This window comes from Artibeus jamaicensis, unplaced genomic scaffold (assembly GCF_021234435.1).
Source record: "Artibeus jamaicensis isolate MK-2021 breed Jamaican fruit bat unplaced genomic scaffold, CSHL_Jam_final contig_386, whole genome shotgun sequence".
Classification (NCBI taxonomy): domain Eukaryota; kingdom Metazoa; phylum Chordata; class Mammalia; order Chiroptera; family Phyllostomidae; genus Artibeus; species Artibeus jamaicensis.
The window spans coordinates 849,092-993,270 of record NW_026521811.1 but is presented as its reverse complement, the minus strand read 5'-3'; positions in this window follow the sequence as shown (position 1 = coordinate 993,270).

Genomic DNA, 144,179 nt, shown 5'->3' with positions numbered 1-144,179 from the left:
TCATGAAGAAGAATGTGAGGACTCAAATAAGACTAGAAAAGAAAAAGGGAATAACAAATGACACCAAAAAATTATGAAGAATTATTTAAAAAATTGAGTGACTATATGCCAGCAAATTGGACAATCTTGAGAACTGTATAAACATAGAAACATACAATCTTTCAAAACTAAATCAGGAAGAATTAGATAATCTGAATAAACAGATTATAACTAGTTATATGGAAGCAATAACCAAAACAAAACAAAACAAAACAAAATGAAATGAAACACCCAGCAAGCAAAGTTCTGGAATAAATGGATTCACAACTGAATTTTACCAAATATTCAGAGAAGAAATAGTTATTTCTTCTCTGAAGAAAAGAAATAATCTATTGTTCTGAAAATTTTACAAAAATTTCAAGAGGAGGGAAGTTTCCCAAATGCACTTTGCAAAACCAGCAATATCCTAATTCCAGAACCAGATTAAGACACTACAAAGAATGAAAATTGTAGGCCAAAATCCCTGATAAACACAGATGCTAAAATCCTCAACAAAATATTAGCACACCAAATACAGCAATATATTAAATTTATCATATAGCATGATCAAGTGGGCTTTATTCTGGGGATGCAAGGTTGGTACAATATCTGCAATTCAATAAACCTGTTATATCATGTAAACAGTATGAAGTATAAAACCACATGATCATATCAATAGATACAGAAAAAGCATTTAATAAAATCTAGCATCTGTTTATAGTAAAACCTCTCAGGAAAGTAGGAACAGAGGAAACATCCCTAAACCTAATAATGTCTGTGTATGACAGACCCATAGCCAACCTGGTACTCAGTGGGTAAAACATATAAACATTCTCCTTAAGATCAGGAACAAGGCAGAGATGTCTTCTCTCACCACTCTTATTCTCTACACTGCTGGAAATTCTAATCATAGGCATTCGAAAAAAACAAGGTATCCATTGAAAAAGAAGTGAAACTGTCATTTTATGCAGGTGAAATTATACTGTATATAGAGAACCCTAAAGAGGACAAAAAATGTACTAAACTTCAGTAAAGTAGTAGGATGCAAAATAAATATCTAGAAATCCATTTCATTTTTACATGCCAATAATGAGCTATCAAAAAGGTAAACTAAGAATCCTATTCACAATTGTTTCAAAAATAATAAAATACCTAGGAATAATTTTAACCAAGAATGTAAAAGACATTTACTCATAAATACTAAGACACTGGAGGAAGTAATTGAAAAAGATACAAAAGTAGAAGCATATATATTTTCATGGATAGGAAGAATTAACATCATTAAAATGTTCATACTACTCAAAGCAGTTTATGGAGTCAACAAAATTCCTGTCAAATATCCATGGAAGTTTCAGTCACAGCAATCAGACAGGAAAAATAAATAAAAGCATCTCCTGAAAAGGAGAAAGTAAAACTGTCATTGCTTTCAGATGACATGATAGTATACATAAAAAACCCTGTAGACTCCACAAAATATATATATACTCAATCTACTACATGAAACTGGGAAAAAAGTGGGATACGAAGTCAATATTCAGAAGTTGAAGGCTCTACTGAATATTGTACACCAATAGTGAAATGCAAGAAACAGAAATTAGGGTAAAATTCAATTTATTATATTGACAAAACAAATAAAGTACCTAGGAACAAACTTAACCATGAAAGTAAAAGACCTGTACTAAGAAAACTGCAGAACACTGAAGAAACTAAGCAAGGTATGAATAAATGGAAGCATATAACATATTTATGAAATGGAAGAATTACAATAATTAAAATGTCCATACTGCCCAAAGCAGTTTATTGGGTTAACACAATCACTATTAATATATCATGACATACTTCACAGATACAGAACAAAGACTTCAAAAATTTATGTGGAACCATAAATGACTCTAAACAGTCTCAGCAATTTTGAGAAAGAAAAACAAAGTAGGAGGTATCACAGTACTTGATACAAAATTATATTACAAGGCCACAGTAATCAAAACAGCCTGGCACTGGCATAAGAACAGATACATAGATGAATGAAACAGAACAGAAAGCCCAGAAATAATCTCTTGACTTCCAATTCATGAAGTCACGGTACATGCTTCCATTTGTCTCTGTCATCCTTAGTTTCTTTATTCAGTGTTCTGTAGTTTTCCATGTACAGGTTTTTTCCCTCCTTGGTTAGGTTAATTCCAAAGTAATTCTTTTTGTTGCTATATAAAATGGAATTTTTGATTTCTGTTTCTGATATCTCATTGTTAGTGTACAGAAATACCTTTGATTTCTGAATACTGACTTTGTATCTCACTGTTTTGCCAAATTCACTTACTTGGTTGGAGTAGATTTTTGGTGGAGTCTATAGGATTTTTTAGCTACACAAATATGTCATCTGAAAATGTCAGTTTTGCTTCTTCCTTTCCAATTTGGATGCCTTTGATTACTTTTTCTTAACTGATTGTTGTAGATAGAGCTTCCAATACTATGTTGAATAGAAGTGTTGAAAGCAGACACCCTTGTCTTGTTCCTGATCTTAGTGTGAAAGGTTTTAGTTTTTGCCCATTGATTATAATGTTGGCTGTAGGTTTCTCATGATCTTCATTATATTAAGGCATGCTCTACCTAATTCCACTTTTCTGGGTGTTTTTTTTAATCATAAATGGGTGCTATGCCTTCTCAAATGCTTTTCCCCATCTATCTATGGGGAAAATCATTTTCCCCCATCTTATCTATTGATAAGGTCATGTGACTTTTTTCTTTCCTTTTGTTCATATGATATCTTACATTTATTGATTTACATCATCAAAATGTCCATACTACCTAAGGCAATTTATAAATTCAACATAATCCCTATTAAAATACTGATGACGTATTCTCCAGATATAGAACAAACATTTCAAAAATTTCTAAGGAACCATAAATGACCCTGAATAGGCATAGCAATATTGAGAAGGAAGAGCAAAGTAGGAGGGATCACAATACCTGTCATAAAACTATATTACAAGTCTGTTGTCATCACAACAGTCTGGTACTGATATAAGAACAGAAACATAGACCAATGGAACAGAATAGAGAGCCCCAAAATAATCCCAAGTCACCATGGTTGATTAATATTTGAAAAAGGGCGAAGAAGCATAAAATGGAGTAAAAATAGCCTCTTCAACAAATGGTGTTGGGAAATCTAGACAGCTACATGCAAAAAAGTGAAACTCAACCACCAACTTACACCATACATAAAAATAAACTCAAGATGTATAAAAGAAATATAAGTCCTCACACCATAAAAATTCTAGAGGAGAGCAAAGGTAGGAACATCTCAGATATTCTACACAACAATATTTTCACTGATATGTTCACAAGAGGAAGGGGTATAAAGAAAAAAAATAAACAAATGAGACTTCATCAAAATGAACTTCTGTACAGCTAAAGAAAACATCAGCAAAATAAAAAGGGAATGAACTGTATGAGAAAATATTGGCAATGATTCCTTGAACAAGGGCGTGATCTAAAAAATATATAAAGAGTGCATATGACTCTACTTCAGGAAGACAAACAACCCAATTAAACATGGGCAAAGGACCTGAACAGACATTTCTCTAAGGAAAATATACAGAGGGCCCAGAGACATATGAATGGATGCTCAGCATCACTAGCCATCAGAGAGATTTAAATTAAAACCAGAATGAGATATCACTTCACACTGGCCAGAAGGGCTATCATAACCAAATCAGCAGACAGTAAGTACTGACAAACATGTGGAAAAAAAGAGAACCCTAGTACAATGTTGGTGGGAATGCAGACTTGTGCAACCACTGTGGAAAATAGTATGGAATTTCCTGGGAAAAAAAACACCATGAAAATGGAACTGCTTTTTTTTTTTTAGATTTTTTTATTTATTTATCTTTAGAGGGGAAGGGGGGAAGGAGAGAGGGAGAGAAACATCAATGTATGGTTGCCTTCTGTGTGTCCCCTGCTGGGAACTGGCCCCTGCTGGGAACTGGCCTACAGGGAACCCGCCTGCAACCCAGGCATGTGCCCTGACTGGGAATCAAACCACGATTGTGTGGTTCGCAGGCCTGCGCTCAATCCACTGAGCTACACCAGCCAGGGCAATGGAACTGCTTTTTGACCCAGTAATTCCACTGCTGAGATTGCACCCTAAAAACTCTAAAACACCAATTCCAAAGAACCTATGCACCCTGATATTCAGAGCAGCATAATTTATGATAGCCAAGTGCTGAAAGCAACCTAAGTGCCCCTCAGTAAGTGAATGGATCAAAAAACTATGGTACCTTTATATTACAAAATACTATGCAGCAAGAGAGAATGAATGAGCTCCTACCCTTTGCAACAGCATGGCTGGATCTGGAGAACATTATGCTAAGTGAAATAAGCCAGACAGTGACAAACAAATAACATAAGGTCTCACCTATAAGTGGGACCTAATTGAAATTAAGACCATTGGAATTAAGAGCAATCTGACAGTAATGAGAGGTGAGGTGGGGGGAATAATGGAGGAAAAATGGGGCAGGATTATCAAGAAACAGTTACAAAGGACACATGGACAATGCCAGTGCAGTGTGGCTTGTGCTTGGAAACAGAGTTGGACGAGGCAGTGAAGAGCAAGGGGTCAATGATGGGAATAATTGTAACTGGACAACAATAAAAAAAGACACCAATGGAATATGTCATAAACTAGAACAAGTATTTCAAAAATTTGTATGAAACCACAGATAACTCAAATAGCAACAGTGATCTTGAGAAAAAAGAACAAATTTAGTTATCATCCTACCTAACATCAAACTATACTACAATGCTATAGTAATGAAAGGAGCATGGTACTGGTATAACAGCATACACAGAGATGAATGGGTAAGAATACAAAACCCAGAAGTAAACTCACTACTTAACAGTCAATTAATTTACAAAGAAGACAAAAACATGCAAAGATAGTTTCTTCTTCAAGTGGTTTTAAAAATATTGGACAGGTATATTCAAAATATGAAACTAGATCACTTTCTTATACCACACACAAATTAAAGTCATAATTGAGTAAAGACGTAAATGTTAGACTCAAAACCACAAAAATAGCTGGTAAAATCTTGGACATATCTTATAGCAACATATATTTTTTTCTGATATATCTCCTCAGGCAAGGGAAACAAAAGAACAAATAAAGAAATGGGACTATATCAAACAAAAATGTCTTTGTGGTGCAAGTAAAATATTCAAAAAAGTGGAAAGACAACTCACTGAATGAAAGGACATATTTCATGATATATCTGATAAGGGGTTACTATCCAAAATTTATAAAGAACTTACAAAGCTCAACACCAAAAAACCAAACAATCCAATTAAGAAGTGGACTATGGTCCTGAATAGACACTTCTCCAAAGAGGACATACAGATGATCAAGAAATATATTAATATGAAATAATGCTCAATGTAACTAATCATCACAAAGATGTAAATCAAAACCTCAATGAAATATCACCTCACACTACTCAGAATAGTTGTCATCAATAAATCAATGTGTTGACTAGGGTGTGGAAAAATGGGAACACTTGTGCACTGTTGGTGCCAATGCAGATTGTTGCAGCCACTATGGAAAGCAGTACTGAGTTACCTCAAAAATTAAAAATAGAGCTGCCTCATGACCCAGCAATTCCACTTTTGGGAATTTATCTAAAAAAAAAGAAGCATGAAACACTAATTTGTGAGAGTATATGCACCTCTATGTTCATTGCAGCTTTATTTACAATAGCCAAAATTTGGAAACAGCTCAAGGCCCATCAGTAGATGATGAGTAGATAAAATAGTAATGGTCCATTTAACCAATGGAATTCGACATGGCAATACAAATTTTTATCCTTTGCAACAGCATGGAGGGAACTGGAGAGCATTATGCTATGTGAATTACAGTAAGAGAAAGACAAGTGCCATATGATTTTACTCACATGTAGAATCTTATAAACAATCTGAACTAAAAAGCAGATGCAGACAGACTTATAGAAAGAGAGCAGGCTGACATCTGTGGAGGGCTATGGAGTTGTGGGATGGAGGGATTGATCAAAAATGAAAAAAATATAGAGCTCATGTAAATGGACAACAGCGTGTTGATTGCAGGGACAAGGTAGAGATGGAAGAGAGTACAAAAAGGATAAATGGTGATGTAAAGAATAAAATTAAGAATAATTATAAAGTAGTAGGAGAATATGAGACCATTTTTAAAGGGACAAGCTATTATGGACTGCCTGTGTCCTTTCAACATTCACATATTGAAGTCCTAAACCCAGGGCCTCGGAACATGACCTTATTTAGAGATGAGCCTATGAGAAAGTAGTTAATGTAAAATGACATCACTAGGGTGGCTTCCCCTATGATCCAACATGACTGGTGTTCTTATGAGAAAAAGAGATGAGGACACAGACAGACGCAGAGAGAAGACCACATAAAGACAGTGAAAAAAGATGGTCATCTACATGCCAAGGACAGAAGCCTCAGGAGAAACTAGCCTGCCCATCAGGTGATTGGACTTCCAGCCTCTAGATTGTGAGGAAATAATTTGTTTTTTAAGCCACCCAGTCTGCAGTACTGAGCAGGAATAGAAAGCAACTGTACATGCTATCTTAATTTTAGTTCTGGTGGGACTTCCGCCAAGATGGAGGCGTAAGTAGAAATACCTTGCATCCTCGCACACCCAAATCTAAAAACAACAAAGTTTTAACAACAATAAACGTAACCAAACCACACAGAAAATTGACAATACGGAGTCCAAAAACAATGAAATGCTCAGCTAAACCGGTAAGAGGGGCAAAGCCAGCAGTGGAGTGGGATGGCCAAAAAGATCCCTGACCAGGGTGGTGCACAAGCTGCCGAAGGCACGGATCCAAGGTATAGGGTAGCTGCGGGAGGACACAGGGAAGAGGCGCAGCTGGCTGTCTGTGGTCGGTCGAGCATTTGCGTGCAGATAAACCAGTGAAGAGGTGAGCATTGAGACTGCATGGCGCAGGGCGGTGGGCTCCCACATTTCCGCTCAGGTAAACAGGCGGGGGTGAGCGGTGGGACAGACTGGGTGAGCAGAGAGGACCACCATTGCTACCTCTCTGACCTCACCCCCACATACAGAGTCACAAACCAGCGACCTGGGTGGCCCCACCCTGGTAAACAACTAAGGCTCCGCTAATCATACGTAACAGGCACAAACAGATAAAAACATGGCTCAAGAACAACTCAGAGCCACAGAGCCCATAAATCTAAGTGATGAAGAAATAGCCAAACTTTCAGATGCACAGTTCAAAACACTGGTGATCAGGATCCTCACAGAACTGGTTGATTTTAGTCACAAATTAGAGGAACATATGAAGGCTAAACTAATTGAAATGAATGGTAATGCACAGGAAACCAATAGTAATGGAAAGGAAACTGGGACTCAAATCAAGGGAGTAGACCAGAAGGAAGGAAAAAATGACCAAACAGAAAAGAATGAAGAAACAAGAATTCAAAAAAATGAGGAGAGGCTTAGGAACCTTCGGGACATCTTGAAACATTCCAGCATTCGAATTATAGGGGTACCAGAAGGGGAAGAGGAACAGTCACCAGTGGAAATCTTATTTGAACAAATAATAAAAGAGAACTTCCCCATTCTGGCAAAGGAAATAGACTTCCAGGAAATCCAGGAAACTCAGAGAGTCCCAAAGAAGTTGGACCCAAGGAACAACACACCAGGGCACATCATCATTACATTAGCCAAGATGAAAATGAAGGAGAGAATCCTAGAAGCAGCAAGAGATAAGGGGACTGTCACCTACAAAGGAGTTCCCATCAGACTGTCAGCTGATTTCTCAAAAGAGACCTTACAGGCAAGAAGGGGCTGGAAAGAGGTATTCCAAGTCATGAAAACCAAAGACCTACAACCAAGATTGCTCTATCCAGCAAAGTTTTCATTTACAATGGAAGGACAGATAAAGTGCTTCTCAGATAAGACCAAATTCAAGGAGTTCATCATCACCAAGCCCTTATTATATGAAATGTTAAAGGGACTTACCTAAGAAGAAGAAGATAAAAAAGATGAACAGTGAAAGGACAGCAAACTTGCAGTTATCAGCAACAACACCTAAAACAAAAGCAAATTAAGAGGACAGCTAGATCAGGAGTGAACCATAGAAATGAAGATCATGTGGAGGATTAGTAACAGGGGAGTGGGAGAAGGAGAAGGGGGGAGAAGGTACAGAAAGTAAGTAGCGTAGACAGTAGATAGAAAATAGATAGGGGGAGGGTAAGATTAGTATGGGAAATATAGAATCTAAAGAACTTGAGACACATGTTCATGAACTAAAGGGGGGGAATGGTGGGGGAGGGGTGTGCAGGGTGGAGGGGAATGGAGGGGGGAAATAGAACAAATGTAATGGCATAATCAATGAAAAAAAGAAAAAGTAAAAAGTATAATAAAAAATTTCAAGAACAAACAAAAATCTTATTAGCTATCTGAATGAATAAACTTAACATATTTCAATTGTTATAAAAAAATTTAGTTCTGGTGTACTTTCTTTTAGATCTGTTAAAGAAGTATATATTTCTATTCTGGAAGTCTATGATGTCAGAATTCATTGTCCTCTTTCTCAGGTATTTTATTTGCTTAATTACATCTCTTCAAATAATTCCAGTAAGATGACATCCCTCTTTCTAACTTTCGATATCCTTATATTATTCTTAATATACTTGAAATAATTTATTTAGCGATTTCCTTTTTTTGTAACTAGATTTATTGTAAGTTAGAATGTTCTACTTAAATGGTGCCCTTTTCTTGTTCATTACCATCTTTTAAATTGTCCTCATTAGCTTAAAACCAAATAAATTTGGAACGTAGTCTTAGCATTTGAAAGTAGTATAGTGACTTTTTGCCCACCTCTTCCTTGTAAACAAACTCCACTTTCTGGTGTGGGTGTTAGCTCCCACAAAATCTGAATGGCTTTAACAGCCTCCACCTGGCCTTCTTAATGGAACAATGGAGAAGCAACCAAAGTCTGGCAACCTAAAGCCCTGCTAAGGAGATTTCTAGAATTTGTTGTGCTGGTGTCTTTAGAACAAATTCAACCGAAAAGGTTATGCCCAGGATTTTTCCTTTAAGAAGACAATATTCAAGCCTGATTTTCACTGCTTTATTTCTACTTATTTCCTATAGAAGTTTTAAAAAATCCAGAAATATGCTAACCAGCTGTTCTCAAAATTTTGTCAGATTTTTTTTCTCAGTGTGTGACTTTGAGACATATTGGCCAGAGAGGAAGGTGTGAATGAATATTCACATGAATTTTCCTAGAAAAAATATAAAGTCTACTTAAAATTTTGAAAGTTTGTACAACTTTGATACAACTAATTCTGCTGGAATGTGCAAATGCACAAGGTGAGAACAGGTCCCCACTGTGACAGTTGTTCATGAGGAGTCACAAATGTTCAATATTTTATTTATATAGTAAATATTTGTCTTCTATCTGATAAATATAGGTATTTCAGGGAAAATATTGATAGCCACCAGATTTCTGGGCAACCTACAGTTTAGTAGGGAAGATAGACATTAAACAAATGACACAAATAATCACGTATACTATGACATAGATGATTAATTATTTGTTTGATGATGTCCAATCAATGGAAGAAAAAGAAGGTATGAAGGTGTAAAACAATGGGATTCACCTTGTCTGTATGGCCAGGAAGGCTTCCCCAAGGTTGGAAAGGAAGGCAGAGCTTAAATCCCACAGTGCCAGGTAGAAACTTGACCTTTGTCATGGAAGGAACAAGAAAACATGAAAGGGCTTTCAGAAAAGGAGGGTCATGATCAGAGCTGAGAGATGGAGGGGAAGATTCTAACAAGTACTAAAGAGCAGCCCAGCAGACATGAACGATTGGGATGGAGGAGGTCAGGGGAGGCAAGTGAGCAGGTTCCATAGTGTCCAACAAGAGTAGATGATGACATCACAGGGGCTACTGACAGGAGAAGTAGACAAAGGGCTATATTCTAAGACATGGAAGAAGTAGCACTGACAGTACTTTGGATGGTGTGAGGGAGAGGAATAGAGACAAATGAAGGATGCAGCCAGTGCTTCTGGATGGGTGGGTGCAACTTACTGATATGCTGCATTGGTCATATTTTGCAGACATGAAAACAGTGGATATGCATGTTGAAAAGGAAAGGCCATTAGTCCCAGGGTACAAAGAGAAGTTACATAAACACTGATGTTCTAACATCTCCAGTGTTAAATACATTTGATCACTTAGAAATTCCAGTCATTTGAAGTTATTTCTAAAATTTTTTTCAAAAAAAATTTAAATTTAATTATTTTTCAAGTACAGTATTCTGTCTTTTACTCTCATCCCAGCCCACCCCACCCTGTGCTCCCCACCTCCTTCCCAATTCCACCCCCACTTAGTTGCTGTCCATGTGTCCTTTATACAAGTTCCTGTAAATCCTTCCCCTTTTCCCCCTTAAAATCCCTCCCCTCTCCCCTCTGGTCACTGTCCCCCTGTTCTATATTTCAGTATCATTGTTTTTATTTTGCTTGCTTGTTTGTTTTGTTGTTTAGCTTCCTGTTAAAGGTGAGATCATGTGGTATTTGTCTTTCACTGCCTGGCTTATTTCACTCAGCATAATGCTTTCCAGTTCCATCCAAGCTGTTGCAAAGGGTAGGAGCTTTTTGTTTCTTTCTGCTGCATAGAATTCCATTGTGTATATGTACCATAATTTTTTTCATCCATTCATTTACTGATGGGTACCTAGGTTACTTCCAACTCTTGGCTATTGTAAATTGTGCTGCTATGAACATTGGGGTGCACAGGTTCTTTTGTATTTGTGTTTTAGGGTTCTTAGGATATAATCCCAGCAGTGGTATTGCTGGATCCAAAGGCAGGTCCATTTTAGTTTTCTGAGAATTTTCCATACTGTTTTCCATAATGGTTGTACCAGTCTGCAATCTCACCAACAGTGAACTAGGGACCCCTTTCCCCACAAACTCTCCAGCATTTGTTGTTCGTTGCTTTGTTTATGAGAGCCATTCTGACTGGTGTAAAGTGGTATCTCATTGTGGTTTTAATTTGCATCTCTCTGATAGCTAACGATATTGAGCATCTCTTCATGTGTCTCTGGATCCTCTGTGTGTCGTCCTTGGAGAAGTGTCTGCTCAAGTCCTTTTCCCACTTTTTGGGATTCTTGTCTTCTTAAAGTGGAGTCATGTAAGTTCTTTGTATATTTTGGAGATTAAACCCTTGTCTGATGTATCATTGGCAAATATGTTTTCCCATACAGTTGGTTCTCTTTCTATTTCAATACTGTTTTTCTTAGCCATGCAGAAGCTTTTTAATTTTGATGAGATCCCACTTGTTCATTCTTTCCTTTATGTCCCTTGCTCTAGGGAACATATCAGTAAAAATCTTGCTGCATGAAGTATCTGAGATTTTCTTGCCAATGTTCTCCTCAAGGACTTTAATGGTGTCATGACTTACATTTAAGTCTTTTATCCACCTTGAATTTCTTTTGGTGTATGGTGTAAGTTGGTGCTCAAGTTTCATTTTTTTGCATGCAGCTGTCCAATTCTCCCAACACCGTTTGTTGAAGAGGCTACTTTTACTCCATTTTCTGTTACTGCATTTTACTGGCACCTTTTTTGAATATTAATTGACTGTAGAGAGTTGGGTTGATTTCTGGGCTCTCTGTTCTCTTCCATTGGTCTATGTGCCTGTTTTCATGACACTACCAGGGTGTTTTGATTACAGTGGCCTTGTGATACAGTTTGATATCAGGTATTGTGATCCCTCCTACTTTATTCTTTTTTCTCAAAAGTGCGGCTGCTATTTGGGCTCGTTTATGGTTCCATATAAATTTTTGAAGTGTTTGTTCTATGTCTGTGAAATATCCCATTGGTATTTTTGTAGGTATTGCACTGAATCTGTAAATTGCTTTGGGTAGTATGGACATTTTGATGATGTTAATTCTTCCAATCCATATAGTTTTCTGCATACAGGTCTTTTACCTCCTTGGTTAGGTTTATTCCCAGATATTTTATTTTTCTTTTTGCTATATCAAATGGGATTTTTTTACTTGATTTCTGTTTCTGCTGATTCATTGTTGGTATACAAAAATGCCTTTGATTTCTGGATAATGACTTTGTATCCTGCTGCTTTGCCAAATTCATTTATTATGCTGAGCAGTTTTTGGGTAGAGTCTATAGGATTTTCCATGTACACTATCATGTCATCTGCAAACAATAACAGTTTTGTTTCATCCTTTCCTATTTGGATGCTTTTTAATTCTTTTTCTTGTCTCATCGCTGTGGCTAAAACTTCCAGTACTATATTGAATAGAAATGGTGAAAGTGGACAACCTTGTCTTGTCCCTGATCCTAGTGGAAAATATTTTAGTTTTTGCCCATTGAGTATGAGGTTGGCTGTAGGTTTCTCATATATGGCTTTTATTATATTGAAGAATGCTCCCTTTATTCCCACTATGCTGAGTGTTTTTATTATGAATGGGTGTTGTACCTTATCAAAAGCTTTTTCCGCATCTATTGATATGATCATGTGACTTTTGACTTTGCTTTTGTTTATGTGATGTATTACATTTACTGATTTGTGAATATTGAACCATCCTTTCATCCCTGGGATGATTCCCACTTGGTCATGATTTATGATCTTTTCGGTATATTGTCGGATGCGATTTGCCAATATTTTGTTGAGGATTTAAGCATCTGTGTGCACCAGCGATATTGGCCTGAAGTTTTCTTTCTTTTTTTTATCTCTATCTGGTTTTGGAATTAGGATGATTCTGGCTTCATAAAAAGAGTTTGGGAGTTTTTCATCATTTTGGATTTTTTTGTATAGTCTGTGAAGAATAGGGGTTAGCTCTTCCTTAAATGCTGTCTAGAATTCTCCTGTGAAACCATCGGGCCCAGGGCTTTTGTGTGAAGGGAGTTTTTAAATTACAGCTTCAATTTCATATGCTGTTAATGGTCCTCCTAGGCTTTCTGCTTCTTCTTCTTCATTGAGTTTTATATTTTTCTAGAAATTTGTCCATTTACCCTAGGTTTTCAAATTTTTTGGCATACAGTTCTTCATTGTAATTTCTTACAAACCCTTCTATTTCTGTGGTATCAATTGTAATCTCTCCTCTTTCATTTCTGATTGTGTTTATTTGTGTCCTCTCTCTTCTTTTCTTGACAAGCCTACTTAAAGACTTGTCTATTTTGTTTATCTTTTCAAAAAAAAACAGCTCTTGGATTTATTGACCCTAAGAATTGTGCTTTTAGTCTCTATGTCATTTATTTCTGCTCTCATCTTGGTTATTTCCTCCTTTCTACTTGCTCTGGGATGTCTTTGTTATTGTTCCTTGAGTTCTTGCAGGCATAGGGTTAGGTTGTTTGTTTGAAATGTTTCTATCTTCTTTAAATGAGCCTGTATTGCTATGAACTTCCCTATGAGAACTGCCTTCGCTGTGTCCCATAAGTTTTGGGTTGTTGTGAATTCATTTTCATTTGTTTCCAGAAACGTTTTTATTTCTTCCCTAATTTCATTCTTGACCCATTCGTTGTTTAATAGCATGCCATTCAATCTCCATGATTATGAGTCTTTGAGTTTTTTTCCCTTTGGGGTTGGTTTCCAGTTTTAGTCCCTTGTTGTCAGAGAAAGTGCTCGGTATGATTTCAATTTTCTTGAATTTGTTGAGGCTTCTTTTGGTCCTATCATGTGGTCTATCTTTGAAAATGTTCCATGTGCATTTGAAAAGAATGTGTATTTAGCATCTTTGGGATGAAGGGCTCTGTATATATTAGTTAGGTCCATTTCATCTTGGGCATTGTTCAATGCCACAATATCTTTGTTGACACTTTGTCTGGAAGATCTGTCCATTTCTGACAGTAGGGTATTGAAATCCCCACTATAATTGTGTTGCTGTCAATATCTTTCTTGAATTTCTCTAAGATTTTCTTAATATATTTTGGTGCTCCTATGTTGAGTGGATATATATTTACTATGTTAATGTCCTCTTGGTGGATTCTTCCCTGGAGTATTATAAAATGACCTTCTGGGTCTCTCTTTATGGTCCTTTTTTTGAACTCTATTTTGTCTGATATGAGTATTGCTATCCTAGCTTTCTTTTTCTTGGCTGTTTGTTTGGAAAATTTGTTTCCAGCCCTTCACTTTTAGTTTGTGTAGGTCTTTTGTCCTTAAGTGGGTCTCTTGTAGGCAGCATTTGTGTGGGTCTTGCTTTCTTATCCATTCAGCTATTCTATGTCTTTTGATTGGAACATTTAATTCATTTATATTTAATGTTATTATTGATAAGTACTTATTCATTGCCATTTTTGTACCTGTGTTCCTCTCAGTCTCTCTTTACCTTCCTTAACACAGTCCTGTTAGAATCTCTTGCAGAGCTGGTTTGGCGGAGGCATATTTCTTTGGATTTCTTTTGTCTCAGAAGCTTTCTATCTTAATTGAAAGCCTTGCTGGATAAAGTAGACTTGGTTGCAGGCCTCTGGTTCTCATTACTTGGAATATTTCTTGCCATTCTCTTCTGGCTTAGAGTGTTTCCATTGAGAATTCAGTAGCTAACCTTTTGGGGGCTCCCTTGTATGTTACTTCCCCCCCACCCTGCTGCCTTCAAGATTCTCTCTTTGTCTTGGAATTTTGACATTTTAATGATGATGTGTCTTGAAGTAGACCTCTTGGGTTCCTCTTGATTGGGACTCTGTGTGATTCCTGGATTTTTTTGACTTTTTCTCTTATCAAAGTAGGGAAGTTTTCCCTCATTATTTTTTAAAATTTATTTTATTATTATTTTTTAAATTGATTATGCTGTTACAGTTGTTCTATTCTCCCCTTCATTCCCCTACACCCTGCCCCCCATCCCCACCATTACCCCCCTTTAGTTTATGTCCATGTGTCTCAAGTCCTTTAGGTTCTATATTTCCCATGCTAGTCTTGCCCCCCCCCCCATCTATTTTCTATCTACTGTCTATGCTACTTATTTTCTGTACCTTCTCCCCCCATCTCCTCCTCCCACTCCCCTGTTGCTAACCCTCCTTGAGATCTTCATTTCTATGTTTCCACTCCTGATCTAGCTGTTCTTTTAGTTTGCTTTCATTTTAGGTGTGGTTGTTAATAACTTTGAGCTTGTTGTTCTTTCACTGTTCATGTTTCTTTAACTTCTTTTCCTTAGATAAGTCCCTTTAACATTTCATATAATAATGGCTTGGTGATGATGAACTCCTTGAATTTGGTCTTATCTGAGAAGCACCTTATCTGTCCTTCTCTTCTAAATGAAAGTTTTGCTGGATAGAGCAATCTTGGTTGTAGGTCTTTAGATTTCATGACTTGGAATATTTCTTTCCAGCCCCTTCTTGCCTGTAAGGTCTCTTTTGAGAAATCTGCTGACAGTCTGATGGGGACTCCTTTGTAGGTGATTGTCCCCTTAGCTCTTGCTGTTTCTAGGATTCTCTCCTTCATTTTAATTTTGGCTAATGTAATTATGATATGCCTTGGTGTGTTTCTTCTTGAGTCCAACTTTTTTGGTACTCTCTGGGCTTCTTGGATTTCTTGGAAGTCTATTTCCTTTGCCAGATTGGGGAAATTTTCTTTTATTATTTGTTCAAATAATTTTTCCACTGGTGGTTGTGTCTTTCCCCCTTCGGGTACCCCTATAATTCGGATATTGGAGCGTTTAAAGGTGTCCTGGAGGTTCCTAAGACTCTCCTCATTTCTTTGAATTCTTGCTCCTTGACTCTTTTCTGTTTGGCCATTATTTGCTTTCTTCTGGTCCACTCCATTGATTTGAGTCCCAGTTTCCTTTTCATCTCTATGGGTTTCCTGTGGAATTCCATTCATTTCCCTTAATTTAGCCTTCATATGTTTCTCGAATTTGTGGCTATAATCAACCAGATCTGTGAGGAAGCTGATGACCAGTGTTTTAAACTGCGCGTCTGAGAGTTTTGCTATTTCTTCGTCGCTTAGATTTATCTCTGGGGCTTTGAGGTCTTCCTGCGACATTTTTGGTCTGTTCTGGCTCTTTAAATGTGAGAAGCGGCGCCTTGGACTCCCAGGTCGCTGGGTTGTGACGCTGTATGTGGGGGCGTGGTCAGAGCGGGGAAATGGCGGCACCCTCTATCGCCGCGGCCGCCCTCTATCGCCGCGGCCGCCCTCTATCGCCGCCGCGGCCGGTCCAACCGCCCACTCCCTCGCTCGCGCGCAATTAGGCAACTGCAGTCAACACGCTGCACCGCCTCCCCACTGTCTCCTCTGCAGTCGCTCACCCGGTGGGTTGCTCGGTCGCTCACTAGGTCCAATCCTGCGTTTGGAACCCGTGCGTCTGGATTTGCGCATCTGGATTCCGTGCCTGGGTCCGACCAAGCCCTCCTTTGCAACTCCTCACCAGACGCCGGTTTCGCCCCTTACCGGTCGGGCTGAAGAATTTGTTGTTAGCGGACTTCCGAAAAGTTCAGTTTTCCGTGTTCTGGTTGTGTTTTCTGATGCTAATATTTAGTTGTCCCTAAACTTGGTTGTGTGAGAAGGCACGGCACATCCACCTATACCTCCATCTTGGCGGAAGTCTCTTCCCTCATTATTTTGTCAAATAGGTTTTCTATCTCTTCTTCTTCCTCTTCTTCCTCTTCTTCCTCTTCTTCCTCTTCTTCCTCTTCTTCCTCTTCTTCCTCTTCTTCCTCTTCTTCTTCTTCTTCTTCTTCTTCTTCTTCTCCTTCTCCTTCTTCTCCTTCTCCTCCTTCTCCTTCCTCTCCTTCCTCTTCTCCTTCCTCTTCTTCTCCTCCTCCTTCTCCTCCTCCTTCTCCTCCTCCTTCTCCTCCTCCTCCTCCTCCTCCTCCTCCTCCTCCTCCTCCTCCTTCTTCTTCTTCTTCTTCTTCTTCTTCTTCTTCTTCTTCTTCTTCTTCTTCTTCTTCTTCTTCTTCTGCTTCTGCTTCTGCTTCAGGTATCCCTATTATTCAGATATTACTACGTTTCATACTGTCTTGCATTTCTCTTAATCCCTCTTCATTTTTTCTGAGCCTGTTTTCATTTTCTTGGTCTTCCTGGGAGTTTTTTTTACCTTGTCCTCTAACTCACTGATCCAGTGTTTTGCTTCATTGATTCTGCTTTTGATTCCTTCAACTGTGTTCTGAAATTCAGAAATTGTATTCTTCATTTCTTCTTGTCTCTTGCTGATAGTTTCTATTTCCTTTTTTCATGGTAGCTTATTGTGGGCTCTTTGAACTTCCTGGTACCCAGTGCTTTGCATTCAATATCTGATAGTTGACTTGCCTCTATTTCATCTAACATTCTTTCTGAGGGTTCCTCCTTTCATTTCATTTGGGGATTGTTTCTTTGTCTTCCCATTGTTTGTGAGACTCTTTTTGTTAGCCTCAGCTTCTTAAATTGATCTGTTCTGACTCCCTGGGTTTATGGTGTGAACTTCTGTGGTGGAATGCCTGTGAAATTCAGTGGTACAGTCTCTTTTGTTTTTCCTGTCGTTCTACACTTCCACCTACTCCTCTGCAGAGGGAGATGACAAGGCGCTTTAGGATTCATAGCTAGTGGGCACTCCAAGTATGGAGGGCCAAACAGGAACTCAAGTGATTAACAGATACCTTCTTTTGGTACATTGCAGGTGTCTTGGCTGGACTCCCACAGTTCTCCTGTCCCTGGTCCTGGTCAGCTGCCCTGGTGAAGGGGTTCATGAAGCAGGGAGCACATGCTCTAATGCCAGGTCTGTCTGCTAGCTGTGGGTGGCCCACCCACCTCTGTCCTCTGAGGTGGCTGCTGAGGATGACCAAATTTCTAGAAATTCTGAAGGGAGAGTATGTGTATATGATATGATATGCCCACATCCATGAAACAACCTAGAACACTAATCCTTGTGGTCCACTGTTATTCCAGAATGGCAGTATTATGCCTCATTCCCAGTGGTAGAGGTCCCAGCTATCCTGCCACCCTCTGATGCTCTAAGGTGCCATAGTGCTGCCAGTACTGGTGTCAGCCAATAGCTGGTGGTATGAGTTACTCGGCACAGCACTCCAGACTATGTTTGTAACACCTGGAATGACTTCACAAGTGGCCATCTATGATTTCAGGTAACCAGCCATGCCACTTTCTCATAGTTTGAGTTCTCCTACTGGGCCCTGTTGTACCTTCTGCATATGGTTCGTATTTGGGGACTCCAAGTCTATCTGAAATGTTCATGTATTATGAATTTCCCTCTCTGCAGTGACAAGTTCCAGTTTCCTTCTCTAGTGTCCACACTGCTCCTCAAGCCTCCTTGTACACTTACAAATATACACATATAATTAGACACTTGAGAGAATGAGTGACCTGATTCAGTATGACTTAGTAGTTATGAGATCATTGAAATTATATTAGAGTAGTTTCCTTTTTAATTTCTCATGGCCACATAGGGCTTTACAAAAGACAGCTGAACTGAACCAAGAGTTTAGAATGGTAATTTTCAGTAAAGTGTGGGTGTGTATCTGATATGCCATTTCATGAGTGGGAAGGGAGAACATGCCCAGGACAATTGGGGACTTTTTCAGGCTAAACACATACTCACTGCACCCCTAGCTTTCCTTTCTGACTCTGATAATAAGGACAGTCTTTTAAACTTTTCAGCTCACCTGAAGAAATTGAGAACTTTTTTTCTATGGTACATGGATTGCTATGGCTTTGCCATAGTGGATTAAGTGTTAAGTCACTATTTTGGAGCATTAGTTTTTCTTAGATACTTTGGAATGGGTGTGGGTAGAAAATTGTATATTTCTATTTTAAAATATGTGAGATACCATGGAGTCTTTAGAAAAATTTGTTTATTGATTTTGTGGGATTATTACAAGATTACCTTTTAACATTTTTAAAACACAGAAAGAGTGATTTATATCTATAATGGAAAAAAAGTCCCAGCATTAGGTGATTATAAAACACTAATCATAAATGTTCAGCCAACTCACAGGAAGTGTAGAATTAATAATTATCGTGAAAATTTTTTGTAAGTTTTGAAAATTTTGAGAACATAATTTTATTTTATCTATATTCCTATATATTTAGCAAGCATTTATATAACTGAAGTTATATAATGTGCCTTTACTTTATAGCAATAGTTATAAAAATAGCTGTACTACTAAAATAATCACAATGTTCTGAAAAAAACCCCAATTTTTCAGGTTTCTGATATTTTCTATGGTTTAAAATTCTACATTACTTATGTGTTGGTATAGGTTTTTGGGAGAGGGTGATTTCCAGGTCTTTACAGTAATACTTTATACACTCACTCAGTTTGAATTATATGGGAAGCATCTACAATGACTTGTTACAATAACTTCATTTCAATATAACTACACAGTAATAACTATTATCAGGGTAGTCATGGAGGAAATATTAATAAAAGAATATGGTGAAATGCATGTGCATAAATCAGAATTAATTTAAATATTTATTTTTTACTGAATATATTTTTATTGAACATAGTGTTAGAACAGAAGTTGCCAGAAAGGCAACCACTGAAAAAAAAGGACATCCACTGAAATTTGAATTTTGGATCATCAACAAATATATTTTAATATGTCCCAAACATATTGCAAAACACATACATACACTAAAAGTTATTTGTTGTTTAATTAGAAATTCAAGTATAACTGAGCATTCTCTTATTTTATTTGCTAAATCAACCTTAGAAAGCTTTCTTAGAATTCTGACTGTGCTTTTCTCATGGTACATTTTTTTTTTGAAAAGATGATGCCCTTCTCATCCAGAAAATTTGTCAGTTGCCTGTATTTTCCAAGTGCAGAATAACACTTTTGGGTGCAAATCTCTTTGTGGATGAGGAATCCCAGGCCGTTTCCTGACATAAATCACAGGGCATGAGTGGTGCCTTGCTATGGCCCCGCTTTAAAGGAGAGATTCTGGAGAGTCTGAGAACACTGTCTGTGATTGTGTTGAGCAAAAACAACTAGATGATGATTCATGGTCTGGATTATGAGTCATCATGAAGATTAAGGACATTAGGTCTTTCTTTGAATAAAGTCATTAGACAATTAAAATATATGAATTTATTTGTAAAGGCAGCATGGCTATGATCTTGCATGTATTATTTTCACTGCCAGTTAAACTAATTCTCTGCATATTTTCTATGTAAACCAATACATATGTAGAGGATTAAAACTTTTTCTTAGTGTGTGGATTGTCCTTGAATGAAAATTCAATATATGTGATGATAAATTACAAGGGAAGCTGAGCCATATTGCCCAGAATTACGTCCTGAGTATAGTTTGTAAACTTGGGAAAATTGTTTATACATGCTGTTTCACACTTTTTTTAGCTCAAATAATTGGTGTAGAATTAAATAAGTGTAAATAACAATATATGTATGTATGTGTATATGTGTGTGCATTTGGGTGTGTACACACACGCTTCCTTGTCTTCCTTGGAGAAGTGTGTGTTCAGGTCCTTTGTCCATTTTTAATTGGGGTTTTTGTCTTCCTGGGGTCATGTGAGTTCTTTATATATATCAGAGATCAAACCATTGCTCAAATATATTATATTTCCTATACGACTGGTTCATTTTTCATTTTGCTGATGTTTACTTTGCTAAAGAAATTAAGGAAGACACAAATAAATGGAAGCACATACAGTGTTCATGAATTGGAATAATTAACATCATCAAGATGTTCATACTACCCAAAGTTATTTACAAATTCAATGCAACCTGTATGAAATACCAATGACATATTTCACAGATATAGAACCAATATATCAAAAATTTATATGGAGCCATAAATGACCCTGAATAGCCCAGAAATTTTGAGAAAGAAGAATAAAGTAGGAGGGGTCACAATACCTGATATCAAACTATATTGCAAGGCCACAGTAGTCAAAACTGTCTGGTTCTGCATAAGAACAGATACATAGATCAGCAGAACAGAGTAGAGAGCCCAGAAATAAACCCTAGCCTCTATGAAAAATTAATATTTGACAAAGGAGCATAACCATAAAATGGAGTAAAAATAACCTCTTCAACAAATGGTGTTGTGAAATCTAGACAGGCACATGCAAAAAAATGAAATGCAACCACCAGCTTACACTATACACAAAAATAAACTCAAGATGGATAAAAGACTTAAATATAAGTCTTTATATTGACACCATAGAAGACCTAGAGGATAACATAGACAGGAAAATCTCAGATATTCCATGTAGCAATATTTTCACCGATATGTCCCCTACAGCAAGGAACATAAAGGAAAGAATAAACAAATGGGACTTCATCAAAATAAAAAACTTCCGCTTGACTAAATAAAACATCATTGGAATCTTGATAGGCATTGCATTGGATTTATGGATTATTTAGGATAGCATGGACATTTTAATTATTCTTATGCATAAACATAGTATGTGATTCCACTTATTTATATCATCTATGGCTTCATTCTTCAGTGTCTTATAATTTTCCAAGTACAGGTCTTTGACTTCCTTGGTTAGATTTATTCTTAGGTATTTCATTCTTTTTGAAACAATCATGGGTGGAATTGTTTTCTTAATTTCCCTTTATGATCATTAATTATTGGCTTATGAAAAAGAAACTGATTTATGGATATTAATTTTGTATCCTGCTACTTTGCTGAATACATTTATCAGTTCTAGTAATTTCTTGGTGGAGTATTTAAGTTTCTCTATGTACAGTATCATGTCATCTGCAAACAATGATAGTTTTACTTCTTCCTTTCCAATTTGGATGCCTCTAATTTATTCTTCTTCTCTGATTGCAATAGCTAGGACTTTCAGGACTATGTTGAATATGAGAGGTGAAAGCAGGTGTCATGTTCCCAAGCTCATGCAGCTTTTTGCCCATGGAGTATGGTACTGGTAGTGGGTTTGTAATATATGGCCTTTTTATGTTTAGGTATGTTCCCTGTATTTCCACTTTGCTGACTTTTTATCACAAATGGGCGTTGGATTTTATCAAATGTTTTTTCTTCATCTATTGATATGATCATGTGGTTTTTATTCTTCATTTGTTTGTGTGGTGAAGCACATTTATTGATTTGCAAATGTAGCAACCTTTCATCGAGGAATAAATACCATTTCATCATGGTGTATGATATTTTGATGTATGGCTTTATTCATTTTGCTAATATTTTGTTGAAGATTTTATTATCTATGTTCATCAGGGATATTGTCCTATAATTTTTTTTGTAATGTCCTTATCTGGTTTCAGAATTAGGATAATGTTGGCCTTGTAAAACATGCATGGGAGTCTTCCATCCTCTTGAATTTTTGGAATAGTTTGAGAAGGAGTAAAGAGTTGGTTCTTTTCAGAATGTTTGCTAAAATTCTCCTATAAAGCCGTCTAGTCCAGATCTTTTGTTTGTTGCAAGCATTTAGATTGCTGCTTCAGTTTTGCTAGGTTTAATCTGTCTATTCAGATTTTTAATTCTCCCTAATTTAGTTTTAGGAATATTGTGTTTCTAGAAATGTATTCATTTAATCCAGGTTGCCCAATTTGTTGGTGTATTGCTATCCATAATATTGTCTTACAATCTTTTTTATTTCTTTGGTGTCAGTTATTATTTCTCCTCTTTCATTTTAAGTACATTTATTTGGGTCCTCTTTTTTTTCTTGATTAATGTGGATAAAGGTTTGCCAATATTTATATTTTAAATAAACCAGCTCTGGAATTTAATGACCTTTAGTATTGTTTTTTTTTTAGACTCCACTTCATTTATTTCTGCTCTGACCTTTATTATTTCCTTCTTTCTTCCTTCTTTCTGAGTACACTTTCATTTTGTTTGTTGACCATCCTCTAGTTTTTTTAAGTGTAAAGTTAGATTGTTTATTTGAGATTTCTCTTGTTTCTTGTAATAGGCTAGTAAGGCTATGAGTTTGTCTCTTAGATTTACTTTCTGGCAACCCACAGGTTTTGGATTGTTGTGTTCTTATTTTCATCTTTTCAAGGTATTTTTTGATTTCCTTCTTGATCTCATTATTGATCCATTCATTGTTCAAAACATGTTATTTAGCTTCCTTGTCTGAATATTTTTTAGTTTTCTTATGATTCATTAGTAGTTTTATAGTATTTTGGTTAGAGAAGATGCTTACTATGATTTCACTCTTCTTACATTTATTGAGATTTGTTTTATATCCTGACATGCAGCCTGACTAAATCATATTCTATGTGCACTTGAAAAGTATGTATATTCTGTTTGGGGGAAAATACCCTGAAGGTATCAATTATATTCATTTGATATGTTGTGTCATTTAAGGCCACTGCCTTCTTGATGATTTTTTGCCTGGAAGCTCTATCCATTGAAGTCAATGGGTTTTTTAAATCCCCTAGTATGACTGTATTTCTGTCATTCTCTTCCTTAATGTCTGTCAAGATTTGCTTTATATATTTAGCTGGTCCTATGTTGTTTGCATAAATGTTTAGTAGGGTTATATCCTCTTGTTGGGTTGTTCCCTTTATCATTATGTAGTGTCCTTCTGTATGTCTTCCTATGGTCTTGGATTTAAGTTCTATTTTGTCAGATATAAGCACTGCTACCTCAGCTTTTTTCTTTTCCATTTTTATGAAATATCTTTTTCCAACCCTGTATTTTCAGTCTGTGTGTTTCTTTCAACATGAGATGGGTCTCTGGAGGCAGTATGCAAAAGACAATGATTTTCTTATTCACTTACCCTATGTCTTTTGGTTGGATCATTTAAGCTGTTTACATTTAAGGTGATTACTGATAGATATATATTTATTACCATTTTATTTTTAACAATTTTCTTCTTCTCCCCCTCCTGCTCCTTATCCTTTTTTTTCTTCCTCCTCCTCCTTCTTTATCTAGCAAGTCATCCCAGTATGAGTTTGGTGTTAACAAACTCTTTTGTTTTTTCTTGTCTGGGAAGCTCTTTATTTTCCTTCAATTTTAAATTATAGCCTTTCTGGGTAGAGTAGCCTTTGTTGTAAGTCTTTGCATTTTTATCACTTTGGAATATTTTATGTCAGTCTCTTCTGGTCTAAAATGTTTCTTTGAGAAAAAGATAACAGTCTTATTGGAACTGTATTGCAGGTTACTATTTTTCTCATTCAAATGTTAGGATTTTCTCCTTGTGTTTAAACTTTGCCATTTTAATTTTGATGTGTCTTGTTGTTTTCCTCTTTGGGTCCATATTGTTTGAGACTTTCTGTGCTTCCTGGACTTGAGTGTCTTTTTCCTTCACCAAACTAGGGAAGATTTCAGTCATTATTTCTTCAAATAGGTTCTCATTTTCTTGCTTACTGTCTTCTCCTTTGGTATTCTCATGATGCAAATGTTGTTATATATCATGTTGTCTCAAAGGTTTGTTAAGCTTTCATTTATTTAAAATTCTTTTTTCTTTTTGCTGTTTTGCTTGGGTGTTTTTTTCAAACTTTTGTTCCAAATCATTGATTTGATCCTTTGCTTCATTTAATCTACTGTTTTAGTCCTTCCAGTGTATTATTATTTCAGGTCTGGCATTCTTTATTTCTGCTGGCCCTTTTTAATGGTTTCTAAGTCTTTTCCAAGCTGTTGAGTATCCTTATAATCATTATTTTAAACTTTATACCTGATTAATTGCTCTCATCATTTCATTTAGTTCTTCTTCTGGAGAATTCTCTTGTGTTTTCATTTGGAAAACAGTTTCTTTGTCTTCTTATTTTTGCTTATTCTTTGCATTTGTTTCTATGTATGAGGTAGCTAAGCAAAGACTCCGGCATAGACCTATATCAGACAATGCCTCTGACTGTCCCTAGGCAATCTGTTCAGAGTCATCAGCGATTCACAGCCTGTGGCTCACTCTACTGAGCCTGAACTTGTGCAGAAGAAACCAGGCTGTACACTAAGACCAGCTTTTACCAGCAGTGGACAGCTGAAGTCTCAGAACTCCCAGAGTTCTGCCTTTGATGTTAGGCATAATCACCAAGGTAGCCTCTAGCTATACTCAGCACCGTGGCTTAAGCTCCTAGGGTAGGATTCCTGTTGGTGGGCTATTGCTTCACCTCATGCTATTGCCACTTGGAGAGGAATGCTCTGTCCATGAAATATGGCTTCTGCAGTTTGGGGGATGACACAGCACTGGGATCCTGGTGGCTGTCCCTTAAGCTCTCTCTCTCTCTAGATCCACCAAACCCCGACTCTCCTCATGCATCTCTAGTTAACTCTGCCCTTTCTCTTCCAGAGCCCAGAGTAAATGAATGCAAATGAAATGTTTTGCATTGGTCCTTTAAGAGGCTCTTTGCATCTCAATATGTGTCTTCTTGGTGGACAAAAACTCTACTGCTTTCATAGCTGGTTGTTATTTGGGTTTCTTTCCTGGTTCTGGTTCTCTAGGCTGGGGAGAATTGCTTGCAGTTTAAACCCCATACTTCTCAGGGAGAACCCCAAAGCCACTGAAATATCACTGTATAACTTCAGATGCCACCTGTGGGAGCCAATCCATTCCTCTCATGCCTCTATACTCCCTCTAATCTCATTGTGGTGAAGTGGTTTTTGCCATTTTTTCCTTGGTTATAATGCTCCTCTCCAGCTAGTATGCAGTTGGTTATTCAGGATGATTTTTCTTTCATTTAGTTGTAATTCCAGTTTAGTCCTGGGAGGAGGTTAGTGTAGCTTGCACTTACTCCTCTGCCATCTTGGGTTTGAGTGAGTTTCTTATAATAAGTACTTGTTAATATTTATATCTATATTCAGAATGTTTCCACTATCTTATAATTCACGGGCTACATTGTGCTATTACTGGTTTTACAGTTAAGGTATTCAGGGATGAATGATGATCATACTCACATTTATGTGTATCTGCTTCCTCTTGTTTTATTTCCATAGAGATGGTACAATCATAGTTCTATGTGCAGACACAAAGTTCTTACCTGGTATTTTGATCAGGAGGTGGGGAAGCTCCATTCAGCGTTCCCTTCTCATAGGCCTGTGGTCATCCCATAGGCATTTGGGGACCAATGTAGTTCCAGATGAAAGTGAAGTGGTGGGAGGTGACCTCTGTTGGTTAAAATAAGATTCCCTTTACCTTGGAACTTTATGTGACAAACAACTATTAGAACATGATTATAGGTAGTCCAAAGCAGGTAAATCATAAGACAGTTATTCAAAGCAAACCTGTTCCTTGAAGTGGAGAAAAATGTAGAGATTGAGGAGATTGAAAACGTAGCTTTTCTTTACCTAGAAGCATGACTTCTTGGCTTTTGTTTCCTAGTTTCATAACTGCTCTAGACTAGGCCATCACTAGACCAGGTAAGGACTTTGTGATCATACTCATAACTGTGAGTATGATCATCATTCATCCCTGAATACCTTAACTGTAGAAACAGCCAGTATGCTCAGTCAAAGGAAAGCAGAGGTATTTATCATCACAATCTAAGGACACCCCAGGTACCAGTGGGCTGATGCCAAAAGACACTCACAAATTTTTTACTATTTTGACTTTTTTCAGAAGAGAATGACTGCTGATGGTCTACTTTAGAACCTGCCTCTGAGGACAATGGCATTGGCTACTCAGTCCCTCTTTTTATTCCTTGTATCCTTTATATGTTACTTTTTTGGGGGATGGGGTAATTTACCAACTTTACTGTCTTTGACCTCATTTATTTTATTTTATTATATATGAATTAATTATTTAAATATATTTCTTTCAGCTTTCCTTTGGTTAATTTGAACTTTATTTTTAATTAGTTTTTTCTTTTTTATTATTTTCTTTCTCATAGAATCTTTATTATATTTTTCCCATTACCATTTAGCACCCTCATAACCCCCTCCCCCCAGCAATCACCACCCTATTGTGAAAGTCCCTTAGTCCTTTTTCTTTTTGTCTCAATCTACCCACCCCTTAACAGCCCCCTGATACACACACTAGCTGTCATCTGTACTCCATCTATGAGTCTGTGTCTGTTTTGCTTGTTTAGTTTGTTCATTAGGTTCCACATATGAGTAAAATCATATGGTATTTGTCTTTCTTTTACTGGCTTATTTAGCTTAGCATACTGTTTTCCAGATCCATCCATATTTTTGCAAAGGGTAAAATTTTCTTCTTTTTTACAGACAAGTAGAATTTTATTGTGTAAATGTTACATAGTTGTATTATCTGCTTATCTATTGATGGACACTTGGGCTGCTTCCATATCTTGGCAATCATAAATAATGCTGCAATGAACATGGGGTGCTTATGTTCCTTCAAAATAGTGTTTTGGGTTCCCTCTTATATATTCCCAGAGGTGTGATTTCTGGACCTAAAGGCAGATCTATTTTTAATTTCTTTGAGGTAATTCCATATTGCTTTCCACAGTGGCTGCACCAGTCTGCATTCCCACCAAGGGTGCAAAACAGCTCCCTTTCTGCACATCCTTACCAGCACTTGTTTGTTGATTTATAGATGATACCATTCTGACAGGTGTAAAATGGTATCTGATTGTGGTTTTAATTTGCATTTCTCTGATAATTAGTAATGTTGAGCATCTTTTCATATATCTATTGTCCATTTTTATGTCCTCTTTTGACAAGTGTCTATTCAGGTTGTTGCCCAATTTTTAATTGGCTTGGTTGGGTTTTTTGAAGTTGAATTTTGTAAGCACTTTATAAAGTTTGGATATTAATCCTTGTAAGATTTATTGGAAAATGTTTCCCATTCTATTGGCTGTCTTTTTCTTTTGTTGATGATTTCTTTTACTGCCCCAAGACTTTTTAGTTTGATGAAGTCCCATTGATTTGTGTTTTGATTCCCATGCTTGGGGAGATATATCCAATAAAAAATTTCTACAAGCTATGGCTGAGATTTTGCTTTCTATGTTTTCTTCTAGGATTTGTATGGTTTGGGGTTTAATATTTAAATCTCTGATCCAGTTTTAATTTTTTCTTGTGTGTGGTGTAAGAGTTTGTCTAGTTTCATTTTTCTTCATGTATCTGTCCAATTTTCCCAACACCACTTATTGAATAAACTATCTGTAGCCCACCTTATGTACTTGCTTCCTCTGTTGAATATTAGTTGACTATGAAGGTGTGGTTTTATTTCTGGACTCTCTATTTTATTCCATTCTTCTATGTGTCTGTTTATGCAAGTACCATGCTGTTTTGATTACTATGGCATTGTAGTGTAGTTTGATATTAGGTATCATGATTCCTCCAACTTTGTTCTTCTTTTTCAGGATCATTGCTGCTATGTGGGGCCTTTTATGGTTCCACATAAATTTTTGAAATACTTCCTTTAGTTCTGTAAAATACATCATTGGAATCTTAATAAGAATTACATGACTCTATAGATTGCTTTGGAGAGTGTGAACATTTTAATGATGTTACTTCATCCTATCCATGTACACGGAATGTGCTTCCACTTATTTTTATCTTCTTCAATTTCTTTCTCCAGTGTTTTATAATTTTCTGAGTATGGGTCTTTTACATTCTTGGTTAGGTTTATCCCTAGGTATTTTATTGTTTTTGAAGCAATTGTGAATGAGATTGTTTTCTTAACTTCCCTTTAGGTAGTTTCTTATTGGCATATAAAAATACAACTGATTTCTGAATATTAATTTTGTATAATGCTATATGCTGAATACATTTATCAGTTCTAGTAGTTTCTTAATGGAATCTTTGGGGTTCTCTATGAACAGTATTATGTTATCTGCAAATAAAGAGAGTTTTACTTCTTTCTTTCCAATTTGGATGCCTTTTATACCTTCTTCTTGTCTGATTGTTGTGGCTAAGACTTCCACTACTATGTTTAATGAGAGAGGTCAAAGTGGGCATCCTCGTCTTGTTCCCAGTCTTTAGGGGAACTCTGGTAATAAAAATTACCAGAGTAATGGGCGAAAGCCCATTGAGTATTTTGCTGGTACTGGGTTTGTCATATAGGCTCTTATTATTTTTAGTATGTTCCCTCTATTCCCACTTTGCTTTGATTTTTTAAATTATAAATGGTGCTTGATTTTATCAAATGTTCTTTCTGAAAACTTTCATATAATCATATTGCTTTTATCCTTCATTTTTTTATGTAATGAATCAAATTAACCATCCTGGCATCCCTGGAACAAATGCCACTTGATCATGGTGTACAATCTCTTAGATGCATTTCTGTATTAAGTTTGGTAATATTTTGTTTAGTATTTTAGCATTTATGTTCTTCAGTGATATTGGGATATAGTTTTCTTTCTTTGTATTTCTTTTTCTGGTTTTGAAATTAAGATAATTCTGGCCTTATAAAATGATTTTGGGAGCCTTCCTTCCTCATAAGTTTTATGAAATAGTTTGAAAAGGAAGGTGTTCTTCACAGAATGTTTGGTAAAATTCCCCTTTGAAGTCATATAGTCCAAGGCTTTTGTTTGATGGGAGTATTTTTTATTACTGCTTCAATTTCACTAGGTGTACTTTGTCTATTAAGATTCTCTGATTCTTGCTGATTTGGTTTTAGAAGATTGTATGCTTCTAGAAATTTATTCATTTCATTCTGGTTATCTCATTTGTTGGCAGATAGATGTTCGTAATATTTTCTTACACTCCATTGTATTTCTTTGGTGTCAGTTGTTATTCCTTCCCATTTATTTCTGATTTTATTTATTTGGGTCTTTTCTTTCTATTTGTTGATGAGTCTGGATAAAGGTTTGTCAACCTTGTTTATTTTTGAAAGAACTAGCTCTTTGATTCATTAATCTTTCATATCATTTTTAGACTATATTTCATTTATTTGTGCTTTGATCACATTTATTCTTTCTTCTACTCACATCAGACTTTGTTTATTATTCCTTTTCATGTTCTTTTAAGTGTGAAGTTAGATGGTTTATTTGAGCTCACTCCTTCCTTCCTTCCTTCCTTCCTTCCTTCCTTCTTTCTTTCTTTCCTTCCTTCCTTCCTTCCTTCCTTCCTTCCTTCCTTCCTTCCTTCTTTCCTTCCTTTCTTCCTTCCTTCCTTTCTTTCTTTCTTTCTTTCTTTCTTTCTTTCTTTCTTTCTTTCTTTCTTTCTTTCTTTCTTTCTTTCTCTCTCTTTCATTTCTTTCTTCCTTCTTTCCTTCCTTTCTTCCTTCTTTTTTTTTTCTTTCTATAAGCCTGTAATGTTATGAATTTCTCTCTTAGGAATGCTTCCTCACTGTCCCACAGATTTTGGGTTGCTGCATTCTCATTTTTATTTGCTTCAAAGTATCATTTCATCTTTTCCTTTGATCTCATTGTTGACCTATCCATGGTTTAAGACATGTTATTTAGCTTCCATATCTTTGTGTGTTTTCAGTGTTCCTTTTGTGTTTGATTTCTAGTTTCACAAAATTGTGGTCAGAAGAGATGCTTGTTATGGTTTCAATCTTCTTAAATTTATTGAGACTTGTTTTGTGCCCTAACATGTGGTCTATCCTAGAAAACATTCCATTTGCACTTGCAAAGTATGTGTATTCTGTTACTTTGGTGTGAAATGCTCTGAAGATATAAATTAAATCCATTTGATGAAGTGTATCATTTAAAGCCACTGTCTCCTCATTGATCTTCTGCCTGGAAGGTATTCATCGACATAATTAGGCTGTTAAAAACCCCAACTATGACAATATTTCTGTATGTCTTTCCTATATATCAATCAAGATTGCTTTACATATTTAGGTGCTTCTATGTTGTGAGCATAAATGTTTAGTAGGTTATATCCTCTTGTTGGATTGTTTCCTTTATCATTATGTAGTGGCCTTCTATGTGTCTTCCTATGGCTTAGATTTAAACTCTATTTTGTCAGATAAAAGCATTGCTACCCTGTCTTTTTTTCTTTTCCAATTGCATGAAATATCTTTTTCCAACCTTGTACTTTTAGTCTATGTATATCTTCCAACTGGAAAGGGTCCTCTTGTTTTCTTCTTCATTCAGTTACCTTATGTCTTTTGGTTGGAGCATTTAAGCCATTTACATTTAAGGTTGTTGGGAGGCAACCAACAGCCATCCCTTGACACAGTCAGGATGGATAAGATGCATCTGCACAGCAGAGGCAACTTTGGCCGGACTTCCTGTCTATTTTTCCCTTGCATGTTTGTTGTTGAGATTAATAAGTGGTGAGATTTTTAGACACCTGCATTTCAGGTCCAACGATCCGCATAATTTCAATGAAGTTGTACAAAATAATTTCTTGGCCAGAGAGCAAAGTTCCCCCCTAATGAAGTAGCCCTTGAATATCTAAAAGTTGATGGAGTAACAGCCCCTTCTTTACCTTGGACAGGAATATATATTAATGAGAAGTAGACAGGTAAAGAAACAGGAGAAGCTGGTTAGCTACTACAAACGAAGCATGTAGAAACAATTACCAAGGAGTTAGAGTTCATATTACATAAAGAAACATTTTAGACAGAAAGATAGATAGCTAAGTTAGACATCACAAAGGCCTTACAATGAATTTCCTAACCTCTGCTTAGTCTAGTGTACCTTTTTGCCCCATGTCAAATTCTAAGACCTTTAATAAACAATAAGACATTCAAACTTTGTACACAGAGCTATTTCAAATTGTCTGATTAATGGCTCTCCTGGTCAAAACAACTTTTGTTTAACATAACTGAAACTATGAAAATTCTTATACTTTTCCTGGTTACCTCTATGTATTGTTTTTTTCTGCTTAACTGATCATGCCATGCACCTGTTCCTTTAATGTTATATAACAATCTCTATTTAAAAAAGCCTAAATCAAACTCTATGAGTTCAGTCAGACCCACAGAGGCTGACTGTTCTCTGGCATCCAATCAGGTGTCTGACTCATCATTTGTTGCCTGCGCCGTCCATCCTCTGGGGACCCTGTACCCTGCCAGGGCTGGACCCAGGCATAAGGTAATAATTGATAGGTATGTATGTATACAGTACCATTTTATTGATGAAATGTTTTCCTTTGTTTATTTTTTCCTGTATCCTTTCCTTTAAAAAGCCCTTTAGATTTTTCTTGTCTGAGAAGCTCCTCATTTCTTCTTCAGTTTTAAATGATAACCTTGCTGGATTAAGTAGCCTTGGTTGTAGGTCCTTGCTTTTCATCACCTCGAATATTTCACAACACTCTTTTCTGGCCTGAAATGTTTCTGATGAGTAATCAGATGAGAGTCAAATTAGTACCCCCTTGTAAGTAACTGCCTGCTTTTATCTTGTGGCATTAGGATTCTGTCCTTCTTGTAAGCTTTGTGAAATTAGTTATGATGTGTTTCAGTGTAGGCCTCCTTGGGTCCAACTTGTTTTGGATTCTCTAAGATTCTTGGATTTCTGCAAGTTTTTCCTCCACCAGATTAAGGAAGTTTTCTTGTTGATATATCAAATGGGATTATTTCCTGATTTATTTCTGATATTTCATTGTTGGTGTACAAAATGCCTTTGATTCTGAACATTGACTTTGTATCTTGCTGTTTTTTCAAATTCACTTATTAGGTAAATTTGTTTTTTGGTAGAGTCTATATGATTTGCTATGTACACTATCATGTCATCTGCAAACAATGACAGTTTTGTTTCCTCCTTTCTAACTTGGATACCTTTTATTTCTTCTTCTCCTCTGATCTCTGTGGCTAAAACATCCAATACTATATTGAATAAAAGTGGTGAAAGTGGACAACCTTGTCTTGTTCCTGATCTTAGTGGAAAAGCTTTTAGATTTTTCCCATTGAGTATGATGTTGGCTGTAGAACTCTCATATATGGCCTTTATTATATTGAGGTATGTTCTCTCTACTCCGACTTGGCTCAGAATTTTTATCACACATGGCTGCTGTATTTTATCTAATGCTTTTTGCACATCTATTGATATGATCATATGATTTTTGTTTTTCCTTTTGTCTATGTGACATATTTTGTTTATTCACTTGTGAATATTGTACCATATTTGCACCCCTGGGATGAATCTCACTTGGTCATGGTGTATGATATTTTTAATGTATGGCTGGATGTCATTTGCCAATATTTTGTTGAGAATTTTAGCATCTATATTCATCAGTGATATTGGCCTATGGTTTTCCTTACTTGTTGTGTCATTTTCTGGTTATGGGATTTGGATGATGCTGGCCTCTTAAAGAGAGTTTGGGAGTCTTCCCTCTTCTTGGATTTCTTGTAATAGTATGTGAAGGATAAGGGTTAGCACTTGCTTAAATGTTTTTTAAATTCTCCTTTGGAACTGTTTGACCCAGAGCTTTTGTGTGCTGGGAGATTTTTGATTACTGCTTTGATTTCATCAGCTATTATTGATCTGTTCATGCTGTTTGCTTCTTATTCAGTTTTGGAAGATTGTATTTTTGTAGAAATTTGCTCATTTCATACAGGTTTTCAAGTTTCTCATCATAAAGTGGTTTGTGGTAATTTCTTACAGTCCTTTGTATTTCTGTTGTATCTGTCTTCTTAATCTTTTCTCTTTCTTTTCTGATTGTGTTTATTTGGGTCCTTTCTCTATTTTTTCTTAACTAGTCTGCTTATAGACTTGTCAATTCTATTTATCTTTTCAAAGAACCAGCTCCTAGATTTATTGATCATTTAAATTGTTCCTTTAGTCTTTATGTCATTTAATTCTATTTAGATCTTGGTTATTTCATTCCTTTTACTTGCTCTGGCCTTCATTTGTTTGTTTTTATCACAGTTTTTGTAGATGTAGGACTAGATTGTTTATGTGAAATGATCCTATCATTTTTAGGTAGGCCTGTATCACTATGAACTTCTTTCTCAGGACTGCCTTCTCTGTGTCCCATAAACTTTAGACTATGGTGAGTTCATTTTCATTTGTGTCCAAATTCTTTTTGATTTCTTCCTTGATCTCATTATTAACTAATTCATTGTTTAGTAGCATGTTATTCAGTCCTCACAAATTTGAGTGTTTTTGAGTTTTCCTTGGGGTTGGTGTGTAGTTTCATGTCATTGTGTCATCGTGATGCTTGCCATGATTTTAATTTTCTTGAAGTTGTTGAGGTTTGTTTCCTGTCCTATCATTGGGTATATCTTTTAAAAGGTTTCATGTTCATTTAAGAAGAATATATATTTTTCTTTCTTGGGACGAAAGGTTCTACATGTATATCAGGTAAGCCCATTTGACATAGGGTATTGTTCAGTGCCACAGTATCCACATTGGTATTTCGTATGGAAGATCTATCTGTTTTTCACAGTTGGGCTTTAAAATCCCCTAGTATAAATGTGTTGCTGTGTACATTTTTCTTGAAGTCCTCCAAGATTTTCTTCATGTATTTAGGTGCTCCTATGTTGGTTGCATATATGTTCATGTTTATGTTTTCTTGTTGGATTCTTCCCTCGAGTATTGTGAATTGTTCTTCAGTGTTTCTGTTTATGGCCTCTTTTTTATGTCTATTTTGTCTGATAAAAGTATTGCTACTCTGGCTTTTTTTTTCTGTCTGTTTTGCTTGGAATATTTTTTCCAACCTTTCACTTCAGTCTGTGTAGGTCTTTTGTTCTGAGGTGGTTCTCCTGTAGGCAGCATATGTGTGGGTTATGTTTTCTTGTCCATTCAGCTACCCTATGTCATTATGTTGGAGCTGTTAAACTATTTACATTTAAGGTTATTATCGATAGGTACTTATTCTTTGCCAATTTACTGCCTTCATACCTGTGTTCTTCTCACCCTTTTTTTCCCTTTTCTTAAAGCAGACCCTTTATCCCATCTTGCAGTGCTGATTCATGTAGGTATACTCTTTCAGTCTTCTTTTATCTGGATATCTCCTTATTTCATCTTCTACTTTAATTAAAAATCTTGCTGTAACGTTGTTTGCAGGCCTTTGCTTTTCATGACTTGGAATATTTTTGTCATTCTCTTCTGGCTTGTAGCGTTTCCATTAAGAAGTCAGCTGCTAGCCTTATTGGGTCTCTCTCTGTATGTTACTTCCTGTTTCTCTTTTTATGCCTTCAAGATTCTCTCATTGCTTCTGTATTTTCCCATTTTAATTGTAATGTGTGTTGCAATGGGTCTCTTTGGGTTCCTTTTGGTTGGGATCCTCTCTGCTTCTTGCACTTGTGTGACTTTTTCTCTCATCAAATTAGGGAAGTTTCTCATCATTACTTTTTCAAACAGGTTTTCTATCCTTTGGTCCTCTTCTTCTTCTTCTGGTATCCCTATTATATGTTTCATGTTGTCCTGCAGTTCCCTTAACACCTCTTTGTTATTTCTGAGTCTGTTTTCCCTTTCTTGCTCTTTCTGGTGTTTCTTTCTTCCTTGTCCTCCGGGTCACTGATCTGATCCTCTGCTTCATCTAGCCTGCTTTTGTTTCCTTCTACTGTGTTATCTCATTCAAAAATTGTATTCTTATTTTTTCCTCTTGGCTCTTGTTGATTGTCACTATTTCATTTTTCATTCTGGTGTGATTTGCAGTAGGTTCCTTGGAGTTTCCCTGTAGTTTTTGGTATTTCTCAGTGAGCTCATTGATCTTCCTTTTAACCATTGTTTTGAATTCAGTATCTGATTGTTGACTTGCCTTTATTTCATTAGCATTCTTTCTGTTGATTCCTACTTTCTTTTTATTTAGGGGTTGTTTCTATATCTTTCCATTATTTTTGAGACTCTTCCTGTTTTCCTCTGCTTCTTAAATTGATCTGTTTTGATTCACTGATTTTGTGGTCTGACCTCTTTTGGTGGGAGTCCTATGAGATTCACTGGTGCAGTTTCCTTGATCTACTGAAAGTAATGCTCTTGGGATGTTGTTTATGTCATTTATGTTATCTCCCTGTATGTCATTTGGTTTTGATCATTGTTGGGTCATTGTTTGGTGGGTCTCCCTCCCTCAAGCTGATTGATTGAGAGTCACTCTGCCTACCATGTCTTGTACACTGTTGTAAAGGTGTTGCCTGAACAAAACCACCAAGCCTGTGGAACAAACCCATGTCTGCAAAAATATGTCACCCCTTCCTGAAATTTACTATCAACAGCAAATGAACCAGTATTAATAAGGGTGTAAAGTGGCCCTGGCTGGTATAGCTCAGTGGATTGAGCATGGGCCTGCAAACCACACAATCGTGGTTTGATTCCCAGTCAGGGCACATGCCTGGGTTGCAGGCCAGTTCCCTGCAGGCCAGTTCCCAGCAGGGGGAGCACAAAAGGCAACCATACATTGATGTTTCTCTCCCTCTCTACTTTCCCCTTCCCCTCTAAGGATAAATAAATAAAATCTTAAAAAAAAACCAAACAAGGGTGTAAACAGATAAGACTATTATAAGAAGAGAAATAAGCTATAGTATAAAATCTAGTACTTAATATGTACAAACTTGATGGAAAAGAAATGAATTTTAAAAAGCTATGCAGGAAAGAAAATATCACTAATCATGGAGAAGACCACAGTGGACTTCATCTCAGGAGCCTCTAGTATTTAGCAATGTTTTTCCTTTCTGGATCTGCCTCTGATGATGTCAGATGTTGACTCCATCTGACCTTAGGCATTCTGCTCTGAGAGTGTCAGGGATTTATTTCTGTGACTGTCTTCTGCAGTTGTTAATCTGGTTGCTCTGCACTTAGCAGTCAGGCTTAAGACTCACATGGAGAGAGAGAATCATTCCTGGGGTTGGCGTTATTGTTTCTTCAGGTTGCTGCTGCACTGAGGGGACGGGTCTGCCTGAGCACTATGACTGCTGCCATATAAGGGATGACTCAGCTACTCTCTCAGTTCTATCCTCAAAGCTTGTGTCCTCATTCTCTCCTCAAGGGTTTCTAGTCTACTCTGCCCCCACATTTGCCCTTGATCTACTGTCTGTGGCTGTCTTCTTTTGTTGTTAATGTATTCTTTCTGCACTCTGCAGTTTGTGCACCACAGAGCCAGGGCAGAATTCCTTCTGCAGTTGGGACTGTTGTTTCCTCAGGCTGCTGCCACTCAGAGGAGAGTAGTCTATCTGAGCAAGATGGCTGCTGCTGTAAGTGGGATGACTCAGCACTTGGACACTGTGGCTACTCTCTCAGCTCTCTCCCCAAAGCTTCATCCTCAGTTCCTCTTCAAGTTTCTCCAGCCAACTCTGTCTTTGCCTTTGCTGGAGCCCTGAGTAAGTGGCTGTAAATGAAAACTTGTGCATTGGTGCTTTAAATGGCTCTTTGCAACTCCAGCCCTCTGTCTCTGGCAGAGAGCAATCCTGTCACTTTTTACCTCCTGTTGTTATCTGTGTACATCTTTAGTTTATGGTGTTCTAGGCTGCAATCTCAATTTAGGGTTTACATTCCACAATTCTCAGGGGGGTCCAAAAACTTGCTTAATTATTCCTCTGTTGCTGCTGCCAGGGGGGCAGCCCTCTTCAGTCTCCATGGCAGTTCTTTTTTTTTTAAATTTTTATTTAGTTATTTCTCAAGTACACTTTTCCGTTTATTTCTCCCATCTGAGCCACCCTTCCCCCATGCACCCTCCCTCCCATTTCCACCCCCCTTAATTATTGTCCCTGTGTCCTTTATACTTGTTCCTCTAAATCCCTCCCATTTTTCCCCTTAAATTCTTTCCCCTGACTCCTCTGGTCGCTGTCCCTCTGTTCTCTATTTAAGTGTATTTGTTTTTATTTTGCTTGCTTGTCTGTTTTGTTGTTTAGCTTCCTGTTAAAGGGGAGATCATATGGTATTTGTCTTTCAACCCCTGGCTTATTTCACTCAGCATAATGCTTTCCAGTTCCATCCATGTTGTTGCAAAGGGTACTAGTTCCTTCTTTCTCTCTGCTGCATAGAATTCCATTGTGTATATGTACCAGAATTTTTTGATCCATTCATTTAATGACGAGCACCTAGGTTGCTTCCAGCTCTTGGCTACTGTAAATTGTGCTGCTATGAACATTGTGGTGCATAGGTTCTTTGAAACTGATGTTTTAGGATTCTTAGGATATAATCCTATCAGTGGAATTGCTGGATCAAAAGGCAGGTCGATTTTTATTTTTCTAAGACAATTTCATACTGTTTTCCATAATGGTTGTACCAGTCTGCAATCCCACCAACAGTGAACTAAGGTCCCCTTTTCCTGACAACCTCTCCAACATTTGTTGTTTGTTGCTTTGTTTATGATAGCCATCCTGACTGGTGTAAAGTGGTATCTCATTGTAGTTTTAATTTCCAACTCTCTGATAGCTAGAGATATTGAGCATTTCTTCATGTGTCTCTGGATCTTCTGTATGTCCTCCTTGGAGAAGTGTCTGTTCAAGTCCTTTTCCCATTTTTTAATTGAGTTGGTTGTCTTCTTAGAGTGGAGTTGTGTAAGTTCTTGGTATATTTTGGAGATTAAACCTTTGTCTGAGGTATCATTGGCAAATATGTTTTCCCATACAGTTGGTTGTCTTTTTAATTTAATACTGTTTCCTTTAGCCATGCAGACGCTTTTTATTTTGATGAGATCCCATTTATTTACTCTTTCCTTTATATTCCTTCCTCTAGCAGACATATCAGTAAAATGTTGCTGCGTGAAATATTTGAGATTTTCCTGCCAATGTTCTTCTCTAGGACTTTAATGGTTTCAAGGCTTGAACTTAAGTCTTTTATCCACCTCGAATTTATTTTGATGTATGGTGTAAGTTGGTGCTCAAGTTACATTTTTTTTTTTTTGCACGTAGCTGTCCAGTTGTCCCAACACCATTTGTTGAAGAGGCTATCTTTACTCCATTTTATGTTATTGACCCCTTTCTCAAATATTAATTGACTGTAGAGAGTTGGGTTTATTTCTGGGCTCCCTGTTCTGTTCCATTTACCTATGTGCCTGTTTTTATGCCAGTACCAGGCTATTTGATTACAGTGGACTTGTAATAGAGTTTGATATCAGGTATTGTGACTCCTCCTACTTTGCTCTTCTTTCTCAAAAGAACAGCTGCTATTTGGGCTCGTTTATGGTTCCATATAAATTTTCGAAGTGTTTGTTCTATGTCTGTGAAATATGCCATTGGTACTTGAATAAGTATTGCATTGAATCTGTATATTGCTTTGGGTAGTATGGACATTTCTATGATGTTAATTCTTCGAATCCATGAACACGGTATATGTTTCCATTTGTTTGTGTCTTCCTTGACTTCTTTCTTCATGGCTGTGTAGTTTTCTGCATACAAGTCTTTTACCTCCTTAGTTAGGTTTATTCCCAGATATTTTATTTTTCTTTTTGCAATATTGAATGGTATCTTGTTCTTGGTTTCTGCTTCTGATGATTCATTGTTGGTATACAAAATTGCCTTTGATTTCTGGATATTGACTTTGTAACCCGCTGTTTTGCCAAATTTATTAATTAGTTCGAGCAGTTTTTTAATAGAGTCTATAGGATTTTCCATATACACTATCACGTCATCTGCAAACAGTGACATTTGCTTCCTCCTTTCCTATTTGGATGCCTTCTATTTCCTTTTCTAGTCTGATTACTGTGGCTAAAACTTCCAGCACTATATTGAATGAAATTGGTGAAAGTGGGCATCCTTGTGTTGTTCCTTATATTAGTGGAAACGATTTTAGTTTTTGCCCATTGAGTATGATGTTGGCTATAGGTCTCTCATATATGGCCTTAATTATATTGATGAATGCTCCCTCTACTCCCACTTTGCTAAGTGTTTTTATCATAAATGGCTGTTGTAACTTATCAAAAGCTTTTTCTGAGTCTATTGATATGATCATGTAGTTTTTGTCTTTGCTTTTGTTTATATGATGTATTAAATTTACTGATTTGTGAATATTGAACCATCCTTGCATCCCTGGGATGAATCCCACTTGGTCATGGTGTATGGTCTTTTTGATATATTGTTGGATGTGATTTGCCAATATTTTGTTGAGGATTTTAGCGTCTATTGTTCATCAGCGATATTGTCCTGAAGTTTTCTTTCCTTGTTGTGTCTCTATCTGGTTTTGGAATTAGGATGATGCTGGCTTCATAAAAAGAATTTGGGAGTTTTCCATCCTTCTGGATTTTTTGGAATAGTCTGTGGAGAATAGGGGTTAGCTCTTCCTTAAATGCTTTGTAGAATTCTCCTGTGAAACCATCTGGTCCAGGGCTTTCATGTGATGGGAGTTTTTTGATTACTGCTTCAATTTCATTTGCTATTATTGGTGTGTTCAAATTTTCTGCTTCTTTTTCATTGAGTTTTGGGAGATTATATTTTTCTAGAAATGTGTCCATTTCCCCTAGGTTCTCAAATTTCTTGGCATACAGTTCTTCATAGTAATTTCTTACAATCCCTTCTATTTCTGTGGTATCAGTTGTAATCTCTCCTCTTTCATTTCTAATTGTGTTTATTTGTGTCTGTTCTCTTCTTTTTTTTGATGAGCCTACTTAAAGGCTTGTCTATTTTGTTTATCTTTTCAAAGAACCAACTCCTAGATTCATTGATCCTTAGAATTGTGCTTTTAGTCTCTGTGTCATTTAGTTCTGCTCTGATCTTGGTTATTTCCTTCCTTCTGCTTGTTTTGGGCTGTCTTTGTTGTTGTTCCTCGAGTTCTTGCAGGCGTAGGGTTAGGTTGTTTGTTTGAAATGTTTCTATCTTTAGGTAGGCCTGTATTGCTATGAACTTCCCTCTCAGGACTGCCTTTGCTGTGTCCCATAAGTTTTGGGTTGTTGTAAGATTGTTTTCATTTGTTTCCAGAAGCATTTTGATTTCTTCCCTAATTTCATTCTTGATCCATTCATTGTTTAATAGGATACCATTCAGTCTCCATGATTTTGGGTGCTTTGGGTTTTTTCCTTTAGGTTTGGTTTCCAATTTCAGTCCCTTGTGGTCAAAGAATATGCTTGGTATGATTTCAATATTCTTGAATTTTTTGAGGCTCGTTCTGTGTCCTATCATGTGGTGTATCTTTGAAAATGTTCCATGTGCATTTGAAAATAATGTGTATTTAGCTTCTTTGGGATGAAGGGCTCTATATATATATCAGTTAATTGCATTTCATCTAGGGAGTTTTTTAATGCCCCAATATCTTTGTTGATATTTTGTTTGGAAGATCTGTCCATTTTTGATAGTGGGGTGTTAAAATCCCCTACTATAATTGTGTTGCTGTCAGTATCTTTCTTGAAGTCCTCTAAGATTTTCTTGAAATATTTGGGTGCCCCTATGTTTGGTGCATATATATTTATGATGTTAATGTCTTCTTGGTGGATTCTTCCTTTGAATATTATGAAGTGACCTTCTCAGTCTCTCTTTATGGCCCTTTTTTATTCAATCTATTTTGTCCGATATAAGAATGGCTATCCCAGCTTTTTTTTCTCGTCCATTTGCTTAGAAAACTTGTTTCCAGCCTTTCACTTTTAGTGTGTGATGGTCTTTTGTCCTGAGGTGGTTCTCTTGTAGGCAGAATATGTGTGGGGCATGGTTTCTTATCCATTTAGCTATTCTGTGTCTTTTGATTGGAGCATTTAGTCCATTTACGTTTAAGGTTATTATTGATAGGTACTTATTCATTGCCATTTTTGTACCTGTGTTCCTCTCTGTCTCCCTCTTTTTCTTCCTTTCCTTAATGCACTCCTTTTAGTATTTCTTGTAGAGTTGGTTTGGTGGAGGCATAATCTTTTAGACTTCTTTTGTCTTGGAATCTCATTGTTTGACCTGCTATTTTGATTGAGAGCATTGCTGGTTAAAGTAGCCTTGGTTGTAGGCCTCTGGTTCTCATTACTTGGAATATTTCTTGCCATTCTCTTCTTGCTTGGACTGTTTCCATTGAGAAGTCACTAGCTAACCTTATTGGGGCTCCCTTGTATGTTACTTCTTTTTTCTCCCTTTCTGCCTTTAAGATTCTCTCTTTGTGTTGGAATTTTGCCATTTTGATGATGATGTGTCTTGAAGTGGGCCTCTTTGGGTTCCTCTTGATTGGGACTCTCTATGATTCCTGGATTTGTGTGACTTTTTCTCTCATCAAATTAGGCAAATTTTCTCTCATTACTCGTTCAAATATGTTTTCTATTCCTTGTTCTTCTTCTTCTGGTATTCCTATTATTCGGATATTATTACGTTTCATATTGTCTTGCATTTCTCTTAATCCTTCTTCATTCTTTCTGAGCCTCTTTTCATTTTCTTGCTCTTTCTGTGAGATGCTTTCTACCTTGTTCTCCAACTCACTAATCCTATCTTCCGCTTCATCTATCCTACTTTTGAAACTTTCTACTGTGTTCTTCAATTCGGAAATTGTTTTCTTCATTTCCTCTTGTCCCTTGCTGATAGTTTCCATTTCCTTTTTCATGTTGATGTAGTTTGCAGAGAGATCATTGTAGTTCCCCTGTAGTGTCTGGTAGTTCACTGTGACCTCTTTGAACTTCGTAATAATCAGTGCTTTGAATTCACTATGTGATAGTTGATTATCTTCTATTTCATCCAACATTCTTTATGATGTTCCTGCTTTTTCTTTCATTTGGGGATTGTTTCTTTGTCTTCCCATTATTTGAGAATCTTCTTGTTCGTCTGATCTTCTAAAATTGATCTGTTCTGACTCCCTGGGTTTATGGTGTGAACTTCTGTGGTATAATACCTGTGAATTTCAGTGGTGCAGACTCCTTCAGGTGTCTTGATATTCTCCGTCTCCACCTACTCTTGCGCTGGTCCTCGCACTGGTCCCCATGCTGGTCGTCTACCACTGCTGAGTGTCCAGGCTCCTGTAGCCAACTCCTCTGGCACCCAGGCCCATCGCTGTGGCAGTGGTACAGGGGCCAGGAGTGTCCCATCTCCCGTAGCTGACTCCTCTGATGCCCAGGCCCATCACAATCTAAAAATATTTTGGAGTGCAGCTTATTTCTGGTATCCACTAGGTTCTGGAGGAAGAAAGCCTGGGGCACGCAGACTGCAATTTTAAAGAATGTGCAATATTGCGACTCCCATACCTTCCAAGGTCTGGCCAATCGTCACCTGGCCCCAGCAATGTGAAAAATATTCATAAAAGCTGGACACTCCTCACCTGAAATTATCAGCTGCTGATGCACCCTTTTGAGGAGAAAAGGTCATCCCGAAACAACCCTGGGTGGCCAATCTGCTCAAATCCTAACACTCCTTTCTCCACAGCACTGCTTATCAGTCAGTTAGTGCTGAAGATGATTCTTCTATCTGAGTTTATAAAACTTCTTTCTTGCAATTGTTCAGTTTTTTGTTCTGTGTGATTTCTCCACAATTTAGTTGTAATTCCACACTGGTCCTGGGGCTAGGTTAGTGAGGCTTCCATTTATTCCTCTGCCATCTTGCCTCCCTCCTCCTGTTTTTTTTTTTTCTTTTTGCTGTTCTGCTGAATTTTTTTCTACCTTGTCTTCCAAAACACTCATTTGGTTCTTTGTTTCATGTAACCTACTTTTTTTTTTACTTGCACTGTATTGTTTTCTCAGTTATTACAGTATTTCTGATAAGCATTTTTATGGTTTCTATGTGTTTTTTCAAGCGGTTGAATATCCTTATAATTATTATACTAAATTCTCTATCTGAGAAATTGCTTACTTCCAATTTATCTAATTCTGCTGGGAAATTCTCTTTTTCTTTCACTTGGAGTCTATTTCTTTGCCTTCCCATTTTGCTTTCTTTTTATTTTCTGCCTTAAATGTCAAAGTAATCAGGTATTAATTTAAACATTTCTTTATCTAATCAATATGTAATCAGCAATCAGTTTAGGCACCTCATGTTGGGCAGAGTAAAACCTGTGCATGGGGTATTGTTTTTACTCAGGCTGATAACATTCAGAGAACAATGATGATGTGCTCTTCCTGAGAGACATGGCTCCTGCAACATGGGGGATACTCAGCACATGGATCCTCATGTCTATTCCCTCCGTTCTCTTCCCAGAGGCACCAAACCCAAACTTTTCAAGCATCTTAAGTGCACTCCTCACTCCCTTTCTCAGCATCCAGGGTAAGTGGGTGTAAATGAAGATTTGTCTTTAGCCCTTTAAAAGGCTCTGAATCTCTAGCTGTTTCTCCCTCACTAGCAGAACTCCTATTGCTTTTCACAGCTTAATATTTATCTGAGTTCCTTTCTGGCTCTGGTGGTGTAGACTGTGGAGCCCAGAAGTTGGGAGTTAGACCCCGCACCTCTCAGGGATAAACCCCCGGCCACTGAAATATCCCTGCCATTCAGTTGCCTACCCTTTCTGTTTATTGATATAGGTATATAAAGCTATGAATTTTAATTTGATTATTATTTTTATTTCCAGTCAGTCCAATTGGGTGACCATTTTAGAATAACTTTTTGGAGTAAAGGTTGTGCTTTTGAATTATATTATTCCTAAGACCCAAGATATGTTGAGATGCCACCCCAAACATGTGCCCCTTTTTCCCAGTGTTAGGGCCTCTGGAAATTTTCAGTTTTCTGATTTGTTACTAATTTTTGGTTTTATTTTATTAGAGAAAGTTTTAAGAATTTTTACATTTTGAAATATATTGAAATATTTTCTGTAGTTTAATGTATCAGTTTTCATGGGTTTTCTATTGGTATAATGAAAACTATACACACACAGCTTGAATATGTTTCTATGAATACTTACATATATTATTTATACACCCTATCTATTTATAAAGTAGACATGTTATACCTATACCTTTGTGTGTCCATAGTGAAGATATCTATATCTTCATTCTCAAATATACTAACAGTGTTGCTCAAGCTTCTGTATTTTTCACTTTTTGTTCACTCAACCCATGGTAAACTGAGCAAGGTTGTGTAAAATCTTCTATTTGTAATTTCTATATCAGAATAATTACATTTCCTGTATTTTTGAAACTTGCTACTTTGTAATTTGATATGTAGGTTTTCAGTTTTTGTATTATTTAGGGAGGTTTAAACTGTTTCCTTTAAAATTTCAAATAATCTCATTTAGTCTTCAATTTCTTACATATTATCTATATGCCTTCTATTTCAAACAATAATGCAATGTGTGTATCTCCTCTTTTTCCCTGTCTAGTGCTTCATTTTCATTGCTTCCTTTTAGTCAACAATATTACCTTCCACCATTAATTTTTGTACTGGAGATTCCTGAAATTTGTTCCTAAAAAATCATGGGTAGCTTCTGATGATCAGGCAGATTCTCTCATTTAATGTCATGGTAACACAGTAAATTTGAGATAATCATCCTTGTGTTAAAGACAAAAAAAAGTCTTAAATTCCTTCTGTCCATTATCGTGAAGCAAAATCTAAGTGACAAAAACAGTCTCAGATACCAGAATTCTGATGTAGAAGTCTCCTTTCTTCCTGGTCTGCAGAGTACCTCCATGAAAGTATGTCTGTTTTATTAACTTAAAAAAGTCAGCAATGAAAAAGTATATTTTCTTCTCTGTTTAATAATTAGAGACTCAGTGACATTTCATTTTTCAATATCTTTAAGCCATTTAACATCTCATTTTTTTATAATAGTGATTGGGAATTTTAGATCCCAATTATTGCTTAAAACCTAAAACAAAATTTAAACATATATTTGAATTTAAGAATTACTTTAAATATTAAATTATAGTGGTTCAAAATGATTTAGATAATACAATGGTAACTGACATTCTTTTAGCCTTGGATTTCACTGTTCTCGAGATATCTATCTCATTATTTTTTGCCACCTGATTAAATCAAGTGGTTTTGTTTGGTTGTATTTTTTAGAAATGGTACCTCAATGACAAAGAAGAATGTTCTAACTGGCTGAAGCTAAAAGAGTCAATGAGTGGCTTGGTTAACTGAAAGTCTTGCTATGGGGCTACTTATGTAAGCCTTGATGCAGGATTTGGGTTCTAACCTGATCCTCTTGGCATTTTTCTCCTTATACCTGCATCCTCTGGATCAAGGCTCCATCACTGTTAGTTGTAGTTTATATATAGTTGTTGTTCATCTGTCTAGACCTGGCAAGACACTCCTTCTCTGAACTGTACCTACCCACAGAAACAGGTCAGCTAAATTCATTACTTGCTTGGAGAGACAGGGAGGTACCCCAAGAAAAATCGGTTAAAAGGGAACGGAGACATCAAGCCCAGTCCTTTGTGAAGCAAATACCACAATGGGGTAGAAAAGCAACACATTTATTTCTGGAAACAGTTTGAAATGTCCTCATTGATAACCATTCTTCTTTGTAATTCTGCCATGTTTTATCACATTTCCCATATTTTCATGCTATTTGTAGTTTTCAAACTATTTTTAATATTTTTATTGTGCTATATAGTCTATAGCTTAAATATATTCATGTTGGAAATATCTTTATCATGATTTAAATTCTAATTTGTGAATCATTTTTTTCTACTGATACAGATTTTGATGAGCTGAATTTGTATATATATATATATATATATATATATATATATATATATATATATATATATATGTGTGTGTGTGTGTGCATATTTCTAATTTTAAGTTTTTAATTGTTGTTTAAATACAGTTGTTTTTATTTTCCCCCACCACTCTCCCTGCCTGAGCCATTCCCACTTCCCACCTTTGATCCTACCCCCCATTTGGTTTTGTCCATGTGTCCTTTATACATGTTCTTAAGGATCCTTCTCTTCCTACCCCATTATCTCCCTCCTACCTCTCCTCTGGTTACTGTCAGTTTGTTCTTAATTTTAATGTCTTCAGTTATATTTTGCTTGCTTGTTTGTTTTGCATATAAGTGAATTTATATTTCTTTACTAATTTGATATTTTAGTTTTCACATTGTTTTCTGTTGCCTAAGCCGTTAAGTTATTCTAGTCATCGACTGCAATGTGAAAAATCAGGAGTTTTTGTTCTTTTTATGCATGTTTGTGTTATTTCAGTAGGTTTGTGAAAGCTTTGCTCTGTTGAGGTTAACATATTGGGTTTGGGTGATGGGAGTTGTGCATTGATTTGGGCCAACAGCCTTCCTGATCTCTCTCTTTATACTTTACACTTACCTCCAGAAAAGGAGCCATCACCAGTACACATGAAAGGCATTGGTGAGACACACTGTGTGATGAGAAAATGCTGTCCACGCTGTCATCACACTTAACTCTGACACTTCTAAATGCTTTTTCTTCTTCTTTTTTTAAATTTAGATTTATTTAATTTTTGTTGAAGTACAGTTTTATCTCATACTCCCAACCCAACCCACCCCCCAATACTCCCCCCTCTCATTCTCCCCCCTTAGTTTTTGTCCATGTGTCCATTATACTTGTTCCTGTTAATCCTTCCCCTTTTCCCCTGTAATTATCTCCCCTCTCCCCTCTGGTTCTTGTCAGCCTCTTCTGTATTTCAGTGTCTTTGGTCATATTTTGCTTGTTGTTTGTTTTCTTGTTTAGGTTCCTGTTAAAGGTGAGATCATATGGTATTTGTCATTCACTGCCTGGCTTATTTCACTCAGCATAATGCTTTCCAATTCCATCCATGTTGTTGCAAAGGGTAGGAGCTCCTTCTTTCTTTCTGCTGCATAGAATTCCATTGTGTAAATGTACCATAGTTTTTTGATGCATTCATTTACTGATGGGCACCTAGGTTGCTTCCAACTCTTGGCTAATGTAAATTGTGCTGCTATGAACATTGTGGTGCATAGGTTCTATTGGATTGGTGTTTCAGGGTTCTTAGGATATACTTCTAACAGTGGAATTGCTGGGTCAAAAGGCAGATTCATTTTTACTTTTCTTAGAAAATTCCATACTATTTTCCATAGTGGTTGTACCAGGCTGCAATCCCACTGACAGTGAACTAGGGTCCCCTTTTCTCCACAATCTCTCCAACACTTGTTGTTTGTTGTTCTGTTTATGATAGCCATTCTGACCTGTGTGAAGTGGTATCTGATTGTGGTTTTAATTTGCTTCTCTCTGATAGTTAGCGATATTGAGCATCTTTTCATGTGTTTCTGGATATTCTGTATGTCCTCCTTGGAGAAGTGTCTGCTCAAGTCCTTTTCCCATTTTTTAATTGGGCTGGTTGTCTTTTTAGAGTGGAGTTGTGTAAGTTCTTTGTATATTTTGGATATTAAATATTTGTCTGAGGTGTCATTGGCAAATATGTTTTCCCAAACAGTTTCTTCTCTTTTTATCTTAATATTGTTTTCTTTACCCATGCAGAAGTTTTTTATTTGATGCGATCCCATTTGTTTATTCTTTCCTTTATGTCCCGTGCTCTAGGGGATATTTCAGTAAAAATGTTGCTGTGTAAAATATCTGAGATTTTCCTGCCAATGTTCTCCTCTAGGATTTTAATGGTGTTATGACTTATAATTAAGTTTCTTATCCACCTTGATTTTATTTTGGTGTACAGTGTAAGTTGGTGTTCAAGTGTTATTTTTTTGCACATAGCTGTCCAGTTCCATTTTTTTTAAAGAGGCTATTTTTATCCATTTTATGTTACTGCCCCCTTTGTCGAATATTAGTTGCCCATAGAGACTTGGGTTTATTTCTGGGCTCTCTGTTTTGTTCCATTTGTCTATGTGCCAATTTTTATGCCAGTACCAGGATGTTTTGATTACAGTGGCCTTGTAATATAATTTGGTATCGGGTATTGTGATCCCTCCTACCTTGTTCTTCTTTCTCAAAATTGCAACTGCTATTCAGGGTCATTTATGGTTACATATAAATTTTTGAAGTGTTTGTTCTGTGTCTGTGAAGTATGACATTGGCGCTTTAATAAGTTTTGCATTGAATCTATAATTGCTTTGGGTGGTACGGACATTTTGATGATCTTAATACTTCCAATCCATGAGCAAGGTATATGTTTCCATTTGTTTGTGTCTTCCTTGATTTCTTTCTTCAGTGTTGTGTAGTTTTCTGCATACAGGTCTTTTATGTTCTTGATTAAGTTTATTCCTAGGTACTTTATTTTTCTTTTCGATATATAGAATGGTATTTTTTTCTTGATTTCTGCTTCTGCTGATTCATTGTTATTATACAAAAATGCCTTTAATTTCTAGATGTTGACTTTGTATCCTGCTGTTTTGCCAAATTCATTTATTAGGTTGAGTAGTTTTGGGATAGAGTCTATAGGATATTCCATGTACACTATCATGTCATCTGCAAACAATGACAGTTTTGTTTTCTCTTTTCCAATTTGGATGCCTTTTACTTCCTTTTCTTCTCTGATCACAGTGGTTAAAACATCCAATACTATATTGAATAGAAGTGGTGAAAGTGGACAACCTTGTCTTGTTCCTTATCTTAGTGGGAAAGGTTTTAGTTTTTTCCCATTGAGTATGATGTTGGCTATAGGTCTCTCATGTATGGCCTTTATTATATTGAGGAACGCTCCATCTATTTTCACTTTGCTGAGTGTTTTTATCATAAATGGGTGTTGTACCTTATCAAAAGCTTTTTCCGCATCTATTGATATGATCATGTGGTTTTTGTCTTTGCTTTTGTTTATGTGATGTATTACATTTACTGATTTGTGAATATTTTTTTAAGAATACCCTCATTTTATTTTATTTTTTAAATATACTTTACTGATTATGCCGTTACAGTTGTTCTATTCAACCCTTCATTCCCCTCCACCCTGAACATCCCCTCCCCCATCATTCTCCCCTTTAGTTTATGTTCATGTATCATAAGTTCTTTGAATTTTATATTTCCCATACTATTCTTGCCCTCCCCCTATCTATTTTATACCTACCATCTATGCTACTTATTTTCTGTACCTTCTCCCCCCTCTCCTCCTCCCACTCCCCTGTTGCTAACCCTCCATGTGATCTTCATTTCTATAGTTTTGCTCCTGATCTAGCTGTCCTCTTAGTTTGTTTTTGTTTTAGGTGTGGTTGTTAACAACTATGAGTTTGCTGTCCTTTCACTGTTCATATTTTTATCTTCTTTTCTTAGGTAAGTCCCTTTAACATTTCATATAATAAGGGCTTGGTGATGATGAACTCCTTGAATCTGATCTTATCTGAGAAGCACTTTATCTGTCCTTCCATGCTAAATGAACTCTTTGCTGGATAGATCAATCTTGGATGTAGGTCTTTGGATTTCATGACTTGGTATACTTCTTCTAGCCCCTTCTTGTCTGTAAGGTTTCTTTTGAGAAATCCGCTGACAGTCTGATGGGAACTCATTTGTAGGTGACTGTCCCCTTATCTCTTGCTGCTTCTAGGATTCTCTTCTTCATTTTCATCTTGGCTAATATAATTATGATGTGCCTTGGTGTGTTTCTTCTTGGGTCCATCTTCTTTGGGACTCTCTGAGCTTCCTGGATTTCCTGGAAGTCTATTTCCTTTGCCAGATGGCGGAAATTCTCCTTTATTATTTGTTCAAATAAGATTTACTCCTGGCTGTTCCTGTTCCCCTTCTGGTACCCCTATAGTTCGGATGTTGGAATGTTTAAAGATGTCCCGAAGGTTCCTAAGCCTCTCCTCATTTTTTTTGAATTCTTGTTTCTTCATCCTTTTCTGTTTGGTCATTTTTTTCCTCTTTCTGGTCCACTCCTTTGATTTGAGTCCCAGTTTCCTTTCCATTACTATTGGTTTCCTGTGCATTTCCATTCATTTCAATTAGTTTAGCCTTCATATGTTCCTCTAATTTGTGACTAAAATCAATCAGTTCTGTGAGCATCCTGATCACCAGTGTTTTAAACTGTGCATCTGAAAGTTTATTCTTTATTCTATTTCTTCATCACTTAGATTTATGGGCTCTGTGGCTCTGAGTTGTTCTTGAGCCATGTTTTTATCTGTTTGTTCCTGTTAGGTATGAGGAGGGGTGCCTTAGATGTTCCCCAGGGCAGGGCCACCCAGGTTACTGGTTTGTGACACTATGTGTGGGGGTGGGGTCAGAGAGGGACAATAGCGGTTCCCTCTGCAGCTTCCCACCACTGGGGCCATCATGGTCTGTCTCAACACTCAATCCTTCACCGGTTTAACTGTGCTCAAATGTGTAACTGTGGTCAGCCCTCAGTGAGTCCATCACCTTGCGCCCTCAGTGGGTCCGCCAGCTACTCCACACCTGGAATCCGCCCACTGCCTGCTTCCCTGGGTTGCATGCCCAGTTTGGTCAGGTGGGATCTTTCCCGCCTGACCCCACTCTGCTGCTGGCTCTGCCCCTCTTACTGGTTTGGTTGAAGGGTTCATTGTTGTCAGACTTCCGTATAATTCCATTTTCTGTGCTTTGGCTGCATTTTTGTTGCTAAAACTTTGTTGATTTTAAACCTGGTTGTGTGAGAAGGTACAGTGCTTCCACCTAAACCTTCATCTTGGCTGAAGTCCTGATTTGTGAATATTGAACCATCCTTGCATCCCTGGGATAAATCCGGCTTGGTCATGGTGTATGACCTTTCTAATGTATTGTTGGATGCGATTTGCCAATATTTTGTTGAGGATTTTATATCTAGGTTCATTAGTGATATTGGCCTGAAGTTTTCTTTCTTTGTTGTGCCTTTGTCTGGTTTTGGAATTAGGATGATGCTGGCTTCATAAAAGAGTTTGGGAGTCTTCCTTCATTTTGGATTTTTTGGAATAGTCTGTGAAGAATAGGAATTAGCTCTTTAAATGTTTTGTAGAATTCTCCTGTGAAACCATCTGGTCCAGTGCTTTTGTGCTTCTGGAGATTTTTGATTACTGCTTCAATTTCATTTGCTGTTATTGGTCTATTCAAGCTCTCTGCTTCTTCTTTATTGACTTTTGTAAGGTTATATTTTTCTAGAAATTTGTCCATTTCACCTAGGTTTTCAAATTTCTTGGCATACCGTTTGTCATAGTAATTTCTTAAAATCCCTTCTATTTCGGTGGTGTCAGTTGTAATCTCTCCCTTTTCATTTCTGATTGTGTCTATTTGGGTCCTCTCTCTTCTTTTTCTTGATGAGCCTACTTAAAGGCTTGTCAAGTTTTTTTTATCTTTTCAAAAAACTAGCTCCTGAATCCATTGATCTTTAGAATTGTGCCTTTAGCCCCTATGTCATTTAATTCTGCTATGATCTTTGTTATTTTCTTTCTTTTATTTGCTCTGGGCTGTCTTTGTTGTTGTTTCTCAAGTTCTTGTAGGTGTAGGGTTAGGTTGTTTGTTTGAAATGTTTTTATCTTTTTTAGGTAGGGCTGTATTGCTATGAACTTCCCTCTCAGGACTGCCTTTGCTGTGTCCCATAAGTTTTGGGTTGTTGTGATTTCATTTGCATTTGTTTCCAGAAACTTTTTGATTTTTTCCCTAATTTCAATCTTGACCCCTTTTTATTTAATAGCATAGCATTCAGGCTCCATGATTCTGGCTGCTTTGGGTTTTTTCCTTTGGGGTTGGTTTTTAGTTTCAGTCCCTTGTGGTTGGAGAAAATGCTTGGTATAATTTCAATTTTCTTGAATTTGTTGAGGCTGGTTTTGTGTCCTATCATGTGGTGTATCTTTGAAAATGTTCCATGTGCATTTGAAAATAATGTGTATTTAGCTTCTTTGGGATGAAGGGCTCCACATATATGAGTTAAGTCCATTTCATCTAGAGTGTCGTTTAATGACACAGTATCTTTTTTGATATTTTTTTTAGAGGATCTGTCCAATTTTGACAGTGTAGTGTTAAAATCCCCTACTATAATTGTGTTGCTGTCAATATCTTTCTTGAAGTCCTCTAAGATTTTCTTGATATATTTTGGTGCTCCTATGTTGGGTGCATATATATTTATTATGTTTATGTCCTCTTGGTGGATTCTTCCCTTCAGTATTATGAAGTGACCTTCTGTGTCTCTTGTTATGGTCACTTTTTTGAAGTCTATTTTGTCTGATATGAGTATTGCTATCCCAGCTTTTTTTCCCTTGTCTGTTTGCTTGAAAAATTTGTTTCAAGCCCTTCACTTTTAGTCTGTGTAGGTCTTTTGCCCTGAGGTGGGTCTCTTGTAGGCATCACATGTGTGGGTCATTCTTTCTTATCCATTCAGCTATTCTATGTCTTTTGATTGGAGCATTTAGTCCATTAACGTTTAAGGATATTATTGTTAGGTACTTATTCATTGTCCTTCTTATACCTGTGTTTGTCTCTGTCTCCCTCTTTTCCTTCCTTTCCTTGAAGCAGACCTTTTAGTATGTCTTGTAGATCTGGTTTGGTGGAGGTGTATTATTTTAGACTTCTTTTTTCTTGGAAGCTCTTCATTTTGCCTTCTCTCTTGATTCAGAGCCTTGCTGGATAAAGTAACTGTGATTGAAGGCCTCTGGTTCTCGTTACTTGGAATATTTCTTGCCATTCTCTTCTTGCTTGGAGTTTTTCCATTCAGAAGTCAGTTGCTAACCTTACTGGGATTCTCTTATAGGTCACTTCCATTTTCTCCCTTGCTGCCTTTAAGATTTTCTCTTTGTCTTGGAATTTTTCCATTTTAATGATGATGTGTCTTGAAATGGGCCTCTTTGGGTTCCTCTTGATTGGGACTCTCTGTGATTACTGAATTTGTGTGAGTTTTTCTCTCATCAAATCAGGGAAGTTTTCCATCATTACTTTTTCAAATAGGTTTTTTATCCCTTGTTCTTCTTCTCCTTCTGGTATCCCTGTTATTCGGATATTATTATGTTTCATATTGTCTTGCATTTCTCTTAATCTCCCTTCATTCTTTCTGAGCCTCTTTTTGTTTTCCTGCTCTTTCTGGGAGTTTTTTTTCTACCTTTTCCTCCAATGTGCTGATCCGATCTTCTGCTTCATTGATCCTACTTTTATTTCTTTCTGCTGTGTTCTTCAGTTCAGAGATTGTATTCTTCATTTCCTCTTGGCCTTTGTTGATAGTTTCTATTTCCTTTTTCATGTTGATATAGTTTGTGATGAGTTCATTTTAGCTCCCCTGTCGTTTCTGGTAGCTCATTGTGAGCTCTTTGAATTTCCTGATAACCAGTGTTTTAAATTCAATATCTGATAGTTGACTTGCCTCTATTTCATGTAATATTCTTTCTGAGGCTTCCTCCTTTCCTTTCATTTTGGGATTTTTTTTGTGTCTTCCCATTGTTTGTGAGACTCTTCTTGTTTGCCTCAGCTTCTTAAATTGATCTTCTCTGACTTCCTGGGTTTATGGTGTGAACTTCTGTGATAGAATACCTGTGAAAATCAGTGGTGCAGTCTTCTTCAGGTATCTTGATGTTCTCTGCTTCCACCTACTGCTGTGTGTGTGTGTGTGTGTGTGTGGTATCAGCTGGTGGGGACGGAAAATTGTTTATTACAGCAGAAGAGTATTTTACAATCACAGCTGGCAGAGAAGAGATAGAATATCTTTAGGCTATATATAGTGTTAACAGTAATCTTCAACCCAACTTTCCACTTTTTAATAAAGGATGAACAAAGATAAGTCTCTTGTTGGGGAGGGAAGGCTTGTGAGTTGGATCTGGAAAGCAGTGAGGTTGCAGATGGTCAGATTTTGAGGTAAAGTGAGAGTGAAGAATAGTAAATAGGTGTAGATTGTGAGCAAATAGAGTTAATCACTACAGTAATAGAATTCAGGAACCTGTAAAGTGGGCTAAGATCTGGGAGATGTGTTGTAAAGTATTTATCGTTGTATAGAACAGCTATTATTTACAATAATATTAGAGCAACAATCATATGACAGACTCTATGTGATTTGGATAACATGAATAGGGTGCATATAACTTGGGGTAGTGTGCTAAAGGAAAACAAATGGTGTGAAGTATAGAAAATTAGCAATATGGAGTTCTCTCTCACTGTGGAGGAGAGAACAGCGGAAACCTGTCAAATAATACAATATAACCAGCCAAGACTAAGAAGCCTATACAGGAGGAGGAGGAATACAAAGATATTACTAAAATATAAAAGAAGTGAGAATAATAGAAAAAATAATACAAATATGCTGCAACTTGTGGCTTCTATGCTATAGCAAAGTGAAATTTGTGTCTCTGTCTCTATTGTTGGGATGCCCTCTCTTTGGGTCCCACTCTGGTCTTTTCGCAGTTCCCAGTTGTTTGTGTCTCTTGTGGGTAAAAGAAAACAAAGTAACAAACAAAAAAAGGCAGGAGAAGGGAGGAAAAAGCAATAAGTTTGGAAAGAAGGGGAGAAGGACTAAAACAGGAAAAAAAGATAGGAGAAAAACAAAGTATTGAAAGATAAAACAATAGTAAAATTAAAAAAATAAGATTACTAAAAGTTACTAAAGGAAGAAAAATCCCTTTTTGGTTTCAAACTGTCCAAACCAGTTTTTCTGGTTGCAGCAGGCTGTGGGTTAATTTGTGCAGTCTTTCTGACAGTGCTCTCCCAAGGGCTAGTCTCTCTCCAGTGTTCCACGAAGGGGATCTAGGTTCTTTTCAGAGCATCCACCCCGGTGTTCCTCTCTGTAGGCTGGGGTGCGGGCACCTGTGCACCTGCCAGGCTGCCTGGGTCTGGCCGTATCTGCAACAGTCTTTCCCAGTTCTGTGGTGGGACTCAAGTGCTTCTGCCCCTCCACTGGATTTCTGCCTGGCTGGGTGGGAAGCAAGCCAAACTGCTACCATAGGAGAACACCTCGGTCCACTTTCCAATAAGAACTTCTCCAGAAAGCCTCCCTTTCAGCCCAGCCCAATCCCCAGCCAGAACGGTGATGACAATGCACCTCTCAATTTTCCTAGCCTGGCAGGCTGGCGACCAGAGTCTGCAGTTGAACATGGCCATTTGTCCTTGTTACCCTCTCTATAAACTTAAGCAGACAGGTTTCTGCCTGGTGTTGCCCAGCCTTGCTTAGATGGGGAGGGAGGGAGCCAGCTCTCTCCCAAAAACCCTGCAGCAGGCCCAAGACTCCCAAAGAGTCTGCTGTAGACCTGCTGAGTGCCAGGCTCCCGAAGAGTCCTCCGTGGCAGATGCCCCCAGCGCTGGTCCCAGACTGATGCCTCTGGACCCGGACCACCAAGGCATCAAGGCTGTTAGGCGCTGGTGGAGGGCGCCGGCCCCACCCCCGCTATTCTTGTCTTTACTAAGGTCCCCGAGACCCCACAGACCTGTAGCTGTCTGGTCCATCCATCACAATCTCTGGTCTCTTCTCTCTCCAGTCCTGCTGCCTGGCTAGAGCAGGACCTGGGGTGATCTGGCATAAGAGAAAATTCCTAAAAGTCCTGGGAAGCCTGCTTTGCTAAGAGTGCTTTCATTCATATGTTAAGGGTCCGAGAAGGAAATGAGTTTGTCTCTCAAAGTTTCTGCAACCCCCTTTCCTGACAAACACTGACTCAGACTAAGTCCTCAGATTTCTTTGAAATGTTATCTACTGTTTGATCCTTACCACCTGTATTCCTGTGTATTACAACCCAATAAAAGCCATTGAGGAAGGGACTCTTGGCCTTTTTCCTCTGAGAAATTGGCCACCTCTCCTCCCCAAGCAGATCATGTCTTGGTAGTGTTACTTTCATCAGTGGTAGATGGGGGGACTTTCGGGCAAAGTTGCCCCCACATGATGTTGCATTAGGGCTTTTGAAAGAATACATCATTAATTTTTGAGAACCATTTATAAATATCTGGGAACCCTGCATATATATGAGTCATATGATTTGGGTGCTTTCTGGGAATAATATGAATATTGGATACTCTCTTTAGAAACCTTTATCTTGATTTGATTGAGCCCTTTTTCACTTTGAATATTAAAGTTTTTTATTTTAGAATACCTAGTCCTACTTATGTTTCATAGCCAGCTTGGAGACATAGTCACAATCATGAATGCTTTATTGTGAATTTTCACCTTACCTTCTTTTTCCCCCCATGGCAAATGGCAGGGTGGACAGCCTGCTTCATTGCAGTCCACTGTTCTTTTTACCATTCTCAGCCAGATTTATGTGGTTCTTGTTTGTTCCATAATATATATTTATATGCATCTTGCTTTGTCACTTAAAATAGATTATAAAAAGATTTCTAACTAATGGTATAGTTATAAAGCACCTGATTTTGTAGCTTTGCATTTATTTCTAGATTTTTGTTCTGTTTGTTGTTTTTCCCCTAAAAACCTTATTATGATAAACTTCCTTCTTCAAATATGTACTAAGTTTTAATTTTGTGAGATAGAGTTCCAAGAATTGGATTACTGGAATGAAAGTTATGTGTATTTCTGATTTTAGTAGATATTGCTAGATATCTTTTCCTAAGGGTTGTAACGAATCTTATTTTTACTGGCAATATATGGCAACATATTTTTCCCTCTATTGTCTTAGCAATGGATGTGAATTTTTTATATCTTCTCAATATCAACACTGAAGTGATAGCCTGTATTTACTTTAATTTGCATTTTACTAATTATTTATTGAGTCTGGACTCCTTCTTCTCTGTGAATCACTTTCTTAACATTCTTGCCTGATTCACTGTCTTTATTCCCACACTGTGAAGCCTCTTTGTGTGATACAGATATGAATACATCTCTTACATAGATTAAACATTTTCCCAATGATTATTATTCTAATGTTTTCTATTAATGGTTGTTTTGCCATACAGAAAAAATTCAATTTTTATGCAGTGAAATACACCATATCCTTTTCTTTGCAGCTTCTGTGTTTTGCTTCAAAATCTTTTCTAGATATTTCACTCATCTCTTACTTTTTAAGGGCACTGATTGCAATGTGAGGTTTCTCTTCCCAGAAAAATGCTACAATAAATGAACAGGTTTGTAGCAACTCATTTCTTGGTTACTATTCAAATATTTATAGACATGCTCAGTGTGCTTAGAACTGTGGCAGATAAAAGGCAAATCAGATAAAAACCAAAACTTCGAAGAACTCAGAGTTAAGGAGACAAGAAGGAATGCAAAATATATGACTGGAAGTTATCCAACCCATGAAAGAGTTGAATTCCTGCCCTCCTGGGAGGAGTCACACTCTTGTTCCTGTGTTCTGACCATTAGTCATGAAAAAAATCACCAACTGTAACTTGTGAAAAAGTCACTTTATGATCTAAAACTGTATTGCTAATCTATTGCATTATGTATTAATTTCATCGAATATCATTAAGCCTATGTATTTCTAATGATCACAAACATACACCATGGCCATTCCTAAGCTATATATTCTCTAATATGTAGCCTAATTTTTACCATTAACATTTTAATAAATCAAAAGATGACTATTTCATATTGATTATGTGTATTTATTAAAATGCACACAGTGGTTGTGCCAAGAAAGTTTAAATAACACAGGCATGCATTTATAGGCTCCACCACAAATGATGCCCTTTTATTATTAGAAAAATTTTATTACAAAATTATATGTGTGTAATTCTGTAATATAACAATATCACACTCAAGCACACCATTTGATATTTTAGGTGAAATGTTCAAATTGCTCTTCACCTCATGTGAGATATTCACATAACCTTCCAACCACACAAGCAAGCTGGACCCTGTATAATAAAACCTGTTATTTATAGTTACTGTGTGCCAAATTCTTATCTATGTTATTTTGTTCATTCCTCAGAAGAGTCCTGTGACAGGTTTTGACCACCTCCATTTACTTTATAAAATTGAGGTTGGAGTGACACATGCACAGGCACGCAGCACAGAGGAGACAGCTGGGCAGGGGCCCAATCTGAGTCAGGGACTATGTGTCATGAAGTTTTATTACATCAGTGTCCACTGGGTCATAAGATACCTAGCCATGGGATGTGCAGTGGAGAACTAAAGACTGAATTATTTGATATTCTCCCTTTAGGAAAATAACTGAAGTTTTAAAAATTACATCACATTGGTATATGTCTATAACTTATAAAGCATTACTTATTGTCTACTTAATTTTCAAAATAATAGGAAAGATGTAACATTTATACTTTCTTACATAGATATGAGGCCCATTATCTGGCTTTTTTCCATTTTGTCTGTCCTCTAGACTAAAATAAGAATGATACCATTTCATAAACATGTGAAACAAAATGTTAACATCAGACATGTGTCAGTGCATTTGTGGCCTCTTTGCTTTTGTGTTTGTACAAAAGCATACAAAAGCAGGTACAAAAGTACTTGTACCTGTCCCATGTTGCAGGTGCTTTGTGTTTCTTTCTACTCTCAGAAATACTTATGCATTTTTCTCATGATTTTTCCATAGAACTAATATAGCACTTACTGCTTGTTAGGTTAACAGTGAATGTCTAGAGTAAACTTTATGTTGAATCCAGAAGAAGTCCTTGTACTATTCTAAAGTTGGTACTTGCAAAGCTTGGAGTCACTAGATAGGGGTGACATTTGTACTGACCACTCCTGGAATCCACTCCAATGAGGCAGGCAGGCAGGGTGGACAGCTATGTGGTGCCAGAAATCTCACTCTTGGAGATCCATTCTCACCAGAAGGTGTCAAGTTTCCTTACTTCCCTGAGGGATGTAAACAGTGACTCTGTGATGATAAATGATCATCTGTGAAAATCTGAATGAGAATTTGATTATTTAAAATTTAATTACTGTTCAAGTACAGTTTTCTGTCTTTTACTCCCATCCCAGCCCACCCCCTCCAGTGCTCCCTACCTCTCTCCCATTTCTACCCCTGTTAGTTTTTGTCCATGTGTCCTTTATACTTGTTCCTGTGAATCCTTCCCCTTTTCCCCTGAAATTACCTCTCCTCTCCCCTCTGGTCCCTGTCTGCCTGTTCTCTATTCCAGTGCCTTTGGTTATATTTTGCTTGCTTATTTCTTTTGTTGTATAGGTTCCTGTTAAAGGTGAGATCATATGGTATTTGTCTTTCACTGCCTGGCTTATTTCACTCAGCATAATGCTTTCCAGCTCTATCCATGCTGTTCCAAAGGGTAGGAGCTCCTTCTTTCTTTCTGCTGCATAGAATTCCATTGTGTAAATGTACTGTAGTTTTTTGATGCATTCATTTACTGATGGGCACCTAGGTTGCTTCCAACTCTTGGCTATTGTAAATTGTGCTGCTATGAACATTGAGGTGCATAGGTTCTTTTGGATTGGTGTTTCAGGGTTCTTAGGATATACTCCTAGCAGTGGAAAGCTGGGTCAAAGGCATATTCATTTTTACTTTTCTGAGAAAACTCCATACGGTTTTCCATAGTGGTTGTACCAGTCTGCAATCCCACCAACAGTGAACTAGGGTCCCCTTTTCCCCACAACCTCTCCAACACTTGTTGTTTGTTGTTTTGTTTATGATGGCCTTTCTGACCGATGTAAAGTAGTATCTCATTGTGGTTTTAATTTGCATCTCTCTGATATCTAGCGATATTGAGCATCATTTTCAAAGATAGACCACATGATATGACACAAAACCAGCCTCAACAAATTAAAAAAAATTGAAATCATACCAAGCATTTTCTCCAACTACAAGGGACTGAAACTGGAAACCAAGCCCAAAGGAAAAAACCCAAAACACCCAAAATCATGGAGATTGAATGACATGCTATTAAACAATGAATGGGTCAAGAATGAAATTGGGGAAGAAGTCAAAACGTTTCTGGAAACAAATGAAAATGAACTTACAACAGCCCAAAACTTATGGGACACAGCAAAGGCAGTCCTGAGAGGGAAGTTCATAGCAATACAGACCTACCTAAAAAAGATAGAAATATTTCAAACAAACAACCTAACCCTACACCTTCAAGAACTCGAGAAACAACAACAATGACAGCCCAGAGCAAGTAAAAGAAAAAAAATATTACCAAGATCAGAGCAGAATTAAATGACATAGAGGCTAAAGGCACAATTCTAAGGATCAATGAATCAAGGAGCTGTTTTTTTGAAAAGATAAACAAAATTGACAAGCCTTTAAGTAAACTCATCAAGAAAAGAAGAGAGAGGACACAAATAAACACAATCAGAAATGAAAGAGGAGAGATTACAACTGATACCACAGAAATAGAAGGGATTGTAAGAAATTACCATGAAGAACTGTATGCCAAGAAATTTGAAAATCTAGGGGAGATGGACACATTTATAGAAAAATATAATCTCCCAAAACTCAATGAAAAAGAAGTAGAAAACCTGAATAGACCAATAACAGCAGATGAAATTAAAGCAGTAATCAAAAAACTCCCATCACACAAAAGTACTGGACCAGATGGTTTTACAGGAGAATTCTACAAAGCATTTAAGGAAGAGCTAACCCCTTTTTTTCACAAACTATTCCAAAAAATTCAAAATGATGGAAGACTCCCAAACTCTTTGTATGAAGCCAGCAACATCCTAATTCCAAAACCAGATATAGACACAACAAAGAAAGAAAACTTCAGGCCAATATTGGTGATGAACCTAGATGCTAAAATCCTCAACAAATATTGGCAAATCTCATCCAACAATACATTAAAAAGATCATACACCATGATTATTTTTTCTTACAGGATTTATGATTAGAAACTTTAGTAAATGTACACAAAGGTGGTAAGAATTTAAGGCTACTCAAGGCCAGATTCAGGATAAAAACCTGAATCTTCTCAGGGAAAAGGTAGAGATACCACACAACAGAACCAGGCTCTGATAGGAAAGAATGGGACACAACCTGGAATCTACCCATAGCATGGCGTTGTGTTTTTTTTTTTTATTTTCATTTATTCTGCTTTCTAGATTATTTTGTGCTTAATAGCTAGCCATTCAATGATTTAGTCAGGAGAATTTCATAAGTTTTAATAGAGATGAGCTTTTGTTAATAAATGATTTAAGAATCATTTAATCTTTTGTGTAACAAGTATCTAGGGCACAGGAATGAGTCATAGTTGTCCTTATTCTCAAGTTGCTCAGGGCTACTGAAGAGATAAAAACATTGTATTTTGCCTTTTATCAGTAGTGGTAGCAATATTCACAAACAAACAAACAAACAAAAACAAAAACAGTCCAAGGAACAAAAATGAACTATTTTGGAAAAGCAAATAAATTCTAACAATTTTTTATTTATTTTTACTGAGCAGCTAGAATTCATTGGAGTATCTCCCCAACTAAAATAGTGAACAGGATCAAGCTTACAGCTTTATGCATTTTTGAGGTAATGATCATTGGAGATGAATTAGACCATAGAAAGAAAAATATTTCCAGGAAATTGCTTCTTGAAAATGTTCATCTTCCAATGAAGCAGCTTTTACTGTGATCAGAGCCACATGAAAATCAATTAGTTTTTAAATATATGTAATTGGCAGAAATTTCCATTTTAATTTTTAGTTGAAAGCTGTGCTTATTTTGACACTCTCAATCTCATTGAGGTAGGAGATAGTCAGGAAAAATCACCAGAGGTGCCCCAGGGCTAAGATAAACGACACCCACACAAGACAATGACTCTCTAAGATCAATGGTTCCTGCTTTCAGGAAAAAGTGCTGAATCATGGTGACTCAAGAATGCACCAGCACAGAAGATATTACACAACCCCTGCCTCATTATAATAAATTAACATTGTGGGATCTCCTTCTCCTGTAGCCAATCAAGAAAAATCATGGGAGACCACATGAGCAGTAGCTTTGAAATGCAACCACTTGTACATACCCTATAGAAGCCCCAAAAAAACTAGGCAGGAAACTTCTACCTGATAAGAATAGAATTCCTCCAGCCCACAAGATCAATCTCTGCTCAGAGTTGGCCCACTTCCATGTTCTGTGGAGTGTACTATCGCTTAATAAATCTTCTATCTTACTTTATGCTATAAACTCTGTGTGTTCGATTCAATTCTTTGTCCTCGATCACTAAGAACCTGGTTACCTGTGCCCACCTGTGACACCATTGCCATAGAGTTGAGAGATTGAAGAAAACAGGTCATAAATTACATTTTTCTGAAAATTTTCAGGAAGGATTTTAATTCCCATTGAGTTTTTCCACCAGGTATTATGCATATTTATTTTGAGCAAATGCTTTATGGCCTACTCTCCTCAATGTCACAAAAACTCTGGGCACTGTTCCCTAGAATCTCTTGTTTGAATACAGGAGAGAGAGGGTCCAGGCCAATGTTGGGAAAGACTTTGCTATCTTTCACTTGAGCTTAGTAAATTTCCTAGACAATACTGTTTACTATCTCTTTGCTGTTGGTAAATCTGATTTTGGGTTCCTTCTGTCCTCTGCTCTGTGGGCAACACATTACTTCCTGAGTCATTATAAGGATCTAGTAAAGGGGGTTAGATATATCCACATACAAATACATATATGCACTGATTTACAGCCTAGTGTATTGCAGCACTCAATCCATACTGAATTTTCTAGTTTCTTGTAGAAAACCATTATGGTTTTCTGAAGTGAAGACTCCTCTAGAGTATGGAATAATATATGAGGAGTGGTTAAGTTGTTCATTACTTTTTGCCACTGTGGAGAGAGTAATGTCTCCTCAAGACACACGGTTCCCACATAAGGACTGAGTCTTTCAGAGAATATCTATTCTGAGGACTCACCTATTATTATCAGAGGTTTTTGAGCTGTAGTTGGTTGGAACAGTTTCCATTTCTGTAATTGTATTACAGAAGATATCCTTTTTTAGTGGAAGAACATTAGAAAAGATTTGTGTCACCCATATCACATTATTTTACTCTGGCCAGAATCTGTGAAATTTTTGAATTGCCTATATTTCTCCAGAAAGTTCTATTACTAGCATTGTACTAAGTCACTCTCAAATAAATGATAATCTTTGAGAATCAAGCTTTTAAAACAATAAACTGATTATTGGTTTTGTTGTTAAATAATTTTTTTAATTTTTATTTATTTATTTTTAATTTTTATTTAGTTATTTTTTAAGTACAGTTTTTTGTCTATTTCTCCCATCCCACCCCCCCCCCCCCGTGCTCCCCACCTCCCTCCCATTTCCACCCCCCTTAGTTATTGTCCCTGTGTCCTTTATACTTGTTCCTCTAAATCCCTCCCATTTTTTCTCCTTAAATTCCCTCCCCTCTCCCCTCTGGTCACTGTCCCCTTGTTCTCTATTTCAGTGTCTTTGTTTTTATTCTGCTTGCTTGTTTGTTTTGTTGTTTAGCTTCCTGTTAAAGGTGAGATCCTATGGTATTTGTCCTTCAACACCTGGCCTATTTCACTCAGCATAATGCTTTCCAGTTCCATCCATGTTATTGCAAAGGGTAGGAGCTCCTTCTTTCTCTCTGCTGCATAGAATTCCATTGCGTATATGTACCACAATTTTTTGATTCATTCATTTACTGATAGGCACCTAGGTTGCTTCCAACTCTTGGCTATTGTAAATTGTGCTGCTATGAACATTGTGGTGCATAGGTTCTTTGAAATTGATGTTTTAGGATTCTTAGGATATAATCCTACCAGTGGAATTGCTGGGTCAAAGGGCAGGTCGATTTTTATTTTTCTGAGAAAATTCCATACTGTTTTCCATAATGGTTGTACCAGTCTGCAATCCCACCAACAGGGAACTAAGGACCCCTTTTCCCCACACCCTCTCCAACATTTGTTGTTTGTTGCTTTGTTTATGATAGCCATCCTGACTGGTGTAAAGTGGTATCTCATTGTGGTTTTAATTTGCATCTCTCTGATAGCTAACGATATTGAGCATCTCTTCATATGTCTCTGGATATTCTGTATGTCCTCCTTGGAGAAGTGTCTGTTCAAGTCCTTTTCCCATTTTTTAATTAGGTTAGATGTCTTCTTAGAGTGGAGTTGTGTAAGTTCTTGGTATATTTTGGAGAGTAAACCTTTGTCTGAGGTATTATTGGCAAATATGTTTTCCCATACAGTTTGTTGTCTTAATTTAATACTCTTTTCTTTAGCCACACAGAAGCTTTTTATTTTGATGAGATCCCATTTGTTTATTCTTTCCTTTATATTCCTTGCTCTAGGGGACATATCAGTAAAAATGTTGCTGCGTGAAATATCTGAGATTTTCTTGCCGATGTTCTCCTCTAGGACTTTAATGGTGTCACAGCTTATATTTAAGTCTTTTATCCACCTTGAATTTCTTTTGGTGTATGGTGTAAGTTTGTGCTCAAGTTTCATTTTTTTTGCACGTAGCTGTCCAGTTCTCCCAGCACCATTTGTTGTTGTTAAATAATTTTTTAAATAAATAAGCACCTGAAGCTTTAACAAACTGATGATGGGAAATTATATTAGAAAAACATCAGTTAAAAGTGAGAAACTTACATTTTGGGAGGCATACATGTAAGAAGGAGGATGAACGATATGGCATTATTAACATATGGTTCTCTTTAGTTAAATATAATTAAAATTTTATATTTATGATAAATTACCAAAATTAGTGTGTAACTTAATCTCAAAGCATATTTGTACATAATTTAAGGGAAATATAACTTAATTTTACCCATCTAGAGTCAAAACCTGGAACAAATTTGTCACTATCACTAAATCTTTCATGACATTCTATTAAAGACAATTAATCCAGCAGTGATATTTAAAAAAATTGTTGTTCAATCATAGTTGTCTTCTTTATCCCCCTATTTCTCTCCTCTGCCCTACCCACCCCCACCTCCCACCTCCCACATTCAGTACTACACCACCCCTCCTCTTGTTTTTGTCCATGGGTCCTTTATAGAATTTTAATTCAGTCAATGTGGGATGAAGACAGTCTTATTATTAGGAAAATTACTCCAAATAAATTCTGATGGAGGTAAAGGTGCCAGTCAATTTCAGTCTCATTAAATTCAGGTAATTGAATTTGTAATAAAATACCAACTTGATTTGCTAAAACCAGTTTTTCCTCAAAGTAGAAAGGTTAGATCTCGGTACTAAGGGTTCCTGTTTGCCAATGTGGATTGTGAAATTTCAAGAGGTAGTTAAAATATTCTTCATCTTTAGTATCTTCATACTGAATGCAAGCCATCTCCTGAGTGGCAGGAGTTTATTTCCACAGGAGTTTATTTCATCAAGAGACAGTGGATCTGTTCAGAGTCTTATTCTTTTGAGTATATACAGGCTCTGGAGTCAGATATTAGTTCTGCCCCTTAACCATTGTCTGACCTGTGGACGGAGATCCTAGTCTACTCTTTGTAAAATGGGGGTAATAATAAGGCCTGCTATATGGACTGTTTTGAAGAATAAATGAGATTATGCATGCAAGGCACCTAGTACATAAAAATGTTCAACAAATGTCTGAAATTATTATTATGTTTGGCTTTACTTAGGGCTCATGTTCTTGTCCATATATTTGCAGACTGCTAATAATGTTACCTAAAAACAAGAAGAGGTACGTGTGTGTATGTGTATATTTTGAGAAGGGGTGAAGAGCTCAATTCTGTGAGTCCAGTGAACACACAGGCTCCGAGAATATTTCTATTTTTGAGAATAGTTCTTTAGTTCTTTAATCTTGTGGCCAGGTCTCAGGTCACTTGTTGCCTTAGGAAATCCAAATCATTTCTTAAGCTTACTTAGATGAAGTTAACATAAGCATAGGAAATGTTTGTCTGGAAGACACTCTTGCCCAAGCCCATAGTTCTGAGTAGTATTGGCTAACAGGCAGTGCCCTGATTTAGGATCTACAAAGGCACAAGGAAAGATGCTTGTTACTTGCAACCTGTATTCACCCTTCTGTTACCTTGACTACGAAGGGTTCAGAGCCGAGACCTCCCTTTTTCCTAAGATATCCCCGCCAGTGGTTACTAAGTATTTTCAGGAAGTTTATTGAATAATAAAGGTTAAGTTGAAATACTACTGGAAGCAAAAGAAATAAAACAAGAAAAACAGAACACTTGATATATCTTATCTCAGAAGATCAATTCTGAAAGAGGCCCAGGATTATGCTAATGTTTTCTCCTCTCTTTCTTGCCTGTACAATAAAATAAAATTACACACCATCACATCTTTGTGATGCGTGTGATACCCATCACATCACATGGTTATCTTTGTGTAGGTTTTAACACTTAATACGTTAAGCAGCCTCACCAGCCTGTCTCTTTGGGAATGCAGAACACATGCACTCATGTCTAATGGTGCCAGATCCTGAAAAGCACTGTGAGCAGGACTTGGAGTTGGTCAGTCACACAGCTCACCATGTAGGCTAGTCTCAGAGGAAACATCCCTTCACTTGCAACTGCCCATCATGTCTTACCCAAAGCCCTTGTCTGAAAGGAAAGGTCTATTCTTATATACAGAGAAAAAACAATTGGATCTTATCAGCAAACTGAATACTAAAAATATAAGAAGTAGGTAATGATTAGACTTTAATGGATATCTTAAATTCCAATTTCCACCCAGAGCATCCAGTAGGTTGTCACAGTGACTGCCAAACTGGAAAAGGAAACTCTGCTATTACAGATAGAAATCTTCATATTTTTCTTTTTTAAGAGATTTTATTTATTTATTTCTAGAGAGAGAGGAAGGGAGAGAGAAAGAGAGGGAGAGAAACATCAATGTGTGGTTGTCTCTCACACACCCCTTATGGGGGACCTGGCCTGCAACCCAGGCATGTGCCCTGACTGGGAATCAAGCCAGTGAACCTTTGGTTCTCAGACCAGCACTCAATCTACTGAGCCACAGCAACCAGGGCATATATATTTTTTGAATAGGTAAATGAAAGTCACACCATATTTTGTGTTGAAAAGACCCATTTCTGTAACTGTTGGGAGGCCCAAAACCACACACTCCATGAAGGGTGCCTTAGTGGCACTCAGGAGAACTGAAGGTGGGTATTTTCTCAGTTATACAGGGAGGCCAGTGTCTTCCTCACATCTTGTCCTATCTCCGACTTTGAATTGACACTATATACAGCTTAAAGATAAGCTTAATCTGTTACATGTCAACCCTGAAATTGTGAAACTCTTCAAAATAAACATGAGGGGTAAGCTCCTTGACATTGGTCTTTGCAATTTAAATTTTTTTCAATTATAGTTGACATTCAATATTATTTTATATTAGTTTCAGGTGTATGTTTAGTGGTCAAACACTTATATAATTTAAAAAGTGATCAACCCTATATTTCCAGTACTCACCTGTCACAATACATATGGTTATTACAATATTATTGACTATATTCCCTATGCTGTACTTTACATCCCCTTGACTTTTTTATAACTACTAATAGGGAACCAGTTCACATGGCAATGGCAAATGTAGCTCAGCCCTGGTTTGGAAAAACAACAGGCACAAGATGGCACACAGGAGCCAGGCCCACAGATTGGCTTTCCCATGGGAAACCAGGCCTGGATTATATCTAAGCTGCTCTGGGGCTTGCTTTTGCTAAAACTCCCATACCCCGAGTTAAGACAGAAGATGTTTAATGTATATCTCTGAAGCTACTCCCTAAAGTCTGTACTAAGCCATCCCAAGGACAGAGTATAACCAGATTAATCACTTTTATCATTCCTTGCATCTGCAATATTCTTTTCTTTGTTATCTGTAAGAAGTAAACACTTAAAGTAAACCTGAGCATAATGAATGAGAACCTTCTTTGATGTAATGCTACTAGAAAGCAATAAAAGCTTGTCCAGACAAATGTTGGGGCACTCTCTCACTCAGAGATAGCCATGCTGTCCCTTTTCTCCACAGGACTTCTTCAGTCCATGTGATTTTGTCCATTGCATCCACAACACCATGACAACACTGGCTGGAGTCTGCATCAACTACTAATCTGTACTTCTTAATCCCTTCACCTTTTTCAACCAGTCCTCCAACCCATTTCCATCTGGCAACCATCATTGTATTCTCTGTGTCTATGAGTCTGTTTCTGCTTTATATTGTTATTTAGATTCCACATACAAATGAAATCACATGATATTGTTTTCTTTGTCTGATTTATTTCACTGAATATAATACCTTCTAGGTCCACTCATGTTGTTGCAAATGGTAAGATTTTATTCATTTTTATAGATGACTAATATTCCATTATATATATGTACCACTTCTTTATTCATTTGTCCTTAATGGAAACTTTGGTTACTTTTTGGTAGTGATTTTTTAAAATTTTATACCAAAACAAAAAGAAGAAAAAATTCAACTAATGGAACTACATCAAACTGAAATTCTTCTATACAATAAACAAAACCATAAATAAATAAATAAATAAATAAAGTAATAAAGTAATTAAAAAATTAGAAGACAACCTATGAGATTGAAGAAAATATTAGGAACCACATATCTGATAAGGGGCTAATGTAAAAATATGTAGCTCAATAACAAAAAAAACTCAATCCAATTAAAAATGGGCAAAGGACTGCAATAAAGAGTTTTTCAAAGTAAGCATACAAATGACCAACAGTTACATGAAAAGATGCTCAACATCACTAGCCATCAAGGAAATGCTAAGCAAAATCATAGTGAGATGTCACCTCATTCCTCTTGGGGTGTCAATTATCAAAAAGACAACAAATGTTGGTGATGACATGGAGAAAAGGAAACCAATTTACAGTGTTTGTTTTAATGTAAATTGGTAGATTCACTATAGAAAAGACTATGGAGGTTCTTCAGAAAATTAGAACTACCATATGACTCAGAAATCCCAGTTGTGGTTATATATCTTCAAAAATCAAAATCAGTATCTCAAAGAAATACCTGCATTCCATAGCCACTGAAGCATTATTAATAATATCCAAAGTAGAGAAACAATCTAAGTGTTACAGGAAACCCACATACATGCACATTCACACAGTGGAATAGTGTTCAGCCTTAAAAAGAAGATGTCATTTTTCATAGCATGGATGGACCAAGAGAGTATTATGATGACTGAAATAGGCCAGACACAGAAAGACAAATACTGTGTGATCTTACCTATATGTGTAATCTAAAAAAGCTGAAGTCATAGAAACAATAACTGGATTGGTGGTTTCCAGGGGCTGGAGAGTGGGGAAATAAAGATATGTTGGCCAAATGATAAAAACTTCCAGTTATAAGATAAATAAGTTTTTGTGGTCTTAATGTATAAAATGGTGACTATAGTTGATAATACTCTATTGAATAATTGAAATTTCCTGAGAGCTTAGCACTTGTGTTCTCTCCCTGCCATCCCCTCCAAAAAATGTAAATATATGAAAAATGTGGTGGGTACATGAATTTATTAAACCAATTGTGAGAAGCAATGTATATGTATATGTATATGTATATGTATATGTATATGTATATTTATTATCATGCTGTGTATCTCAATAAAGCTGAAAAAAGCTTTCTGTGGTAATTTTTTCAATGAACTAATCTGTGGGGATTTTATATTCAGATTTTTTCCTGTTATTTAATTTATATTTTTTGTTTTAGATTTGTCTTGAGCTAGGTAGCAATGAGGGCAAACTACATGGAAGTTTCACTTGGCAAAGTTATTGGTATCAAAGGAGCATTTTGGTATATCAGAGGTTCTTTTCATCTTGGTGGGACCACAGGGTACTGGAAAAGTGGTGGTGAAGGCAGAACATGAGGTTGGAAAATAAATGAGACTGAGCTCCATATCTGGAGAAGTAACTTAGATATTTTTATTATAAATAGGATGCTGCCAAAGAAATTATTTAAGTAGGGTAGTTATAGTGTTCTGTTTCATTTGAGGTCTCGACTCAAATGGTGACAAGGAAAGTTGAGTGGAATGGGGAACAACGGCTGCATATGTCCAGGGTATAAATACTAAAAGGTTTCAATGTCAGCTCTTTATTTTTCCTTAAGAACTCTCTGTTCATGGAAAACTTGGCATCTCTTTCTCTCTCTGAGATCCTATAAACCTGTAGTTAGGTTGAGTAGGTATATATGTCTTACATATATGTGAGATGGAGTACCTAAATCAAAGTCACAATTCTTTATGAAGAAAATGAAAAAGAAAAATAGAGGGACAGGAAAAGCAGAGAAAGAGAAATGGGGAAAGAGGTAGAGACAGAAGAATAAACAGGAAAGAGAAACGGTGGAAAAGGAAGGAGAAAAGATGATGGAAGGAAGAAAGATGGGGAGAGGGGGGAGGGAAGTATGAGAGAGTCTGAGGAGTCATGCCAACAATGTACCAAAGATGAATTTCTGGAAATGAAAACATTTTTTATCTTGCATGTGTTGATTCCATCCAAGGTCCTATACTCTGTCACATTCTGTGCACTTATCTAAGTTTTGGTGGCTTTACAACATTTATTTTACAACATTTATTTATTTATTAGCAGCTTCAGAATTAGTTGAACCACCCTCCTCCTTTTTTTATGCTACCAATCATGCTTTGAGTGCAGCTGCATTGAGAGGTGTCTAACCTTTTGGCGTCTCTGGGACACACTGGAAGAAGAGTTGTTTGGGGATACACATTAAATATACAAACACTAACAAACACTGATGAGCAAAACAAAGGTTTTAAGTAAACTTACAGTTTTGTGTTGAACTGTATTCATAGATACTCCTGGAACAGCCCTGTTTGCAGCTTGGGTGGACAGACTGGAGCCCTTCCTTGGTTTCACTCCCATTTTTCCCAGCAATACTTAAAGTCATGGGTGGCAACCTGGGCTCTGAGAAGCATCCTTAACCCACTGCTTCCATGGTGTTCATAGTTCTGTTGGCCAGTTTGATGAATATGACTTTAGGTACAGATGAGGCAGAATGCAGGTCCTGCATCTGGGAGATACTCCCACAGGTGAATGGTGACATGGCTCAGATAGGGCAGGATGGAAGCAAATAGGCTTTATTTAGTGATGTTGGGCTTATTTTGTGATGCTTTCACAGAGTTTGAGTCTGATAGTGTGCTCAGGTGAGAAGCAGTTACTGAATGTAACCTGTAGGAAAAAAGTCTCCTGAGGTCTGCCCTTAGCCTGTATTTTTTACACCCTGAAAACAAAGCATCTTGGCTTTTTCTTCACTCTTTCCAAGAAATTTCCTCTCAAAATATCTGATAGTGAAGAAGACTGGTGGAGAACAAAGCAAATAAAATGGTTGTCTTGAATCAATGGACCATATTTTATGCCTATGTTCTATTATTATGTGATATGTGTCTAGATATTTTTGTAATATCTAGACAGTCTTTTGCAGTCTTTTTATCACACTGGATTTTCTTAGAGAAAATAAAGATCTTTGATTGTGAACCATAGCAACAAATCACTGAGACAGCATGGCACAGTTCTGATTTTTCTCTTTTGTTGTTTTTATTTTTTATTTAACAAAATCACATGCTGACATGCACTGTCAAATTAATTTTTAACTCGGTGGTTCTTCTTGTTTTCTCTCCCTCTCTTTTAAATTTTGTTACCTGTAATGTAAAGCTTCGTGCTTTATTTGAATTCCCACATCCCACTCTGTATCTTTGGAGATGCAGATGCTCATTGTAGATTGTTGAGCAACAGTGGCTCTTACGTATTGATAACTGTTTTTTCTGGTGTCTTAAAGAACTATATTGACAGCTAAACTATCTCTGTTGCCTAAGTCACTTACTATAATTAAGTTAGGTCCCTAAAACGAAGGCTTTTTTCTCTTTCTGCATAATTTCATTTCAGATGACAAATTTCAAAGAAAGAGGAAGTTAGGGAGAAGGAGGGGGGAGGGAGAGAGAGACTCCTGAATCTTCCAGATCTGTTTCTTTGTTAGGCTTATTTGTAGCTGGGCTCCCCCTTTGGTGAAAAGATATCTAGTTGAAGCTCTTTAACATACACTATGAGGTCAGTTTATGTAATGGAATGATGATGAGTCTACCTTAAAGATCCATACATGGTCTTGGGGCTTATCCTCTCCACTTCATAGGGTCATATGTCATTTCTGACCTATCGTATTAAGCATACTTGGGACACATGTCCCTCTTAGAGCTGCAGTCATAGTAGCCTAGCATGAAACTTAAGGGGTCCTAGATTAGCTGTACATTCCTAGCACAGTTAAGATTCTTCTCCCGAGGAGGTTGGACTGGCAAATATCTTTGCCACATATCTTAGCAGCTCTCTAAATAGTATGAAGTTTCTCCAAAGTGCAGTTACTTTGTCTTCCTTAAGACATCTAACTTTACAAATTCTTTCTTGGGGGAAGATGGTGACGGAGTAGAGCGGAGCGGATTCTAGCTCCCATATTCGTGGGTGAAAATACTGGCAGTTCTATAGAGAAGCAGCGCACTAATCCATCAGTTATCCAGCATTTGTGAAATTAAAAGAACAGAGATTGTGATGGACTCTGAAACACCAGAAAGCGGCAGGTCAGTGGGGCCTTGGGGACTGGAGTAAAGACAAAGCAGCGGTGGGGGCCGGCGCCCCTGGCCAGGTGGCCCTGGTGCTGCCTCTACAGCCAGGGACCAGAGCCATCGGTCTGAGACCAACACCAGAGGTGTCTGCCACAGGAGCCTGGGCACCCAGTGGCCCCAGGAGCCAGAAGCTCCCCCACTTCCCGTATAAGCAAAAATGGACAACACCAGGCAGAGCCCTGTCTGCTTGCAGGCTTGCATTATCAGGGAGGGTTACAAAGACACAGGGCCCAGTTCAACTGCAGGCTATGTGATTGCAAGCCTGGGAGAATTGAGAGACACATTGGCCTCACTGGGTCTGGTTGGGGACTGAGCTGGACTTGGAGACTGGACTTGAGACTGAGACAGGCTGTCTGGAGAGTTTTGTTCTGTTTTGTTTTTTTATTGAAAGTGGACTGAGGTGTTCTCCTGCCAGGGCAGCTTGGCTTGCTTCCCACCCAGCCTTGCAGTGAGCCAGGGGGAAAGCAGAGGCATTTGGGGACTAGACACAGGACTGGGAAGCACCCTGCCGGTTTCACGGGTCCCGGACTGTCTGGCGAGTGTGCGGGCGCCCACACCCCAATCTGGTAGTCTGGCTGGTGCGCACACTTGTGCCGGCATCCCAGCCCACAGAGAGATTCTGGTGCAACCAGAAAAACCAGTCTGGACAGTTTGAAACCAACAAGAGAAGGGTTTCTCTATTGTTGTTGTTGTTATTATTATTTTTTGTTGTTGCTGTTCATTTGTTTGTTTTGGGTTTTTTTTTCTGTTTATTTCCCTTTTTTAGTAACTTTTTTGTGCATTAGTTTAGTAACCTTATATATTTATTTAATTTGATCACTGCTTTATCTTTCTATACTTTGTTCCTCTCCTTTTATTTTCCCTGTTTTAGTCCTTCTTCCTTTCCTCTTAAATTCATCACTTTTACCTCCCTTCTCCTGCCTTTTTGTTTGATTGTTTGTTTGTTGCTTTGTTTCCTTTTTACCCACAAGAGACACAAACAACTAGGAACTGTGAAAGGACCAGAATGGGACCCAAAGAGGGGGCATCTTAATAGTAGAGACAGAGAGACAAATTTCACATTCCTATAGCAGAGACGCCACGAGGAGTTGCATATTTTTTCTCATTATTCTCACCTCTTTTATATTTTAATAATATCTCTGTATTCCTCCTCTTTCTGTAGAGGCTTCTCAGTCTCAAGTAGTTATATTGTATTATTAGACAGGCTCCCCCTGTCCTTTCCTCCACAGTGCTTTGCTAATCCACGCCACTTGTTTTCCTTTAGCACACTACATAAAGCTCTATACCCCCTACTCAGACAGATCACATAGAGTTTGTTATACAAGTGCTACTCTAATATTAGAGTAAAGAATAGCTGATCTATACAACAGTAAATACTTCACAACACATCTCCCGGATCTTAGCCCATTGTACAGGTCCCTGAATTCTATCACTGTAGTGATTAACTCTATTTGCTCACACCACACCTATTTACCGTTCCTTACACTCACCTTACCTCAAAATCTGACCATCTAAAACCTCACTGCTTTCTAGTTACAACTAACAAGCTTCCCTCCCCAACAACAGGCTTATGATTTGTCCCTCCTCTCCTAAAACTGGCAAGTTGGGCTGAAGAATACGGCTAACACAATATATAGTCTAAAGATAAACTTTGTCCTCTCTACCGGCTGTGACTGTAAATATCATTAAAAACCTCTTCTGCTGTCATAAACCATTTTGCCTCCTCCTACAACTGATTACACATACACAATAAAAGGAGTAGGTGGAAATGGAGAACATCAAGATACCTGAAGGAGTCTGCACCACTTAAATTCACAGGTATTATACCACAGAGGTTCAAAACATAAACCCAGGGAGTCAGAACAGATCAATTTTAGAAGCTGAGACTAACAAGAAGAGTCTCACAAAAAATGGGAAGACAAAGAAACAATCTGCAAATAAAAGAAAGAGCAGACACTTCAGAAAGAATGTTAGATGAAATAGAGGCTAATCAACTATCAGATAGTGAATTCAAAGCACTGGTTATTACGAAGTTCAAAGAGCTCACAATGAGCTATCAGAAACTAGAGGGGAACTACAACAATCTCACCGCAAAATATATCAACATGAAAAAGGAAATAGAAACTATCAGCAAGGGACAAGAGGAAATGAAGAATACAATTTCCGAATTGAAGAACACAGTAGAACGTTTCAAAAGTAGGATAGATGAGGTGGAGGATAGGATTAGCGAGCTGGAGGACAAAGTAGAAAGCATCTCACAGAAAGAGCAAGAAAATGAAAAGAGGCTCAGAAAGAATGAAGAGAGATTAAGAGAAATGCAAGACAATATGAAAAATAATAATATCCGAATAATAGGAATACCAGAAGGAGAAGAAGAACAAGGGATAGAAAATGTATTTGAAAGAGTAATGAGAAAAAATGTCTCTAATTTGATGAGAGAAAAAGTCACACAATTCCAGGAATCACAGAGAGTTTCAATTAAGAGGAATCCAAAGAGGCCCACTTCAAGACACATCATCATCAAAATGGCAAAATTCCAAGACAAAGAGAGAATCTTAAAGGCAGCAAGGGAGAAAAAAGAAGTAACATGCAAGGGAGCCCCAATAAGGTTAGTTACTGACTTCTCAATGGAAACAGTCCAAGCAAGAAGAGAATGGCAAGAAATATTCCAAGTAATGAGAACCAGAGGCCTACAACCAAGGCTACTTTACCCAGCAAGGCTCTCAATCAAGATAGAAAGCCAAATAAAGAGCTTCCAAGACAAGAGAAGTCTAAAAGAATACGCCTCCACCAAACCAGTCCTACAAGAAATACTAAAAGGACTGCTTTAAGGAAAGGAAGGAAAAGTGAGAGACAGAGAAGAACACAGGTACAAACATGGCAATGAATAAGTACCTATCAATAATAACGTTAAACGTAAATTGATTAAATGTTCCAATCAAAAGACACAGAATAGCTGAATGGATAAGAAAGCATGACCTTCATATCTGCTGCCTACAAGAGACCCAGCTCAGGACAAAAGACCATCACAGACTAAAAGTGAAAGGCTGGAAACAAATTTACCAAGCAAATGGACAAGAAAAAAAGCTGGGGTAACAATTCTGATATCAGACAAAATAGACTTCAAAAAGAGAGCCATAAAGAGAGACCCAGAAGGTCACTTCATTATACTCAAGGGAAGAATCCACCAAGAAGACATTAACATAATAAATATATATGCATCCAACATAGGAGCACCCAAATATATCAAGAAAATCTTAGAGGACTTCAAGAAAGATATTGACAGCAACACAATTATAATAGGGGATTTTAACACCCCACTATCAAAAATGGACAGATCTTCCAAACAAAATATCAACAAAGATATTGCGGCATTAAACACCCTAGAGGAAATGGACTTAACTGATATATATAGAGCCCTTCATCCCAAAGAAGCTAAATACACAATCTCAAAGATAGACCACATGAGTCTACGGCCATACCACCCTGAACACGCCCGATCTCTTCTGATCTCGGGAGCTAAGCAGGGTCAGGCCTGGTTAGTACTTGGATGGGAGATAGACCACATGATAGGACACAAAACAAGCCTCAACAAATTCAAGAAAATTGAAATCATACCAAGCATTTTCTCTGACCACAAGGGACTGAAATTGGAAACCAACCCCAAAGGAAAAAACCCAAACCACCCAAAATCATGGAGACTGAATAGTATGCTATTAAACAATGAATGGGTCAAGAATGAAATCAATCGAAAAGTGTCTGGAAACAAATGAAACTGAACTCACAACAAGCCAAAACTTATGGGACACAGCAAAGGCAGTCCTGAGAGGGAAGTTCATAGCAATACAGGCCTACCTAAAGAAGATAGAAACATTTTAAACAACCTAAACCTACACCTGCAAGAACTCGAGGAACAACAGCAAAGACAGCCCAGAGCAAGTAGAAGGAAGGAAATACCAAGATTAGAGCAGAACTTAATGATATAGAGACTAAAAGCACAATTCTAAGGATCAATGAATCCAGGAGTTGGTTCTTTGAAAAGATAAACAAAATAGACAAGCCTTTAAGTAGGCTCAGCAAGAAAAGAAGAGAGAAGACAGAAATAAACACAATCAGAAATGAAAGAGGAGAGATTAAAACTGATACCACAGAAATAGAAGGGATTGTAAGAAATTATTATGAAGAACTGTGTGCCAAGAAATGTGAAAACCGAGGGAAAATGGACACATTTCTAGAAAAATATAATCTCCCAAAACTCAATGAAAAAGATGTAGAAAACCTGAATAGCCCAATAACAGCAAATGAAATTGAAGCAGTAATCAAAAAACTCCCATCACACAAAAGCCCTGAACCAGATGGTTTCCCAGGAGAATTCTACAAAGCATTTAAGGAGAAGCTAACCCCTATTCTTCACAGACTATTCCAAAAAATTCCAGAAGAATGGAAATCTCCCAGATTATTTTTATGAAGCCAGAATCATCTTAATTCCAAAACCAGATAGAGACATAACAAAGAAAGAAGTACTTCAGGCCAATATTGCTGGTGAACATAGATGCTTAAAACCTCAACAAAATGTTGGCAAATCACATCCAACAATATATGAAAAAGATCATACACCATGATCAAGTGGGATTCATCCCAGGGATGCAAGGTTGGTTCAATATTCACAAATCAGTAAGTGTAATATATCACATAAACAAAAGCAAAGACAAAAACCACATGATCATATCAATAGACACGGAAAAAGCTTTTGATATGGTACAACACCCATTTATGAGAAAAACACTCAGCAAAGTGGGAATACAGGGAGCATTCCTCAATATAATAAAGGCCATATATGAGAGGCCTACAGCCAATATCATACTCAATGGGAAAAAACTAAAAGCTTTTTCACTAAGATCAGGAACAAGACAAGGTTGTCCACTTTCACCACTTCTATTAAGTATAGTTTTGGAAGTTTTGGCCACAGTGATCAGGCAAGAAAACGAAATAAAAGGCATCCAAATAGGAAAGGAGGAAGCAAAATTGTCACTGTTTGCAGATGACATGATAGTGTACATGGAAAATCCTATAGACTCTACCCAAAAACTCCTCGAACTAATTAATGAATTTGGCAAAACAGCAGGATACAAAGTCAATATTTAGAAATCAAAGGCATTTTTGTATACCAACAGTGAATCAGCAGAAGCAGAAATCAAGAAAAAATCCCATTCGATATAGCAAAAAGAAAAATAAAATATCTGGGAATAAACCTAACCAAGGAGGTAAAAGACCTGTATGATGAAAACTACACAGCCCTGAAGAAAGAAATCAGGGAAAACACAAACAAATGGAAACATATACCTTGTTCATGGATTGGAAGAATTAACATCATCAAAATGTCCATGCTACCCAAAGCAATATACAGACTCAATGCAATACCTATTCAAGTACCAATGGCATATTTCACAGACATAGAACAAACACTTTAAAAATTGATATGGAACCAGGAACGACCCCGAATAGCAGCTGCACTTTGAGAAAGAAGAACAAAGTAGGAGGGTCACAATACCTGATATCAAACTGTATTACAAGGCCACTGTAATCAAAACAGCCTGGTACTTGCATAACAACTGGCACATAGACCAATTGAACAGAATGGAGAGCCCACAAATTAACCCAACTCTCTACAGTCAATTAATATTTGACAAAGGGGGCATTAACATAAAATGGAGTAAAGATAGCCTCTTTAAGGAATGGTGTTGAGAGAACTGGACAGCTATGTGCAAAAAAATGAAACTTGAGCACAAACTTACACCATACACCAAAATAAATTCAAAGTGGATAAAAGACTTAAATATAAGCCATGACACCATTAAAGTCCTAGAGGAGAACATCGGCAAGAAAATCTCAGATATTTCATGCAGCAACTTTTTACTGATATGTCTCCCAGAGCAAGGGACATAAAGGAAAGTATAAGCAAATGAGATCTCATCAAAATAAAAAGCTTCTGAGTGGCTAAAGAAGACAGTATTAAATTTAAAAGACAACCAACTGTATGGGAAAACATATTTGCCAATGATACCTCAGACAAAGGTTTAATCTCCAAAATACACAAAGAACTTACACAACTCCACTCTAAGACATCTAACCCAATTAAAAAATGGGAAAAGGACTTGAACAGACACTTCTCCAAGGAGGACATACAGAATATCCAGAGACACATGAAGAGATGCTCAATATCGTTAGCTATCAGAGAGATGCAAATTAAAACCACAATGAGATACCACTTTACACCAGTCAGGATGGCTATCATAAACAAAGCAACAAACAAAAATGTTGGAGAGGGTGTGGGGAAAAGGGGTCCTTAGTTCACTGTTGGTGGAATTGCAGACTGGTAAAACCATTATGGAAAACAGTATGGAATTTTCTCAGAAAAATAAAAATCAACCTGCCCTTTGACCCAGGAATTCCACTGGTAGGATTATATCCTAAGAATCCTAAAACATCAATTTCAAAGAACCTATGCACCACAATGTTCATAGCAGCACAATTTACAATAGCCAAGAGTTGGAAGCAACCTAGGTGCCCATCAGTAAATGAATGGATAAAAAAATTGTGGTACATATACACAATGGAATTCTATGCAGCAGAGAGAAAGAAGGAGCTCCTACCCTTTGCAATAACATGGATGGAACTGGAAAGCATTATGCTGAGTGAAATAGGCCAGGTGTTGAAAGACAAATATTTTATGATCTCCCCTTTAACAGGAAGCTAAACAACAAAACAAACAAGCAAGCAAAATAAAAACAAAGACACTGAAATAGAGAACAAGGGGACTGTGACCAGAGGGGAGAGGGAAGGGAATTTAAGGGGGAAAAGTGGAGGGATTCGGAGGAACAAATATGAAGAACACAGGGATGAGAACTAAGGGGGGTGGAAATGGGAGGGAAGTGGGGAGCACGGGGCAGGGGTTGGGGCCTGAGATGGGAGAAATAGGCAAAAAACTGTAGTTGAAAAATAACTAAATTAAAGAAAAAGACATCTGTGACTATGCTATGTCCCTCCATATCATTGTCCAAGGAAAGGGAATGGGTGGATTGGATGTGCGTGTGTCCTAGTGGTGAATTACCAGTGTAATCTGCCCACAGCGGAAGCCAGCATAGACTTACCAGTTGGACACAAGGCAGGCTCTTGTGTTCCCTTAAACACCAACTTTTATCAATTCACATGTGCCTCCAAAAAAACACACGATACAGTTTCTCTAAAATTCTGATTTAAGTGCAGATATAATGATCAGTGCTTAAAGAATCTGATTTCTAGGCCACTCTGAGAAACTATTCTTAGTCTGATGTCTGAAAAAATGCTGTAACTTTTGACACAGGGAATTTGAAAACCTACTGGTTGACACTTCAGATGATCTAGTGCAGTCTATGTTCTGTTATTTATGTGCTGTTACTGAAGGCCAGCAGCTACTGGTATCTGTTTCCCAGTTTCCCATATGCGGCATGTTGTAGCACTTACTTCGTGATCTGTGCCTAGATTGGGATCTGAGAATTTTACTCTGGGGGTGACTTAAGGGTAAAGGAGAAAATAGCTGAACTGACTCACAGAATATCTTTGACAGATACCCAAATGTGAAATGTATACACTTCATGGGAGCATGTAACATAAAAAATTATGAAATAAAGTGGATACTTGTGGCAGCAACAAAGGAGGGTGGGAAATTAGGAAGATATAAAACAATTGTTTAAATGAGACCTATAAAACATCTTTTACTCTCTCCTCTTCCTGTCATTGTTTTATAAATCAACTCTTCAAATATTTACTCATAATGCTTAATGTTCTTTAATTAACCTATATTAGTGATATTTGATTTATAAAATAAAAATGTTATTATTTAAAAATATTACTTGAAAATTCCTGAAGAGACTAAATGCAAGGCAAGATTTTTGGTTTAAAAATTGCAATCAGCCCTGGCTGGTGTAGCTCAGTGGACTGAGCATGAGCCTGTGAAGCAAAGGGTTGCTGGTTTGATTCACAGTCAGGGCACATGCCTGGGTTGCAGGCCAGGTACCTGGTATGAGACACATGAGAGGCAACTACACATTGATGTTTCTCTCCCACTCTTTCTCCTTCCTGTCCCCTCTCTCTAAAATAAATAAATAAATAAAATATTTTTTTAAAAATGCAATCATTAGAGACAAAAATACTGACTAGTAATTTGTTAAAAACCTTGAGCTGTATCTTCAGTCTGTGGAAGAGTTAAATGACCACATGTTGAATATGATTACCTCAAGAAGAAAAACAACATTTTGTATTTGACCTAAATTTCACTTACTATTAAAAAATGTGGTATATCAACCATAGATCACATGAGTAGATTGCTGGATAGCTCATCCTTTTTTATTTACTGGCAAAAGAAGTTGATGGTAAAATTTTCAGATGATTTGATCAACCTTAGCAAAAGCAGTTGTTAAAACATTTAAATATGTCAAATTGCAGAGCTTGGCAGTTCAGGTGTTCAGAATCTGAGAATTCCTTAGAAAAACCTTCAGATTTCACAAAAAGGATATTTTTAAAAAACAGATATTCAGTGAAAATAGAGATCTGAAAGGCATCAAAAACATTGTATTCATGTTCAATTTTCACGTCAGCTAATTCCCAATTCCTAGGAGATAGCTATTTGTTCAAATTAGCAGTTCTCATTTAAACATATGGGTTCCTGATAAAATTTCAAGAAGAAAGTATGTGTTACTGTCATTTGAGTTCTTTTCTGCATACTTGGTGTGAAGGGTGTTGTGATGGGTCCAAGGAGGTACTTGGCATTCTGAGTGAACAGATGGAGATAAGCAAATGGTCTCCTACTTATATTTTCATATTCTTCTCTGTTCTCAGTTGTTGCTGGGATGCTACCTAATTTAGGCATTCTTGGGAGGGTCCTTCTTATGATGTTGTGGCCATGTGTGTGCTACAGAGCCATTTGACCCTGGCAGCAGACAGCCATTGTCATTAGAACCAAAGTTGTGACTTTCTTACATCCCCAAATTACTGCTATTTACTCATCAGCAAATGATTATTTCAATTCTGTGTATGCCACAGTGCATGTGTAGTTATGGTATCAGATTGATTGAATAATCAATGTTGTAGAAAGATAATTACTACTGTGAAAAATGGTTTCATGAGGTAAAATCAGGAAAGTGATGAACATCAGGATGACAGCAAGAAAACACTACCAGACTCAGACCTCCATCTTTACTGGTTTTATGGCTTCTCATTTACTTAGGTCTGATAGCTCTTGGGCTCTCACTTCCATGGGGGTGCTGTCTTGTACAAACTCTAGTCCATGACTTTCTCATTCAACTCTTTCCTTCGTCTCAGCAGAGGCCTCATTTGCAAGGCCAGCTTAACACACTCTACATTTAAGAAGTTTCAAGAATTCTCCCACAAGTAGATATTACCACTGTTTTGGGAGTGGAGATCCCCACAATTTAATACTTAAGAAATACTTTAAATTGGTCATTAAAAACAATTTTCAGGTGAACTTGGTGATATTTTAACAGAAATATTTTAACAGAAAATACATCCAGTTATGGAATCAGAAAAACACATTTTTCATTGTTTTGTAACAGAGTATCTATTCAGAATTAGATTATTTCTATTCATATAAGCCAAGTATTTATTCTGTTTTACTTGAACTTGGTGAACGTGCTTGTGTTTAGATATTTACACCATCTTTGAATGATTAGATAATTCAGTATGAAATAGTCATTAAGGTGCAAGGGCTGCTATGAACGCTTAATATGAATGACATCATGCATCTTTTTAGGGCCCAGGGGCCTGTTTGTCCTCTTTGCAGTGGCACACTGGTCTGTAATTAAATAAAATAATTTTATGAAATTAGCACCATAGTTCTACTGTAATGTTTACATACTAATTGAAAGGATGATATTTCTGACACACATACAGGTTATATTTCAGCATTGTGGTTTCTGTAGGTAGTGTGTTACTTTAAACATGTACATCTTTACTGATCAAGTTCAGAAAAAATCTATAAAAGAGGAAGGTGTTAGTGACAGGAGGTTGTTCTGCATGTGGAATGGTGTACGAGTTTCATCTAATCCCATTCTTTGGATACATAGTCATGCTGTGTGATGGCCCATCATAACATGCCCTTTGTTGCCACAAAGGAGTCTTACTGTCACTTACAGGCTTTGTGATGAGAGGAGCCAGTATGCTCTCACTTGTCTATGTTGTCTTCATCCTTGCCTTTTTGCTAACAGGTTAATGGATCTTCAACCTTTTGCACTTGAGCACTGCACATCCCACATCTATTTTGATCTTTAATAGAGGATGATCTTATTTACCAGAGCAACACATTTATATAAATCAGTGGTGGAGTTATTTAAATATTTAATGGGACCATTGACTTTTATTTTCTAGAAAAAAATGCTTGAGGACTGTGTATTTGGATAGTGGACAGAAATAAATTCCATAAAGCATGAGAAGCTCTGCCTAGAAATACTGTGTGTTACTAATTTGCTAATCAGTGGACAGGCCTATCTATACATCTTACATTGGGTGAGTTTACCCTGGCATTCCTAAATCTAATTTACACAAAACATTGATTTTAGGTTCTACTAAACAACATGGCATCTTCTCTGTCACTAAGTACAGTGGGAATAATGTAGAAACAGAACAGGAAATAAACTTTGCCTCTTAGAGAGGCTGTCAGACCTGAAGGTAATACTTTGTACATTTATACCTTGGTTTTTATTTAATTTCTTATCCATTTTATTGAAAGTATAATTTTGGAGCAACAGACTGCATCCAATTAAAGAGATCTTATTTATGTTTCATTTATTGAAAGAATAATTATTGTGAACCTATTACATGTAACTACCTAGAAAAACTCAAGAAGACAAAGATATACCAAGTTTTTTTTGCTCCCAGTGTGTAGGAAATGAAAACATAAACAATAACAATATATGAGTGTAATCAACAATTCTAGAATACATCGGGAAATACAGAAAGGGCCTTCTGTTTTGAGGAGGAAAAAGAAGACTCATTGAATCCTTGCTTCTATGCCAGTCACTGCCTTAGATATTTCTTATGTGCACATTTAATTTTCCCTGAAATCCTCTCAGTTACACAGATTTTACTCTCATTTTGGTTTTATATAATTTACAAATCAAGAATATTCTTAGCCCTGGCTGATGTGGCTCAGTTAGTTGGACCATAATCCTATAGACAGAAAGGTGGCAGGTTCATTTCCCTGTCAGTGCACATACCCAGGTTGCAAGTTGCAACCTCAGTGGAGGTATTAGAAAGCAGTCAATACCTTCTCTCTCTCTCTCCCCCCACTATCTATCTCTAAAAACAATGAAAAAAATATTCAGATGAGGACTAAAAAAATTTTTTTAAAGAATATCCTCAGTTTTTTTTTTTGTTAAAATTCTAAGATTGCATAGATAACATTTTCACATGACTCTCCTCACTACAGGCTTGAATGGTATATGAGGCTGTTGGGAACTGCTCTGCCTGGCTTCAGGAGTTGTCACTGACCCCAGTGGCTAAGGCTGAGTGAGAGACCTCCGGATTGTGAGCCGCTAAGGAGACAAAGCTTATCTCTGGCAGCAGCGCTGCTTCTGCTTCATCCCCTGTCCCCAATGCATGGTCGGTTAGTCAATGATAGGTACGACCCCTCAGATGGGGGGGGGGGCAACCTAAGCCAGACACGCTTGCTTGGGAGGCCTTCAAGGAAGGACTCCCGGGGCTGCAGCAAAGAGAGTATGATGGACTCTCATTCCCAGCTATTCTGACATAGCATGAGTCCCTATTTCCATCTGGGAGAAGTGCTTCCTGGCTCTAATCCACTTAAGTCTAAAAACCTATGATGGGGAAGGTGGTGCATCCCTTTGCCAGCTAGAACGGGATCTGGGGTGATTGGGCATAAGAAAGAGTTCCTAAAGTCCTGTGAAGCCTGCTTTGCTAAGAGTGCTTTCATTCATACGATAAGGGTCCAAGCAGGAAATAAGTATGTCTTGGGAAGTTTTTGCAACCCCTTTACCTGACAGACACTGACTCAGATTAAGCCCTCAGATTTCTTAGAAATGTTATCTACTGTTTGATGCTTGCTGCCTGACATTGATTGATGAGCTTTATCTGTATTCCTGTGTATTCCGAACCTAATGAAAGCCATTGAAGAAGCCCTTCTTTGTCCTTCTCCTGTGAGAGATTGACCACCTCTCCTCCTCAAGCAGATCATGTCTTGTTAGTATTATTTTCATTTGAGGTGGACAGGGGGATTTGAGGGCAAAGTTGCCCCCACATGAGGCAAAGAGAAAAATTGTGTCCTAGAAGGAAAGTGTCCCCATCTGGGGAGATGAGCATGGTTCCTTGGACATTCTAGCAGATAAGCTGGGCATACCTTCTGAATACTGCACTGTGGAGGCAACTTCCTCATGAGTCCCCCCAAGTGCCACGGACACAAGTGAATAAGGCCAAGACATAATGTGGTCTGCTTAGGGAGGAGAAGTGGCCATTTTCCCATAGGAAAAAAGGCAGTGGATAGTGGCCAGTTTCTCAGGGTAAAAAGGCCTTGAGCCCCTGCCTCCAGGGCTTTTACTGGGTTGTAATAAACAAGAATACAGGGCAACAAGGATCAAACAGTAGATAACATTTCAAAGAAATCTGAGGGCTTACTATGAGTCAGAGTCTCTCAGGAACAGAGTTTTAGGGTTTCTTGCTTGAACCCTTAACATATGAATGAAAGCACTCTTAGCAGAGCAGATTTCACAGGTTTATCAGAAAGTCTTTGTGATGCCAGATTTTTCCCCAGGACACGCTCTAGCCAGGCAAGGACTAGTTGCACCTCTCCCCAATGGGTATTCAGGCTTAAGGGGATTAGAGCCAGGAAGCACTTCTCCCAGAGAACATGGGGACTCAGGCTTTGTCAAAGCTGGGGGTGAGAGTCCATTGCTCCCTCTTTGTTGCAGATCCCCAAGTCCTTCCATGAAGGCCTCCCAGGTGATTGAGTCTGGCTTAGGTTGCCCCCTGCTGTGAGGGGTCTTACCTATCATTGACTTCTGACCAAGCTTTGGGGGCAGGGAGAGGAAACTGAGGCAGCGTTTGCTACCAGAGACAAGCTTTGTCTCCTGGGGCTGGCACTTCCAAAGGTCATCCCTTCTCCTTAGCCACAAGGGGTCAAGATACAATTCCTAGAACCATGGCAGAGTGGTATATAACACTGCACATTGGTGCAGAATTTGGGGAGGGGTGGCTTCTGCAGTGTTGGGTCCTTTCACTCATTGTCAGATCTTCCTACACAGAGGTGCTCATGCCACTGTGCTGGTCAATTCATCTATATTTCAGTTTTCAAATAAATTCACAAATTGAAAAATGAAAATAAAGTTAATTTTCCTAACCTAATTAAACTAAATCATCAGTTTTTATCCTATGAAAACAAACAAAAAACAAGGACAAAACTATGGTGAGTTAAAATGTCTTACTTTGTCTTCTTTGAGAGTTTGCTCCTCTATGACAGGACTGCTGACTGAAGCCAAATGAGGTCAAGACCACAGGTTGGTCTCAGAATAATTATTCTTTATTTGGATTATGTGGTTTAACTTGTTGGGGTGTTTTTGTTGTTGTTTTTCCCACAAATGAGGTTTGGAACAGCAATATTTACTCTAAAACAGATAAATTTATCCACACATCCATGAGCAGAAGTCAAGACCACTGCTGGAAGCACTCAACTTTCTGAAATATTAAATGTTTTAATTCTGTTCACACATTTAAAAGTCAATTGAGACACTAAGACAGTGTGTTTTGGAGCAATATTGAACTTTCTCCAAAGGGCACTCAAACTTTGTTTAGATGTTTTGTGACATCTTCCAACAAATTATTCCTCAGAAACAAATTTGATGACTGCAGTGAATTAATGTTTTAACAAATGAAAACTAAATGGGTCTTTTCTAGACTTCATGCTTTCTGTGAAAATGTATAGTCTGCATTCTGAGAAACATTGCTAAAGCAGAAGAGTTTGGTTTTGTAGTCCACTCTAGTCACATGTGGAAAGAGCACATAATCTGAAATAGATGATCTCAGCTGTCACTTTGGTACTTTTATTTTATTTTTCAATTACATTTGACATACACTGTCATGTTAGTTTCAGGTGTATGACATAGTAATTCAATATTATATAATACTACATGATCACACAGATAAATCCTATACTCATGTATATAATTATTACAATATTGTTGAGTATATTTCCTATGCCATACTTTATACCCCATTACTGCTTTTATAATTGCCAATTTGTACTTAATTCTTTCCCCTTTTCCACCCATATTCCCAATGTCCCTTCTATCTGGTGACTATCAGTTTGTTTTCTGTATCTATGAGTTTGTTTCTGTTTTGTTTATTTATTTTGTTTTGTTTTATTCCATGTATAAGTAAAATCATATGGTACTATTCTTTGTCTACTTGACTTATTTCATTCAGCCTAATGCCCTCTATATCTGTCCATGCTGTTACAGATAGTGAGATTTTATTCTTTTTTAAAAAACATTTAATCTTTATTGTATTTTATATTACCTTTCAGTTCCCTTGTATCCTTCTCCCCATAGAAATCACCTCACTGTTGTTCATGTCCATGAGTCCTCTTTACTTTTCTCTCAATCCCTCCACCCCCTAACCTCTCCCCTGCATTAGCTGTCATAGATGGAGAGCAGGAAGATTTTGTTCATTCTTATGGCTGATTCATATTGCATTGTGTATATGCATCCCATCTTCTTTGTCTAACTTTCTATTGGTGGATACTTCTTATCTCTATAATTATGGACAAATGATTTACTTTTTCTCATTCTGTATCATATGTCAAATGAGGATAAACCTAACTCTCCCACAAGGTAGATTTGAGAATGAATTAAGCTAATGTATCTAGCACAGTTCCAGACATGCAAGAAAACACTCAATAATGTGTTTTTTTCCTCTTCTTTGGGAGAAGAACATGATTGGGCATTTAAATTGATACCTGGAAACTAGATAATTAGGAAATTTAAATTTTTCTTCCTACATGGAGCTTATAGGTAATATTGAGCATGTGAATGTGAAGTTCTTATATTAGGGGAAACTGGTGGCAGAGTTCATAAGCACATTGAAGTTACTGAGCACTGAGGACTCTCAGGAGCTCAGTGCCTAGCACTGCCTTCCTAACTGTTCTTGTCCTTCCCTTGAACTCTTTCTCACAAAGTGGACTGATTCCCCTACCATCTTCAGTCTGTTTTGAAAATTTCCCCATGAATCATGCATATCCCCTACATTTTACATTTGTAATAAAATGTATGTGTACAGGGTCACTTAGCCTTAATACTAAGCAAAAACATAAATAATAACAAACTAAGAGAAACTTAGTGTAAGCATTAGCAATGACTATCTCAAGTGTAAAAACTGTCTTTGGAGGATCACTTTATATTGCATTTATTTCTCAGTGATTAGCAGTAACAACCCAGTAGTACCTGCTGGTCAGCTGGGAGCATGTATCAGGCTGCAGGCTTGGAGAGGCAGTATACTCAGGCTGTATATTAAGGTGTGAGCTTTGAGTAAAGTGTACAAAGAGGATAAACACTGATCAGAACATCTGGCAACACATTAGAGGTCTTGTCTACACAACATCATTTAATTTTTGGTGCAGTGTGCTAGTCAATGTGAATTTGTGTGTATTTATCATCTTTTGTACAGGTGACACATTGTAATCCAGTCTAAATTAACAGGTAGTTTCTGTTTAAACATTAAATTTCCTCTGATTAGATGTCACTGTTTTCTGTCCACTGATTTTACAGGGTTTCAGTTCAATTCCTTGTAACCACACTGGCTGAAATGCCAAAATGCCTAAAGAGGTTTTATGTATAGGTAATATATATTAATATATAATTGATAATTTGCATTTATATTAGTTATATAAACTACTTATATATTTTAATTTATATATAACATACATATTTATTTTGTCTTTGGAGTTTCAGAGAATGACCGTAAGAAAACTATCTGTACATTTTATAATGCTGCTATTAAAAGTCTGCCACTAACATTCATATTTAGCCTTGATACTAAGCAAAAACATGAATATTATAGAACACATTATATGAATATTATAGAACACATTCCTCTTAAAAGTGAGTACTAGGAAAAGGCTTTTTGCTTAAGAAACAGACTATTTCCTATAAAGAGACAATGAAAAGTATTTGAAACACCTGTTACCCTTTTTGCTTTGGCTGCCAGGAGATCTTGTATTAAATGAATGGTTTCCTACATTTAGCCTCTTCTAGCACAATAGCATCTTCTCTCTGATTTATTACTCTCTCCACAAATTTTTCTAACCAAGGTATTTCTTACTGTACTTCTACTCTTTTTCCTTACTTTAATGTTTTTACTGAATATGAGTCTTTTAAGTGGTCTCTAGGATGTCACTGATAAGGGGCTGCTGAAAGCCTTGTTATAGAGAATGCCTATGCCCTGCTTAAGGTGCTGCATCCAGTACAGCATGAACAGGCTGCATTGCTTAGTCACTCTTCAGTCTATCTATAATATGAGAGTATTTATTCCATTTGCACACTCGCTTTAATAATTTTGCTTAAATTCCATGTGCACAAGACTGTAGATACAGTCATGGTTCAGAAATATCGAGTCACTATTCTTGCCATCTGGACAAAACTTTTTCAGGTATGCCTCTTATAGAACACACTGTGAAAAAACTTACTCCTCCTAATGTTTTCTTGTCACAAGCACAGAAAGTAATAACCCTATGTAAGAAGATTTTGTGAAGCAGCATTCCTGATTTATCTCATGTACATTGTCCTAGATAGGTCTAGACTTTGGCCTTGGGGGAGGATGCAAAATTTTAAGGGTAAAATAAAGGGTGTCTATGGGAGAGTAAAAATAAAAACAGAAAACACATTTTGAGCTACTTCTTTTCAGTGAGAGTGATTGAGCTACTAGAATAACTGGAGCTCTCCTGACTGAAAATGGAGTCAACAAGGGCAAAAAAATTCAGCTTTCAGTGCATAAGCATCTTGTAAATCAACTGTGAAAATAGCAGAGGCTTATATTTTAGGCTCTCAGGTAAAATGATTTTGAACGAGTAAAGCTCTGATAACAGACCCAAAGAAAAGCCTTGCAGATAAGGTCCTAGGTATAAGAAAGTTGTATGCTCTGTTATTTCACTTTCCCCTTTTCTGAAAATTTAACTGGAATCTTGCAAGTAAACTGAAGTCCATGTTTAAATGAATCAAATAAACATTTTTGTTGTAAGTAAATTATTAAAAACTTATTGAGAACCACTGTCTTACTATCTGGATAGCAAGAAGTACTTCTTTTAGCCCCAACTTATTGTTCACACTCAATAACTATATGTATGGTTTTTGCTCTTGGTGTTCAACCCAGTGTTTTGGGCCCAGTTTAAGGCTGGTATTAAGAGCCCTCAGTTTCAAGGTGTGATTGAAGTAGAATTGCAGTACATGGTGAAAGCAGAGAAATTTACTCAACATTGTAGATTCAATGACAAGAATTGATGCTATTTCTATGATGGGGCTGATGTCATCAAAGAGAAAGTGATTACAGTTAAAGAAAGCTATAAGGGACACTTTATAATAATAGTAATTACTCTTAGTACAGTGATAACAACACTATCTTCCCATTTCACTTTTATACACCAATGATTCTGATGTTATATGATCAACACCAGTCTTTATGTGCATCTTACATGCTTCCTCCCAGCTCTGCATCACCCTCCTGCAGAGAACTGTCTTTATACAGCACCTACTCATGGGTGACCTTAGGCTCTCCTACTGAGGCTGCTTACTCAGTGCCATGGAGCAAGGTATGCTAATCACTGGCCCAGTGGCATTGGTCCAAAAGGTACCATATACAAGCCCTTGTACAAGCCTCAAGTGGAATTTTTTAATTTGTTTCACCCTCTGACAAATTCATTTCCTAAACTTTGAATTTATAACTCAGTTATCCTAGATTTTTGTTGTTTTTTTCTGAAATAAATTATGTTGTGTGTTTATGAAATAAATTAAAATACATTTATTTTAAAGTTTTACAATGTTTTTTAAGTTTTACATGGGATTAATTACTGGAGAGTAAAATGAAAAGTGGAAGAGATGAAATACATGCAAAGAGTTTCATGGAAAAAGGTTGAGCATTCAAAGAAATAGGTGACTATGAGGCAATGCCATCAATGCTGAGTTGTACTCAGAGACAGCATATGGCTTGTGAGAATTGGTAAATGATTGGCATAAGTTATCCATGGACTTTATTAAATATAAAATTTCTGAGTCAGTAGCCCTATTTAAGGCTAACTACTATGCATCTGTTTACAATCTGGTGACTTTTATTTCCAAAAATAATGCAGGAACAGATGATGGATGTAATTGAATGTCTTATCTTTGGGGAATCAAGAAAGAGCTATGTGAAAAGAATTTAAAGATCAGAGAATATTAGGATCCCATCTGAATTATCATTAGGCTGAGTACTTTTATTCTATTTTTTTAAATTTTGATAAAATGATTCATCTAAAAGATACTAGATAAGAATTGCTGGGGAGATCTAGAAAGAATTCTGAAGAAACCCTAGTTTTGCCCAGAATTAAAATGGTTATATCATGGAAAATAGCTTGGTAGCATGGTAACTATAGTTAACAATACAGTATTATATATTTGAAAGTTGGTAAGAGAATATATCCTAAAAATCCTCATCATAAGACAAAAAAATTGTAACTATGTGAGGTAATGAACAGATGACTAGACTTATTGTGGTGATTATTTCAAGCATATACAAATATCCAATCTCCATGTTGTATGCCTTAAACTAATATAATGTTTTATGTTGATTATACCTCAATTTTAATAAATTTGATACTGCTATAATCATAGAATATAATAAACAGTACAAAAAGCCCCCCAAAGACAATTCTAAACAATTTATTGTATGACTTGGACACATCAAAGACAATAGAGACTAGAAAAACATTTCATAGCTGGTATTGGGGCAGTTGGCTTTTGTTTTTAACTTGGTTGTCAATGTTATACATATATACATTTAAAAATCAGGTAATTCTATAAGACTTTTTATCTGAACAATTATTGTCTGCAGCCAGTTCCCCATCATACTTCACTTCCTAAATGGTTACCATGTTCCAATCTTTTAGTTCTTTCTTTGGTATTTAACTTCAATTGCTAAATTAAATTTTTAAAGTTTCTTTTCTTGATTTTTTTTTAGGTTTGCATATCAGCTTCCCCTTACTTGTCCATGAAAATTAGTATTTTTTCTACAGCTTTCCACCCCTAAATATAAAGCCCCCTGCTTCTTCCCCCATCCTTCCAGTATCATTGTGTCAGAATGAGTTCCAACACAATCCCAGTTATGTAAATATTCTTTAGAACAGAGTTATAAACACATGTTTTTCTTTTACAACTGATTGTTTGACCTGAAGCTAGTAACTGACGTTATTTTCATTTGTTTAGTTTTTAATGAACTTGTTACGACTTCATTCCTAAACTCTCTGCTTGCAGTACAATTTCTCCCAGCATGTGCAGACCTGTCTCTGTTTTCTTCTGGCTGACACTCTTTTTGCTCTGGGTGTGTTCTCATGCCTCATCCTAGCTCTCTTATTCAGGCTTTGTGTATTTTCTCCATTTTCTATCATACTAAAACGTTTACTTAGTCCATCCAAGACTTCCTCATCCTTAGTCCACCTGTCTTTCTGATGGTGTCTCCTATAATTTATGAAAATGTGTGTATTTTTGGAGGCCTTACACACTACAGTCATCTTTATTTTTGCCCCCACACTTGACTGATGAGTTGGATCAATGTGAATGGGATTGTTGAGTCAATAATGCTATCTCTGCAATATTAAAGCTTTCTCTGTATTTGGCTTGTCCTCTGGTTCACCTTAATTCTTTTCAGAGTTCATGGGAGATTCTAATTCTTAAGTCATCCTTTACATGTACTCTCTCTCTTTGGTAGCTTTTGGATCTTCTTTTATTTCTAGTGTGTCACGAAATTTCATGGAATGCCTAGTGTGGCTCTTTTTCTTTTTTTCATACACAATGTTGACACATGGTAAATTGTTTAATTTGGCCATTTATATTCTTCAGATATAGGAAAATTCCTTGAGCTATTATTTGTATTAGTTTTTCTGGGGCTTCTCTAACAGTTCCATAGATTGGGTAACTCGAATAGTAAAATTTATGTTCTTATTATTCTGGAGGCTGCAAGTTTGATATCAAGATGTCAGCAAGGTTGGCTTCTTTGAAGGTTGATCACCTTGGCTCACAGATGGCCAGCTTCTTCCAGTGTCTTCATGTGGTCCTCCTTCTGTGCTTGTCTGTCTTAACATCTAGTATAGACACCATGACATTGGGGAAGAGCACCCTCACATGACCTTATTTTACCTTAATTATTTCTGTGAAAGCTCTCTCTCTCCAAATGCAGTCCAATTGTGAAATCCTGGGGTCTAAGATTTCAAAACAGGAATTTTGGAGGGACACAATTCAGACCACTACATTATTTGTTGACATTTTCGTAAGTTTTTCTGTTTGTTCTTTTAGGAACACCTGTGACTTTAATAGTGTAACTTCTGGTCTGATTCTCTAATAGCCTTGACTTTTCCATTATCCACCAGCTTATCTCTGTTACATTTGTTAAGAGATTTCCTCAATTTTATCTTCCTCCCTTCTGTTTTCTCCTAACATTTCTGCTACCATATTTTAACACAGTCCATGCTCTCCCTTTTTTTAAGATGCACTCATCTTTGGAATGATATGAACAATGGATTTTTAATAATTTTTTGGCATTAGCTATGTTTCTTTAAAATTCCTTGGAATTTTAAATAAATTAAAAATTTTCTTCTTCCCCCTTCTTGTCCATTTTTGTTTATATTACTTATCCCTTTGTTGGCAGTTGTCATTTTTTTGGCATTTTGGGAGGATGTCTGAAGCGATGTGAAGACATTTATTCAATTTGACATTTTGAACTAAAATGCAATTAGTTAGAATTTCATAAAAAGGATTGTCACTTCATACAAAATAAATTACAGGAAAAATTTAGAGCTAAAATTAACAAATTAAATCATATTGAGTAAAATAGGAGTGGTTAGTGTTTCCCTAGATGTGGAAAGGCTTCCAATGCCTAAAAATTATTATAGAATTAAGAAATACGTTACATCAATATGAACCTTTCATATGAAAACACTCAAAAAATAAAAATCAAACAATTTAAAAAATTTACAAAATATTAGGTATGGATTTATACAAATTACAATATACACATTAAAACATAAGAGTATAAATAATTAAAGTATATCATCAAGCTATTGACAGAGTAGAATTACAGTTGATCATATCCTTACACTTGATGTATTTCTAATAATGATAGGCTTTTAAACAAATTTAAATCAAGTTTTATAAATTAAAAGCAAAAATATATTTTAAGCCTATGAAATTTAAATAAGCTTTAAAAAATTTCAGTATTAAATTATGCTGAACATCGAGTGAGACAGAGCACCACAGATTTTTGGTGGGTATGTATAGGTGAATATAGATATATCAAAAGCTTTTAAATTAATTAGATCAAGTTTTGGTATCCTGATTTTGGATACTTCTTTGTTTTTTAAGATTTGTTTGTTTCTTTTATTTATATATTTTACATATGTGACTTTTTTCTACTTTTTTTGTTGTTCAAGTACAGTTACCACCATTGTCCCCACACCATTCCCTACATCCCAGCCATCACCACTTCCCATCCTTGATACTACTACCCTTTGGTTTTGTCCATGTGCCCTTCATACATGTTCCTAAAAACCCTACCCCCTTTCCTCCCCATTATCTACTCCCACCTTCTCTCTTGGTACTATCAGTTCTTAATTTCAATGTCTCTAGTTATATTTTGCTTGCTTGTTTCTAATGAAAATTCTGAAGAAGTAAGATAGATGGTACTCAAAATATTTTAAATGAAAAAAACATAAAAAAATCAAACGGTCAAGTAGATATAGCTAAACTTCAAAAATATAAAAACTCAAATATATAATAAAGTAGGAAAGCTAAACCTCATTAAAATGGATTTGTGTTACAAACAATGGGAAGACAAAGAAATAAACCCCAAATGAAAGGAAAGAAGGAAGCCTCAGAAAGAATGCTAAATGACAAAAAGGCAAGTCAACTATCAGATATTGAATTCAAAGCAATGGTTATAAGGAAGCTCAATGAGCTCACAGAGAATTACCAAAAACAACAGGGAAACTATAGTGAACTCACTGCAAACTATATCAACATAAAAAAGGAAATAGAAACTATCATCAAGGGAGAAGAGGAAATGAAGAATAAGATTGCTGAATTGAAAAACACAGTAGAAGGAATAAAAAGCAGGCTAGATGAAACAGAGGATTGGATCAGTGAGCTGTAGGACAAGGTAGGCAAAAAAAACCCCGAAAGAGCAAGAAAAGAAAAAGAGACTCAGAAACAATGAAGAAGTGTTAAGGGAACTGCAGCATTATATGAAATGTAATAATATCTGTAATTATACTTCTGGTATAAAAAGGATACAAGAAGAAAAAGAAGGGGAAGGAGAAGAGCAGCAAGGGATTGAAAATGAGTTTAAAAAGGTAATTATGGAAGACTTCCCTAATTTGATGAGAAAAAAAGTAACAAAATGTAGAAAACACAGGGTTCCAATCAGGAAGAACCAAAAGAGGTCCACTTCAAGACGCATCATAATTAAAATGAAAAAAATTCCAAAACAAAGAAAGAATCTTAAAGGCAGCAAGGAAGAAATAGGAAGTAACATACAGGGGAGCCCTGATAATGCTAGCAGCTGACTTCTCAAGGAAACACTCCAAGCCAGAAGAGATTGGCATGGAATATTCCAAGTAATTAAAAACAAAGGCCTGCAATCAAGATTACTTTGTCTAGCAAGGCTCTCAATTAAAATGGAAGGACAAATAAGAAGTTTTCCAGACAAAAGAAGCCTCAAAGAATACACTTACTCCCAACCACCACTGCAAGACATGCTAACGGGTCTGCTTTAAGAAAATGAGAAAAAGAGAGAGAGAGAGAAAGGAATACAGGTGTGAAAAATGGCAGTGAATAAGTACCTATCAATAATAACCGTAAATGTAAATGGATTAAATGCTCCAGTCAAAAAACATAGAATAGCTGAATGGATAAGATAGCATGACGCACACATATGCTGCCCACAAAAGACCCACCTCAGAACAAAAGACCTACACAGGCTGAAAGTGAGGGATGAAAACAGATATTCCAAACAAATGGAGAGGAAATAAATTTGGGCAGCAACACACATATGAGACAACAGAGATTTCAAAACAAGGGCCATGAAAAGAGAAATAGAAGGTCACTTCATAATACTCAAGGGAAAAATCCACCAAAGAGACATAAGCATTGTAAATATTTATGGACCCAACAGAGGAACAACCAAATACATAAAGAAAATCTTGGATGACTTCAAGAAAGATACTGACTGGAACAAAAGATAGTAGACAATTTTAACACCCCACTGTCAAATCAGATAGATATTCCAAACAAAATTTCAACAAGCTTATTGTGTCATTAAACAATGTACTAGATCAAATGGCCTTAACTTATATATATAGAGAGAGAGCCTTTCATCCTAAATAAGCTAAATATGCATTCTTTTAAAATGCACATGGAACATTTTCACACCGAGACTATATAATAGGACACAAAAGAAGCCTCAACAAAATCAAGAAAATTGAAATCATATCAAGCATTTTCTGTTGTACATAGTTCTGCCTGGTTCTAGGAATTGCATGTCAACCCCTGGTGGCTAAGGGTGAGGGGTGACCTTTGGAAGTGCCAGCCCCAGGAGACAAAGCTTGTCTCTGGTAGCAAACGCTGCCTCAGTTTCCTCTCCCTGCCCCCAAAGCTTGGTCAGAAGTCAGTGATAGGTAAGACCCCTCACAGCAGGGGGCAACCTAAGCCAGACTCAATCACCTGGGAGGCCTTCATGGAAGGACTTGGGGGGCTGCAACAAAGAGGGAGCAATGGACTCTCACCCCCCAGCTTTGACAAAGCCTGAGTCCCCATGTTCTCTGGGAGAAGTGCTTCCTGGCTCTAATCCCCTTAAGCCTGAATACCCATTGGGGAGAGGTGCAGCTCCTTGCCTGGCTAGAGCATGTCCTGGGGGAAAATCTGACATCACAAAGACTTCCTGATAAACCTGTGAAATCTGCTCTGCTAAGAGTGCTTTCATTCATATGTTAAGGGTTCAAGCAAGAAACCCTAAAACTCTGTTCCTGAGAGACTCTGACTCATAGTGAGCCCTCGGATTTCTTTGAAATGTTATCTACTGTTTGATCCTTGCTGCCCTGTATTCCTGTTTATTACAACCCAATAAAAGCCCTGGAGGCGGGGGCTCAAGGCTTTTTTCTCCTCGGAGAAACTGGCCACTGCTGGCTTTTTTCCCCGGAGAAACTGGCCACTGCCCACGGCCTTTTCCCTCTGGGAAAATGGCTGCTTCTCCTCCCTAAGCAGATCACATCAAGTCTCAGTCATATTTACTCTTCATCTGTGGCAACTGGGGAGACTTGCGAAGGAAGTCGCCCTCACAATTTTCTCTGACTACAATGGATTGAAAATAGAAACCAACCTCAAGGAAAAAACACAAAATCACTCAAATTCATGGAGATTGAATAGCATGCTATTAAACAATGAATAGGCCAAGAATGAGATCAGTGAAGAAATAAAAAAGTTTCTGGAAACAAATTAAGATGACCTCGCAACAACCCAAAACTTAAGGCACACAGTGAAGGCAGTCCTGAGGGGGAATTTCATAGTGATACATGCCTATGTAAAAAAAGATAGAAACATTTCAAATAAACCACGCAGCCCTACACCTACAAAAACTGGAGGAACAACAACAGGGCAAATAGAAGGGAGGAAATAAACAAGACCAGAGCACAATTAAATGGCATGGAGACTAAAAGATCAATAAATGCAGGAGATGGTTCTTTGAAAAGATAAACTGACAATTTTTTAAGCAGACTCACTTTTTTTTTTAAAGAAAGGAGGGCAGGGAATGTCCTTTATTTATTTATTTTTTAATTTCATTTATTTATCTTTAGGGGAGCAGGGAAGCAGAGAGGGAGAGAAACATCAATGTATGGTTGCCTTTCATGCATCCCCTGCTGGGAATTGGCCTGCAGGGAACTGGCCTGCAACCCAGGAATGTGCCCTGACTGGGTATCGAACCGAGATTGTCTGGTTCGCAGGCCCGTGCTCAATCCACTGAGCTACACCAGCCAGGGCTAGACTCATTTTTTTTTAAGCAGAAAAAAGAGAGAGGACCCAAATAAACACAATCAGAAATGAAAGAGGAGAGATTACAACTGATATCACAGAAAATACAAAGGATTGTAAGAAGAACTACAAAGGATTCTGTGAAGAAGTATATGCCAAATGGACAAATTTCTAGAAAATTATAACTTTTCAAAACTGAATGAAGAAGTAGAAAGCCTGAAGAGACCAATAACAACTGATGAAATTTAAGCAGTAATCAAAAAACTCCCAGCACACAAAAACCCAAGACCAGATGGCTGCACAGGAGAATTTTACAAAGAATTTAAGGAAGAGCTAACCCTTATCCTTCAGACTATTACAAAAAATCTATGAGGAGAGAAGACTCCCATCTCTTTTTATGAAGCCAGCATCATTCTAATCCCAAACCATATAAAGACATAACAAAGAAAGAAAACTTCATGCCAATATTGCTGATGAGTATAGATGCTAAAATCATGAACAAAATATTGGCAAACCACATCCAGCAATACACTGAAAAGATCATACACCATGATGAAGTGGGATTCATCCAGCAATGCAAGGATGGTACAACATTCACATATCAATAAATGTAATACATCACATAAACAAAAGCAAAGACAAAATCATATAACTGTATCAATAGATGCAGAAAAAACATTTGTTTAGGTACAGCGTCCATTTATGATAAAAACACTGCAGAGTGGGAATTGAGGGAGCATTCATCAACATAATAAAGACCATATACAAAAGACCTACAGTCAACATCATACTTAAAGTGTAAAAAGTAAAAGCTTTCCCACTTAGATCAGGAACAAGACAAGTTTGTCCACTTTCACCACTCCTATTCAACATAGTATTGGAAGTCTTAATGACAACTATCAGACAAGAAAAAGAAGTAAAAGACATTCAAATTGAAAAGGGGGAGCAAAACTGTCATGTTTGCAGATGACATGCTATTGTACATAGAAAACCCTATAGAATCTACCAAAGAGCTACTCAACCTAATAAGTGAATTTTACATAACAGTGGGATACAAAGTCAATATTCAGAAATCATAGGCACTTTCGTTTGCCAACAATGGCATTAGAAACAAAAATCTGGGGGAAACATCCCATTTGCTAGAGCAACAAGAAAAATAAAATACCTACGAATAAACCTAACCAAGGAGGTAAAAGACCTGTACTCAGAAAACTCCACAACCCTTAAAAAATAAACTAAGGAAGACACAAACAAATGGAAGCAGGTACCATGTTCATGGAGTGGAATAATTAACATAATCAAAATGGCTATACTATCCAAAGCAATTTATAGATTCAGTGCAATCCCTATTGAAATACCAATGCCATGTATCACAGATATAGAACAAACATTTCAAAAACTTATATAAAACCATAAAATCACTGAGTAACTGCATAAATTTTGAGAAAGATGAACATAGTAAGAGAGAATCTCAGTACCTGATATCCAACTGTATCACAAGGCCGCTGTATTCAAAACAGCTTGGTACTGGCATAAGAACAGACACATAGACCAATGCAGCAGAATAGAGAGCCCAGAAATAAATCCATGTTTCTATAGTCAATTAATATTTGACAAAGTGGGTAGCAGCATAAAATGAACTGCAATGGCCTCTTTAAGAAATAGTTTTGGGATATGTGGTCAGCTACATGCAAAAAAAAAAAAAAAAAAAGAAAGAAACTTGATTACCAACTTACACCATACCAGAAAAGAAATTCAAGGTAGGTAAAAAACTTAAATGTATATCATGACACTATAAAAGTCCTAGAGGAAAACATAGGCTGAAAAATCTCAGATATTCACACAGCAATATTTTCACTGATATGTCACATAGAGCAAGGGGCATAAAGAAATGGTTAAACAAATTGGACCTCATCAAGGTCCAATTTGATGAGCTTCTGCATGGCTAAAGAAAACAGCATTAAAATAAAAAGAGATCCAACTGTATGGGAAAACATATTTGCTAATGATATGTCAGACAAGGGTTTGTTTCTAAAATATACAAAGACTGCATTTCAGGAAGACAAATATTTAATTAAAAAATGGGCAAAATAGCTGAGCAGACACTTCTCCAAGGAGGACATACAGAGGACCCAGAGATATATGAAAAGATGCTCAGCATCATTAGCCATCAGAGAGATGCAAATTAAAATCACAATGAGATACCACTTCACACTGGTGAGAATGGCCATCATAAACAAATCAATAGACAACAAGAGTTGGAGAGGATGTGGAGAAATGGGAACCTTAGTTCACTGTTGGTGGGAATGCAGACTGGTGCAGTTACTATGAAAAACAGTATGGAATTTCCTTAAGAATTCAAAACTGGAACTGCCTTTTGACCCAGCATTTCCACTGCTAGGATTATATCCTAAGAACCCTGAAACACCAATACAAAAGAACCTATGCACTCTCATATTCATAGCAGCACTATTTACAATAGACAAGTGTTGGAAGCAACCTAAGTGCCCATCAGTAAAAGTATGGATCAATAAACTATGATACGTTTACAGAATGGAATACTATGCAGCAGAAAGAAAGAAGGAGTTCCTACTCTTTGTGACAGGATGGATGGAACTGGAGAGCATTATGTTAAGTGAAATAAGCCAGGTGGTGAGGGACAAATACCATATGATCTCGTCTGTAAGTGAAACATAAATCAACAAAACATACAAGCAAGCAAAATATAACCAGAGACATTAGAATTATGAACAAACTGACAGTAACCAGAGGGGAGGTGGGAGGAGGTATTGGAGGGAAAATGGAGAAGGATTTTCAGGAAGAACTGTAAAGAACTCATGGACCAGCCAAGGGGCTATTGAATCAGGCGAGGGAGGTGGAAATGGCCAGGGTGTGCAGGGGGGATTCGGGAGGTGTAAATGCAGACGACTGCACTTGAAGAACAATAAAACAGTTTTAAAAAACTGCGCTAGAAGTGGTTCTTGTTCTCCTAATGGCTAGGTCTGGTGTGGGAGGAAAATGTTTATAAAGTAACCATAAAATCCAATGCTATACAAGTACAAAGATCCATGCTGGGAAGGAGAAACACTGTTATTTTGGGGGAGAGTGGACAGGAGTCCTAATCAGGAATTATTCTAATAAGAAGTAGAAGGATTGGCAATTGTGGGGCCTATAATCTGCAGAATGTGTTCAGAACATGAACATGGAGGGTGCCTGAGGGTGGATGTGATGGGTAAAGTGGAGAGAGGGAGGAAACCTCAATGGAGGAGTCTTCAGAGTCTAGAACAGGAATGGGAAGATCTAGGAAGGTGGAGGCATTAGATGGTGTACTGTTTATTAACAACAGTAACTCTGATGGCTAATGGAGGGTCTCCCTCCATAATGGTAAGCTTGAAAGCCAGCCTTGTTTCTAGAATGAGATTAAGAAATTCTAATTCTTAGGATAAACGTGTGTTCTGCAGAGTCATTGTAGCTACTGAGCAGCAGTAGTAACTGTTTCAGATGGAAATCTCATTTTATTTTATCATAAAAATGGTCTTCTCTAACTTTAGTAATTTTTACAGCATGTTGAATAATCAAATATATGTCCATTTGCCTCTTTATTGACATAGTGATTAGAAATTCAGATGTAGAGTTTACCCTATTTTCTTCTAGGTGAACATTTTGGTTTCCCATCTTTGATAACTTTTCTTTCTGTGACTAAAAGAGATTAAATAACATTTTCTTATATTGGAGCAGAGAAAACTAGAATTTTCTTTTTAGCTGAGTTATCACAAACCCAATTGGCAGTGAAAACATAGTCTGATTCTAGGCATCTCCCTTAAAAGTCTTCTCTAATCCTGTGTGTGGTGAACTGTACCAGAATGTGTCTTCATAATAAAATGTAATAAACTTTTTCAGTTAAACTAAGACATATTGCTAATTTTATATGCATTTTCAATGTTTTTTAAATTTTAACTTTTTTATTGATTATGCCATTACATTTGTTCTATTCCCCCTCCACCCTGCATGCCCCTCCCCCACCATTCCCCCCTTTTAGTTCATGAACACGTGTCTCAAGTTCTTTAGATTCTGTATTTCCCATACTATTCTTACCCTCCCCCTATCTATTTTCTATCTACTGTCTATGCTACTTATTTTCTGTACCTTCTCCCCCCTTCTCCTTTTCCCACTTCCCTGTTGCTAATCCTCCACATGATCTTCATTTCTATGATTCACTCCTGATCCAGCTGTCCTCTGCTTTTGTTTTAGGTGTGGTTGTTGATAACTGTGAGTTTGCTCACAGTGAGTTCAACTTTTTTATCTTCTTTTTCTTAGGTAAATCCCTTTAACATATCATATAATAAGGGCTTGGTGATGATGAACTCCTTGAATTTGGTCTTATCTGAGAAGCACTTTATCTGTCCTTCCATTCTAAATGAAAACTTTGCTGGATAGAGCAATCTTGGTTGTAGGTCTTTGGTTTCATGACTTGGAATACTTCTTTCCAGCCCCTCCTTGCCTGTAAGGTCTCTTTTGAGAAATCAGCTAACAGTCTGATGGGAACTCCTTTGTAGGTGACTGTCCCCTTATCTCTTGCTGCTTCTAGGATTCTCTCCTTCATTTTCATCTTGGCTAATGTAATGATGATGTGCCTTGGTGTGTTTCTTCTTGGGTCCATCTTCTTTGGGACTCTCTGAGCTTCCTGGATGTCCTGGAAGTCTATTTCCTCTTCCAGAATGGGGAAGTTTTCTTTTATTATTTGTTCAAATAAGGTTTCCACTCGTGACTCTTCCCCTTCTGGTACCCCTATAATTCGAATGTTGGAACGTTTAGAGATGTCCTGGAGGTTCCTAAGCCTCTCCTCATTTTTTTTTGAATTCTTGTTTCTTCATTCTTTTCTGTTTGGCCAATATTTGCTTTCTTCTGGTCCACTCCATTGATTTGAGTCCCAGACTCCTTTCCATTACTATTGGTATCCTTTGCATTACCATTCATTTCAATTAGTTTAGCTTTCATATGTTTCTCTAATTTGTGACTAAAATCAACCAGTTATGTGAGGATCCTGATAACCAGTGTTTTGAACTGTGCATCTGAAAGTTTGGCTATTTCTTCATTGCTTAGAATTATTGGCTCTGGGGCTCTGAGTTTTTCTTGAGCCATTTTTGGTCTGTTCGCGCCGGTAAGTAAGAGGGGCGAAGCCTTAGTTGTTTACCAGGGCGGGGCCACCCAGGTCGCTGGTTTGTGATGCTGTGTGTGGGGGCGGGGTCAGAGAGGGAGTAATGGCGGTCCTCTCTGCTAGCCCAGTCTGTTCCCACTACTCGCCCCAGCCTGTTTATCCAAGCAGAATTGTGGGAGCCTGCTGCCCCGCGCTGTTTGGTCTCAATGCTAGCCTCTTCACTGGTTTATCTGCACGCAAATTCTCAACCTACTGCAGACAGCCAGCCGTGCCTCTTCCCTGTGTGCGCTTCTTCCCTGTTTGTGCCCGTAGCTAGCCTGCGATCCCATCCGCGCCTTCAGCTGCTTGCTCGCCACCAGGTCAGGGATCTTTTCTGTCAACCGGCTTCGCTGCTGGCTTGCCCGTTTAGCCGAGCATTTCGTTCTTTTTTTTTGGACTCCGTATTGTCGATTTTCTGTGTGGTCTGGTTGTAATTATAGTTGTTAAAAATAGTTGTTCTTAGATTTGGTTGTGCACAGAAGCAAGGTGGGTCCACCTACACCTCCATCTTGGCAGAAGTCTCTGCATTTTCAATGTTAAAATTGGAAAAAATGCACCTTTGACTTGGTGAAAAGCGGTAATTAGATAATGTTAAATGAATTAATAGAGAGGTGCTGCATGGAAGGGAACATGTGAGCATTGGTGAGCCTTCGAGAAGAATGGAATGGAGAAAATGCTGTGTTCCCTCTCTGGGCAGTGTATCGAATCCTTTAAAAACTGCTTATCAAAAGTAGTATTTTAAATTAAAGTCACATGTTTTAAAGTCAATTATAAGTTCACCATTATCTCTTTTATTAACTTTGGTGCATAGATTTGACAACATGAATAAAAGTTCACAGCTATAGCTTCAATTTCCTCTTGGATATCTTGGTTATTTAATGGAATATTACTTTGCAGTTACATAAAAGCTGATTTTCAAATTGATACGCAAGTTTTAATTTGGATATGTTTTGAGACTGCCCTTAAATTAAAACTTTTTTGTTCATTCAACTCAGGTCATATATAACAATCATAATTTCCTTTAAAATGAAAAGTGAGGGGAACATGTGACTGTGTAAAAATTACACAAATATAAACTTCCACCTATTTAATAATAGCCTGTCACTTTACCCTGACTGTTTTCTATTCTTCGGAAAACAAACAAACAAAATCTCCAGCTCAGCTTGATTGGCTGTTTTCTTTATGTAGAAGCTCTGAATATTGTTTGGAATTGTGTTATTACTATCTTAAATATCAAGTATATTATTATCAATAAATGACTATCATCATATTTTTATTACCTTCTTTTTTATAAAGCCAAACATATGCTTATTCTGTTGTCCCTTTGTGAGAATAGTTGTCAAATTGCCCTCCATTTCTGAGGTGAAGTTCACTCTAAAGGTACCCATCTCTTCACCTCTGATTCTTCAAATATTGATTGATCACCAAGGATGGTGAACAAGATCATATGCAGAAATCCCTGTCCAAAATATCCAGGTCTAACGGAGATAAATTAAAGACATCATACTTAATAAAGTACATTATCTGTAACAACAGAGGTTAAGACCCAATGGCTGCACATCAGTGATCACTTTGGCCCGCACTATCCAGGAAACTTGTGGAGGGTACTGGTGACCCTGAGGCTTCAGAGATGAATGGAATTTGTCCAGAAAGGTGATCATTCTCTGATCAGAAGCAAGTGCAAGATGGTCTAGACAGAGTGACAACTTGTGCAAAGATTTTGCCCTACAGGGTCTGGGAGTTGGAACATCTATGTGACACCAAATTCTGGAAGACAGTATTCAGAAAGGGGTGATGAGTGATGATACTGGTTAGTGAGAAAAGCCACGCAGCAAGACCATGTGAGCCCTTTTAATGAGTTTGCAGTTATAACCACTGAACAGTATTGTGCATATTTGAAATTTGCTCTAGAGGAAGAATTGAAAAGAAGAAATTTAAGAAGTTAGGATTTTGTTCCAGTGCAACCAGATGAATGAGGTTGTGAACTACAGATGTAGCACTGGGTGTGGGTCTAAGGGAGGTGAGATAAAAAACATTGGAAAATGTGGTTATTTCATTAAATATGTGAGGCAGAGACAAAAACACCTGGTTGACTCAATTCCTTGTTGAGTATCCATGTGAAAGGCAGAGTTAAGGAAGAGATCAGCTAAGATTACAGAGTTTAAAAAGAACTCAATTGCCAAACATAACTAGGTTAGACATACACACACACAAATTTCTTAGGATGTAGTCAACATTGGAGCGGCCCTCTGTGTGTTGTCAGTGACAACAGTGTTGCAGCTGGGAGGCTTGTAGGTGTAGGTTAGACAGGAAGGGTGATAGATCCATACATCACAGGTCAGGAGCACAGGCTGGGCCACTGCTGCCCCTCATCTCTTAGAAGCTCCTGGCAGATACCTAGAAAATCTTCTAAGTGTCATAATAATAAAATCCTCATTGAAGTTCTGGTGAGCTGGCTGTAAAATGCTTCACAATACTAAGTACTAAATACTTTGAAAATACAGGGAAGCAGTTCATGACTACAGTAGTGGTTATAAAACTACTAGGATTGTAATGTAAGTACCAAGAACTGGTATTGGGAACCTCCCTGAATGGTTTCAGAAGCTGCAACCCCCTATGGCTAAGGCTGAGTGAGCGACCTTGGGACCATAAGCCACTACAAAGCTTATCTCCCTGGCAGGAGTGTCCCTTCTGCTGCTTTTACTTCATCCATAACTGGCCCTCAATGCTTGATCAGTTAGCCAATGATAGGTAAGATTCCCCAAGGGGGGAATGATCTAAGACAGGCAATGTCATGGGGAGGCCCCAGGGAAAGACTCGGGGGGCTATAGCAAAAGAAAGTGATGAACCCTTGCCCCTTGGCTTTGACATAGCCTGAGTCCTCATTCTGTCTGTGAGAAGTCTCCTAATCTCTTGGCTGCCTTACTTCCCCTGCCTGATTTAAGCCTGAAACAATGACAGAGGGAGGTACAGCACTGTGCTGGAAGCTGGGGGGGGGGGGGGGGGGGGGGGGCGGTCCCTGGTGATCAGGCCTAAGAAAGAATTTTTAAAATCTTGTTTAGAATGCTCTCAATTAAATGATAAGGATCCAAGCAAGAAGTGAGTTTGTTCCCCAAAATTTTATGGCCCTTTAGCTATCTGACCCTGACTCAGAATAAGCCCTCAGAGTTCTGTATATGTTATCTATTGTTTGATCCTTACTGCCTGATAGTGACTAATGAGTTTTACCTGTATTCCTGTGCAAAAGGAACTTAATAAAAGCCCATTGAGGAAAAAGATCTTAGCCCTTCTCTTTGAGAGATCAGCCATCTTTCCTTCCCAAGCAGATCATGTCTTGGTGGACTTTTTCTCATCCGTGGCGGTGGGGGTTGGGTGCCTTTGGGCAGAGCCCCCCCACCCACAGACTAGATCTGAATTCTACAATTCAAGATCTCAAGAAAAGTGTAACTTTGCATAGTGCATATTACCCAACCAGCTCAAAGTTTCCCTTCCAAAACCTCTTCTACTGTCATCTTTGATTTTAAAATAATCTCAGATACTATCACATGACAAAACTGTTCATTTGTTTTTGTGTTTGGTAATATGAATTTTGTCTGCTGATGAACTCTAACAACAACAAAAAAAGACCAACCCTATAGAAATCTATAAGCAAAGGGAAAGGGAAAGAACCTGGGGTTTGCCTTTGTTCAGGATGATCTACCCCTAAGCTCTAAACTCTGGTTTGAATAGTCAAAAAATATTGCCTTTGTACATCAAAGATTACCTATATAGAAATCATATAATCTACTGGGATCACTGATGCTATACTATTAATAAAAATTAGTTTAAAATAGAAGCCGGTCAGTGAATTTGTGAAGCTTGATTCTTGGAAGAAAGCTTGTAAAGCAAGGAGAAAACCATTGCTCAGCCATTATATGAAGCTGCCTGAATTCCTCAGGGAGCAAATCATGTATTTCAGTTTTCATCTGGACAAAGAGAAAATGTTCAAAGACTCTTATAACAGTCCATTTTCTCTCTTCCATTTTCAAAATTATTAAAAGGTGACAAGGCACAGTTTCCAGGTAATTTACAGTTTTCCAATTTTGTTTATAGTTTTTCAGAAAATTAGCTAACAATAATATCTTTAGTAAGGATAGGTCAGAACCAACACATGTCTTATTTGCTTATTTCTTAAAAATAAGTTTAAAATAAGTTATAAACTTATAACTATGAAAGCCTCAAAAGTATTTATTCTCAATGTTACATTGTGCTCACACTGTTTCTCCCAACTGTCTGTACTGTTAATGATATGACTCAATATAACATAAAGAATAAGAGAAATGAAAATGTGTTTTTAATGGCCAGATTTGAGATTATTTTGCAAGAGGAGAAAATTTCCTTGATAAGGGCTGCTCATTGCTTCCTGATTCTCCAGCCAACACCCTCAGCATTTCTCTCTATGTTTTTCTCTCTTGGTCTCTCTGTCTTTACTTTTCTAAATAGATGAGTCTTAGGCTTAGTTCTTTAGAAAATATAAATGTGCTAGGCTAAGTCAAGTAGAAAAACTTTTATTGGGCAAGATTTTCTTGAATAACCTATAAGTATTCTTTTTATACTTCCCCCCTGGAATCCTACACCCTGTTGTAGTAATGACTTCATCACGGGCACAAAGCATCTTCTTACCTGTCTATGCCAGGTGCAGTAAAGGAAGCATTTGCATCAATGCCTGTTGTCTGGCTATATCCAGGCTTTACATCTATCACCACTCCAGGTGAGGAGAAATACGGCGTCATACCCTCCTGAGAGACACAGGAAAACAAACATCTGGAAGTTCCAGTAATAATCAGGAGTTCAAGAAATACCTGTGATATCTGGCTTTCTCTTCTGACATACGCAGGACAGAAGCAGAGGTGATCTTTGAATAAGCCTTCTGATATGCAGCAAGCTTTATATTTGAGAGTATAAACTATATCAGGTCAGTTAAAAATTAACTCAAAATCTCACAAGTAAGAGTCATGGTTCCAAAAGAACACGGTGATTCCAGTGTGTTTTTTCTATACTATACACAAGCGCCCCTAGTGGTCAGGTGTGGCAGCTCACCTTTCAGAATGACCCTTGTCCTCCAGCAGCAGAGTGTTGGCTGCCCCTGACTAGGAACTGTCTCTCTCTGTAAATTGTCCTCAGATGAAGGAAGCTGCTTTATCTTTCTGGCCCCTGGCTGAGACCAACCTACATATATATGCCAACTAGTCAAAGAGTTATACAAAAAGGCCTGGCCGTTGTTCCCATTTGAGACAACTTGATTCAGAGCACCCAGTGCCATTTTCTGAAACTTGTGGCAAATGTAGCACTGACATTTGTGGAAAAAGTTTCTTTGAATTACTGCCTTTTTTCCTTAAGTGTGCTGTCTCTGCACCAACCAATGACATGGTATTTCTCTATATATGACAGCACCTAAGACCCAATCTGCACTATGATGATGGTCATTCCGTATTCATCTAGCACATCAGGTAACAGAGGTGAACAAATAATTGAACCAAAATGATTTGCACTGAGGCACCTATGATGATGAAAAACAACTTTATCTTTTGTGAATAAAACATTATATTTATGTAAGAATTCCAAGAAAAGAAATACAGCAAAGCTGGATTGTTTAAGTTCCTAATATGTGATACATTACATTTTATTACATTTTTGTTTTGTAGTTTTATCGTATGGTTAAAACTATCAGTCTTTCTGTGATAGTTTTTCTAGATCACAGTTACTGTTGAATATTTTGTTTTTCTTCCCAGACACTAATTAATCATCCTGTATTTTCACTGGTTTATTCTTGTGTTCTTCCTAATGAATTTACAAGATTTTATTTTAATCACAGAGATCAAAGGCTTTTAGAAATCACAGGTGGTTGAAGTCTATTTTTCCCACACACCTAACTTTGTGAATGAGGAGCCTGCTGTGAACTGAGCCTGCCTTCTTCCCTACATTTCATCTCCATACCCTACCTGCTGGAACCTGGGGAGATGAACCCCCAGACCCTGTCAGCAACCATTCAACTAAGACCACTTTTTCATTGGCATTTCATTAATCTGTTTAATTCTGAGATTTGTCTTAGGTGTGTGTTTGTTTTCTTATCATCTAGCCCCCATGCATCCCTTCCTGCCACCCTGTGACATAAGCTGTATAAAAATCCCCATAACCGACTTGTGAGCTTATGGGAGCAGGCACCCAAATGTTTGTGAGCAAACAAATGAAAAGAATTGAGTGACAACCCAAAGCCCTGCCTGTGTACAGTCAGAGCTGGATGCCATGCCCTAAATTCCTGAGCTCCCAGGTCAGGATTCTAATACCTACAATATGGTCCACAGAGAGAACTCTCATATTCATGAAGCATGTGGTACACAGGCATTTGCAAGTTGTGGGGGTGACCTCTCCGCGAGGTCCCCCCGGTGCCACGAACATGTCTGAATGAATAAATATGGCCGAGACAAGATGAGATCTGTTTGGGGATGGAGGCATGGGCTGTGGCTGGGGAGAAAGAGGCCAGCAGCGGCCAGTTTCTCTGAGGAGAAAAAGGCCTCGAGAACCTTTCTCCATACCCTTTAATTGGGTTGTAATACACAGGAACACAGGGTGACAAGAATCAAACAGTAGATAACATTTCAAAGAGGTCTGAGATTTTCAGTCTGAGTGAGTGTCCGTCAGGAAGAGAGTTGCAGAAACTTTGGGAGACATACTCATTTCCTCTTGGACCCTTATCATATGAATGAAAGCACTCTTAGCAGAGCAGATTTCACAGGTTTATCAGCAAGTCTTTGTGGTGCCAGATTTTCCCCAGGGCACACTCTGGCCAGGCAAGGAGCTGCACCTCTCTCCATCAGGTATTCAGGCTTAAGGGGATTAGAGCTAGGAAGCGCTTCTCCTAGAGTACACGGGGACTCGGGCTTTGACAAAGCTGGGAGGTGAGTCCATTGCTCTGTTGCAGCCCCCTGAGTCCTTCCATGAAGGCCTCCCAGGTGATCAAGTCTGGCTTAGGTTGCCCCCTGCTGTGAGGGGTCTTACCCATCATTGACTTCCAACCAAGCTCTGGGGGCAGGGAGAGAAACTGAGGCAGTGTTTGCTACCAGAGACAGGCTTTGTCTCCTGTGGCTGGAATTCCAAAGGTTGTCTCTCACCCTTAGCCACAAGGAGTAGAGATACAATTCCTAAAATCAGGCAGAGCGGTCTACTACAGCAAGTCGCTGTGGGGAATTCTGATGTCACTCTTCTATGTCTGTAGACCTTTGTGCACGGGAATTCATTTTGCTTTTTAGTTCTTGAGATCAGTCCCGTAGACCTCACTCTTTCCTGATATTTCTCACTGCTGCTTCTTTTGCTTCACTTCACCTAATTAATGAAAATGTTGTTCCATCCCACAACATACCCATCTTGCCTTTGTAAAAGTACCCTAAGGTCTTATCCAGACACTGAGTGCTGAGCTATTACATGTGGAGCAGTAAGTTTATTTAAAGGTGGCCATTGCTCTTCGCTTAGTCCTGTTTGAACCAACTATTAATATGGAAGTGTAGTAAGATTGTGTGTAAAAGGACGATCAATAAGACAAATAGGGGAACATAATCAAATATCCATATGTTACAAACTCAAAGGCTACAGGGCAGAAATTTAATCAACTCTCAACCTGGATTCATAAATGACAAATATAAATATTAAAGTGGCAAAAATTTAGAGTTCTATGTCTTTTCAGCTCATGGTTCTCACTCAGCAAATTAAACCTACCCATGTGAAAATACCAAATGCTCATTGAACCATTTCCAAGTTAATAACCTTCTATAGAAATCCAATTGGACTCTTCCTCCAATCTGGCACATTTAATATCATTTCAAACCTCATCAATTTCATTATAAATGAAATGCAATGGCATTTCCAAGGTATAAACACTCTTAACAGATTCCATTACCAAGTTTGCAAAAGGTATTTCAGCATAAAAAAACTCAACTTTGTCCACCATAATCCTACAAATGAATTAGAAGGAGAGATGATTTTGGCGTGCCTGAACCCATTCTTCCTTCTTCTAGTTTCCAAGTTGTTTGCTTTAGGTTTTTGCAACTAGGAATTTGTCTAGTGATCACTGATGAAAGTTCAAAAAGTGGTTCCTCATGTCTGCTATATACAAAATTTTCAGACTATAAATAGTTTTTATTTATCAGTATTTCCAAGTTGTATTCTGTGTAATACTAATTCTATTGGGTATTCATAGATAATTCATGAGGGCAAAAAGTGCCTTGGAATAATAAATTAGAGAGTAGTAAGTTACAACATTTCCTCTTGAAAACCCACCCAGTTGTATTAAAGAACTGTACACTTGAAACCTATATAATTTTATTAACCAATGTCACCTCAATAGATTCAATTAAAAAAGGAAAATCCACCCTGCAGTCTAACATAATAAGGGCTTGAGAAATTTCTATAGGCAAGAAACTCTTGCTGAGATGTCTCTTTCTAAAATATTTTTTGACAATTTTTAAACAAATCATCACCTTTTAGTCAAACTCATAGAAACAGAGTAGAAAGTTGTTGTTAGGAACTGGGAAGTTGGGGAAATGGGGCGGGGTTGGTGAAAGGTACAAACTTTTAACTATAAGATTAATAAGGTCTGAGCGTGTGATGGAAAACACAGTAGCTATATTTAACAACACTGTATATATAATTGAAATTTGCTAAGAGAGTAGAACTTAAGTGTTCATGTACAACAAAGATAAATATATGAGTGTTAAATAGCTCAATGGGGGAATCCTTTTACAAGACATATGTATATCAAATCATCATGTAGTATACTCTAAATATCTGACATCATTAAAGTGGGAAAGATCAGCATTTTTAATTCTTTTTTTATGAATCAAATCCATTCAAGAAAATAGAAAAAACTATTTCTGAGTGAGAAATAGTTTTTTCTGAGTGAGAGAGTTATAGTTTCCCTCTGAGTGAGAGAGTGCCCTGACACCTGCCTGCACAAGCTTTTATTGCCTTTCTATACACATTACAATCTGTATTTCCAATGAAGGGAGCATAATACAAAAACATTTCTGCACAAGTGATAGAAAAGATAATAAAACTAAGGTGGGCCAGTTAGCAAACCAAAAAACTACCACCACCTGTCGGGGGGGTGGCCTCATGGAAGCCAGGACCTGGGTCACCAGACAGAATCCAGAATCATGGCTGTATAGTTTAGAAATGTGGGGTGAAGGGGAGAAGGTCTGTCCTGTGAAATCTTGTAACCACAGGAGAATTTCAGTTGGTGCTGGAAATGCCACTCTAGCAGGGATAGAGAGCTAGAATCCCCCTATTTCCTCGCACTGGTATATCACAGCCAGTGCCTGTTCATGAGGGCATCTGGGAAATGCAGGTCCCACATCAGAGTGGCTTATGACAGGGACAGGGGTGAATCTGACAGAAAACAGGCAAAGGACCAGCATGCAAATTAGTGTTTTTATAATACTCAAGTTGTGTTCATCATTACTTGGTAAACAATTTTCTGATAATAGTTTAATTGTAATTATACTGAATAACTTTCACATGCAAAGCACATTATTTTCTATTTTTTATATGTATTTACATGTATGCATAATAATCAGAGTTCTCCAGAGAAATAACCATTTTGATCTATTATCTGTCTATCCATCTGTCCATCTACCCATCTATCCTCTATCTACCTCTTATCTTTCTATCTATCTAATGAGATTTATTACTCAAGAAATTGAGTAATATGATAAGGAGGGTAAGAAGTCCTACCTGTTGCCTGAAATCTGGAGACCCCAAAAAAGCTGTGATGTCATCCAACACCTGAGTGCTTGGGAAATAATGGCATAAAGTCCAGCCTGAACAGAAAGTAAGGAGGAGATCAGTGTCCCTGCTGAGTCAGACAGAGAGCAAATTTAGTCTGCTCCCACTGTTTTGTCTTATGAGTAGGCCCTGAAGGAACTGGAGAATGCCCCCCATATTGGAGCAGGTGATCTCCTTACTTAATTCACATGCTGAAATTGTGTGTAATCAGATATGTGGGTGTCCTATGGACCAGTCAAGCTGACACATAAAATTAACTACCACAATGGGCATTCATTAGAACATACTATAAGAATACTAATGGAAACGCTTAAAGCTAGAACAAGACTTACCAGAATCAACAATAAAAATTTTATTTGCATGACATTTTGGAAAACTTTCTAGCTGAACTGATGTGGACTCCAGCCAGCAGGGTCCATGTGTTGTGGCTGAGATGAACAAATTCGCACGAGCTACAGAAGTCCTGTGGAGAAAAGGGGACTGCATGGCCCCCCTCTGAGTGAGAGAGTGCCCCAACACCTGCCTGGACAAGCTTTTATTGCTTTTCTATGCATATTACATTGAGGATGGTCCTCATTTACTATGCACAGGTTCATTTTAGGTGGTTATCTTTTACAAAGGAGAGAAACAAACAAAGGAGAGAAAGTTGCTAATTACTACAAAGAAAAAGGATATTTGCAAATGTGAAGGAAAAGTGGTTGAACAGGTTACACTCCATCCTTGGGAAGTTTAGAATAGACTTTAGAAAGTTACTTTAAAGGTATGCAATAAACATTTTCTGCCTCAATTCAGAGTGAAGGAGTTTCAGCAAAAAGCAAGCCTCATAGCAGCCTAGGTACAATGTGGGCCTGATTCCCCACGGGAATTCCCGTGGGCTCGGGTCCTGTGTGCCGACTTGCTCCCTACCAGTTTTTTGAGTCAGGGGCTGGGCTACATTGGCTATGCCACATAGAATGGTTCTCTATATTAACCAAAACAGGAAGTTTATCTCTTTGAGTGCCATTTTAGGAAGCTGGAGTTGACAGAAGAGACAGTGCTCGCCTGAGCAGCCATGTCCTCATTCTTCCTCTCTAAGTTCTCCTCCAGCACATGTAGCTCCTGCCTTGGCTTCAGATCATAGCCAGATGAACTTTTATGCTTACCTGCCTCAAGTGTGCCTGATTTACATGACCAAAGTTGCATGAGGGGATATAAACAATATTAATGATGAATTAGGTACAGTTTTACTTAAACAATTCAGATGCCTAAAGCCATTTGCAATAGGGTGCCATCTGCCTGCACCCCTTCCATCCAGTCCCTTCTCAGCAGGATCTGTGAACACCATTCTGAGTTCTGAGTGTCAGGTAATTTTCTCTTCAGATCTACCTAATGTTGACATTAATGAAACATTGCTATTTGCCAGGCCCCATATATTCTGGAAACTTTATGCACTTGGTCTTGTTTAAAACCCTTGAGGCAAGAATTATCATTCCTTTTTTTACAGAGGAAGGAAATATGGCTTAAAGCAGTGGTTATGGCATGCCATCTCCTGCATTACTGTTAAGTTCCTATAGGGACTCCCACAAACCCTTCTCATATCCCTGATGTCATTCTCTTCATTCATTTACTTGATGGAGAAGTAATCAAGAGCCCACTCTGAGCCAGTCTTGGGGGACAGGCAATGACTTTCATTTTGCACCTACTAAGGTTTTAGTTGTATTTTACTATCTTTTTCAAACTTTTGAAAAAAGATTCTTTTTTGGGAACAGTTTTAGATTCACAGCAACATTGAGGGAAAATACAGAGATTTGCAGATATTTCCCACACAAATGTACATGCATAGCCTCCTATCATCACCAGTCCCCACAAGTGAGGTATGTGCTGCCATTGATGAGCTATGTGGATGCATCATAAGTAAGAGTCTTTGTGAGGTTCGCTTTTGGTGCTGTATACTCTGTGGGGTTGCATAATACTCTGACAGATGTGTAATAACCTCTATCTATCATTATAACACCACACAGGGCAGCTTCCTTGCCCTAAACATGCTCCATGTTCCACCTGCTGTTCCTGCCCCATCCCTGGCTTACACTTAAATACATGTGTAGTAAGTACATACAGCCCTAATACTGGGTTTGTTCTCCTTGCATTCAATTTCTTTGCTGTGGTTTTCATGTTATACCTAAATGTGTACTTCCCTCAACCATCTGTTTCCTCCTATCCCAAACTCAAAAATGAGCTAAGCACCCAATCACCTAATTCACAGAGGTCAATTTGACAATTCTCTATGGAAATTCATTCTATGTTTCAAGGCTAGAGGACAGATATTATTTCTAGTCATCTTTCTTGTTTGGATATTTTTTACTAACATGGTTAGGCTGCCTATGTAATTAGTCACCTTGATCATTCAAGTCTCATAGCCAGTAGGTAATTCAGATAATGGCTTAATATTTCAGATTTCACTGACTTCCACTGTCTGCACTGATGGTGACCTTCTGTGACATCTATCATTAGTGAGATACTTATGAATCAAGCTGTGCCCTGGGCACTTTTTATATGTGTTCTGTGTTAATATGCACAACAATAATTTCTATACATAGCACCATTATTTCTTTCCTATATTGAGAAGAAAGAAGTTATTTTGGGGCAAGTGTGTAATGATGCTTTTGTTTGCTCAATTTGAAAACCTGGGAATCAGCTGAAAGTCCTGTCTCCCTCTCATACTCATACCTATTTCACTGGTGTTGCTCTAAAAATGTATCCAGAATGCAAATACTCCTCAGCACCTTTACTATTCTTTCTGTGGCCCAGTTTGTTACCACCTTTGTCATGGATTGTGCAAACGGTCTCCTAATTAGAATTTTTGCTTCTGCTCATTGCCCTCCATGTCTACCAGCAATCCAGCTCTTCACTCTACATAAGCAAATTCATTTTTAAATAACTTGGGTGAGATCATGTCATTTCTCTATTTATAGTGTATGATGCTTTGATGGCTCTCTGTCTCTTTTAAAGTAAAAGCTGTGGCCTCCGCAGTGGCATGTGGTATGTCTCCATGTCACCATGTAGCATTGTTCTGCCTCCTTCTGAAGCCACATTGGCCTTCCAGCTGTTCTCTGAACTCACCAGGCATAGCTAGAGCCTTTGACTTTGTTCCTCCTGCCTCATATGAAGGCATCTGGGATGCTTCAGAACCCTTTGTTAACAGTGATTAATTTGAGGGCATGGTAGAAATAGGTAAAGATACTTTAACCTTAATTTATATAATTAAAAATTTAAAAACTATGTATTTATTTGTTTATTTTGAGTTTTAATATATATTTATGTATACAATTTAGGAAAAGTATAAAATAATTATGTGACATTAGTAGGTTATAAACACATAAAAGCTTATACAGATGCAAATGAATCTCTCCCAAACATGTAAACTATACAAACCTCACAAAGTGTACATGTTATGTACATGACAACGCATGACAGTGGTTGTTGACCTTTAGGGCACAGGGCCACTGGGAAGAGGTTAGAACATCCAAGTACCCAGACCAGGTTCTAGATGTGTTTCTTATGCAGCCAGGGGAGTGGGGCTGAAGACTGCTATTTTTTAAAAATTGAATTTATTGGAGGTGACATTAGTTCTCAACATATACAGGTTTCAAATGCACAACTCAGCAGAGTATCATCTGCACAATGCATCATGTTGTGCCCATCATGTTATTGCCCCAAGAAAAGCCTCATTTTGTCTGTATCTTCACCCCTTTTTTTACTTCCACCCAGTCCCCAAACCCCTTTCCCTCAATACCTGTTTTGTTTGTTTGGTTGGTTTTTGCTGAGTCCTGTATTTGCCAAGGTGCAAAACCACTGATATAACAGGAAAAGACTGGGTATACACTGAGTGAGGTTGAAAAGGAGGTAAGGGGCATAAATCATGTTAGGATTTAGTGTTGAAAAAAATAAAAGAGAAGCCAATAGAGAAAGGGATTCTGAGGCAAAAGTAGCAACTTTGTCCTGGGGCTCATGATGACCCATCTGATTAAATTGCACAGCTGTGAGAGGGACCTGTGGCTGGTGACTATAGTACACTGAATGCCACCCAAAGGGTCCCCAAATCACCCTGTGGAGACAAGGTGTTTTTGCTTGCACTGACTTCTGGTGGGTAGTGCAGGATGGTAGTAGGGTCCCAGAGATAAGTAGGGATCATTGCTGCTGTCCTCACATTGAATCATACAGGTTGGTGGTGGGGTGGGGACAGAGGACATCAGAATGAGACTAGGACAGAGGATATCAGATGTGCAATTTACTCCCAGTGAGGTCGACATGTTTAGGAACAACTTTCAGGGAAAATAATTTGTTTCAAGGCAAGCTCTATGAACTTTTGTCTTAAAGATCTGTAAGACCCTCTAACATCCCCTTCACAGTGCATCACCGAAAGGAATGAGATCTTTAGGATAAGGTTCCACAGAGACAGTGTCCTGCACATGGTACTTGTGACGTATTCAAAACTTCCTTATGTACAACTATAAACACAGCTCTCAGCTTCAGAACTGTTTCTGCCCTTGATATTAGAATGGATGTATTCTATTAGTGAAGTGTTAGTGGTGGGAGAAGAGGAGGTAACATATGAGTATAGGGAATCCTGGAGGGATGTGAAAATATCCATAGGGTTAAAATTTATATAAATCTTTATTTATTAGCTATTAAACTTGGCATTTTGGTTTTGTGTTAAAATATATTTGTTTAAATTTTAGGAAACTGTAGCATTTTTTTGTTGTTGATATTCTCTAGAATTAGGTAATAAAGTGAATACATGCAGGGTCTGTAAAATGCTACAGGGCATAGATTGAGAAGGCAAATGACACAAAGGAGCTCTGAGTTTGTCAGTTTACACACATTTCCTTTGAGCATTCCACAGAACAAAACTCCATAGGGGCTGTGATTATCCTGCTTTACAATGAAGCCCTACATTTAAGTTAGGTGAAATAACTGGGTGAAGTTCAGGAGAAGTGCCCCACATAGATGTAAACTCAAGGTTATGACACACTAGATGAACACTAGACTCACTCCTCACTCCTACTATCTAATTATTAGAAGCAGCCATTTTTCTTTGCATCCTGAAGGACAAATGGAATAATTTACAACTGCATTATATATTATTATGTCTTCATATGACCAAACATAATAATGCCCAAGAATAAAATAAGGTTAGCAGAAATATGGAAGAGGAAGTCCATTCCCATCCCTCCTTTCCTTCATAATGTCTACACAGGATAGGATTATATCTGATTAATACATGATGGGAAAGATAGGAGGATAGTATTTTGGTGACTTAGGCAGGTGCTAGGAGGTATAAGATATCTTTCTCTTAATGGTAAAATTGTGACTTTGCAAACTTGCTCTTAAAGCAGGCTAGGAGATAATGTTCACATGACTTAAATAAGCTCATCTTTCAGTCTATTATACTTTGCTAAATACTAATAATAATTTTATTCCTATGAAAAAATCAAAACAATGTTTAATCTATTCTTAAAATATTGCCATATGAAATATAACAGATTTAGGAAAATCTATATTTGCACAAATGTTTACATATGTAAATTAACTGATATTTGAAAAGTGAGATGATCACATGAGAATGTTGTTGCGGTCATAGAAAGCCCATGGGAGTAGAAGGGTGAAAACTCAGCCTTCGGGTGCTGCTCTGAGATGTACCTTATGTCTGATCTTGAATAGTTCACTTTTCATCCTCTTATTTTACTAATCTGAAAAACCAGGGATTTAGATTTTATAATCCTCCTATTTCTATCCAGGTCTACAAATTCATGAGTTGTCCTGGTGGTAGGCACTCTGTCCCTCTTGCCAAGCCCTTACCAGCTTTAGGAACAAGCCAGCACTCCAGCTGGCTGCCACACAAGCTGAGCAGTTAAGTGAAAAGTCTCAAAAAAAAGTATGAACTTTCAGGTCTGGGTTTTCAGTGTGGCATGTACCTTAGATCTTATAGGAATAAGACAGAGCTATAGAGTTCACATGTGGCCTAAGGTGTTGAGATCACTGCCAATGATTATGCTTGAAATACTCAGGCATTTTTAAAAAGTAGATTTTAAAGTTTAATTTAATTAGGTGTAATAATAAAATACTTGATAACCTTGCCAAATGATGATACAAAAATAAGAAAACTTCTTACAAACATATTCCCCCTTAGCATGAAACTGGAGAGACTTTCACAAAGGGCAGCTCCAGGTTTTGCTACCTCATGATTTTCTGACCTGACATTGGACTTTGGTTAGTAAAGAGCTCAGTCACTAACACTTTTATCCATTTATTTAGTGGCATCAATTGATACTTGAGTAGGTATCAGTTAAATTGAGCAGGTTACACAGTAAAGATTTTCCTGTCAATGTGGCACCATGAAAAACTATTTCCCAAAATGCATTGCCCCTCAGAAAATTGAGCAAAATAAAGTTAAAAGTAATGCAAAGGGAAATTAGCTTTATTTCCTTGGCAACTTTACATAGGAGTACATGTAGACACCTCCACAGAATAGCCCATTATATGGTAAATCATAGGAAAATATCAGTCCTCTCTGGATGGTCACATGGTTTGTGCACTGGTTTAGATTTATGATCAGATAAATCTCTAGGGGAATGGTGTGAACATTTAAAGCTCTAGTGCACATTGGCCAATGTTCTTCTGCCAAAAATGACCCCATTCATACACTGCAGACAGTAAGGGTCTCCTCTACCACATTGTATCAAGAATGGGCATCACTAATTTTCAGTCTTTGTCAATTTCTAGGTGAATGATTAGGTCTAATTGTATAATTTATATTTGAAAAATTATGAGATTTATTGATTATCAATTCTGGTATAACAAATTTTCCCCAAACTTAGCAGCTTAGAACAGTGAACATTTATTATCTCTCCGTTCTATGCAAAGAGGTAGAAGAGAGCAAGGCTGCAGCCATCATGAAGCTTGGCCAGTGGACAGCGCCCTTCCAAGTTTACTCTGTGGTTGCTGTGTCATCTGGATCTCTCCACAGGCTGCTCATGTGTCCTCTGGATATGGCAGCTGGTGATCTAAGGGAGTGGGAACCAGAAAGAAAATGACAGTCCTTTTGAGACCTAGTCATGTTAGTAACAGCTATCATTTTTGCCATTTTCTACCCATTAGAATCTAGTCCCCAGATTCCCATACCTGAGGGGAGGAAGCACACAGGATTATGATCATTAGCAGTTTCCTCAAGACCTGTGCTTCCCTCGGGGGTGTAGAGCAACTTTCCTATGTATCCGTCTCAGGGTGTATATATGTGTGTTCATTCCATACACACTCTTTAAAATTTATATTTTATAAAAGTTTATATTTTCAAGTTTATCTTTTATGTTGTCTGCATTTAATGTCACATTCAGACCTTCCCCATTCTCAGAAAGCTTTCAAAAAAATTTAAACCTAGCAAGGGTTCTATATTTTGATGGACTATTTTCATATTTTACCCACTTGAACAATTTGGATGGTGCAAAGAGAGAGGAAGGTATTGTGTTTTATTTATTTTATCAAACTACTTTGCTATTTGTTCAAAAATATTTATTAATAATTCAGCTTTCTGTCCCTTGATTTGAAATAAATGCACAGTGCAAATATTATCCCATTCTGCTAAAAATGAGGTTTCTGTTCAAAATTCTGTGATTGCTTGTTCTTAGACAACAGTTATAACAAATAACAAAGCTTGTTTTGAAAAGATCATCTAACTCTACTTGTTACCAAATCACTATTCTAAATCTTTTAAAAGAACAACATACATTGTTTATGCTACCAAATGTCATGTGACTGAAATTCTGAAGGAAGCAGAAACCTGATCCACTTGCTCATAAGCTTTATGGCTATTAAGTGAACTGTGTTTTCAAACCATCTGCAACCACTGGATTTTGGCAATGAGAATAAGCAGTCTATGGCTAAAATAGGCATAAAGTTACTGAACTGTCTAGATTCTTGCCCCTGCTCTCCTAGATGTGGTACAGTTGAGGACATGGCTGCTCAGAAGTGCCAGTCACAAGGATTGCAGAGTAATCCACTGCTTTCTGATTCTCAAAATTCTCCTATGTACACCTCTCTTTTAGCTGAAAACTTTCTTTTTTTTCACTTATAAGACTTTATTTTTTATCTTTTTAAATTGCTGTTCAAGTACAGTTGTCTCTATTTTTCTCCCTCCTAACCCCCCCACCCCAACCATTCCCACTTCTCACCATTGATCCTACTCCACTTTGGTTTTGTCCATGAGTCTTTTCAACATATTCCTGAAAACTCTCCCTCCATTCCTCCCCATTATCCCCTCCCACCTCCCTTCTGGCTGCTGTCAGCTTGTTCTTAATTTCACTGTCTCTGGTTGTATTTTGCTTGCTTGTATGTTTTGTTGATTAGGTTCCACTTTTAGATGAGATCATATGGTATTTGTCTTCCACCTCCTGGCTTATTTCGCATAGCATAATGCTTTCCAGATCCATCCATGCTATTGCAGAGGGTAGGAGCTCCTTTCTATCAGAAAACTAAAAATGGTACATTTACACAATGGAATTCTATGAAGTAGAGAGAAAGAAGGAGCTTAAATCCTTTGCTACAGCATGGATGGAACTGGAGAGCATTATGCTAAGTGAAACCCTGGTGGTGAGGGACAAATACCATATGATCGCACCTTTAACTGGAACACAATCAACAACAAAAAAGCAAACAAGATATAACCAGAGTCATTGAAATTAAGAACAATATAACAATAGCCAGAAGGGAGCAGGGAGGGGACTGTGGGGAGAAGGGTTTTCAGGAACTACTATAAAGGATACATGAACAAAACTGAGGGGGAGGGTGGAAGCAAGGGAGGGAGGTGGGTTTGGAGGGGGTGAGTGGAGGGGTGGGGAGAAGGTACAAACAACTGTAATTGAACAACAATAAAACAATTTAATTAAAAAAAACTGAAAATGGAACTGCCTTTTGACAATGCCTTTTGGCAATTCAACTGCTAGGATTACACTCTAAGAACCCTGAAACACCAGTTCAAAAAAACCTAATGCATCCAATGTTCATAATTCACAATTTACAATTTATAATAGCCAAGTGCTGGAAGCAAATTAAATGCCCATCAGTAGGTGAATGGATCAAGAAATATGGTATATTTACACAATAGAATAGCTGAAAATTCAGTTAAAGCTATTCAATGGAATAGCTTTATTCAGTAAAGAGGAATTTGTTTTGTCTATAAGGACATGAGGTCAGATGGTGGTGTAATAGGTTTCATAATTTCTTTTTTATTTAATTATTGTTCAAGTAGTTTTCTGTCTTTTACTCCCATCCCAGCCCACCTTCCCCCCCAGTGCTCCCCACCTCGCTCCCATTCCCCCCCACCTTAGATTTCGTCCATGTGTCATTTATACTTGTTCCTGTGAATCCTTCCCCTTTTCCCCTGAAATTCTCTCCCCTCTCCCTCTGGTTTCATAATTTCTTCACATGTCCTGAGTCACCCACCTTCTCTCTGAGATGAAGGCTACTTGATATCCATTGTATTGTTTTCAGCTTCCTCTGAAAACCTGAGATTAAAGAGTTCTGTTCACTGTCCAGTTAAAGTAGTTCATCTGTACATTTGTTATTGTTATTATACCTACTTTCTTATACTTACCTTGCTTCTTAGATACTTCTTTTATCTATTTGACTATTACCTCCTTAGGATGATAGTGTATTTCACAATTTTTGCATGCTCTACATGGTTTAACACAATGTTATGCATATCATAGACCATGAGAAATATTTTTTGGAATAAATCATAATCCTTTAGTTGGTACATATTGTCTGTGACTGGAAAAGTCATATTTTCTATACCAAGCACACACAATAATTTTCTGGTGCTTAACTCATTGTCTGTTTCAGCTGAAAATACTTTATGTTAGAATATAAGGGAATTTAGATTTTATTTAGAAAAAGGCACTCATTTCTTTGCAGCTAAAACATTCAATGGTTTGCTGTTTGTAGGCACTCCTGGTTCAGTAGACTGGGCCCCATCACTAGAGACTATCCTGGGGGAAGTCACCAAACATAAACATGTAGACTGTGAAACTGTCATCTTTTCTCACACATCTATCCAAAATTAGGATTGTGCTTGAGGAAGGACTATATTGCAGGCCATTAGTTATTAATGTATTGTAGAATTTTTGGCCAATCGCATAAATTTATTAGAATCCAAGTTAATTCAAGGTCATCAAATGCCAGTTGAAGCTGATGTTGATGTTCAGATTGCTGACTCTTCTGAGATTTTAAGCTCATGTCCACTGTCATGAGAGTAGTTGCAGATAGTATGTGAATAGTTACCCCCTGCAAAATTTTAGAAAATGAAGCCAGGCAAAAGGAGAAAATAAAAATGAGTGATAACTTAGTCATTTGAAATAACACTTGAGTGTTTCTTTCTAGATATGTTTATTTACACATGCTAAAAATGTATCACCTGCATGTGTATTTTTCACTTACTGTCCCATGAATATTATTTTGTCAGTAAATATGTCTTAAAAATCAAATTAAATGGTTTTATAAAACTGAATTGTAGCATGCTCATTTTACCCATATCTGATATTTTAACAATTTAAACTCTTTCCAAACAATCGTTATTATAAAAATCTTGCAGTGAACACTCCTGTGCCTTTGTCTCTGCACACATGAACAATTACAATATTCCTGATGCACAGTGTTGGTATATTTATTTTACTGATGTATTTTTTTTTTATCAAGACAAATGAATTTATTTTTTTCAAGAAGTCCCTTGAGTGCAATTAGTGTAACTGCTTAATTTCTGTATACTGATCTTCTTAGGTTTTTCTTTGTCAGCTATTTTTTTCCTATTTATTTAGGAACTCTTAGTTTGAATCTATCAGTAAACTTGCATAATTGCCTCCACAAAGACCTTCTAGATTTTTGTTAGGCTTCTTCTTAGGTAATTTAAATTTTGTTGTAGTTGTAAATGGGGGTAATTTCTATTTCATGTTTTATTTATTTGTTTATTTATTTTAAAATTATTTTTCAACTACAGTATTCTATCTTTTACTCCCATCCCAGCCCACCCCCCCCAGGCCCCCGACCTCCCTCCCATTTCCACCCCCCTTAGTTGTTGTCCATGTGTCCTTTATATTAGCTCCTGTAAATCCTTCACCTTTCATCCTGAAATTCCCTCCCCTCTCCCTTCTGGTGACTGTCCCCCTGTTCTCTATTTCAGTGTCATTGTTTTTATTTTGCTTGCTTGTTTGTTTTATTGTTTAGCTTCCTGTTAAAGGTGAGATCATATGGTATTTGTCTTTCAATGCCTGGCTTATTTCAACCAGCATAATGCTTTCTAGTTCCATCCATGTTGTTGCAAAGGGTTGTAGTTCCTTCTTTCTCTCTGCTGCATAGAATTCCATTGTGTATATGTACCATAATTTTTTGATCCATTCATTTATTGTCGGGCACCTAGGTTGCTTCTAGCTCTTGGCTATTGTAAATTGTGCTGCTATGAACATTGGGGTGCATAGGTTCTTTTGTATTTGTGTTTTAGGGTTCTTAGGATATAATCCCAGCAGTGGAATTGCTGGGTCAAAAGGCAGGTCCATTTTTAGTTTTCTGAGAAAATTCCATACTGTTTTCCATAATGGTTGTACCAGTCTGTAATCCCACCAACAGTGAACTAGGGACCCCTTTTCCCCGCAACTTCTCCAACATTTGTTGTTTGTTGCTTTGTTTATGATAGCCATTCTGACTGGTGTAAAGTGGTATCTCACTGTGGTTTTAATTTGCATCTCTATGATAACTAGTGATATTGAGCATCTCTTCATGTGTCTCTGGATCCTCTGTATGTCCTCCTTGGAGAAGTGTCTGTTCAAGTCCTTTTCCCACTTTTTGTGTTTCTTGTCTTCTTAGAGTGGAGTCATGTAAGTTCTTTGCATATTTTGGAGATTAAACCCTTGTCTGAGGAATCATTGGCAATTATGTTTTCCCATACAGTTGGTTGTCTGTTTATTTTAATACTATTTTCTTTAGCCATGCATAAGCTTTTTATTTTGATGAGATCCCATTTGTTTATTCTTTTCTTTATGTCCCTTGCTCTAGGGGACATATCAGTAAAAAAACTTGCTGCTTGAAATATCTGAGATTTTCTTGCCAATGTTCCCCTCTAGGACTTAATGGTTTCATGGCTTATACTTAAGTCTTTTATCCACCTTGAATTTATTTTGGTGTATGATGTAAGTTGGTGCTCAAGTTTCATTTTTTTGCGCATAGCTATCCTGTTCTCCCAACACCATTTGTTGAAGAGGCTATCTTTACTCCATTTTATGTTACTGTCCCTTTGTCAAATATTAATTGACTGTAGAGAGTTGGGTTGATTTCTGGGCTCTCCGTTCTGTTCCATTGGTCTATGTGCCTGTTTTTATGCCAGTACCAGGCTGTTTTGATTAAAATTGTAATACAGTTTGATATCAGGTATTGTGATCCCTCCTACTTTGTTCTTCTTTCTCAAAAGTGCAGCTGCTATTTGGTGTCGTTTATGGTTCCATATAAATTTTTGAAGTGTTTGTCCTATGTCTGTGAAATATGCCATTGGTACTTTAATAGGTATTGCATTGAATCTGTAAATTGCTTTGGGTAGTATGGACATTTTGATATGTTAATTTTTCCAAGCCATGAACAAGGTATTTGTTTCCATTTGTTTGTGTCTTCCCTGATTTCTTTCTTCAGTGTTGTGTAGTTTTCTGCATACAGGTCTTTTACCTCCTTGGTTAGGTATATTCCCAGATATTTTATTTTTGTTTTTGCTATATTGAATGGTATTTTTTTTTTGATTTCTGCTTCTACTGATTTATTGTTAGTATATAAAAATGCCCTTGATTTATGGATATTGACTTTGTAACCCGCTATTTTACCAAATACATTTATTAGTTTGAGCAGTTTTGAGTATACTCTACAGGATTTTCCATATACAGTATCTTGTCATCTGCAAACAATGACAGTTTTGTTTCCTCCTTTCCAATTTGGATGCCTTTTATTTCCTTTTCTTGTCTGATAGCTGTGGCTAAAACTTCCACTACTATATTGAATAGAAATGGTGAAAGTGGACATCCTTGTTTTGTCCCTGATTTTAACGGAAAAGACTTTAGTTTTTGCTCATTGAGTATGATGTTGGCTGTAGTTCTCTCGTATGTGGCCTGTATTATATTGAGGAATGCTCCCTCTATTTCCACTTTGCTGAGTGTTTTTATCATAAATGGGTGTTGTACCTTATCAAAAGCTTTTTCTGCATCTATTGATATGATCATGTGATTTTTGTCTTTGCTTTTGTTTATTTGATGTATTACATTTACTGATTTGCAAATATTGAACCATCCTTGCATTCCTGGGATGAATCCCATGTGGTCATGGTGCATGATCTTTTTCATGTATTGTTGGATGCAATTTTCCAATATTTTGCTGAGGATTTTAGCATCTATGTTCATCAGCGATATTGGCCTGAAGTTTTCTTTCTTTGTTGTGTCTCTATCTGGTTTTGGAATTAGGATGATGCTAGCTTCATAAAAAGAGTTTGGGAGTTCTCCATCATTTTGAATTTTTTGGAATAGTCTGTGAAGAATAGGAGTTAGGTCTTCCTCAAATGCTTTGTAAAATTCTCCTGTGAAACCATTTGGCCTAGGGCTTTTGTGTGAATGGAGTTTTTGATTACTGCTTCAATTTCATCTGCTGTTATTGGTTTGTTCAGGTTTTCTTCTTCTTCTTCATTGAGTTTTGGAAGATTATATTTTGTAGAAATTTGTCCATTTCATCTAGGTTTTCAAATTTCTTGGCATACAGTTCTTCATAGTTATTTCTTACAACCCTTTCTATTTCTGTGATATCAGTTGTAATCTCTCCTCTTTCATTTCTGATTTTGTTTTTTTGTGTCCTCTCTCTTCTTTTCTTGATAAGCCTACGTAAAGGCTTTTCAATTTTTATTTATCTTTTCAAAAAATCAGCTCCTGGATTCATTGATCCTAAGAATTGTGCTTTTAGTCTCTATGTCATTTAATTCTGCTCTGATCTTGGTTATTTCCTTCCTTCTTCTTTCTCTGGGCTGTCTTTGTGGTTGTTCCTCAAGTTCTTGCAGGTATAGGGTTATGTTTGTTTGAAATGTTTCTATCTTCTTTAAATGAGCCTGTATTGCTATGAGTTTCCCTATCAGGACTGCATTTGCTTTGTCCCAAAAGTTTTGGATTGTTGTGAATTCATTTTCATTTGTTTCCAGAAACATTTTGATTTCTTCCATGATTTCATTCTTGACCCATTCCTTGTTTAATAGCATGGCATTCAATCTCCATGATTTTGAGTGTTTGAGTTTTTTCCTTAGGAGTTGGTTTTCAGTTTCAGTCCCTTGTGGTTGGAGAAAATGCTTGGTATGATTTCAATTTTCTTGAATTTGTTGAGGCTTGTTTTGGGCCCTTTCATGTGGTCTATCTTTGAAAATGTTCCATGTGCATTTGAAAATAATGTGTATTTAGCTTCTTTGGGATGAAGGGCTCTATATATATCAGTTAAGTCCATTTCATCTAGGACATTGTTCAATGCCACAATATCTTTGATATTTTGTTTGGAAGATCTGTCTATTTTTGACAGTGGGGTATTGAAATCCCCTACTATAATTGTGTTGCTGTTAATATCATTCTTAAAGTCTCAAATATATTAAGATTTTCTTAATATATTTGGGTGCTCCTATGTTGGGTGCATATATATTTATGATGTTAATGTCTTCTTGGTGGATTCTTCCCTTGAGTATTATGAAGTGACCTTCTGGGTCTCTCTTTATGGTCCTTTTTTTGGAGTCTATTTAGTCTGATATGAGTATTCCTACCCTGGCTTCTTTTTCTTTTCCATTTGTTTGGAAGATTTGTTTCCAGCCCTTCATTTTTAGTTGTGTATGTCTTTTGTCCTGAGGTGGGTCTCTTGTAGGCAGCATATGTGTGGGTCATGCTTTCTTATCCATTCAGCTATTCTATGTCTTTTGATTGGAGCATTTAATCCATTTACATGAATAAGTACTATTATGTTATTATTGATAGGTACTTATTCATTGTCATTTTTGTACTTGTGTTCCTCTCAGACTCTCATTACCTTCCTTAAAGCAGTCCTTTTAGCATCTCTTGCAGAGCTGGTTTGGTGGAGACGTATTCCTTTAGACTTCTTTTGTCTTGAAAGCTCTTTATTGGGCCTTTTATCTTGATTAAGAGCCTTCCTGGGTAAAGTAGCCTTGGTTGCAGGTTTTTGGTTCTCATTGCTTTGAATATTTCTCGCCATTCTCTTCTGGCTTGGAGTGTTTCCATTGAGAACTCAGTAGCTAACCTTATTGCGGCTCCCTTATATGTTACTTCCTTTCTCTCCCTTGCTGCCTTTAAGATTCTCTCTTTGTCTTGAAATTTTGCCATTTTAAAGATGCCATGTTTTTTTTTAATATGTTTTTTTAATTTTTTTATTGATTATGCTGTTACAGTTGTTCTATTCCCCCTTTATTCCCCTCCACCCTACCCCCCATCCCCACCATCACCCCCCCTTTAGTTTATGACCATGTGTCTCAAGTCCTTTAGATTCTATATTTCCCATGATATTCTTGCCCCCCCCATCTATTTTCTATCTACTGTCTATGCTACTTATTTTCTGTACCTTCTCCCCCCTTCTCCTCCTCCCACTCCCCTGTTGCTAACCCTCCTTGAGATCTTCATTTCTATGTTTCCACTCCTGATCTAGCTGTAAGATGCTATGTTTTGAAGTGGGTCTCTTTGGGTTCCTCTTGATTGGGACTCTCTGTGATTCCTGGATTTGTCTGACTTTTTCTCTCATCAAAGTAGGGAAGCTTTCCCTCATTATTGTGTCAAATAGGTTTTCCATCCCTTGTTCTTTTTCTTCTCCTTCTGGTATCCCTGTTATTTGAATGTTATTATGTTTCATATTATCTTGCATTTCTCTTAATCCCTCTTCATTCTTTCTGAGCCTCTTTTCATTGTCTTGCTCTTTCTGGGTGTTTTTTTATCTTATCCTCCAACTCATTGATTCAATCTTCTTCTTCATCGATTCTGCTTTTGATTCCTTCCACTGTGTTCTTCAGTTCAGAAATTGTATTCTTCATTTTCTCTTGTCCCTTGTTAATAGTTTCCATTTCCTTTTTCATGTTGATATAGTTTGCAGTGAGATCGTTGTAGCTCCCCTGTAGTTTCTGGTAGCTCATTGTGAGCTCTTTGAACTTCCTGATAACCAGTGCTTTGAATTCAATATCTGACAGTTGACTTCCCTCTATTTCATCTAACATTCTTTCTGAGGGTTCCTCCTTTCCTTTCATTTGGGGATTGTTTCTTTGTCTTCCCATTGTTTGTGAGACTCTTCTTGTTAGCCTCGACTTCTTAGATTAATCTATTCTGACTCCTTGGGTTTATGTGAACTGTTGTGGAATACCTGTGAAATTCAGTGGTGCAGTCTCTTTCAGTTACCCTGTCTTTCTCTGCTTCCACCTACTCAAATATGCAGCAACTTGTGGCTTCTTTCCTACAGCAAAGTGCAATTTGTCTCTCTGACTCTACTATTGGGAAGCCTCTTTTTTGTGTCCAGCTCTGGTCTTTTCGCATTTTCAAGTTGTTTGTGTCTCTTGTAGGTAAAAGAAATAAAAAAAAGAAAGAAATAAAAGGGAAAAAAGGCAGGGGAATGGAGGAAAGAGCGATAAGTTTGGAGAGAAAGGAAGAAGGAATAAAACAGAAAATACGAAAAAAGAAGACAAAAGTATTGAAAGCTAAAACAATAATAAAATATAAGGAATAACAGGTTACTTAAAAAGAGAAAAAAAGGAAAAGAAAAATTAAAAAAAGAAGAAAAGAAACATTGTTTTTTGGTTTCAAAGTCACTAAACCAGTTTTTTTGGCTGCAGCTAGCTGAGGGTCGATTAGTTTGTTTTTTCTGCAGGCCCTTTCTCAGGAGCCAGACTATTGGCACCTCTTCCCAGCTCCCTACAATGGGGAACTAGGACTTCCGCACAGCACTCTTTTCCCAGGGGTTAGCACCGTGGGTTGGGTTTCCGGTCGCGTAGGCGCCTGCGCTGGCCAGGCTTCCTGCTTCCCTGGATCGCAGGATCGAACACAGGCCTGCTCCAGTTCTGTGGGGGAACTCCAGGCCCTCTGCCCAACCTTGGGTTTGTTGCCAGGCTGGGTGAGGAGCAGACCAGGTGGCTGTGACTATCGGAGTCAGAGCCCCACAATGTGCTTATCTGTTCTCTGGGGCTGGCGACCGCAGAGTCTGCAGTTGAGGCCCTTAGTTTTCAGCACCCTCTCTGCAAACTCTAGCAAAGAAGTCTCCCCTGGCGCCCAACCTTGCTTGGCCAGAAAGGGAGGGATTTGAGGGTCCCAGCTCTCTCCCAAGGACCCCTTCGCAGGTCCAGGTCTCCCAAAGAGTCTGAGGGAGATGACCTGGAAGCTGTAAGCTGATCTGAGGTCTGGGCGCCAACCTAGACATGCTGGGTGCATGTCAAGGTGCGCTACATGCTGTGCACTGGTCCCCAGACTGTGCACTGGCTGAAAACCTTTCTGCTCCTGTCTTTGTTCCGGACCCTTGGCAGGCCCAGGCCTCCCAATGAATCTGAGGGAGGGAGATGCACAGGGAACTGGTCCAGAGTGCTGGGCGCCGACCCAGGTACACTGGGCGCCCACCCAGAAGTGCTGTGCGCTGGGCACTAGTCCCCCAAACTGTGCACTGGCCAAAAAACCTTCTGCTCCTGTCTTTTTTTTTTGGTCCCTTCAGCAGGCCCAGGCCTCCTGACAAATCTGAGCGAGGGAGATGCACAGAGAACCGGTCCAGAGCGCTTGGTGCCAATCCACGTGCGCTGGAAGCCCACCAAGGTGCACTGCGTGCCGAGCATTGGTCCCCGGACTGTGCACCCCCCCCAAATCCCTGCTGTTCCTGTCTTTGTTCCATCCCCGAGACTCTACTGTATTACTTCTGTCTCCCTACCATCTGAATCCTCCATGACCGACAAGATTTCTGGTCCCTTATTTTCATATATGCTGAGCAACTGCTGGCTGCCTGGCTTCTCCTCTGCCAATCTGACAGGATTCTCTCCCTTGTGTACACGGAACTGGAATCTGCTCCATCCTATTCCCTCACCATCTTGCCTCCCCTCCAATCTTACTAATGTACTTGTTTATATTAAAACTTATTCCCCTCTCTTGACCCAACCACTTCAATCTCTCTTCACATTACCATCAGATTGCTCTTTTTACAATGCCACTTGTGTGACAACACTATTAATAATCATCAGTGACTTCCATTGTCAATTTTCACGTTGATTCTATCAGAGCATCACTGTTGTCATTGCTTCCCCACTTGCAACTAGGGTCCCTTGACTTTCCCCTACAGAAAAGGCATTTCTCTAAACTCCAAAGCAAACTTCCTGGTTTCATGCCTGAAAATACGCGCTCCTCCATAAATGCTATTAGCCTTTAGAACCCTCTAAATTCCAGTAACAAACAAAAAGATGACACAGATGACTTGATAATGAAGACAAATTTGTTTTTTTTGTTTTTTTTTTAATTTTTAAATTTTATTTAGTTATTTTTCAAGTACAATCACACTTAGCCATAAATTCAAAGTGTTTAATTTCAAATAGACATGATCCAACTGATGTAAGCAGTTTTGTAAGCATTTCACAAAACTTGATAGGAAACAGTTTTGATAAAGAAATTAATACTCAAAGGAAGCATTTAATATTATCTTTAGATGTAATAGCAGAAACAAAGGTGCAGAGGAACAAACTCACTTTTTATACTGCTTAGCTATGCAGTCTCTTTCTCTGGAGAGCAGTAATATTGATTATAGGTTAAAGGCAATTAAAATAATGGACCTGTCACTGGCAGCCATGCCAGATAGTTCTTGGCTCCAGTAACACTGACCACATAAACAATGACTGTCAAATTTAATGAGCAAACACATTTTCCAGGAAAAAGCATTTAATATTCATTTGCCAAGCACAAGCTGTGTTCAATTTGTGGCTTAACACGTAAAAAAAATAAGAGGCAGAAAATGTAGCTTTGAAAAGATGAAAATGGAGGACATTGAAAATCCATTTGAAATTAAGGCTGTTGCACAGATTTTAACATCAATGAGTGAACCCTGTGTCTCAGAAAACAAAACCACAGTGTGCTGTCATCTGGGCTCCATAGCTTTGCCCATTCAGCAAAGACTGAAGGGAAGGAAACCTTTGTCGTCAGGACTTTTGCTTGTAGGGTATAGATCACTGTATTTCTTCCTAAAAATACTGTTTTTAAAATTTTCTCTCATTGTATTTTCTAGCTCACCATATAAGGGATTCAAAAATTCCCTCTTCACATACACACCAGAGTAAATAACTATTTGTATGAAACATAGGGAGTCCAGAGTTGGTGAAAGAGAGGGCCTAGACTCAGTGTGGATATAATTAGGGTAAAACCCCTCATCACCACCTGTGAAATAAGCTAAAATAATGAGACAAACCAGCGCACACAGACACACAAACACACAGAGACACAGATACACAGACACACAGATACACACAGAGACAAACACAAACTCAGGTGCACAGAAACACACACACACACAAACTGCCACAGACACAAAGGGAGAGAAATGGGACCCTCCTCAGCCACACAACAAGAAGGAGGAGCCACTGACAGACTAGTCAGCCCTGGGTAGAGACAGTTAATAGACATGATGGCAGGAATTCAACAAACTGTACATACAGTGAAGATTCTTTTTACACTTTGTACTGGGAACAACTTCAAACTAAGAGGAAGATAATTTTATATAATTATGAGAAATCCCTGTCTTTAAAAGAGAGAGTGTAACTATATATAATTTTGAGCTAACCTATTTGACTATCTTATAAAAATGAAAACAAAGAAAAAAAATTCATGTTACTCTTGGAAGAAATTTCAGGGAGTGATTAATTCTGAAGAACAGTTTAGACTTTGTAGAAACGTAGTGAAGATATCCACTGTCCTTCTTTTTCAAAAACTCATACTGATTTCTGTCTTCCTCCTTCTTTTTTCAATGGGCACATTTTCATCTCTCATCTGGTCACAAGGTTTCAAACAGGATATTACCCTTGCCAGCAAAGAGTCAGTACTCATTGGGAACTTTGTATTTATCATTTGAATATGTAATTCAAGCACAAAGTACAAAATTCAAAACATGCAAATATAAAATTTAGTGTTTCCCTTTTGCACCTCTTGATTACCAAATTCTCCTTCATAAAAATCATGAAGAAGAAAGTTTATTTGAAGATTTTTCTAAATTACTTTTTGCATTTTATAGTATGTGCATTTAAAATGCTTTAGAATATAGCACATTTGTTTTTTACAATTCTGCTCTACTTAAAACTTGCTCTTACAGAAATCTGCTCTTATTCAGATTTATTTGTGCACTATTTTTTTGTGCAATTGGAAATACAGTGCACTTCAACTGTAAGCTACTTTTGTTATGATTTTTGGGACTAGAGGCCTGGAAATGGCATTAGAAAAGCTAAGGTAAGAAATAGTGGAGGAGTGGAGACTTTGGGAATGGAGATTTAGGTGAAATAAAATGAGAAATATACCACTTTGGACCCTAAATTTGCCCTGCAGTTCTGGCAGGAAAGGAGCTGAAACACTTAGGCTTTGACGCAACTTTCTTTCCAAAGACACTTGATAATGACAGACTGAAAACAGACACTGAGCTGCATCAGGTTGGGTGCATCACACTTTTCTGTGGCTTTTTCCGTCTCAGGATTTTATGACCTTTTTAATTCTGGAGATTGGGGATCTAAAGTTCTATAATATAAACTCAACTATTATCCAAACACAGACCCACAAACAAAAAGGCTTGTTATCTGAAATAAGCCATGTGGTGTTTGCTGAATCTGCCAGAGTTGAGTGTGATGGTTAATTCAGGTGTCAACCCGACCAGTTCACAATCAAGTGGGACCATTTCTCCCAGGGACAATCTTCACCCACACTGCCACTGTGGACCTGAAGGAGCCCTGACTGACTGTCTTTTCACCACTGTGACCTGATAAGCCTTCTGAAGGTGAGTGTCCTCTGATCTCCTGATCTGCTCCCTACCTTCCTCAGTGGATTCACTTATCTACCTTTCCATCAACTTATACTCTGTCCCCGAATTCCTCCTCACTTGTCTACTCTGCACTTTGGGAGAAAGGACATAAACCTGCCTTACTGTCAGTCACATTCTGAGGCTAAGTCTTTCTATAAAGAGGACCTGAACTAGAGGGAATATGCTCTTTCAAACTCTAACATTGGAACCAGAAAATTGGCATTTAATAAAAACAAAAAAATGTGCTGAGTAAAATTGCAGGTATCATACATGTCAAGAAATATAATTGTGTAACATTTATGAACATAGAAAACACTTTTTCCTAAGGTTTCATATGTTTGTTCAAGGGATCTGTGTCTCTAATCTTAATTTCTTTCAAGGTTTCTGTATTTTTTTCTCATAGTAGAAGTTTTTAGAAACTTAACTCTTCTGATTGGAGTGGGGCTTCTGCATCCTTCCTTTCTGGTGGCATCAGGCCTGACATGCAAACAAAGAGCTTAGTGTGGGAGCTGATGCAGCTCTGTGTTAAACAAATGTCAGTTAGCAGTTAACACACATTCAGCCTTTAGTGCACACCAAGCATTGTGGTATTACTTAGATGAAAAATAATGACTCTGATATACCCCTGTTTAAAAAGATCTAAAGTTCATGGGACATGTAACTGTAAGGGAATAAAATGACTCCTGGAAATATGGACACAGAACAAGTATACCTGGTAGGATCCAGGGCTGATAGATGTCAGGGAACCTTTAGGGACATACTGTGTGCATCCCCATTCATACCCATGTGGACAGTTGTCCAGGAGGAGGAGAAGAGGGGTGGATACAGGAAGAGTTTTGTATGTGTAAGAAATAGCATAGGTAGGTGTCTGTGTGTGAAAGACTTCCAAGAAGAGCTTCATGTTACGTAACCCATCAAAACCAGTGAGGTAGGGTTTGAGTAAAAAGTCAGGTCAGTTCATAGAGTACTTTTCATGACAAACCAAATCATTTGCTTTTATTATTTATGGGAGAAATGAAATAATTTTACTCAGACAAATTTGTTTGAAGTCTGCATGATGGATTGAGTAAAGTTGAGGCTGGCAGGGAATGGTGTAATACACACCTGTGAGTTGTATCTAGCCATGCCCCATCAGAGCCATCTTTAACAACCTGTACACATGACTAAAACCATGTTTCTGGCATGAAAAAAATTTTCTAGCATGTACAGCAAGAGTAAATTCCACAAGTGTCAAAAGTAGATTAACCAAAGTGATGTCTTTGAAAATCACTTACAGCTCTCAAAGCACTGTTTTAGAATGTAAAATATTAGTTTCAGTGTCAATATGGAATTTCAATGAAATGCTTTTTTAAATTAAAGAAAAATAACCCATTGTTGGTTAGGTAGAAAGACAGTTGCTTCCCAAAGCTCAACTTACAGAGAAGTGTTCAAAATAACATCATGGTGTAGGGAGAACACATACGCTCTCACACTAGTGTATGAAAGTAAAACAGTGCTGTTGTTTCAGCTCTTTCACAAATATCTCTGCTGCTGCACTAAATTAGGGAAAATGTTGTCTGCCTTCTCGTCTCTCATTCCCCTGTTCTGAAGAAAGCTCATTTTTTTTCCACTGAAAACTTTTTGGTATGAAATTCATAGGAGAAATAATGTGCTTGGAAGGCAAACTGATGCCTAACACTGAAAATTTACTAAGCATTATTCTATTGTTTAATGCCACTACATGTAAAACAAACATTTTAATGATATGTTTCTATAGAAAGGAAATACTTATACCAACATGAGTATAAAAGACATTGCAGGTTTTCCCTCTCTTTTTTTTTTTAGGTTTTCTCTTTAATAAATTTTACTGACTATGCTATTACAGTTGCCCCATCCCCCTCCTTGTTCCCCTCCATCCTTCACACCCTCTCCCACCCACATTCCCCCTTTTAGTTCATGTCCAGGTGTCATAAGTTCTTTAGCTTCTGCATTTTCCACACTATTCTTGCCCTCCCCCTGTCTATTTTCTACCTACCATCTATGTTACTTATTCTCTGTACCTTTTATCCCTCTCTCCTCCTCCCACTCTCCTGTTGCTAACCCTCCATGTGATCTCCATTTCTGTGGTTCTGTTCCTGTTCTAGTTGTTTGCTTAGTTTGTCTCTGTTTTTGTTTTAGGTGTGGTTGTTAGTAATTGTGAGTTTGCTGTCATTTTACTATACATATTTTGGACTTCTTTTTCTTAGATAAATCCCTTTAACATTTCACAAAATAAGGGCTTGGTGATGAACTCCTTTAATTTGACCTTATCTGAGAAGCACTTTATCTGCCCTTCCATTCTAAATGAAAGCTTTGCTGGATAGAGCAATCTTGGATGTAGGTCCTTGCATTTCATTTCCCGGAATACTTCTTCCAGCCCCCTCTTGCCTGTAAGGTCTCTTTTGAGAAATCAGCTGATAGTCTGATGGGAACTCCTTTGAATATGACTGTCCCCTTATCTCTTGCTGCTTCTAGAATTCTATCCTTCATTTTAACCTTGGATAATGTAATTATGATGTGCCTTGGTGTGTTCCTCCCTTGGTCCAACTTGTTTGGGACTCTCTGAGGTTCCCGGACTTCCTGGAAGTCTATTTCCTTTGTCAGATGGGGGAAGTTCTTCTTTATTATTTGTTCAGATAACTTTTCCACTTGTTGCTCTTTCTCTTCTCCTTCTGGTACCCCTATAATTCAGACGTTGGAATGTTTCAAGATGTCCTGGAGGTTCCTAAGCCTCTCCCAATTTTTTTGAATTCCTGTTGCTTTGTTCTTTTCTGTTTGGTCATTTTTTTCTTCCTTCTGGTCCACTCCATTGATTTGAGTCCCAGTTTCCTTCTCATTTTGGTTCCCTGTGTATTCTCCTTTATTTCATTTAGTGTAGCCTTCATTTTTTCATGTAATTAATTTGCCACCAAATTCAACCAATTCTGTGAGCATCCTGATCACCAGTACTTTAAACTGTGTATCTGATAGGTTGGCTATCTGTTCATCACTTAGCTGTATTTGCTGTGGAGCTTTGATCTGTTCTTTCATTTGGGCCATTTTTTTTAGTCTTGTCGTGCCTGCTATGTATGGGGGATGGAGTCTTGGGTGTTCATCAGTGAGGGGCAACCCAGTTGCTGGGTTGTGACACTATGTGGGGGCAGGGTCTGAGAGAGAACAAGGCACTTGCTCTGCTCTCTGTCATATCTCAGTCCTCTCTGCCACTTACTCCAAGAAAACTGGGCCTTTCTGGTGCTGATTTCCATGTGGGTGGGCTTGTATACATTCTAGGACCCTGTGGGTTCTACAAACTCTTCTGTGAGGCTGGGAGTCTCTCCCTGCGTCTCAACCCCCACAGGTGTTTTCAACTGGTGTTTTGAGGCCTTATTTACTGGCACTGGGACTCTGTCTTGCACCCCAATTTCACCTGGTTTATCTGCCTGTGAATGTGGGACCACCTAGTCAGCCACCTTGCATGCAGTGCCTTGCTTCATAATCGCCACCTTGCTGAGTCTGTCCATTGCCACCCTGTGCCCAGGGTCTGCCAGCCACCGTGGTCTTGCATGCCTGAGGTGCCTTTCATGCTTGGTGCCACCACTTTTTGTTTCATCACCCCTCTCTGCCTGACTCTGCCCCACTTACCAGTCTGGATGAATGTGTCTATTTCATCTCCTTGGTTGTCTGACTTTCATACAGTTCAATTTTCTGTCAGTTCTGGATGTTATTTTGTTTCTAAATTGTTGTTGTATTTATTTTGGTTGTGGGAGGAGGCATAGTGTGTCTATCTATGCCTCTATCTTGGCTGGAAGTCCTGAAGGGTTTTTTTCACTATTTTATTCAACCTTTTAATGTGTGGTAATTTTATATAAAAATTAAGTGTATATTTATACACTTAAGTGTATTTTATTAAGTGTAAAAATTAAGTGTATTTTATTTATATAAAAATAAAGTGTATATTACTTAATTTAAGATGCTTCTTGACCATTCTGATAATAGGTCCCCAGTTTTGAATAGATGAGTAAAGAAACATAAATACCAAATAATTCCAATTTAAATACTCCTGGAGGTTTGTATTTGTAACTAAAATCACAAGCTCAGTAGGATCAATATTGTTGGGCCATTGTGAGGAGGAGGAACTCATTGAGGAGTGGGTTAGGCTGCAAAATATACCTGGGCAGACAAAGGGTGAAGACAGAGCTAGGCGAAAGAACAAGTATATAGATGGGTAGGAATTTATGTACAGTATGAAGATCAGGAGCACATGCATGGGTGTGTAGATGGGCTAGGATCCCACATACAGCTCTTCGCACTACAGTCAGGTCATAAAATGAAAGTCATATTCTAGTGAGGATAATCAGATACTGTTGTCCCAAGCATGTACCCATTCATAAACAATAATTCTACCCATTATTACCCCACTATTATATCCATGGGCCTGTTACCATTTAAAAATATTATCAGGTATCTTAAAGGCACTATTTGGTTTCTAACAACTATTTACTACAGTGTAAATATTTCATTTCTTTATTTAAGAATCAAAGGTGGGAAATGAGGATGCCTGGAGTTGGCGAGAGTGATGGAGAGGAAATGGAGACAACTGTACTTGAACAACAATAAGAAAAATGTGTAAGAATTTGGTTCTGGCATGGTTTAAATGATTTTGATTCCTTTCTTACAATACAGCAATCAAAAATCAAGGTAGCACCCAGAACCATCTGGTAAATCCTTACACCCCCACAGACACTGCCCACTGGTCCCTAAGCACCACCACATTTATTCTTCACAGTAACCCTTACATAAGTTCAGTCAGGGGAAAGTAGTTATTACCTCAGGATCACAGACCTCAAGGGTGATATATCAAGATTGAAACCAGGTCTGAAAGAACTTTGAGCAGAAGAACTTAACTAGCAAAATTTTACTACTGTGCTAAATCTCATTCTTCAGGTATTAATGTCCTGAAGATATTTCAAGTTTCTTGTTTAGTGAGTGCTAACTGGGGGGGACAAAAAACAGAGCCTCAAGGAAATGAGCAACCCAATTATAATAAAATATATTTGCTTCTTTGTAATTAGTAGTCACATTGGCTACAACATGGTAACATGAGTGAATATTTGACATTTGTTATTTTACTTTAGTCCGAGATGGAAATCCAATGGATATGTCTGCAGCAGGAAAAGCTTGGTGAACACTGCTCTGTAATTAATGGGGGTCTTAGGATGTGTATTCAATGAAAAAGGTGAGAGGAGCAGAGTTAAGCTCTAAGGATGCACACAGAGGAACAGAGGAGGGACAGTGAAGGTTTTTCACCTAAATTTTACAGCAGAGTCCATTAACACCCTCATCTCCAAGAAGAAGCCTTGCTGACAAGGCAGCTGAAGGAGATTCACTGTGACTTGAGCTCTCCAAACCCTTGTATCCCAAAGGAAAGCCAGCCTGTTGGTGCCACCTGTCTGTATATTTAGAGAACATGGAGTTAGAACACCACTCAGAAGTGGCAAAGGAGGAACAGAATCTGTAACTAGAGAGTAATTCCATCTTATTTACTGTGCAAACAGTTCTATCTATCTGTCTGCTTATCTAGCTATCCATCATGCATCTCTATCTCTCTGTCTATTAAGTCTCCCTAGATACTGACATCAACTAAAAATGTATCATCTATGTTGATAATAAATGTGCATAGAGGTGTACAGACATACATACATGCAGACAGTAGAAAACTAAGACTAACCAGCATGTGTGAGAACATGATACAGTGAAGGGAATCACCCCAACAAAGTAAAAAATAACTAAGTAGGGAAGTCGAACCAATGTGAAAAAAAAGAGAGCTTTAAAATTTGAATTAGTATCCTCAGAGATTCAAGGAAGTACTATTTCCATAACAATAAGGGGAAAATGCTTGTTTAAAATGAAGCAGTCAGATAAACTTACCAGAATTAAAATATTTACCACAAATACAAACAATAATAGTGGCTAAATGGTAGAATAATGGAACATGACTGAGAACTCAGTTATCCATGCATAAACTCTTCTTTGAGCTTGTTCAAAAGTTAAAATGATGGAATTATAACAGAAAATCAGAAAGAAAAGAAAGTCATAATAGCAACTACTTGCTATATAAAATATGTGAATTACACCAAAACTAATATTTTATTCAAAAGGGGTCAGAGAGAAATATCAATTTATGGTTGCCTCTAGTGTGTCCTCTGCTGGGAACTGGCCTGCAACCCAGGCATGTGCCCTGATTGGGTATCAAACAGAGATCCTCTGGTTCACAGGCCAGTGCTCAAGCCACTGAGATACACCAGCCAGGGTGACAATGGATTTCTTTATACAATATTAACATTAGGATTGTTGGACTGTCTATCAACATTTGAAAGAAAATAAACTGAATCTAAATGTTTATACCCATTTATGCAATTACACAAATATGGGATGTAATCAAGAATTTTAATCATAAAAGAAACTTGAAAAGTATTCCACTTCAGCAAGTGTTTAAAAAAAACACAAATGTCCCAGCAAACTTAAAATACACTTTAATAAACAGGAAAACTTGAATTCTGGTAACTTCAGACCAAGATGGAGGCATAGGTAGATACACTGTGCCTCCTTGTACAACCAAAAGAGGGACAACAATAAAATTAAAAACAAAAACAACCATAACTGACAGAAAATTGAACTGTATGGAAGTCTGACAATCAAGGAATTAAAGAAGAAATATTAATCCAGACTGGTAGGAGGGGTAGAGAAGTGCAGCTGGGTGGAGAGGACTCCCAGCAAGGCAGTTGCTAGAGGACAGAGCAGGCAAGGCAACAGCTGGCAGAGTAGGCAGTCTCATATTTGTATGCAGATAAACCAGGAGAAACAACTGGGGAACAAGACAGAGCACACAACCAAGAGTTCCAGTCCAAAGAAATAAAGCCTCAAAATCTCTGAATGAAAAATCCTGTGAGGGTTGAGGTGAAAGAATAAATTCCCAGCCTCACAGGTGAATTTGTTGGAGAGACCCACAGGGTCCTAGAACATACACAAAACCACTCACTCTATAATAAGAACCAGAAGGGCCCAATTTGCTTGTGGGTAGTGGGGAACGTGATTGAAAGCCAGAAGGGAGCTGAACAAACCGCATTGTTTCTTCTCAGACCCTTCCCCCACATAGAGCACCACAATGCAGTGACATAGGTTGTCCTGTCCTTGCAAATACCTATGGCTCCACTCCTTACTAGTAACAGGAGTGCCCAAAATAAAAAGAGGTACAAATGAAAGAAGAGATCAAAGCTCCAGAAAAAATAAAACTAAGCAATGAAGAAATAGCCAACTTATCAGATGCAGAGTTCAAAACACTGGTAATCAGAATGCTCACAAAATTGGCTCAGTATGGTTGCAAAATAGAGGAAAAAGTGAAGGCTATGAAAAGTGAAATAAAGGCAAATTTACAGGAAACCAACAGTGACAGGAAAGAAACCAGGACTCAAATCAATGGTTTGGACCAGAAGGAGAAAGAAACCATTCAACCAGAACAGAATGAAGAAACAAGAATACACACACACACACACACATACACACACACTAAAGACTTAGGAATCTCCAGGACAACTTTAAACATTTCAATATCCAAAGCATAGGAATGCCAGAAGGACAAGATAAAGAGGAAGAAATTGAAAACTTGTTTGAAAAAATAGTGAAGGAGAACTTCCCCGATATGGTGAAGGAAATATACTTTCAGGAAGGCCAGGAAACTCAGAAAGTCCCAAAGATGTTGGACCAAAGGAAGCACACACCAAGGCACATCATAATTACATTACCCAAGATTAAAGAGAAGGAGAGAATCTTGAAAGGAGACACTTAACTGCAAAGGAGTTACTATAAGACTATGAGCAGATTTCTCAAAAGAAACCTTACAGGCAAGAAGGGGTTGGAAAGACATATTCAAAGTCAAGAAAGGCAAGGGCTTACATCCAAGATTACTCTATCCAGCAAAGGTATCATTTAGAATGGAAGGGCAGAAAAAGTGCTCCCCAGATAAGGTCAAGTTAAAGAAGTTCATCATCACCAAACCATTATTATATGAAATGTTAAAGGGACTTACCTAAGAAATAGAAAAAGATGAAAAATATGAACAGTAAAGTGACAATAACCTAACAACTACCAACAACAAAACCTAAAAAATAAAATAAAACAAAACAAAAACAGAAACAAAAATGAAATAAGCAAACAACTAGAATAGGAACATAATCACAGAAATGGAAATCGCATGGAGGGTTATCAGCAGGGAATGGGAGAGGAGGAATGGGGAAAAAGGTACAGGGAATAAATATGGTAGGTTGTAGGAGACCATTCTATGAGGCATGGGCTCAGCTCCCAGTAGAAAGCAAGGTCAGATGCACAGGGCCCACACCCACGGATAGCATCTCCTGTGGGGAATCAGGCCTGCAATGTACCTAAGCCACTTTGAGATTGCTTTTGCTAAAACTCTCTCACTCTGAATTGAGGCAAAAAACATTTACTGTAAAGTAACTTCCTAAAATCCATACTAAACCTTCCAAGGACAGGTGTAACCAGTTCCACCACTTTTGCCTTTTCATTTGCAAATATCCCTCTTCTGTGATGTGATTACCAGAATCCTGTCCTTCGTTTTCTGTAAAAGGTAATCACCTAAAGCAAGCCTATGCATAGTTAATGAGGACCTTCATGTAACGTGCCTAGAAAGACAATAAAAGGTCATTGAAGCAAGGCTGAGGCTTTTGCTCCCCTTGAGACAGAAGCCACCTACCCTTTTCTCCACAGAATTTGGTAGTCCCTGTGAATTTCTTTTGTCTTAGCTACAGTGCCATGGACCCCACCAGCCAGGGTCCACAACAGCTGTCGCCTGGGAACAGGGACCCAGAGGATATGAGCATCATTGTGGATAACACACCAACTTGGTGGAGTGTATGCATTAACTCAGGTAAGGCCCAATGACACTGAGCGTTTTTCGGTAAGGTAGTAAGGGTGTGTTGTATTTCAGAGGAAAAGGGTTTTCTTCCTAGGTTGCCCTCTCTGGCAACTGCTTTGAAACTGCTTTGCAACTGTGCCTTCTGTAGTAAGTTAGGAGCCTTGCTCTCTCTCCCAAGTATTCATCACAACCTCTCAAGCAGGGGTCAAGCAGTTAAAAGCCACAAGGGCACTCACCACTGGAAGCTACCCATGACAGTATTAACTAGTACATGGACTGGATTAGAACACTAAGTTTCCTGCTAGCTGCAAATAAAAGTCCATGCAATGAGAGACACACTGTAAAAATATTCACAAGCTCATCCCTGGGGCACAACTCCCAACTAGGTCTAGGCTTGGGAAAAAGAGCAAAGATTTTTCCTTTAATTGGCTTAAAAAACATAAACTAGTTACAGGACAATTTACAAGCATCTCAGCAAACTTTTCTTTTTTAAGCTGCCTCTTGCAGTCCTTTCGATTTTGCCTTTTCCTTCCATCCACCTGCATAAAGAAAAGCGGATAGTGAATGAGTATTTCAGTTTTGACCGGACTTCAAAAATCGCTTTCAAAGAATTTAGTGTTAGTCACAGACTTTGTATGAGAGCTTTTGACACTCAACAAGCTCTGAAGACAAAAGGCACTTCCTCCCCTCTGCCCAAGAAATTGGGTGTTCCCACATGAATTGGAACCTTGTGAGGGTGTCTGGGATCAATTCCCGAGATGTGCAAGGGCCTTATAGGGATCTCCAACACTGCCTAATATAACTTCTGGCTCATCTGGGAAGCACCATATAAAGGTTGGTCACCTAGCGCTATGAGCCCCCCCACCACATTTACCCATAGTCCTAAATGCTTGAGGGGATAACCTGAAACCCATAAGCTGGCTGAGGGTACTTGGAAAGTCTGACACCTCTCTCCCTGACTATCTTTCACCAATAGTACATCTAGACCCACCACACTATATCCCTCAATAACTAACTAGTTAGGGTTTGGCACAGGCGGCAGAATTTGAAAAGACAACAATTGAAAGTAAAAAAGAGCTTTTTAATAGCAATAATGGGCTCTGATTCATCTAAAGAGCAGGAAGTTTATCCGAGGGTGTTACAACAGCTTCTCAGGAGAG